Source organism: Aquarana catesbeiana, linkage group LG01, assembly GCF_042186555.1.
Source record: "Aquarana catesbeiana isolate 2022-GZ linkage group LG01, ASM4218655v1, whole genome shotgun sequence".
Taxonomy (NCBI): Eukaryota; Metazoa; Chordata; class Amphibia; order Anura; family Ranidae; genus Aquarana; species Aquarana catesbeiana.
Window position 1 is genome coordinate 205086125 of NC_133324.1, and position 144179 is coordinate 205230303.

Below are 144179 nucleotides of genomic sequence, written 5' to 3' on the forward strand. Positions count from 1 at the left end.
CATAGGTGTGAACCAAGCCTTAGTGGGGCTTCTCAAATTTGACTGCAAAAGTAGAAATAAACTCCAAAGTGTTTCACAGCAACCAATACTTTAGTCCAGCTAGATCAATGGGCTTAGCCCCATTTTAGGCAGTGGACTGCCTCGCACTGCACTGCATTCCAAACATTTTTTGCCATGTCCTACTTTTTTTCAGCGGTACTAAAAACACAAATACTTTCCTTTATTCTAATGATCTGATGCCTCTCTCTGTCCCTCACTGGCATCTTCCCCCTGGGTTCTTCTGGGCGTCAGTCTTCAAACAATTTCATTGGCTGGTGTGAGATGACATTACTCCTGTGCATGCGTGGAATGCAGTCATTCCAGCACATTGGAATTGTGTAGAAATTTAAATTGAGCTGCACATGCACAGCTCGGTGTACATTCTGCAGACGATTGTGAATAGGCAGGTAAGTGTGTTTTATTGCACGAGAGACATTGCATGTCTCTTCTGCAATAAAAAGCCTGCTTGTTTGCAATTATTTTATTTTTTTATATTTAATGAATCTAATGCAGTGCGGATCTGCACTGCATTAGATTCAGTGGAGAACAGGGGAGATATCCATGGTCTTTTGGACCCAGGATGTTTCATTAAAGAGAACCTGTCACTAAAACAAAACATCACATAAGGGGCTTTTTGTCCCCTATGTGATAAAAAAAAAAAAAAAAAAAGAAAATTGTAAGAAAAATTTGAGGACCACCCACCCACTCCCACATATACGCACATGAAAATGTAAACATATGCATCAGAAGTGCCTATGCATGAAAATGTACATTATGATACACATGCTTGCTACATATCATCATGCACGCCAGAGTAAGAGCAATGTTTCTAGCACCAGACCTCCTCCGTAATGCTAAACTGATGACCTATAGGGGGCTTTTAAAGGCCTATGAAAAATATAGGGTATTGAAGCTTATCGCCATTTCATGTTGGGTATCTCTTTACTCCTCATCATGTATATTTTTACCAAAAAATGGGTAATTTATTGCGGTTATGTGTCCTAAAATTAACTTTAGTGTATTTTTTACTGAAATGTTGAGTTTCCTGGACCTTTACACTAATATCCTGTGATATAAAAAATTGGAACTACCACTATTTTATTCTCCAGGGTGTCTGCTTTCAGAAAATATATAATGGTTTGCAATCTTGATTTTTTAAACATGTGTGCAAAAAAAAAAAAAAGCAATAAAACGCTCTGGCAGCAAAAGGGTTAAAGATGGATTTCTAATCGGACACTACATACTGTGAGAGCTGAATTGAGACCTCTAAGGCCAATTCTTTCCTCCAGCTATATCCATATGTGATGTTGTTAAACACTGTGATACTTATACTTTAATTTATATTTTTTTTAATAGTGTGTTGTAATATACAGTGTGTAAGTACATTGTTAGTGAATTGTATTACTGCTGTTTCTATTTTGCACAGGCTAAGTGTCATGATTTGTTTAGCAGCTTGCTGGCCTTTTCACAAGGGCATGGTATCATCAGGTTTGTTGACATGTTGCTTAGATACCCAGAGATAGCAGCTGCATTATAGTTACTATAACAACAAGGGGACGCCAACATTCCTCTGCAGCAAAGAAGGAGAGAACATCACGCTGTGTGAAAGAGTTCATGGGATGGCCAATATTATACACTGAACAGGTGAGGAAATGGAGAAACAAATTCTGGTAATAATCTGTTTATTAGGAAGACACAAAGCGACTCTCAGGATGACAATGACTAGTCCAGTCCCAGCTGTGCTCATACACTGACATGTCCTCAAACATCATGGACTGTCTCTCACTCCCCCTTTTAAAGGGAAAGCTAGAAACTGGCTTTGTGACCTGATTAAATGATTTTGTTTTTATACTTTTTTTAAAGAATTTTATATACTTCTTTTTGTTTGTAAATAGTGATTTGTAGTAAATAGGCTTGATGGGTTTGTATGTATATAATGGGATTGTGGGTTATTTACGAAAGGCAAATCCACTTTGCACTACGAGTGCAAAGTGCACTTGAAATTGGACTGAAAGTGCACTTGGAAGTGCAGTCGCTGTAAATCTGAGGGGTAGATCTGAAATGAGGGGAAGCTCTGCTAATTTTATTATCCAATCATGTGCAAGCTAAAATGCTGCTTTTTTTTTTTCTTTTGCGTGTCTCCCTCGGATCTACAGTGACTGCACTTCCAAGTGCACTTTCAGTGCAATTTCAAGTGTAGTGTAGTGGGTAAATAACCCCCATTGACTTACTAAAGAAGTAGATACTATTCACTTAGCAAAACGAAGGTTGGTAAATAAGGTGAAGCTTTGTTCACTTTAACACGAAACAATCGTGTACTAGCAAGAATCCTTTATATTTTAATTTCCCTCACTTAGATATTCAGCTTAGCTTTCAATAAGTTACTAACATTTACTTAGCAAATCAAAGATCCACTTTGTTTTAGAAGGGCTGTGTGTAGCAGAGGTATCTGGGGGTAGACTCATCTGAATAATGGTGGTGCTCAGGGTTGGGTGCCAACTGTGGTGAGCTGCCCAGTCTGGGGCTGTGTGACCAGGTCTTCAGGAGGGAGGAGGTGCATGAATCAGCACCACCTTGTGAACCTCTCCCTGTAGACTCATCTGAATAATGGTGGTGCTCAGGGTTGGGTGCCAACTGTGGTGAGCTGCCCAGTCTGGGGCTGTGTGACCAGGTCATCAGGAGGGAGGAGGTGCATGAATCAGCACCACCTCGTGATCCTCTTCCTGCTGTTCTATTAAATAAATATTATTGTAGTTATGATACTGATGATGATGATAAATATCATTATTATTACGTGATGATAACACGCTCAATTCACAATTGTTAAAGCGGTTAAAGTCTTACATGTAAGTAAAATGAATATCTCTTAAACCTGTACGCTTTAGAAGATATTCACTTTGCATGCAGCCGCTGACATCAGAGGCGCATGCTCTGTGAAGGTCCGGCGGAAGGTGTGGCAGATGCTGCCAGACCTTGCCGGAAAGAAGTCTCCCATGCGCATGCGCGGGAGTGACGTCAGAGCCACGAACCCGGAAGACACGCCGAGGGGAAATGTCAGCTCCCTCGGCATGGACCGGGATCAGCTGCCGCCACCTCGTTCTAAGGTAAGTATTTTATAATGAGCTAGTATGAGCTGCGTAAACTGTTGGCGCTATATAAATCGTGTATAATAATATTAGCTTATTATGCCTTTTGCCTTACAGGTTTTAAAATAAAAAAAAATAAAAAAAATTTCTGCGGTCATACAACCGCTTTAACACAAGGATTAGAATACTAATTTTCAGGCATTTGGCTATGATTTACAATCTATTTTAGACTTATCGTTGTGTTAGCTTTGTGAGCTGAGCATAGTAAATGTACCAACATTCCAATTTTGGTGTATTCTAGTGCAGTTACCTTTTTTATCCTTTATATTTATTTCAAAGATATACATTGCTTGAAATTAAGGCTTTTGAGAATATGAGCTATTTCACTCTAAAAACCAACATTATATGAACCAAAATAACCCATTCCGCATAATGCACAAATTGCTTCCATGATTTTCCACCATCTACATTTGGAGTTTGAAAGGGAAATACAAAAGACTAGCAATGCTTTCTGGCTGAACTCTGGGAATTAGCCCTCCCACACTGCAAGTGTTAACTGCTGGTTAAGCTTAGGGGTTAAATAAAGAAAAATACTTACCCAAGGGTCCTTATACATGGGCATTCCGTCTGTCTGTTTTTCATCCATCTGTTGACGGGTAAATAAATGTAAATGGATGATCATACGTTTACATCTTTGTCCATGCAGGAAATGGATAGATGTAAACAAACAGTCTTTTTTGCATCTGTTTTTGCATTGGTTAGGAGCTGGCACGCTGGCATCCTAACAACTAGTGACTCATCCCTGCTGTCCAGAGCAGGGATGAGTCATTGGTTGGAAAGGAGCCAGCACCTGCCAGTCATGGTCCCCACTCTTTCTCCATGTCCAGGATCACAGTGCCCTGGTGTCCCTATGGCAGGCTGTGCTGTAGATGTGGCCAAGCTGTCCCAGCTCTCTCTGCCTTCTGGCCGTCTCCTGGATGCTGACATCCCCCAGCAGCACCACTTTCAATGCAGTGCCTGGTGCACATGCCCCCCCCTCCCTAGTTTTGGCCCTGGAGGTTAGTACCAATTGCCTACTGTGTTCATTCAGGAAAGGAAGGGACTGGTAAATAATAGATATTTACTGAACCCCTCCCCACTCTCCATCCTGAAACATCCCCTTGTGTGCCCACAGCAGCTGCTGGTGGAAGAGGAGGGGAGGAAAGCTGGTATGGCTGTGGGGGAAAGGGGCACACAGGGGGGCCTGGACAGCAGGCGGATGGGGGAGCAGATGGTAGAACAGATCCCCCTGCAGAAGGAGAAAGAGGAGCACTGCAGGGGGAGGCAGAAGAGGATCAGTGCCTGCAATACGGCAGTACAGGCAGCCCTCCTGCTCGGCAGGTGCCTGGGCCCCCCTTTTAGACTGATGGGGCCCAGTATAGGGCTGCCTTAACAGCGGTCCTGGTGTTGTGTGCCCAGGGAGGTAAAGGAGACAATGGACTCAGTGGGGATTATTTACAAAAGACAAATCCACTTTGCACTACAAGTGCACTTGGAAGTGCAGTAGCTGTAAATCTGAGGGGTAGATCTGAAATGAGGGGAAGCTCTGCTGATTTTTTCATCCAATCATGTGCAAGTTAAAATGCTGTTTTTTATTTTCCTTGCATGTGCCCCTCGGATTTACAGCGACTGCACTTCCAAAGTGGATTTGCCTTTTGTAAATAACCCCCTATGTCTTTGGTTTCTTTCTCCAACACCAAGGGAGACATCAAGGGTCTGTTTGACACTCTTTTGGGTCACACATTAACCAGTTACCAACTGGCCCATAGCCAAATGACGGCTGCAGGGCGGTTGGATAACTCTGGGAGCACGTACTATGATGTGATCCCAGAAAACGGCTCCCACGCGCCCCCTGGGGCACACACACGGGAACATCCGTGACCGCCGGGTCCAGAGCGCAGCACGCATCACCCAGCGCATCATGGATCACAGTAAATGGGCGCTGATCGCGGCCATATACCATGTGATCGCTCCGTCAAATTACTCATTACTCATACTATACACTATGCCTCAATACTCTGCAATACCCCGCAATACTCTGCAATACCCTGCAATACCCCACAATACTCTGCAATGCCCTGCAATAAACTGCAATACCCCGCAATACCCTGCAATACCCCGCAATGCCCTGCAATACTCTGCAATGCCCCGCAATACTCTGCAATACCCCTCAATGCTCTGCACGTCCCCCCCCTCCCGCCGCCCTCAGGTGCTTCTACCGACTCACCGCTACGATCGAAGCCAGTATTGTTTTTTTGTTTTGTTTTTTTTATTTCAGGCTTCCCAGCCTAGAGGTGAGATGTGGGGTCTTATTGACCCCATATCTCACTGTAAAGAGGACATGCCATATTCCTATTACAAGGATGTTTACATTCCTTGTAACAGGAATAAAAGTGATCAAAAAATTTATTTTTTGAACAAAAGCATAAACTAAAATAAATAAAGTAAAATGAACAATAAAAAAAAAAAAAAAAAATTTCCCCGTGTGCTCGCATGCAGAAGCGAATGCATACGTAAGTACCGCCCACATATGAAAATTGTGTTCAAACCACACATGTGAGGTATCGCTGCGATCGGTTGAGCGAGAGCAATAATTTTGGCCCTAGACCTCCTCTGTAACTCAAAACAAGTAACCAGTAAAAAATTTTAAAGCGTCGCCTATGGGGATTTTTAAGTAGCGAAGTTTGGCGCCATTCCACGAGCGTGTGCAATGTTGAAGGGTGACATGTTAGGTATCTATTTACTCGGCATATCTTCATCTTTCACATTATGCAAAAATATTGGGCTAACTTTACTGTTTTGTTTTTTTTTTTAAAGCACAAAATTGTTTTTTCCAAAAAAAAACGTTAGAAAAATTGCTGCGCAAATACCGTGCGAGATAAAAAGTTGCAATGACCGCCATTGTATTCTCTAGGGTCTTTGATAAAAAAACATATATAATGTTTTGGGGTTTTATGTAATTTTCTAGCAAATAAATAATGATTTTTACATGTAGGAGAGAAATGTCAGAATTGGCCTGGGTGCTCCAGAACGCCTGAAGGTGCTCCCCTGCATGTTGGGCCTCTGTATGTGGCCACGCTGTGTAAAAGTCTCACACATGTGGTATAGCCGTACTCTGGAGTAATAGCAGAATGTGTTTTGGGGTGTAATGCGTGGTATGCATATGCTCTGTGTGAGAAATAACCTGCTAATATGACAATTTTGTGAAAAAAGAAAAAAAAAATCTTGATTTTGCAATGAATTGTGGGAAAAACTGACAACTTCAAAAAACTCATCATGCATCTTTCTAAATACCTTGAAATGTCTTCTTTCCAAAAAGGGGTCATTTGGGAGGTATTTGTACTTTTCTGGCATGTTAGGGTCTCAAGAAATTAGATAGGCCGTCAGTACTTCAGGTGTGATCGATTTTCAGTGATTGGCACCATAGCTTTTGGACTCTATAACTTTCACAAAGACCAAATAATATCCACCAATTTGGGTTATTTTTACCAACGATATGTAGCGGTATAAATTTTGGCCAAAATATATGAAGAAAAATTACTAATTTGCAAAATTTTATAACAGAAACGAAGAAAAATGCATTTTTTTACAGAATTTTCGGTCTTTTTTCTTTTATAGCGCAAAAAATAAAGAACCCAGCGGTGATTAAATACCACCAAAAGAAAGCTCTATTTGTGTGAAAAAAGGACAAAAATTTTATATAGGTACAGTGTTGCATGACTGAGTAATTGTCATTCAAAATGTGAGAGCACCGAAAGCTGAAAATTGGTCTGGTTATTAAGGGGGTTTAATGCCCAGTGGTTAATGTGATTTGCGTTAAGACAGTCCATTTAAAATGAATAGTCCGGCAACTCACCCTAGCTTGCCTAAAAACACGCATTACATTTTTTACACAACACAATACACTATTGTGCATAGCATCATAAAGCAGTCATGTACTGTATGTTACCACAATGCAGAAGTGTGTATGGGCCAAAATGATCATTTTTTTTAACAACACAACACCCTTCAACACATCGCATGTGTGTTGCGATGCACTGCAGTGTGGGTACATTGGCTTTAGGGTAAAGCTTTGGGGTGCCAGTGAAACTGAATTACGCCACAATGCACTGCTGTACATGTGTTGCTGTGCAATATGGTAATGTTCAGTTTTAAAAATGTAATTTACCACACATTAATGGAATGTACAGATCCCTGTTGCTCAAATCTCTGATTATATAACCCCCTCTCATGTGACAATGCTCTGGTCTAGGGGAAGATCATTAACCGCTTCAGCCTCTGAAGATTTGGCTGCTGAATGACCGGGCCATTTTTTTGCGATTCGGCACTGCGTCGCTTTAACTTACAATTGCGCGGTCGTGGGATGCTGCACCCAAACAAAATTGAGGTCCTTTTTCTTACCACAAATAGAGCTTTCTTTTGGTGGTATTTGATCATCTCTGCGGTTTTTATTTTCTGCGCTATAAACAAAAAAAGAACGCCAATTTTGAAAAAAACACAATATTTTGTAATTTTGCTATAATAAATATCAACATTTTTTTTTAAAAAAGCTAATTTTTTCTCAGTTTAGGCAGCTATGTATTCTTCTACATATTTTTGGAATAAAAAATCGCAATTAGCGTATATTGATGGGTTTGCGCAAAAGTTGTAGCGTCTACAAAATAGGGGATAGATTTATAGCATTTTTATTGCGATGGCGATCTGCAATTTTTATCAGGACTGTGACATTATGGCGGACACATCGGACACTTTTGACACATTTTTGGGACCACTGGGATTTATACAGCGATCAGTGCTATAAAAATGCACTGATTACTGTAAAAATTTCACTGGCAGGGAAGGATTTAAACACTAGAGGGCGATCAAGGTGTTAACTGTGTTCCCTCTCTGTGTTCTAACTGAAGGGGGGATAGGACTGTCTAGGGGAGATGACAGATCGCTGTTCATATCTTGTATTAACACACGATCAGTCTCTTCTCCCCTCAGAGAACCAGGATCTGTGCGTTTACACACACAGATCCCGGTTCTTGGTGTGTCACGAGCGATCGCAGGAGCCCGGCAATCATAGTGCCTGCGAGGCACTCGTATCGGCTTGGGGGGGGCGAGCAGCGGGTGTGCCCCTAGTGGCCACGGGGCGAAGCAACGTAACATAACGTCGTTTCGCCCAGCCGTGCCATTCTGCCGCAGTAAAACTGCAGCGGCTGGTCGGCAAGTGGTTAAGGAATGATGTCACTGCCATAGACTCCCATAGACTTGTGAAACGCAGACCTCGGATTGGTCCCGCTGATTAACCCAGGTTCTGCTCCCAAATTTGTGCAAAGCAGCCAGTCACACAGTATTTTCATCCAGATACACAGTGTTTTCCTCGAAGTCTTTCACACAGTGAGCAGGCCGATAGTGTCTTGTGGTTTTTATTGTTTGTAGAACTGGGATATGGATTAGGGTGGGCCTTGGGATACCCAAAACTAATACAAACTTGGTTAAGGACACTATCTTGCAAACAGTTAACTTCTGAAGAAAAGGCTTTCAGTGTAGAAAACTTGAACAATTCAGCACAGGGGGAGCCCACATTGGAAATAGGCCTGTCTACAGAATCTGGAACAGTATCTCCAACAAAAAGAGCGCAATAGCAACTGTCTCTTCCCAGGACTTCTCTCTGGCCTCTACTCACTGTGCCACTGCATACATAGATGCCTCCTTCTAGTATCAGCCAACACTATACCGTGAGCCTCCAAATCCTTCCTGGACTTTTCTCTAACTTTTCCTGCAGCTTGTAGATGATTCTTTTTTTTTTTTTTTTTTTAAGTAAAATATTTATATATTGATTTTATTGCGATAATATTTTTGGCTTTGTGCTCACATATCCCGTTTCATATTCATCATTTAGACAGGAAATTATGTCACTTCCTGTGCACCATACTATTCTATTTACAAATCTTAAGTGGTTCGGCCTCCTGCTCACCGTCTTCCTTTTCAGTCTTCTCTATGGTCTTTTTGATCCACTCCAGATAATTACTCACTCTGGTATACATTCCGAATTGGCCACATTCAAGGCCCCAGGAGACAATACCACCAAGATATAATCGATTGTCCTTCACTTCTTCGGACACATACCTGAACATGAGCGGACCGCCGCTGTCACCTTGACAACTATCTTTACCATCTCCACCTGCGCAGATCATGTTTTCGGTAAAGACATGGTTGGTGACTACTGACTTCTTGCAGTCTTCGGTTTTGCGGACAGAAACGGGAGCATACTGCAGCTTTGCGGTTTTCGCTTTCTTGTTGCTTGACCTTCCCCAGCCTGCCACATACCCGACTTCATCTATATCTGGGGAAGAAACCGCTATATTTTTCGGCAGACATACTGAACATATACATGGACCCATTTCAATCCTACGACTCAGCTGGACGAGGGCGATGTCATTGTCATAATTCTGTCTGTTCTCAATATCTCCTGTGATCCATTTGGGATGGATAATGACCTTCTTGGCCACCAGCTCCACTCCATTACGGTGAATGACATCACCGGCGCGTATCCTCGGCTGGTCCTGGTCTTGGACCACATGAGCAGCTGTGAGGACCCATTGATCGGATATGAGCGATCCTCCTCCTAGGTTTCCTGATGGAAAATGGATGACCCATGGGAAGTACCCATTCTCTGCTGGGGAGCCACCATATATTCTGGATTCAGGCTGCAAGGTGGTTTTGCCACAGACTGGTTTGCATATGGGGGTGTCATTTTGTCCTTTACTGTTTACCCAGATTCCATCCAAAGAGCAGTGATAGGTATCTTCACCGAGGAGGGAATAATAATCTGACTTGCAGTTGTATTTGGCTTCTGACTGATACGTTGACGATTGAAACGTCACCTCTCCAAAATCAGTTCCCTCAGGATCTCCACAGTCCACAGCTCAGTGTACACTTTAGGCATCAGCGCATGCACAGGCACAGGAGTTACATCATCCTAGCATGGCCAACCAATAAAACCGAAGATTGTAGATGATTCTTTAGCTCTTCCCTGAGCCAGAACCACTTTTCCTGCTGCTTGTCAAAGGCCTTGGAAGGTTTAACAGCACTTCCAGGCTGGGTCACTCTAGCAGGCAAAGGACCCTGCTGCCTGAGGATCCAGACCTTATCAGGGACATGCAGTCAGGGGAGGCAGGTGAGGCAGGGCTCCTAGCACCTATGGAGACACGGGGCTCCTTGCGCAGCCTGTCAGAAGCTTCATACAGAGCGGCCACTTTTGGCACACTCTGTTTGCAGCAGACTGAGAGGATGAGCTCACAGTTCCTCTCCTCACTTTTTCTCAGAGGCACTGAGCTCAATGGACAACTTGGAGCGTTGGACCAATGGTAAAGCATTATTGGCCCCAGCTGTCCAATAAAAATGCTGCAGTGGAGGTTCTCCACTGCAGCATGTAAACCCTTGTTTTTTGTTTTTAAATAACAAACATGTCATACTTACCTCCACTGTGCAGTTCATTTTGCACAGAGTAGCAAAATCCACCCGATCCACCTGTTCTGGAGTCCCCCAGCGGCGCTATCAGTTTCTCCTCGCATCGGTAAGCCCCTTAGGAGAAGCTCTCTCCCTGGGGGTTACCTTGCAGGCACGCTCCCATGTCCAGCATTTGCATCCATAGACACAGAATACCGGACTCGGCCCCGCCCCCCCTGACGCCCGCGTCATTGGATTTGATTGACAGCAGCGGGAGCCAATGGCTGCGCTGATATCAATCAGCTATCATCCTGTCCAGTGGGGTTTGGGTACAGCTGTCAAAACTATTGCTGAGGATACATTGATCTGGATAGGTGCAAAAAAAGACCAGCTCAAGCAGCATTTGAAGATTTCTTAATTTCGACATGCTGGGAGTGGGAGGGGGTTATACCAGGCTTTCCCTGTCCTAGTGTCCAAATCCTCCTGTAGATCGCAGTATGACCCAATTGTCACTGAACTCTGTGCCCTTCAATAATAGAGAAAGACAGGTAGTATTAAATCAGTTGGCTTGTTAGAAATTTGTGTATTCATCAGGCACCACATTGCACTGTACTGCTTTAAACAGTTGGGATGCAGCATGCATTTACAGCACTGTGCCTGTATTCATGGCACTGGAAGTTTTTTTGTTTTCGGTGCCTGAGTATACATTGCCTATAAGATATTTACAAATTAATTCATATTTAGAGGAGTTGACATGCATCTAATGCCCTGTAGACACGACCGGTTTTGCCATCGGAATAAACTCTGAAGGTTGTTACGACGGAGTTCCGACGGAATTGCGCTCAAGCTGTCTTGCATACACACGGTCACACCAAATTCCAACCATCCAGAACGCGGTGATGTACAACACGTAAGACGGGACTAGAAAATGGAAGTTCAATAGCCAGTAGCCAATAGCTTCCGTCTCGTACTTGCTTCAGAGCATGCGTCGTTTTTGGTGCGTTGGGACAGCATACAGACGATCGTTTTTTCCGATAGTAATTTGTTCCGGCAGAAAAATATAGAATATATACATATATAGAACATATCTAAGTCCGTCTGAATTTTCAGCCGAAAAGGTCTGATGGGGCATACACACGGTCGGAATATACGATGAAAAGCTCCCATCGGACTCTTTCTGTTGGAAATTTCGCTCGTGTGTATGCGGCATAAAACTAAAGAATACTATTATTATATTATCAGTGTTCATTTTTTTTGTATATTTCAGGCAGAAAAAGAAAAAACTGAGCGTTGAAGAAATTTGGTCATTGACAGAAAACACGTAAACTGAACAAAAGAAGTAAACACCATAAAGGAAAAATATTTTAATATATCAAATAAAATGCAAAAAATAAATTTGTTTTACAAAGAAGCTTTTCAAGACACATAAGCTCAAAACATCTTCCCTGATGACCAGTAGCAAAGACATATCTAAACCCATTCAAGGTATAGATTCAAAGTGTGCCAATTCAGTATCACCACTTAAAGCTATCAGGCCAGAAACTGCTATATTAGTCAAAAGATCATCTGCAGGAAGCATGTCACAAAGTCAGTCCAACCGACCAGTCATCCCTCCTCGAAGACAAGGTTTTAAAGTGTGTTACATCTGTGGAAGAGAATTTGGTTCAAAGTCTATTGCCATACATGAACCCAAATGCCTAGAAAAATGGCATGTGGAGAATCAAAATCTGCCCAAGCATCTCAGAAGACCAGCCCCAGTGAAACCTCAGGCGGCTGCACATAGCTCCTCTAATGATGAGAATGAAGCCGCTTGGCAAAGCTCTCAAGCACAACTTTTACCATGTGGAAATTGTGGCCGTACCTTTCTTCCTGACAGACTTCTTGTGCACCAGAAAGGCTGTAAACCAAAAGACAAGAATTTAGATTCTGCCCATTCCACAGTTAATAAGACTGTAATGCATACCAGTTCATTGACATCATCTAATACAGCCAGTGGCTTTTCTGATACTAAGATTCCTGACAATCCAACAAAACCCAAAACATTAATTTGTTACATCTGCGGAAGGGAGTTTGGCACCAAATCTCTCCCAATCCACGAACCAAAATGCCTTGAGAAATGGAAAATAGAAAATGATAGGTTACCTAAAGGACAAAAGAGACCCGTTCCTCAGAAACCTCAGATGGCTTTTTCTAAAGGGGTCAGCCAAAAAGAACAAAATGAAGCAGCTTGGCAGAGCTTTAAGGATCAGTTGCTGCCCTGTTCAAACTGTGGTAGAACTTTTGCAAGTGATCGACTTCAGGTCCACCAAAGAAGTTGCAAGGTTAAACCTTTAGATTCCAGTGTCAGGAGCCCAGACATGCTCAGTAACACAGCGAAGCTAAAACGTGAAGATGCAGAATTAAAAAACAATAAGGTAAAGGGTTCATTTAAATTCTCTATGCTGTGGGTAAAAAATATTAAATTGTAAAGTTAAAAAAATAGGTTCCATGTTTTGACAAGATGCATATTTGTTCTTAAAGATCTACAAGCTATAGAAAAATGATCTGTAACTTCTCCAGTAGTGCTTGTGGGATTACTACTAACGCAACTCAGCACACATTTAAAAACATGTTAAAATCGCATGAAAAGAGAAATGCAATGTTGTGAATCTAGTCTTTTTTGTCTCACTTTCATGTCAGATAATTATATAAGCATTATTTTTCTCTTTGTAGTCATACTGAAGAGCAGACACTGGCTCGAGACTATAATGTTAACTTTACATAGACTTAAAGAGCAGGCATTTATAGTGCACTTGTGAAGGCTCCCAAATACTGTCAGGAGTTATACTCTGTTTTTAAAATGGAAGTGATCAATACAGTACACCCCTGGTTTTGACTTTGCTTGAGTATCTTTTCGTTACCTCAGATCTCAAATCCCATGTAAAGTTTGATAGACAATGTTATTACTTTCCATATGATCTGTGCTAGAAATAAACTGCATAGGCCTCACCTTTCAGAGATAGCTTGATTATGTTTTTTGTCTGAGTTTCCGTCTTACATAGTTACATAGTTAGGTTGAAAAAAGACACAAGTCCATCTAGTTCAACCATAAAATAAATAAATAAATAAATAAAATAAAAAATATCATACAATCCCATGTACTCAATCCTATACCCACCCTTTTTGTCTATTTTCTCACATTGCTTCCCTTTATCTATCTAATATAGGTGCACATCTATAGGAAAGGTTAATTTCCTTGTGAAGAAATTATGTTTCTATGCAGTAGCAGCTACACTAGCTCTTCTGCATGTATCAAAAGATGTCCCCTAGGCAGACTAACTCAAGCACCGCATGGCATCTTTTATAAATTCTTTATTTTCAAAGAAACAGTGTTACAATTCCATAGGAAAACATCTCACAACCATGACATAACATTTATTATGAAACTTGCTAATCCCCTGGCTAACAAGATTTGCTATTAAAGATATTGCTATACTGTACTGTCATTAAATTGTGTAATAGTTTAACGAAATTACCTTGTAGGCAATAGGAGGCCACACCATGTCTCCTTTTATATTTTCTTTAACCAAGTAGCACCCTGGTTAAGACCAGAGGATAGAAAGACAGCAGAGGAGAGGCGCGTGTGCGGAAATGTCCAAGATGGCCGCATAGCCCTGGGGCTACACACCGCGATGGCTCTCTAAACCCAGCCACAGCTCACAGGAAGGTTGTCCCTGGCCCACACAGCTACTGGAAGAGAGGGGATTATCTCAGGAACCACCCGATGACCTCGGGATCAGCACGCAGGGACCTCTCAAGCCAGCTGAACTCGGCTCTCCCACAGCCTGGCAATCAAGATGATGGCTGCAACTACACGAGGCCTGGACTGGGAGGCAGAGGAATCCATCATTGATCAGGACGCAGCACAGGACTTGACAATCCTCTCACCGCCCCCACAGGAGCACAACGCAGTGAGTACCTGGCAGCTCCCCACTCACTCCCCAGCATCCATTGAATCCCTAATCTATCACCACTGAGCAATGTTTTATCTACCCCAGGCACTCTAGGCATGGGGGCACCCAGCTATTCCCTCACCACCTCTGACTTCCCCTCCATGATGGAGGCCTTTGTCAGCATGCTATCAAAGGGCCTGGCCCAAACAGCAGCACAGATTACTAACTCCATACATGCTGAACTCCAACAAATTGGAGCAAGGATGGACAAAATAGAAAAGAAAACAGACCAAACAGTTGCCAAGATTAATCAAAATTCATCCAGAATCCAGAATCTGCAGGATCACTTAGTGACTGCAATGTCCAAAATTGACGAACTGGAAAACAGGTCGAGACGCTATAATTTTAGAATCTGGGGCCTACCCGAGTCAGTCAAGGAGGTACATGCGGCAATCCATACGCTGATAAAAGATTAAATCCCCGCCATACCAAAACATTGCCTGGATCTTGACAGAGCCCACAGAGCCCTGCACAGGATGGCCTACCACAGGACATTATTGTCAAACCCCATTTTTATGTGCAAAAATAAGAAGTAATGAAAAGGTCCCGCAATGTTGACAAGCTCACTATCCAAGGTCATCAAATCCAGATTTCTGCAGATCTGTCTCCCCATACAGTCCAAAAAAGGCGCTCTTTGAAACCACTTCTTCAAGTGTTGACGCAAAAAGTAATCACTTACCGCTGGTTTTTCCCCTTCAGGCTGAATTTCTCTCATCGGAACAAGCCCTTTGGTTTCTCACCATTCACGGAGGGGGAAAGTTTACTTTTACACCTGGGGCTGATCACACAAGAAAACCCAATCCCGTCTACCTTCAGAGGTTCCTCTTCTGCGAAAAGGCCTTCTCCACCGAGTCCTTTTAGCGCGGTCTGGCATAGGCAGCAGTCAAAGAAGTTGAGGGAAGCACATCTTACCTGAGGAAGAGCACCAGGATGTGGACAAAGATGTCCAGCTTTACACCTTCAGGAACTGAACTTTAGAGAGTAACTTTTCCTTTACACTTTATTGATATGGCGCCCCATGGCTTAGGCACATACAGGGACCTAAGCTGTAAAAAACCGGAACTCTTGACCTTAGGACAGGAGGCCTAAGTTTAGCGAACACAGTTGATAACTCTAATTTAAGTTCACAGGGTGCTAAGTGTGGTTATCCCCTGTCTCTCCAGCCTATGAAAACCTATTCCTACCTTGGGGGGGGGCACAAGGTTTGCGGAGATTTGAGGATTTACCACGTGGATCACACCTTTAACTCACGGCTGGGGATAGGCTTCTGTTTTTTGTTGTTGAAAATGTTTTAGACTTGGAAGCCATTGCATGTGCAATGTGCCTCCACCTGACATTGAGGGATCCATGTTACTCCCTCCGGGTCAGACTGATACTCCCTATGTAAGGGGATATCACCCTTTTTCTGGTTTGGGCAAGGAAGTGGCTAGTTCCTTCCTGACCCGAGTGGTTGTGGGAATTTTGGGATATGTATATTTACTAATGACTTCTTTGTCTTCAACCCCCTACGCTTTCCTTTCTCTTTTGTCTTTCCCTTTCCCATTGTCCCAGTGCTCTTTTGTCCTCTAAGCTGCCAGGAACTTACCAATCTATGACACAAGGTTCTGAAGGAAGCAAACGTTTTTTACCCCCCCCCCCCCCCCCCCAAGGTTTCTGCATAAGGTGAGCTTTTTCTTTCTTCCGAGCTACCCCCCTCTTATCCTGGCTAATTCCATGAATGGCAAGGTGAAGCTGCAAGTAATTACCCACAATGTGCAGGGGATTAATTCCCCAGTGAAAATAAGGAAGTTATTCCAACTATATCACAACTTAAAAACGGATGTGATTCTATTACAAGAAACCCACTTCCCTACCTCTTACAGTCCTTCATTTATCCACCAAAGCTACCCTCAATTCTTTTTAGCTAATTCTGAAAACAAAACAAGAGGGGCAGCAATCTGCTTTTCCAAACATTTACACTTTTCCCCCTCTAATGTTATCAAAGACCCAGATGGATGGTTTCTCCTAGTGGAGGGCTCTATAGATGGTGGGATCTATACTTTCATCTCATACTACCCCCCTAACAAGGGTCAAGGGAATTTTTTTGAAATTCTGATGAAAACCCTACAGCCACACTGCAGAGGCACGGTGGTGATGGGAGGAGACTCGAACATACCATTCGACCCCTCTCTGGATAAATCACCTAGAGGAATCCTGAAAATGAAGCAACCTCCCAAACAGAGCTTAAAAATAGCACAGCTTCTTAACTCATATGTCTTAATAGATATCTGGAGGGAACTTAACCCGCATGTCAGGGATTACACACACTATTCAGCCCCACATCGTAAATACTCCAGGATAGATCAGATCTTCCTACAATCTGCAATCTCCCCTCTAGCTCTCTCTTCTTCAAATCATGACAAAACCCTGTCTGACCATCCCATGGTATCCATACTAATACAGCGACCACTAGGGGTCAGGGGAATGTCCAAATGGTGCCTAAATGAAGCAATTCTCAGCAACCCTATACACTGTACACTATTAGAAAAAGTCCTGAAAGAGTATTTCACAGATAATGATAACAATTTCACCAGCCACATTATGGGTGGCGCACAAAACAGTAATCAGAGGAAAACTAATACAGCTATCTTCGCAATTAAAACGCGAACGCGAAACTGAAATTAGGAAACTGACGGGGGAGTTTCTCACCATAAGCAAACGACACAAACAAAGCCCCAATGCTAGAAATCTAGCTCAGCTGAAAATGGCCCAAACGCACCTTAACTTAGCCTTGACCACAGCAGCGGAAAAACACCTTTGATGGTCTGGAGCAAAGTTCTATTCACAGAAGGACAGAATTGGCTCCAAACTAGTGACAAAGCTTAGCCCAAAGCCACGTACTATAGCATTCCCCAAGATACGCTCTGAATCAGGTGACCCAACCCAAAATACCATCGGGATCATGGAAACATTCAAAAAGTTCTACGATAAGCTCTATAGGGAACATTCCCACCCCTCTCCCTCTAAATTATATGACTTTCTTCAAAACGTACCCCTTCCTAAAATATCCCGTAACCACATGGAACTCCTTGAATAACCCTTCTCGTCGGAGGAAGCCCTGGAGGTCATAAAATCACAATAATGGGTCTTCCCCAAGCCCAGATGGTCTATCAATATGCTATTACAAGAAATTTGGACATGCCCTTGCCTCCTTCATGACTCGGTTCTTTAATTCTCTCCTAGATGGAGCCCACATAAATAAAGATCTAAATTCTGCATTCATCTCGGTCATCCCGAAACCAGGGAAAGAGGTGAGTGACGTTAACAACTATCGCCCAATATCGCTCATTAATAATGACCTAAAAATTATGACCTAAATATATTCATAAGGACCAGGTGGACTTCATCCCGGGGAGACAGGGACCGGACCAGATTAGGAGGGCTAGAGATGTAATACCCATCCTCCACTCCAGGTGGGAAGGGGGGGAGGGCAGCAAGAAGGTTTTCTGTTATCAATTGACCTCCAGAAGGCCTTTGACTTTAAGGTGGGGCTTTGGTCCTAAATTCCTGGGTACAGTCCATTCACTTTATTCCAACCCTACTGCTTAAATCCTCCTGATGGGTCACTATTCAGATAGTCAATATACAAAAAGGAACCAGACAGGGATGCCCTCTTTCCCCGATAATATTTGCGACAGCGATCGAGACATTAGCTATCAGGTCCAATCCTGACATTAAGGGGGTTTCCCGCGGTACGCAAGAGCACAAATGTGCGCTGTTCGCAGATGATTTATTGCTTTTTCTCCCCTCCCCACTGATCTCCACACCCAATCTGCTTCAACTGCTGAAATACTTTGGCAAGTTATCAGGCCTTGAAGTAAACGTCGCTAAATCAGTGGCATTGAATATATCAGTCCCTACTGCATTAATAGATCAGCTAAAGGGTCACTTTCCATTTACCTGGGCTCCAAACGCTATGCCATATTTGGGAATCAAACTGCCGGCTAAAATGGAACACGTGTTCTCAGCTAACTACCCCCAATGTTCCGAAAAGTAGAAGGAGAATTAAAAGCATGATCAAAGTGTGGTCTAGCCTGGCTGGGGAGGATTAACGCGGTCAAGATGATGCTACTACCACGCTTGTTATACATTTTCGCGCCCTCCCCATTCCACTGCAGAAAAAGGCACTCTGGAAAGTTGAACCCAAAATAATTACATTTATTTAGGGGAAAAAAGTGCATTGATGTAATAAAGAAACCCTTTTTTGTCTTAAAACACGGGGGAATGGGACTACCAAACTTGTGGTGGTACTACAAGGCTGCACAATTGACCCAAATCTCCATAGCATATTCTAAAGGTTCAAAGCCGGATTGGGTCACTATGGAACGACAGGCAATACCTTCCCTCACGATAGATTATCTCCTCTGGTGTCCTCCCAAATTAAGACCCACAGTGTTAGCCCCCACACTATCTCATTCACTAGCCCTTTGTGACTCCCTCCATAAACAGAAGATGCTAATGTCTGACATGAAACCTCTTGTACATCTATTCCATAATCCAGCATTTCCTCCAGGCATGAATATCCTAGCCTTCAAATGGTGGCTAAATAAAGGACTCTTTAGAATTGGTCATTTCCTCACCTCACTAGGCCCCTTAACATTGGGGTATTGTACAAGCAAACTCGAAATGCCGAACTTGGAGAGGTTCAGACTCTCTCAGATCAATCATCTCCTGCACTCCATCTGGTCAAACAAGCCTTAACCCCCCGAACCTACTGACTATGAATTATTGTGTACCAACATGATGGATCAGAGGGGAGGTAGCTCCATCATTTACGCCTCCTTGGCAGACAATACCCCCAAGCCCTCCTATGCTCAATCCTGGGAATCAGACCTGGAAATCCACATAGGTCCCAAAAAATGGTTCCATGCATTCCAAAGGTCCTACAAGGGCATTATGAATATCTCCTTAATCAAAGCTAGTATCAAAATCCTCACAAGGTGGTACTATGTCCCAGCTAGATTGGCTAGATTTTACCCTGGTGCTTCTCTCCTGTGCTTCAGAGGGTGCAACCATATCGGCTCCATGTATCATACCTGGTGGACATGTCCACGTATCAGGTCCTACTGGAACAGGGTGTTCCATTTAATTCTCAAAGTTACAGGGTTGGAAGTCCGTCAGGTCCCGACAATCGCCCTTCTGAACTACAGGGTAGACAAAGCCCCTAAAAGTGCTCAGCTTTAATCTTCTTCATGCTCTTGGGTGCTAAAATTACCATTGCAGGTGCCTGGAAGAAATCTGCAGTGTCACTTCTGGCAGCAAAAATAAAATTTTCTGGATTATGTCCCAGGAACAAAAAGTGGCCAGACTTCAAGATAAAGTCAAACTCTTTGAATCAACCTGGGAACCCTGGGCAAAATACATCAAAGTACTGCTTTATCCTGGACACAATCCCCTCTAAAGGAAACTCCCTAATACTCCTACTCTCTTCTACTTTCTCTTCTCCAGGAATCCTTCCCGACTATCCTTGACTCTAACTCCCCCTTTCACCTGTCTTCTATAATCGCCAATAAAACGAAGGAAAAGAGTCAAACTTCAAAGTCTTCCATTCGGTAACTCTTTCCTGGCAAGATGACTGACGGGTAGCAATTCAATTCCGATTTTAAGCTCTTTGGATTACCTAATTGAAAAATGAGATTTAACCAGATTGCGGAGTTGTGACTTGCACGATCCTCCTAAGACTCAGTCTGAACCAACGTCCAGCATTTGGATAACGAGGTTGTTGTCTGATTGGCCTGGCCAGACTCCCCCAGTCCACAGCGTGAACTCAATGGGGGTGGCCGGGGAACTCGATCGGGGCAGAATGGGCACCAACCTCCAGCATGCTGGAATACTATTTATATGTAACGGAGATAGTATATAATTCTCAAGGAGATTCTAAGTATTTACTTGCCTCCACTCCTCTTACATATATTTCTGATTGTTATTGTTAGGTATTCAAAATGTTTGACAATGGTAAGCTAAAACGAATCTACCATATCACACCCATGTTACCCGATAGGTATTGTCATTGTTCTATGTGAGGCCTTGCAGGCCATTAACATACATTCTAATGTTACTTTGTTTTTCGCTGATGGAAATTAATAAAAATATTGTAACAGAAAGACGGCAAAGATAGTAGAAGAGATAGAGTGAGAAAGACGGTAGGAAGAAGATAGGCGAGAAAAAAAAAAAAAGCCCCAGACACAATCACCTATTCGCCCCTCTATTCCCTATTAACTAAACTCCTATGAGATACATTAGTGGTCATATTGCTGCTGGGAGGCTAGAGAGCTCTGTTCCTTATAAATTAAATAAAGGAGTCCAGACTTTCCAATGTCTCTCATCTTGCTCTTTCAACGTCATAGTGAGGTTTTCTATTTTTTGGATTCCTGTTATCCTGGTAAGCCAGTGTGATCTAGTTGGGTTGTGGTACTTTTCCATAACGCCGGTGTGCACGCCCTCGCTGCTGTAAGGAGATGTTTTAGAAGTGAGCTTTTGTATCTTTTAATAGATAGTGGAGTATCGTGCAATAACAAAACTGCCGGGTTTTTCCCCAAGAGACACATCTGTAATTTTTTTACAGATTCGACAACCATTGTCCAAAACTCTTTCAGCCTTGGACATTCCCCAAATATGTGCAACAAGGGGCCCTCAGACTCCTCAGACATTGCCAACAAACATTTGAAACATGCGAGAACATCCGATGCAGTACTGCCAGTGTTCTATACCATCTAGTAAGGATTTTATACCCTCCTTCTTGATACCTACTTGCCAATGATGCCCTGTGAGCAAACAGTAAGACCCTGTCCTTCTGAGCCTGAGAAAGAAGTTCTTGTGGTGCTTCCAGCCTAATCAACGAAGCATATAAATGTGACAGCGAGTGTCTCAACGGTTCCCCCTTTAAGCATAGTTGTTCAAACATGGAAGGTGCCCGGACTACAGTAAGTGTCATTGGCAACGACTGGAGGAACGCACTAAGCTGTGCCTGTCGAAGAAAGTCCAGGTCTAATGAGAAGCTGCGCTCTACCTTTCTGCTAAAAATGTGAGAGCCTACTAGAGCCTACTAGAGCCTTGCTATAGCAAGGCATCAAAGTAAGGATCTGTTGGATTTAGAGGGCTTGGATATGTCGATATAGTGGTAGTTTTAAAGATCTTTTTTTGTAATCCGTACCGTGGCACCCACAGTTGGGTGCACCTTCACTGTTCGTGGAATATCCGTGTCTGTTATGCCGTGTACACACGACCGGACTTTTTGACCGGACTGGTCCGACGAAACAAATCTGTCGGACAATCCGACCGTGTGTGGGCTTCATCAGACCTTCAGCGGACTTTTTCTGTCTAAAATCAGACAGACTTTAGATTTGGAACATGTTTCAAATCTTTCCGACGGACTCGAGTCCGGTCGAAAAATAAGTTTGTCTGTATGCTAGTCCGATGGACAAAAAAGGACGCAAGGGCAGCTATTGGCTACTGGTTATAAACTTCCTTATTCTAGTCCCTTCATACATTTCAAAGCAACGGACTTTCGAACGGACTTTAGTCCGTTCATGTGGGGGCAAGTCCGGTAGTCCGAAAGTCCATCGTAACTCCGTTGAAAGTCCGTCGGAAAGACTGTCGGACCTTTGATGCTGAAAAGTCCACTCGTCTGTACGCGGAATAGGCCATGAAAGACCATCCAAGGCCAAAGCAATTGTCACCTGCTCCATGTGGACCCATGGCTTCTTATTTTGATGCACACACCAGTTAACAACCCTTGCCAGATGTGAAGCTTCTTGATATTTAACTGGGTCGGGAAACCCAACCCCTCCACTTTCCTTAGGGAGCGACAAGATACAGTACAGTCACGTACAGTCACTGTACAATCACGATAGCTTTCTGGCCCAGATAAATCTCAAGAATCTTGAACAAAGGTCTCTCAAGAAACCTGGAGGAATTTTAATAGGCAAGGTCTGTAGTAAATATAAAGTCTTGGCATCACATTCATCTTTATGATATTGGTCCTACCAAACCATGTAAAAACCTCTCCATCCCAGCGTTGAAAGTCATGTTTAAACTGTCATGGCATGGCATCTTTTAGCCTACTTGCGTAGCCCCTTAAGCACTTAGGGAGCACTGCTGGTTCAGAGATCAATTCTGCAGAAGAGGCCATAGAGGAAGAAGAAGAGGAGGGAGGAGAGCATACAGATGTTGTGGTAGATTTACCACCAGCTTTTTGGAGGCGTGGTGGCGGAACAAGCTCCAACACTGAACCCTGTCCTGCATCCTTTTCAGCTGCCAGAGTTACCCAGTGCGCCGTGAAGGAAAGGTAACATCCCTGCCCATGCCTGCTGGACCACGAGTCATCGGTAATAAGAACCTTACTGCTGATCGCTCTGTCCATCAAGGCCAAAACATTGCCTTCCACATGCTTGTAAAGAGCCAGAATGGCCTTACGTGAAAAGAAATGGCGTTTTGGAACCTGCCACTGTGATACAGCGCATTCCACAAATTCACAAAAGGGGACAGAGTCTACCAGCTGAAAAGGCAGCAGTTGCAGTGCTAGCAATTTGGCCAAGCTAGCATTTAGACGCTGAGCATGTGGATGGCTAGGACCGAATTTCTTTTTACGGTTCAGCAACTGGGGTAGGGAAATTTGCCTGCTGAAATCAATTGGTGGTGTACTGCTTGCAGATAGACACCTATTGCTATACCTTCATTCCTCTCAGTGCAGGTTTTTGAGAGGACTGGAGGTATAGTAGGGTTGGCGATCCCAGATGAGGAGCAAGGAGAAGTCTGCCTTTTTCTATGATGTGGGTCTTTCAAGTGCTTTTGCCAATGGACTGCATGGCAGGTCGTATATGTCTGGTCAACCATGTGGTGCCCAAGCGGTTGCTGTTCTGGCCACGCTTGATCCGCTTCAGACAAAGGTTGCAAACAACAGCGGTGTGATCTACTGCACATGTGATGAAAAAAGCCCACCCGAAGGAACTTTTAAAAGTCAGTGGGGAGTCAGCAGTGCCGTGCACCTGCGGAGTTCTGCGGTGTGATGCAATAGGGTGGCTGCCCTTAAGCTGCCCCCTGGAGGACATCCTGCCTCATTGGAGTTGTGCCTCCTCCTCCTCCTCACTTTCCTCCTCTCTTCTCTCAGGCACCCAAGTACAGTCAGTGACCTCATCATCCCCTCCCTCCTTGTCACTGGAGCAAACTTGGCAGTATGCAGCAGCTGGAGGAACATGACTGCCAGTTTCTTGTCCTTCTGTGGCAACCCTTCTCTCTAGGCTAACCAACATTGGAGCCTTCAAATCACTACGCATCCTCCAGCAGCATGTAACTGACACTGTGATCGAATAATTCTGGGGACTCCTCCGTACATGATAGCAGGGTTATGGAAGGAGTGACTGTGGACAAGGAGCTGGTGGAATAGGCTGCTTTGGCAGCTGCGTTGGAAGGCAAACTACTCTGAGCCTGGGTGACAGAGGATGAGGAGGATTAGGACGACTTCGTTATCCACTCCACCAACTCTTCTGCATGTTGTGGCTCAATAACATGGCTAGCAGCAGAAAAAAAGGACAAGCGTGCCCCACGGCCACCTGCAGAGGATGCACCATGTCCACGACCACCACTGTTGACTGTAGACACAGAAGCTGCTTGCCCTCTTTTAGTGGCCTGTGAGCATCTGCCTCTCTTTGGTGGCCTTCCGGACATGATGTATTTTTTTTTGTAACACCGCACTACACTGTATTATATACTGTGTACACCACCTGAAGTGTATTAGAAACTGTACACACTGTATTAGATACTGTGTACACCACCTGAAGTGTATTAGATACTGTACACCTGGTATTATATACTGTGTACACCACCTGAAGTTTGACTCGAACGTCGAGCTCATCCCTATGGTCTAGCAGTTTTCTGGGCTCCATGTACTCAGTGGGGTTGATTTACTAATACTGGAGAGTGCAAAATCTGGTGCAGCTGTGTACAGTAGCCAATCAGTTTCTTATTTCAGCTTGTTCATTTAACCACTTCAGCCCCAGAAGGATTTGCCCCCTTAATGACCAGGCCATTTTTTGCAATACGGCACTGCGTCAATTTAACCGACAATTGCACGGTCATGCGTCATTGTACCCAAACAAAATTGATGTCCTTTTTTACCCACAATTAGAGCTTTGTTTTGGTGGTATTTGATTACCTCTGTGTTTTTTATTTTTTGCACTATAAACCAAAAAAGACTGACAATTTAAAAAAAAAAACAATATTTTATTCATTTCTGCTATAATACATATCCAAAATGAATATATAAAAAAACTAATTTATTCATCAGTTTAGGCCGATATATATTCTTCTACATATTATTGGTAAAAAAAAATCGCAATAGGCGTATATTGATTGATTTGCGCAAAAATTATCACATCTACAAACTACGGGATAGATTTAGGGACTTTTATATCTTTTTTATTGTTCTTTTTGGTAATGGCGGCGATCTGCGATTTTTAACGACATTGCCGGGAATAAATCTGACCCCAGATTACACTTTTTGGGGACCAGTGACATTATTACATTGATCAGTGCTATAAAAATGCACTGATCAATGTAAAAATGACACTGGCAGGGAAGGAGTTAACACTAGGGGACAATCAAGGGGTTAAGTGTGTTCCCTAGGTGTGTTCTAACTGTAGAGGGGGTGGGCTTACTGGAACATGACAATGATCACTTTTTCCAATCACTGGGAACAGTAGATCTCTGTCATGTCATCTGGCAGAATGGGGAATTGCCTTGTTTAATAGGCAGTTCCCTGTTCCGCCTCACCTCACTGCAATTGCTGGTGGACTTTGAGTCCACGGGACCCACGAGCTGGCTCCTGGGGCATGCGCCCGCTATCCTCCCTGCATGTACCAATGTACAGGTACATCGGTATATCTGAGCTAGTTGGCTAGTGGTTAAGCTTTGATAAAAAACCTGGAAGCTGATGCGCCAGATTTTGCACTCTTCAGTTTTAGTAATTCAACCCCAGTGTGTACAGATATGTGGTGCAGGAGCAAGTATGAGACGGAAGCTATTGGCTACTGGCTATTCAACTTCCGTTTCCTAGTTCCGTCATATGCGTTGTACGTCACCGCGTTCTGGACGGTCAGAATTTGGTGTGACCATGTGTATGCATGACAGCTTGAGCGGAATTCTGTCGGAACTCCATCATAAAAACCTTCAGAGTTTATTCCGACGGCAAAACCGGTCGTGTGTACAGGGCATAACAGATGGTATGTATATAATTGGCCAACTTGTATAAGTATATATGAGAGAGATAACTTAGATTATTGTAGTAGTAGATTATTGTAGTCAAAAAAGTAAATAAGGGACCAAGGTCCACAGCGCAGCCAGACATGCAGGGATATCTCATCAGATGACTTCCCAATTAGTCTGTGTATGTAAAGAAGTTTTTGCAGTTTATGCAACATTAACTATTTGCCGACCAGCCGCCGCAGTTGTATTGCGGCAGAATGGCATGGCTGGGTGAAATGACGTTATGTTACGTCGCTTCGCCCTATGGCCACTAGGGGCACACGCGCACCCGCTGCTCGCCCCCAGAGCCGATGCGAGTGCCCGGTGAACTGGGATCTGTCTCTGAGGGGATAAGAGACAGATCGTCTTCATACAGAGTATGAACAGCGATCTATCATCTCCCCTACACAGTCCCCTCCCCCCTCCAGTTAGAACACACACCAGGGAACACAATTAACCCCTTGATCGCCCCTAGTGTTAACCCCTTCCCTGCCAGTGACATTTTTACAGTAATCAATGCATTTTTATAGCACTGATCGCTGTATAAATGCCAATGGTTCTAAAAATGTGTCAAAATTGTCCAATGTGTCCGCCATAATGTCGCAGTCCCGATAAAAATCGCAGATTGCCGCCATTACTAGTAAAAAGAAAATTAATAATAAAAATGCCATAAACTATCCCCTATTTTGTAGACGCTATAACTTTTGCACAAACCAATCAATATACGCTTATTGTGTTTTTTTTTTTACCAAAAATATGTAGAAGAATACATATCAGCCTAAACTGAGGAAAAAAAATAGTTTTTTTTATATATTTTTGGGGGGTATTTGTTATAGCAATAAGTTAAAAATATTGTGTTTTTTTTCAAAATTGTCGCTCTTTTTTTGTTTATATAAAAAATATATATATAAAATAAATATAAAAATAAAAACCACAGAGGTGATCAAATACCACCAAAAGAAAGCTCTATTTGTGGGAAAAAAAGGACGTCAATTTTGTTTGGATGCAACGTCGCACGACCGCGCAATTGTCAGTTAAGGCGACACAGTGCCGAATCGCAAAAAGTCCTCTTTTCAGGAAGGAGGTAAAATCTTCCGGGGCTGAAGCGGTCAATCCTATCACTTATAATGTCTCTAAAGTCTCTAAAAAGGAGGGGGGGAGGGATAGAAACATAAGTGCTAGCTTACCTGTGAAATAACGATCACACAGGAAACTTATGGTGATTGAGGGTTAATTGCATAGTCAGCAGGGAAAATAAACCGTTCACGATATTTTAGAAAGCTTTTACGATGATTTTGGAAATGTAAGGGATCACCTACGATTCACACATCTCCATTATTCATCTGTTTTTGTTTCCATATAAAATCTATTGGGAGAGGAATAGGAACAAACATTGATGCACCTGGTCAGAAATATGTTTCTGGTCAGCAAAACACACCATCCCCCTACATAGTCCCTTTTCAAGCTAACACATACCATTAGCGATGAACATCTCCTGCAGGGCTCCGCTGTGGTGAAAATTGGCTGTATGAGATGCCGGCAAAAAGCGCCCCTTTGTACACCTGTCCCGGTTGTGACGTCAGAGTGGCGCAGCCGGAAGTGACGTACAGCGACCCAGCCTTAAGCCACTGCGCATGCGCTTGCCACCAGAGCTGCCGTGCCAGATGGCATCAGGGCAGCCTGGCATCGACTACATGACGCAGAGCACATAGCAACAAGAGGGGACGGTGATATGCTCTCCTCCAGATGCTAAAAGCACCGAAGACTGGCACTCAAAGGGAGGCTTGGTCAAACGGCGTTTTGCGGCCGCATAGTCACAATAATTGGTGAGTCACAAGAGGTGAGTACTAACCTTTGTTGCTGTAGGAAGGGGCATGAGTTTGTAGAATAGGTAAATGTTAGTTTTATAAACCATAAGTCTGTTTTTAGAGGAAGGAGACTAAAACAAACTGAAAAACAACACACCAACAGCTGAACCTGGTATAGCTGAATTTACCCCCTAACATTTGATTGTCTGATCTTGACCCCTAACACATGAATGTATGTGAAAAAATGTGTATTTTATATTCTCACTTAAAGTGGTGTTCCGGCCCAAATTATACTTTTTAAATAAAAATACCCCTAGAATACACAAGTTCAATGTATTCTAGTAAAGTTAGTCTGTAAACTAAGGTCTGTTTTGTTAGTTTATAGCAGTAGTTGTTATTTTAGAAACTTACAGCAGGCCGTGGCCATCTTAAGTGTGGGCATCTGAAGCCAGACTGTATTTCTTCCTGGATCTCATCCTTGCAGATCTCACACATGCTCAGTGCAGCACAAGCAGTGTAATAGGTTTCAGGTCAGGTTTCCATAGCAACGGCAGTTTCAGAGGAAGTTGCCGCCCCTTCCCAGAAGGCATTGCAAACAGGAAATGATGCGATGGGCCGCGGCCAGGGAGGAGGAAGTGAAAAATGAATACAGCAGATATACAGTAGGTGCTGAGAAACAAAATAAAAAAATATCCAATTTGTTTACAGTGCGCAGTTTAGTGAGGGATGCTGAAGAGTTGTAAAAGTGGGTGGAACTCCACTTTAATTTAAATAGAAGAATGATTTAATAAAATTAAGTAAGTTTTTAGCTATTTCAATCTGTCTATGTTCTGGTGTAACTAAAATTTACTGTAAAAAAAATACTAAACTGTGAAGGCTTATTGAGAATACAAACTTGTGTGGTCATTAAAGGAAAATCAAACATCCTTTATTGGTTAATTATTTGTGTGATTTTAATTGGAATAAAGCTGCTTTTTTATTTTTTTTAAATGTTGCCAACAGACAAGTGTACACATTTTCTTTGAACTTGTCCCTATCTTGATGAGAAAAAAAAAAAAAAACATCTGCTAAATATCATCTGAGCACTTGCTGTGTTTTATTTCTCAGTATCTCTTTTTTAGTTAATACGCTTTATCTGAGGAAGCCTTTCTATTTTGTTTGAAGTAAATATCTAGCAGAATGACAGCTATATATCAGAACATCCCACAAGCATCTCTTTTTTCCATGTTTAAACACTCTCTTTTTTATCTACAAGTAGAGGAGCTATCTAGTTAAAACAATGTTGGTTAGCCAGTTAATAGCCCCACTGTCAAAAGAAGCTGTGGATTTGTGAAATAATTTTTTAGATAGTTTTACATTGTGCAAGTAGATACTCTGTATAAAAAACTAGGGGCTTTGGGATGCTTGCCCTTCAACTTAGTACTTAGTAACACTTGGGCTTATTTATAATGAATGTTAAACTGAAAAATGTAGATCAGCTTTTGTGTTCTGATTTTAATTTTAATTTCAAAATTTGCACACCATTTTATTTTTAAAAGTACAGACAAAAAGGAAATGTTTTTAAAAAATGTACTCTACCTAATGATTTTCAAAGTTTTTATTATTCCTATTATTAGTGATATCAGACAAAATGCTCACAAAAAGACTATAACATAAGAAATCATCAAATGTTCTAACATTTCACATTCAATAACAAAAACTCTTTTAATTGGACTAATATATTACAGATCCAGTATCATCAATAAAAAACACAGGAAAAGGGAAAAAAAAAGAAATATACAGGAACGAAAACTGTAGTAATGCTTTGCCACTACTTCCTTCAAAATGGACATTGAGGCTGCTTTAACAAACCCAGCTTGTATGTTACATTACATATTTTTTCTGCTCACTTTTGAAAGTCAGCTCACCATAAAATCGAAGCACATTAACCACTTCAGCCCCGGAAGGATTTACCCCCTTAATGACCAGAGCACTTTTTACAATTTGGCACTGCGTCGCTTTAACTGCTGATTGCGCGGTCATGCAATGCTGTACCCAAACGAAATTTGCGTCCTTTTCTTCCCACAAATAGAGCTTTCTTTTGATGGTATTTGATCACCTCTGCCATTTTTATTTTTTGCGCTATAAATGGAAAAAGACAGAAAATTTTGAAAAAAAATTATATTTTCTACTTTTTGTTATAAAAAAAATCCAATAAACTCAATTTTAGTCATACACTTATGCCAAAATATATTCGGCCACATGTCTTTGGTAAAAAAATGTCAATCAGTGTATATTTATTGGTTTGCGCAAAAGTTATAGCGCCTACAAACTAGGGTACATTTTCTGGAATTTACACAGCCTTTAATTTATGACTGCCTATGTCATTTCTTGAGGTGCTAAAATGGCAGAGCAGTACAAAACCCCCACAAATGACCCCATTTTGGAAAGTAGACACCCCAAGGAAATTGCTGAGAGGCATGTTGAGCCCATTGAATATTATTTTTTTTTGTCCCAAGTGATTGAATAATGACAAAAAAAAAAAAATTACAAAAAGTTGTCACTAAATTACATATTGCTCACAAAGGCCATGGGCATATGTGGAATTGCACTCCAAAATATATTCAGCTGCTTCTCCTGAGTACGGAGATACCACATGTGTGGGACTTTTTGGGAGCCTAGCCACGTACGGGGCCCCGAAAACCAATCACTGCCTTCAGGATTTCTAAGGGCGTAAATTTTTTATTTTACTCCTAACTACCTATCACAGTTTTGAAGGCCATAAAATGCCCAGATGGCATAACCCCCCCCCAAATGACCCCATTTTGGAAAGTAGACACCCCAAGCTATTTGCTTTGAGGCATGTTGGGTCCATGGAATATTTTATATTTTGACACAAAATGCGGGAAAGTGACAAACTTTTTTCTTTTTTTTGCACAAAGTTGTCACTAAATGATATATTGCTCACACAGGCCATGGGCATATTTGGAATTGCACCCCAAAATACATTTAGCTGCTTCTCCTGAGTATGGGGATACCACATGTGTGAGACTTTTTAGGAGCCTAGCCGCGTACGGGGCCCCGAAAACCAATCACTGCCTTCAGGATTTCTAAGGGTGTAAATTTTTGATTTCCCTCTTCACTGCCTATCACAGTTTCGGAGGCCATAAAATGCCCAGGTGGCACAAACACCCCCCCCCCCCATGACCCCATTTTGGAAAGTAGACACCCCAAGCTATTTGCTGAGAGGCATGGTGAGTATTCTGCATTTTGTTGTTGAAAATGAAGAAAGACAAGAAAAAAAAAATTTTTTTTTCTTTTTTCAATTTTCAAAACTTTGTGACAAAAAGTGAGGTCTGCAAAATACTCACTATACCTCTTAGAAAATATCCTGGAGTGTCTACTTTCCAAAATGGGGTAATTTGGGGGGGGGGGGGGGGTTTGTGCCACCTGGGCATTCCGTGGCCTCCGAAACTGTGATAGGCAGTGAAGAGTGAAACCAAAAATTTATGCCCTTAGAAAGCCTGAAGGTGGTGCTTGGTTTTCGGGGTCCCGTACGAGGCTAGGCTCCAAAAAAGTCTCACATATGTGGTATCCCCATACTCAGGAGAAGCAACAGAATGTATTTTGGGGTGTAATTTCACATATTCCCATGGCATGTTTGAGCAATATATCATTTAGTGACAACTTTGTGCAAAAAAAAAAAAAAATTTGTCTCTTTCCCGCAACTTGTGTCACAATATAAAATATTCCATGGACTCGACATGCCTCTCAGCAAATAGCTTGGGGTGTCTACTTTCCAAAATGGGGTAATTTGGGGGGGTTTGAACTGTCCTGGCATTTTATGCACAACATTTAGAAGCTTATATCACACATCACCCACTCTTCTAACCACTTGAAGACAAAGCCCTTTCTGACACTTTTTGTTTACATGAAAAAATTTTTTTTTTTTGCAAGAAAATTACTTTGAACCCCCAAACATTATATATTTTTTTAAAGCAAATGCCCTACAGATTAAAATGGTGGGTGTTTCATTTTTTTTTTTTACACAGTATTTGCGCAGCGATTTTTCAAACGCATTTTTGGGGGAAAAAACACACTTTTTTAAATTTTAATGCACTAAAACACACTATATTGTCCAAATATTTGATGAAATAAAAAAGATGATCTTAGGCTGAGTACATGGATACCAAACATGACAAGCTTTAAAATTGTGCACAAACGTGCAGTGGCAACAAAATGAATACATTTTTAAAAGCCTTTAAAAGCCTTTACAGGTTACCACTTTAGATTTACAGAGGAGGTCTACTGCTAAAATTACTGCCCTCGATCTGACCTTCACGGTGATACCTCACATGCATGGTGCAATTGCTGTCTACATTTGACGCCAGACTGACGCTTGCGTTCGCCTTAGCGCGAGACCAGGGGGGGACAGGGGTGCTTTTTTTTTTTTCTTTATTATTTTTTTGCTTTTTTATCTTATTTTTAAACTGTTTCTTTCATTTTTTTTTTTAAATCATTTTTATTATCTCAGGAAATGTAAATATCCCCTATGATAGCAATAGGTAGTGACAGGTACTCTTTTTTGAAAAAATTGGGGTCTATTAGACCCTAGATTTCTCCTCGGCCCTCAAAGCATCTGACCACACCAAGATCGGTGTGATAAAATGCTTTCCCAATTTCCCAATGGTGCTGTTTACATCCGGCGAAATCTAAGTCATAAAATGCTCGTAGCTTCCGGTTTCTTAGGCCATAGAGATGTTTGGAGCCACTCTGGTCTCTGATCAGCTCTATGGTCAGCTGGCTGAATCACTGGCTGCATTCTCAGGTTCCCTGTTGAGACAGGAGAGCCAGAGAAAAACACGGAAGACGGTGGGGGAGGGGGGGCATTCCCTCCCACTGCTTGTAAAAGCAGTCTAGAGGCTAATTAGCCGCTAGGATTGCTTTTACATGAAAGCCGACCGCTGGCTGAAAAGAATGATACCAAGATGATACCTAAACCTGCAGGCATCATTCTGGTATAACCACTCAAAGTCGTGAATGGCGTACCTGAAGACAAAAAAATGGTTAACAATAAAGCACAGTAAACGGTAAAGTATAAAAAATTGCATGCTTGAAAAGCAAACATGATAAAACATAATAACAATAAAACATTGCAGAATAGAATACAGTAAAAAAAGAGCAGAACAATAGAGAGAATAGAGAGAGAGAGAACAATAAAACGACAATTATTTTTTTTTATTTTATATTTTTGTTTGTGTTTTTTTTTTTTTACACTTTTTTTGTAACTAACTTTTATAACTGTAACCGGTTCCAGGTTCGGGTCTCTCAAAATGCGATGGCATCTTGGGAGACCCTGTGAAAGTGTGCCTAGTCTGTGCAATGCTGTACCCTACGCTAATACTCAACTAGTGAATGGTAGCGTTCAAAACATTCACCAATGCAAAGACCAGGATTGTCAGGACAGGAGGGACAATAATAGCGGGTGTCACGCCTATATCCGCACTTGCTGCAGACACGACATCTTTTTGGGGGGGTTCGTTGGGTAGGGGTACTCGGGAGGACATAAAAATGCCTCTCATGCAGCCAACTGCATTTGGTTGGGGATGTGAATGGGGGAAGTACGGGCGCTGCAGAAGTGGTGGGTTCCAAATTAGGATTGGCGAATACAGCAGGAAGGGCATTATGGGCATGATGGGCCTGTTTGTCTTCTTCTTGGTGGCAGCGGGACACTACTTGTGCTTGCCACCTCACCAGCTTGAACTGCACTTATGGGACTCGCCACGTCACCAAGTGTTACTGCAGTGCTGGTTTGACTACGACCGGGGTGTACTAGGCTGCTGGTGCTTGCCAGTTCACCAAAACGCTACCAAAAAAACTGTTAGCGATCGCAGGGATGAGGCCTGACTCTGCGAACGCTGCTGTTATGTGTTTAGTGTTTTGTAAGTGACAGTGATCAATCGATACTGCACTTGGGTGGGCTGGGCTGGGCCGGGCGGAGGGGCAAAACGCAGGTGCTAGCAGGTATCTGGGCTGATCCCGCTAACGCTGCATTTTTGGGAACCCTAAACTGCTGGGGATGCTAGTATAGATCTGATCAGATCAGATATCGATCCGTTCAGATACTATACCACTAAGGGAGGTGTACGGTGCATGCGTGGGTGTTAGCGGTACTGGCGCTAACCTGACGCTGCTTGGGGCTAGTGTTTGCCAGTTCACCAAAACGCTACCAAAAAAACTGTTAGCGATCGCAGGGATCAGGCCTGACTCTGCGAACGCTGCAGTTATGCGTTTAGTGTTTTGTAAGTGACAGTGATCGATCGATACTGCACTTGGCTGGGCTGGGCCGGGCGGAGGGGCAAAACGCAGGTGCTAGCAGGTATCTGGGCTGATCCCGCTAACACTGCGTTTTTGGGAACCCTAAACTGCTGGGGACGCTAGTATAAATCTGATTGGATCAGATATTGATCCGTTCAGATACTATACCACTAAGGGAGGTGTACGGTGCGTGCGTGGGTGTTAGCGGTACTGGCGCTAACCTGACGCTGCATGGGGCTGGTGCTTGCCAGTTCACCAAAATGCTACCAAAAAAACTGTTAGCGATCGCAGGGATCAAGCCTGACTCTGCGAACGCTGCAGTTATGCGTTTAGTGTTTTGTAAGTGACAGTGATCGATCGATACTGCACTTGGGTGGGCTGGGCTGGGCCGGGCGGAGGGGCAAAACGCAGGTGCTAGCAGGTTTCTGAGCTGATCCCGCTAACACTGCGTTTTTGGGAACTCTAAACTGCTGGGGACGCTAGTATAGATCTGATCGGATCAGATATCGATCCATTCAGATACTATACCACTAAGGGAGGCGTATGCTGCGGCATGGGTGTTAGCAGTACTGGCGCTAATCTGACGCTGCCTGGGGCGACACATATCACCGCCAGGTGATCAGGGGGCTAAACCTTTATTCGGTAATAAACGACGGGTGCCCTGACACTATAAAAAATAGCCCGTAACAGTTATACGGTGATCAGTGGTGAAAGGGTTAACTAGGGGGCAATCAAGGGGTTAAAACATTTATTAGATAGTATATGGGGGTCCCTGACACTATAAAACGATGACGGCGAACCTAAATATTTACCTCACTAACTAGCGTCACCAGCGACACTAATACAGCGATCAGAAAAATGAGGGTTAAGGGGTTAAAACTTTATTAGGGGGGGTTAGGGGGGTATCCTAGACCTAAAGGGGGCTAACCCTAACTGCCCTACCACACTAACTATCACAAACTGACACCATGCAGTAATATAAAAAAAAAACTGCTTAGTGCCAGTGTGACGGGGGGGAGGGGTGATTGGGGGTTGATCGGGGGGCGATCAGGGGTGATCGGGGGTGTAATGTGTGCCTGGCATGTTCTACTGAGTGTGTGTGTGTTTTTTACACTCACAGTGATGTCTTCTCTCCTTGGCGCCGGAACGGAAAATACCGAGCCGAGGAGAGATGACATCATTTCCTTTGCTGCTGTTTAGCATACAGCAGCAAAGGAAGATTCTCATTGGCTGGGAGCGATCGCGAGGGGGGGCCACGAACGGATGGTCTCCCCCTCACCTCTCATCGCTCCCAGTTACAAGCCGACCGCCTCGGGCACCAGTGGGGGGGTTCGATTAGACCCCCCGCCCGCGGGAGGCAGATCACGTATATATACGTGATTCTGCCTGCCCGTGCCATTCTGCCGACGTATATCATCGTTAGGCGGTCGGCAAGTGGTTAAGCAACACCTGAAAATATTTTTAGAGTATCTGGGGCTCTTAATTAAAAACTCTGTGACTGATTTAATAGGTCTTAATGTCTCATGTTTGCTTGTTATTCTATGTAAGAAATTCCACACCTGGAAAAACCTTCCCTTGTCCCTCATTGGGAAGATAAACCTGATTAAGATGAAAATCCTGCCAGTACTATTATATGTCCTCAGAAATTCTCCATTCTCCCAAAGTAAATTTTTAAATCAATAGACGGTATGCTCTCTTCTTTTTCGTGGCATGGGGGAATTCCCCGACTTAAACTGGCCATACTTCAGCAGCCATGGGGGGAAGGGGGCCTAGCGATACCTAATTTCTATAAATATTTCTTTGCTGGCCAATTGACAGTAGCACACCGCTGGTTGACTTCTCTTCCAGATGATGCCTCTATGCCCCTGAAGGCTGCATGTGTAGGCTCATACGAGGTGCTCTCTGACTTGGTCTACAGGGTTTTGAGGTCTCCTTATTCCCTGACTTCTTCTATGCGCTCAGTGATTAGGGCATGGTCTGTGGCTCAGGGGTTGAGGCCGTCTAGTTTGAACAGGTTTTCCCCCAATCTACCACTGGGGAGAAATCCTAATTTGATGCACTTTTATGAATACCCAGACCCTGTAGTTTGGACTAGATATGGTGTTAAAATTTTACATCATATTGTACTAAATGGCATCTTAATGTCATTCAACGAACTAAAAGAACGTTATGACCTACCCAACTCACACTTCTTTAGATAAATCCAACTGAGACATGCTTTTTATTCTCAATTTGGCAGGGAACCTCTGGACCTTGAACCCAGTGACCTAGAACTACTAACATGCAGTGACTCATTAGCTAAACCAGTCTCTAGTTTATACAAGGACCTCTTCCAAGAAACGGTTCTATTGATGGAAACCTGCAGAGGGGCTTGGGAGGCTGTGGGCCCAGCGTTGGACAGAGACGACTGGGACGACATGCATGTGGGGGACTGAATTTTAGTACCTAGTCCCTACTAGAGATCGTCTGATTCATTATAAATTCTTGCATAGAATACACCTTACCCCAGTTAGATTAGCTAGTATGTTTGGGAACCAACAGTCTTTATGCTGGAGATGCTCAGCACCGCTGGCAAACTTCATGCACATATTTGGGGAGTGTCCCCATATTAAACCATACTGGCAAGCTATAGCACACTATATTAGGTCAGTCACTTCTATTTCGATCCCACTGTTCATTGAAGTATGCTTGTTGAATCTAATTGAACCTTTAGCCACTACCAGGGCTATAAGGACTCTTCTCACCTAATTGTTGTTTTATGCTAAAAAGCGATTATCCTATCAGTCTACCCCAACTTTGGAGGCCTGGAAGTCACTGGTCAACAAAGCAGTACCATTTTGCAAAGCTACCTATCTAAACAGAGGGGCTTTGGCCAAGTTTGACAAGGTTTGGGAGGGGGGTGGATGGCATCTGTGGACACAGTATCAGATTAACCTCATAAAAAAGGTACAGTCACTGACCCTAGTATGTACTACAGAGCTGGGAAGAAAATGTTTCTGGAGTGCTGGATGATTACTGGCTGAATCAAGGTTAATGTAATCCTCTTGGTTGGGTTTTTTTCATAAGACTTTAGTTTCTCCTGGTGAAGGGGGGTGGGGGGACCGTATTGCAGGCATTATCCTGTAGGATTGGGCAAGGTGTCATTGAGTTAAATCACTATGAACATACCTCTGGTAGGAGGGCAATATAATGTACATGTCTGTCTAGGCAAATGTTATACTTGTGTTTTATTTTCTCTCCCTTTTTCTGTGCCTTTTGTTGTTTCACGCTAGTATATTTTTTACTGTAACCAGTGGCTGATTCCGCTATATGTGGGTTATTGTTGTATATATTTCATGAAACGTAATAAAAATTAATTTACAAAAAAATATATATATATTTTTAGAAATAAGTAAGCGCTTTCCCATGGAGGGGACACTGAGAATATGCTCAGGTCTCCCCTGCTAGTACAGAGGCTGCCAGCCACAGACACAATTCCATGCACACCAACAATACAGGCTCGTTCTAGAGGATGACTTTTTAAAATTTATTGTTAAAGAACTTGAACAGGAGAAGGGTTAAGGGATTGGGGTACTCCAAACAATAGTAAAAATACCCAGAAGGACAGCTTCTCACTGATCTTCTCTAAGCAGCCTTTCCTAGAAGTAACAGGAGATGGCTAGTATATCTAGGACTCTATAATAGCAGTCCCAGTCCATATAGAAACCTCTGGCAGTGCTGTGTCTTGGCCTAGGCCAACAAGGCCTAGGCCTAGGGTGGCACTTTGCAGGGGACGGCAAAAAAGACCCTCCCCACAAAAAAAGCCCACCCCCCCCCGAGTCGCGGCTTCTGCGGCCACCTTCTGTACACATACAGACCCCGGCAGCTTGCTAACATTATGGGCAGGGATCGGATAGGTGTCCGCGAGTGGTGCTTGCAGTGTTCATGGCCACCGCAGACTTTTTTTTTTTCTATTTGATGATGATGACTGTTCTGCACTCAGTCTCTCCTCCTAGGCTGTACAGGTCTCTGTAAATCCGTCTGGCCGGGGAGTGGCGCCCCCCCTCCTGACTCCTGCTGTGGAGTGATCTCTGAGGGAGGGGCTGGGATTCTGTGCAGAGCCAGCAGCGTGGGTCGCGGGCCTCGCGGTGAGGGAGGAACTGGAAGGCAGCTAAAGTTGCCCAAGGAGCCGACTGACTGAATCTGAGTGGAGTCGAGCAGCCAGAGAGTAAGTCATGGCAGTGTGGACTCTTGCCTTGTTGTTCTTCTGACTGAGGGGGCACTGGAGCAGGGACAGTCACACGACTCTGGGAGGAACTGGTCTGGGACTGGGGGTCAGTGCAGTGGCCATCGCAGCGCAGGAGAAAAAGCATAGAGCCGAGGAGGAGGAAACAGATTTGCAGAAGCTGCAGGTCTGTTTGATGTAGTGCCAAGCAAAGCAAATGCTTCCCTGAAAACTTCCCTGCAAACTTTGCTGGGAAGCATTTACTTTGCTTGGCACTGCATCAAACAGACCAGCAGCTTCTGCAAATCTGCACTAGTGATGTAGCAGCTAGACGGACTCTGACCTGTACTGATGATTGCAGAATGCAGATATGATTGCAGATGGAATCATCATTATCATTGCACTAAAACACCTAGGTAGGTACCCAGACCAGCAGCACCTTCTTTCCTTGTTTTCTCCTCCTTTTTCTCCTGCGCTGCAACGACCACTGCACTGACCCCCAGTCCCAGACCAGTTCCTCCCTGAGTTCTTCACTAATTTTTGAAAATGTCTGCCACAGCTTTGGTCCCTGCCTATACCCGAGTATGTGCCCAGGGGTTGGGAGCGACTGACGCCCCCATAAAACGGCAGGTGACTGGCCAGACTGGGTGCACGTAATTGAACTGGTGGAGGCAGAGCCTAATGCTCCACCTACCCGCCTCCACGCGGCATCCTTACATTACATCTTCTGCCCGGTGCTGGTCTCTCTGTGATGATAGGAGAGAGAGAGAGGAGGACGACGGGAACCCCCAGGTGGAGGCCAGGACAGCAGGTACTACAATTACTATTACTTTTGTGCGTGTGCCAAGCAGAATACAAAGTGCTCAACATGAATAATATATAAAAATGAAGTGCTCCATGCGTGCTACAAACTCATTAAATAGTCCACATTCAGTGAAAGTTCATGTACTGCAAAGTGCTCCATGCATGCTGAAATCAATGCAAACTTTGCAGTACATAAACTTTCACTTAATGTGGACTGTTTAATGAGTTTGCATTGATTTCAGCATGTGCAAAGTGCTTCATGCTATAATAAAAACATAACTCATATACACTAATAAGCATAATATTTTAATATTATGAAACTGATGAGTCTGCACTGATTGCCACTGATGAGGCGGCACTCTTAAGCTGCACTGATGAAGCTGCACTGGTGGCCCCTGGTGAGGCTGCACTGGTGGCCATTGATGATGCTGCACTGTTGGGCACAGATGAGACAGCACTCGTAAGCTGCACTGATAGGGCGGGTCTTAATCGGAAAGGGGTGTGTCCTTGACAGGAAGGGGTGGGTCATATTTAAATTAGGGGGTGCATGAGTTTAGTCAGGCCTAGGGCAGCACAAAACCTAAATACACCACTGACCTCTGGCACTTAGTTCCCTTCCAGCACTTGCACACCCAAGAGTCCATAGCAAGGTCTTTACAATGTCCCAGGAGCTGTCTGCCACCCAGCATCCACATGTAGTTCTTCAGTGAGGAAGACAAAAGATCCCCAGACCAGCTAATAATACTTTACCAATCTTCTCCAGGCCCTCAGCACAGGACTTGCTGAGGTCCTGACTGCAATTTCTTTTCTCAGTAGCTATATCCCAGGGGCAGCAACCCCAGGAGAACTGAAACCCTCCCTGGAGAGAAAAGAACACTCTTGAAAGGCCTCTCAAACATCAACCTCACCAGCCACCTTCTAGACACCCCCTTGCAGGAATTGGCTGAGGCATAATAAATATGTAAAACTGGGTATCCTATGTTCTGAAAACTTCTCCCAGAAGAAGGTAGGAGAAATCAAATAACCAGCTTAGGAAACCCTGACCAGACCGAAACAATAGATCACTTCCCCAATGATTACAGTGATGACAAATCTACATTAAAGCGGTTGTATACCCTTTTTTTTAATTTTTACCTAAAAGTAATATCTCCTAAACCTGTATGGTTTAGGAGATATTCACTTTGCATGCAGCGGCACATGCACTGTGAAGACCTGGCTGAAGGTCCGGCAGGTGCTGGCGGTCCTTGCTGGAAAGAATACTACCCCGCGCATGTGCGGGAGTGATATCATCGCAGCTCCGGGCACTCACAGTGCCGGAGCGGCGAACCTGGAAGAAACGCAGAGGGCAAAATGTCAGCTCCCTTGGCGTGGACCGGGATGCGATATGGGGACCTCGTTCTAAGGTGAGTATTTCATAATAGGCTAGTAGGTAGCGATGCATACTAGCTCATTATGCCTTTGCCTTACAGGTTTTTTTTTCTTTTTGTGTGTTTTTTTCCCCCATGCGCAGGTATACAACCGCTTTAAGTCTACCAACCTAACTAAATGAGGGGGCTACATAGATCCTAATGTTCCAGGCACGAATCATGCAGGTCTGTCCCTGAACATTATAGCAAACCCTAATAGATTATATGGCACATTTTCTTATTAGTCACTGTTTTAATAAAATACTTACAATGTCCTTTGCACTAAAGGTCATTTATCCCACTATCATTCTTGGTGACTTCAACATTCCTGTCAATGTTAACAGTCCAACTACAGCTAAACTTCTCGACCTAACCTCATCTTTTGACCTAACCCAATGGACACATACTTCCACTCACTCCAATGGTAATAACCTTGACCTTGTATTCTCCCATCTCTGCAACCCTGGCAACCTCACCAACACCCCCTTTCCTCTCTCTGATCACAACCTCATTACTTTCACTGTATCCTTGCCTCCAACCACCCATCCCTCCAAGCAGCAAACAATTACTTGTAGAAACCTTCGCCACTTTAACCCTTCTCTTCTCTATTCTGCTTCTCACCACCTATATGACATAATCTCTCCCCTGTTCTGTCCTGACCTGGCCATCTCTATCTACAACAGTTCACTCTCATCATCACTAGATGCACTTGCTCCTCTAACCACACGCAGAATCAGGCCCCGACCGTTACAACCCTGGAAAACTGACAACACTAGAAATCTCAAGAGACATTGCCGTGATCTTGAACGACTGTGGCCTAAAACCAAATGCCTGCAAGACTTCACCCTATATAAATCTGCCCTTCTAAAATACAATTCATGCCTCTATGCTGCCAAACAAGCCTACTTTGTTTCTCTTTTTAATTCCTTGTCATCCAGTCCCCGTCGGCTCTTCTCAACCTTTAACTCTCTGCTTCGTCCCCCACCCCTCTACCCACTAACTCACTGACTGCCCAAGAGATTGCCAATCACTTCAAAGACAAGATTTTGTAAAATCTTTATTTAGTAACATTTGTAGTAAAAGGCTACACACAATGAAGATTTGTAGTACAAAACATGTAAGAATTCTACATTGATACAGGTTATCGTAGATGACCAGTCCATGTACAAAACAATAGCACAATTAGTAGGCCTTGCCCTCGTGATAAGTCTGGAATGGCCATGGGGGGGGGGGTTCAGCCATGTGACTGCCCCAGCCCCCTTTAGGTGCTAATTGTTCAAGAGGGCAGGGAGACGTCAACCCCCACCGGCAATCCGGGTAGAGGGGGGCAATATCACCCAGAACACCATATCGGCAGGGAGCGTCTTCCTTCAGTCCTCTAGCCCAGAAGGAAAAACACGTAGACCCTCTCCCCAAAAAGAAAAAGGGAGAGGGATCTCCGTCCTCCAAGTTAATTGTTGCAATCTTAAGTCTGTACATTGTAACAAGTAAATGTTATATTTTAACCTGAGATCTAGGAATCTTGTGGTAGTAAAAAAAAACAAAAACAAAAAACCAGTAAAGAGAGAGAAGAGGAGAAAAGAGAGAAGAGAAAAAAGACAAAAACAATAAGAGAGGGAATAAGGGAGGAGGGGGGGGAAGGCAGGGAATAGGTAAGGGTAACAGAGGAGCATACCTTATGGTCTGGAGAAGTCATGTAGATCCGCGCCGGGCGAGTTCCGATCAGAACAATCCTCCCTCCAAGCAAGTAGGGGTGGGGGACGTCTTTCATTGAGCGCCATTACTCTTGTCTAAACGGGATCTTAGATATGGCTCTGCCAGTTCTAGTAGAGCCAAGTCTAGGCTGGTGGATTCCTGGTCAGGGTCGGATCTATAGTCTTTCCATGGGCCCCATATGTATTCAAAACGTTCAAGTTTTCCCTTACAGGTCGCTATCCAGTGTTCGGCCTCTCTAATATCATTCACCTTTTGGATCCAATCAGCCCTGGACGGGATCTTGGGTTGTTTCCAGTAAATTGGGAGGAGGCGCCTAGCCGCATTTAGGAGATGCGGCAGGACACTTTTTTTGTATTTGCTTATCGGCATCCGTGGGACATGTAGGAGGAAGTGGGTTGGAGACAGGGGTATATCAAGATCTAGGATTTCCCTTATTAGAGCTTTAATGTCAGCCCAATATGGCTGTATCAGAGGGCACTCCCACCAGATATGAAGGAATGTTCCCCTGAGACCACACTTCCTCCAACATTGGTCCGACACCAAGGGATAGATGCGAGCTAGGTCAGCCGGGACACGGTACCAGCGAGACAAAATTTGTAATTTGTTTCTTGGGTTTTAGATTCTGTAGAGCTCGAGTGGGTAAGTTGATAAAGATGAGTCAATTGGGTTGTAGAAAAATCTAGCTTTAAGTCCCTTTCCCATGCCCTTATATAAGTTGGCCTGAGGTTGTCAGTACTGGAACTTATTAATCGGTACATCTCCGAGATCATGTGGGGAATCGGGTCCTCTTCTACAAATAACTGTTCAAAGGGTGTAAGAGAGGAGGAGTCTCTGATAGCCTTCCCGTTTATTTCAAAAAAGTGATGGAGCTGTCTATACCTCCAAAAATTCATTTTGGAGCCCCCGTGTCTAGTCTGTAGGGATTCATAATCCATTAGTTTACCATCGTGCATTAGTTTTCCACAACTGGCGTTGCCATCACCCAACCAGGGTCCAAAAAAGGCCATTTGTTCACCTGGAGGGAACCAAAGGAACCCTCCTAACGGAGCCAGTGGGGACACGGGGGGAGACAACCCGAAAATCGAGTTTATCCTGTCCCATGTGGTGAGTGTGTGTGTCGTCAGAGGGGAAGTAGTATCCGATAACCCTCTATATTCACGGGGTAACCATGGTGCATAAGCTAAGTTCCTGCCCGCTAGCCATTTTTCTAATGAGACCCACAGCTTGGAATGGGTATGGAAACGCCAGTTGAGGATCCTCTGGAGCACAATGGCTCTATAGTATTTCAGGACATCAGGGATCCCTAGGCCTCCTGTGAGTTTTGAACGCTTCAGTACTTTTAGAGCTATTCTGGATTTCTGTGCATTCCACACAAACCCAGATATGATGCTATTAATCTGAGAAAAGAAGGTGCGCGGTAAGGGTATGGGGATCATTTGTAAGAAAAAAAGTATTCGGGGTAGAATGTTCATTTTTATTATGTTAACGCGACCTGTCCATGTAAATGCAATCTTGGTCCATTGGGAAAGATCTTTCTTAATTGCGTGAAGTAAGGGGGGGAAGTTAGTGGTATATAGGGTATCGAAACAGTCTGTTAATTGTATACCTAAGTATCTAATGGACGACTTGGCCCAGGTGAAGGGGAACGCAGCCTGTAAATTACTCATCAGGGAGGGAGGCAGATGGACAGGTAAAATTTCGGATTTTGAGAAATTTATCTTAAAATTTGAGAGCAACCCGAATGTCCTCAGCTCTTTCATCAGGACTGGCAGTGAGATCAGGGGTTCTGCTAGATGAAGTAGAACGTCGTCTGCATATGCTGACAGTTTGTGTTCAGTGTTTCCCACCGTTAAACCCTTTATATCCGTATTTGCTCTGACCGTACTTAATAACGGTTCAAGAACAAGAGCAAAGAGGAGGGGGGAAAGGGGATACCCCTGTCTCGTGCCATTCCGGATCGGGAACTGGGAGGAGAGCACTCCATTCACCTTAACCTGTGCACAGGGAGTGGAGTATAGTGCTAAAATAGAGGTCAACATGCGCTGTTTAAGTCCTAGAACCTCTAATACCATTTTTAAGTATAACCAGTTGACCCGGTCGAAGGCCTTTTCGGTGTCGGTGGAGAAAATTATGTAAGGTTTAGGGTTGGGACCTGTACGGGCCCAGTGGATTAATTGAATAGCTCTAATTGAATTGTCTCTCGCCTCCCTCCCCGTAAAAAACCCAGTTTGGTCCGGGTGGATAATATGGGGCATAAGGCTTCCAAGCCTGTTTGCCAACACCTTTGCCAAAATCTTAACGTCAACGTTATGAAGGGAGATGGGCCGGTAGCTTTGAGGAGTCATCGGATCTTTGCCTTCTTTAGGCAACACTGTGATATGTGCCAGAAGTGCTCCGGGAGGGATAGGGGTTCCTTCAGCAATGGAATTGAAATAGCTGCACATGTGGGTGACTAGAAGGGGTAGGAAAATTTTGTAGTATGTCCCGGTATAGCCATCTGGTCCCGGGCTCTTTCCCTTAGGTAAGGACTTCACCACCCTCTCAATCTCCGTGGGGGAGATCGGCAATTCAAGGTCCGTACACTGGTCGGCGTTCAAAGGAGGGACACCGGCCGAAGTTAAGTAGTCCTTAATGGCAGCGGACCTGGATACCTGCGTGTCTAGGGGATGGTCAGTAGTCAAGTTATAGAGTCGTGTGTAATAGTCTTGAAACCCTGAGGCAATTTCAGAGGACCGGACCGAGACATCGCCGGATGGGGAGCGAAGCTTTTGTACACAAGTCTGTGCACATTTTTTACGGAGGGCTCTTGCAAGCATACGACCACATTTGTTACCATGTTCGTAGTATTTGTGTGACAGATGTCTGGCCTGCTTGCGTGATTGCCGATCCAATAAGCGTAATAGTAGGTTTCTCAAATCAGTTAACCTTTGCAACGCCCCAGGGTCTCCGTTTTGTTTGTGTTTCAGTTCCGCTTCCTGAAGCTCAGACAATACTCTGGTAAAATCTGCCTGATGCATCTTTTTAAGTTTTGCCCCCAAAGATATGAGCTCACCTCTGACTACAGCCTTATGGCCCTCCCACACCATGCCCATACTAAGGTCATCCGTGATATTTTCTCTGAAATAATTTGTAATGACCTCCGATACCGTGGCAGCTGCTGCCACGTCGTCCAACAGATTTTCATTCAACCTCCACGTCCAGGCCCTACGAGAGCCCGATGGGAGTGTTAAGGTCACTTCCACTGGGGCGTGGTCAGATATTGTGATATTTCCAATGAACGCGGACTGCAGGAGCTCCAGTGTGGGACGGTCAACATATATATGGTCTATGCGGGTATAAACATCATGGACCCTTGAGTAGTAGCTAAAGTCCTTCTCCAGAGGATGGAGAGTTCTCCAGCTATCAAGAAGTAAATGAGAGTGGAGGGACTTACGAAAGTGTTTGAGGAAGGCGTAGGAGTGTGAGTGACTGGTGTTGGAGGTGTCCAATGAAGGGTCAGGGCTAACATTAAAATTTCCTCCAAGGACAACAAATCCCTCCTTAAACTCTGTCAATAGCTCAAGAGTGTTATCCAAAAAAGAGATTTGGTCGGAGTTAGGCGCATAGATTGAGGCGAGTGTGTAGCTGCGTCCCACTATGGTACCTTTCAGAAAAATGTATCTGCCTTGTGGATCTATTTTACTGTCTATAAGCTGAAAAGAGCAAGTCTTATGGATCGCAATCGTGGTGCCCTTAGATTTAGAGGTAGGGGAAGTACTGTGGAACCATTGATTAAATAAATGGGTAGGAAGTCTAGGCAAGGAATTATGAGTAAAATGGGTCTCCTGTAAGAAAACTATTTGGGCCTTTAATTTCTTGAGTTCCCACCATAATTTATTTCTTTTCCCAGGGGAGCAAAGGCCTCTTATATTATAAGATAGTACCTTAAGAGTAGACATGAGGGGTCAGATGTCCACAGAGATATCGAATGTTCCAACTCGCCCGGTGCAGGACCTCCAGCGATCAAATGCTCCTAGGAATGGAGGGGTGGGAAAGGAGGAAGAGGAGGGAAAGAGGAAAACAAATAGGGAAAAAACACAGAGAAATCACTGTTAAAGTGAACCAAAAACAACAACAACATAAAAATAACAGCATTGATAATTAGAACAACTGTATATGGGATGTGAGGTTCCCCCTAATAAAGGGGGGAACCCCAGACCCCAAACTAGTGTCCCAATAAGGGACTGTACCCAATAAAGGGTGGCCTACGTGGGGGAACGTGAGCCTACTCATGGGGGGGAGACAAGGAGTACCCTCTCCGTCCACCGCATCTTATGTGGTGTAAAATTTTGGTTAGGGGGAGGTAAGCTGGGGAATATAAAAAAAAAAAAAAAAGGTGGAGGGAGGAAAAAGAACACAACACAAAGCCAGCTCTTAATCGGGGCCATGGTGGAGCTAGTATGGAAGTATATCCATATCTCATGTTGGATCTGCTAAGTGTCATAACAGGGGGGGTTGTGGATTATCTGAGATTAAAACAAAGGCACCGGGATTCCAATTAGTGTGGTCTCAAAAGTTCAGACTGAAATGTCTTATCTCTTAAGGCATAGTTGGAAAGATGGGAGAGTGACACAGCGTGGTGATATGAGCTCTTTGTGGCAAGTAAGGATCATGGTGTTCTGGCCACATCCCTGGCAAAGTCTGTGAAGTTCCTGTGATTGAGAACTGGAAGTGACGGGTGAGCCATCCAAGAGGAATCCGGTCTCCACTTAGGGCAATTCTAAAGATCAGGCTCATGAGACACATCTCCATTATCAGGTTTAAAAAAAAAAAAATAAAGAAGAAAAAAAGGGGGGGGGAGAATGAAAGAAAATGTAAGTGCAGGATCCTTTCAGCTTAAGTAAGGGGGGAGGCAAAGCAGATCGAGTCCTGGAATGACACATGCTCAATCCCGTGTGGTGGACGGGCCCACCATGGGGTCTCGACTCGGGTGTTCTCTGTCCCTCTTGCGGTTCTTACGTGTTACCGTTGTCCACTGGGATGAGGGTTTAAGCCCAGGAGCGTTGGTTAAGCTCCTCCAATCCGGAAAGTCCACTGGGTCAAGATCCAGGGTGGAAAGAAAGTGTGGGAGGTCATCCTTGTTACGTAATGTGACCTGCTTTCCATCTTTGGTCGCTTGTAGAAAAAAGGGAAAGCCCCAGCGGTACGGTAAACCAGCGTCTTGAATAGCCGTCAGCAGGGGGCGGAGAGCTCTGCGCTGCATGAGCGTGCGCCTGGATATGTCCTGATAAAAAAATAAATGTGCACCATCAAAATCGTAAAAGGGCTTGCCGCGCATTTTTTGCATAATGCGATCCTTAATGGTGTATTTGTGGAGTTTACAAATTATGTCTCTGGGGTTATCCACATCTTGAGACGGAGGTCTTAGAGCTCTGTGCGCCCGGTCAATTTCTATGGGAGCAGAGTTTGGTAGGCCCAATATGTCTCTAAAGATGTCTGTCAGTGTAGGAATAATGTCCCTTGAGGCTGTGGCTTCAGGCAAACCTCGGATCCTCGGATGTTAGCTCTCCTGCTGCGATTTTCAGCATCATCAAGTTGACATAGTAAAGCTTCAATCTGCTGATCTTGCATTTGACATTTAGATTGCAGCAGAGCAATAGTGGGGAGAACCTCCTCCAGCCTATCCTCTAGGGATTCTACCCTGTTACCCAAATGTGAAGTATCAGCTTTTAGTTGAGCTATATCTTCAGTGAAAGCCTTTTCCACCCTGCATGTAAAGCGTTCTAAGTCCTCTTTAGTGGGCAGGGACATAATATGGCGCCTGATATCTTCATCACTGAGGTAGTCTGAGACTTCAGAATGGCCATCCAATGAAGCAGGGGAGGCACAGGGAGCTGAATCACTCACCGACCCTGGGGATGGAACCGGAGATGTTGGGGATGCAGTCCCTTTTGGTGGCCGAGTCGTGGCTGCTGCTGGTTGGGAGGATTTGACTGACTTCTGGGCCTTCCCGGTCGGCGCCATCTTGGAGGCTTCGCGGCCTTGTCCCCGGGTCCTGGGGAAGTAAGAATCCAGCTGTCCCTGCCGCGATCTGTCGGTCTTTGCGGGGTGGGATGATTGTCTCGATCGCTGTGACATGTGGGGAGTCTGTAGGAGCAAGTATCCCCCTTGTTTGTGCCAATTTGTGCGGCGGTGGAGCGGAGCTGAGGCAATGCACGTCCTCACTCCTCCATAGCCAGGACATGCCCCCTTCAAAGACAAGATTGATGCAATTCGTGAGGATACCTCCAGTGTGCTTACATCTTGCCCACCCAACATACCTTGCCTAACAGCACATTCAACACTCTCCTCTTTTGAATTGGCTACAACTGAAGGGGTTACAAAACTTTTCCCAGATGCCCACTTAACCAATTGTCCCCTGGATCCTGTTCCCTCACAACTACGGTCACCCTCTTCTTCTATCCTATGCTCCCTCACTCACATCTTCAATCTCTCCCTCTCTAGTGGCACCTACCCCTCCCCTCTAAAACATGCGCAGATCACTCCCATACTTAAAAAGCCCTCACTGGACCCTACCAACCTGAACAACTTAAGACCCATTTAATTGCTCCCATTCACCTCTAAACTTCTAGAACGCTTAGCCTACAACTGTCTTAGCTCCTACCTCAGTGAAAATAACCTTCTTGACCCTTTACAGTCTGGCTTTCGCTCACAGCATTCCACAGAAACTGCCTTACTAAAACTCTCTAACGATTTACTAACTGCTAAAACCTACAACCAGTACTCCATACTCCTACTACTTGACCTCTCTGCGGTCTTTGATACTGTTGACCACCCGCTCCTTCTCAATAAACTACATTCCCTTGGCCTCCAATTCTGCTCTATCCTGGTTCTCTGCCTATTTATCACAGCGCTCCTTCAGTGTCACCTAGAACTCTGCCTCTTCCTCTCCATTGCCCCTCTCTGTGGGGGTCCCCCAAGGCTCTGTTCTTGGACCCCTTCTCTTCTCTATCTACACCTCCTCCCTTGGTCACTTGATAACCGCCCACAGCTTCCAATACCACTTATATGCTGATGACACCCAAATCTATCTGTCTACTCCTCACCTCACTCCTTCAGTCTCCTCTCGCATTACTAACTTATAACTGACATATCAGCATGGATGTCACACCACTTCCTTAAACTATATCTCTCTAAAACTGAGCTATTAATATTCCCCCACGCCGGTGCCCCCCTCCATGACTTTTCCATCAAAATCAACAATGCAACCATCAGTCCCTCCCCTCAGGCCAGGGTACTAGGTGTAATCCTAGACTCTGACTTGTCATTTCCGCCTCAAATCCAATCGTTGTCAAAGTTTGTAGAATTCACCTCCGTAGCATCTCTAAAATTCGCCCCTTTTTAACAAATGAAACCACCAAGCTCCTCATTCACTCCCTTGTTATCTCTCGCCTTGACTATTGCAACTCCCTTCTCATTGGCCTGCCTCTCCATAGGCTATCCCCTCTTCAGTCTATCATGAATGCTGCTGCCAGACTTATCCACCTTACCAACCGCTCAGTGTCTGCCAACCCTCTCCTCCAATCCCTACACTGGCTCTCAATCACCCAGCAAATTAAATTTAAAATACTAACCACAACATACAAAGTTTCACAACTCTGCCCCGAGCTACATCACCAATCTTGTCTCCATCTATCACCCAAATCGTCCTCTCCGCTCTTCTCAAGACCTCCTACTCTCAAGTTCTCTTGTCTCCTCCTCTCATGCTAGTCTCCAGGATTTCTCCAGAGCCTCCCCCATCCTCTGGAACTCGCTACCTCCACCTGTCCGGCTATCCCCTACTCTTGCTACCTTCAGGCGATCCCTGAAAACTCATCTCTTCAGGAAAGCCTATAACATCTCTAACTAATCTTTTACCACTTCCATCAGCTCATTCCCTACAGTTACAACCTTTTGTACCACCTGCCCCACCCTATTAGATTGTAAGCTCTTCTGAGCAGGGTCCTCTTAATCCTCCTGTATCTTATTGTATTATAACTGTATTGTCTCCTTTTTATATTGTAAAGCGCTGCGTAAACTGTTGGCGCTATATAAATCCTGTATAATAATAATAATAATTGATCAGATCTCAAGGTTTCTTTGGTAGAGGTGTCTTAATTAATAGAACAAGAGTGGTGATTTCTGAAAGCTTTACTAACTCAACTTTGCTGACAATATGCAGTACCTTGAAAAAGTATTCATACCCCTTGAAATTTTCCACATTTTTTTCATGTTACAACCAAAATGCAAATGTATTTTATTGTGATTTTATGGGATAGGCCAACACAAAGTGGCACATAAGTGGAAGTACAGTTTTACATTTGTTTACAAATAAATATCCGAAAAGTGTGGCGTGCATTTGTATTCAGACCCCTTTACTCTGATACCCCTAACTATAATCTAAAGCAGGGGTCTCAAACTGATGGACCTCCAGCTGTTGCAGAACTACAAGTCCCACCATGCCTCTGTCTGAGCAAGTCATGCTTGTAACTGTCAGCCTTGCAATGCCTCATGGGACTTGTAGTTTCGCAACAGCTGGAGGGCCACCAGTTTGAGACCCCTGATCTAAAAGAACCAATTGCCTTTAGAAGTCACCTAATTAGTAAATATAGTTCACCTGTGTGTAATTGCTGTTCTGTGAAGCCCTGAGAGGTTAGAGAACTTTAATGAAAAAAAAGCATCATGAAGGCCAAGAAACACACCAGACAGTTCAGGGATAAAGTTGTGGAGAAGTTTAAAGCATGGTTAGGCTCTAAAACAATATCCCAAGCCTGTATCCTTTGAACATCTCATGGAGCACTGTTCAATCCATCATCCGAAAATGGAATTAGTATGTCACAACTGAAAGCTTACCAAGACATGGCTGTCCACCTAAACTGCTAGGCCGGGCAAGGAGAGCATTAATCAGAGAAGCAGCCAATAGGCCCATGTTAACTCTGGAGGAGCTGCAGCTCAGGTGGTAGAATTTGTCCACAGGACAACTATTAGTTGTGCACTCCACAAATCTGGCCTTTATGGAAGAGTGACAAGAAGAAAGCCATTGTTTAAAGAAAGCCATAAGAACTCCCGTTTGCAGTTTGCAAACAGCCATGAGGGGGACACAGCAAACAGGTCAAAAAAGGTGCTCTGGTCAGATAAGACCAAAATTTTACTTTTTGGCCTAAAAGCAAAGTGCTATGCGTGGCGGAAAACACACTGCACATCACCCTGAACACACCATCCCCACTGTGAAACATGGTGGTGGCAGCATCATGTTGTGGGGATGATTTTCTTCAGCAGGAACAGGGAAGCTGGTCAAAATTGATGGGAAGATGGATGGAGCTAAATACAGGGCAATCTTAGAAGAAAACCTGTTAGAGTCTGCAAAAGACTTGAGACTGGGGCACAGGTTCACCTTCCAGCAGGACAATGGCCCTAAACATACAGCCAGAGCTGCAATGGAATGGTTTAGATCAAAGCATATCATGTGTTAGAATGGCCCAGTCAAAGTCCAGACCTAAATACACATGAGAATTTGTGGCAAGACTTGAAAATTGACAAGGAAACAGTAGAGAATGTAAGGAAGTGGTAATTCCCAGTTAGCAAACATGCCTGTTTTGAGCTTGGGGCTCTAACTATATATTCCTACAGCACTTTACACTAATGCCCCGTACACACAGTCGGACATTGATCGGATAATTCCGACAACAAAATCCTAGGATTTTTTCCGACGGATGTTGGCTCAAACTTGTCTTGCATACACACGGTCACACAAAGTTGTCGGAAAATCCGATCATTCTGAACGCGGTGACGTAAAACACGTACATCGGGACTATAAACGGGGCAGTAGCCAATAGCTTTCATCTCTTTATTTATTCTGAGCATGCGTGGCACTTTGTGCGTCGGATTTGCGTACACACGATCGGATATTCCGACAATGGATTTTGTTGTCGGAAAATTTTATAGCCTGCTCTCAAACTTTGTGTGTCGGAAAATCCGATGGAAAAAGTCCGATGGAGCCCACACACGGTCGGAATTTCCGACAACACGCTCTGATCGCACATTTTCCATCGGAAAATCCGACCGTGTGTACGGGGCATTAGACTTGAAAATTGCTGTTCACGGAAGTTCTCCATCCAATCTGTCAGAGCTTGAGCTATTTTGCAAAGAAGAATGGGCAAAAATGTCACTCTCTAGATGTGCAAAGCTGGTAGAGACATACCCAAAAAGATTTGCAGCTGTATTTGCAGCAAAAAGTGGTTCTACAAAGTATTGACTCGGGGGGGCTGAATAGGAATGCACGCCATACTTTTCTGATTTTTATTTGTAAAAAAAATTGAAAACCATTTATCAATTTCCTTCCACTTCACAATTATGTGCCACATTGTGTTGGTCGATCACATAAAATCCCAATAAAATACATTTACGTTTTTGGTTGTAACATGACAAAATGTGAAAAATTCCAAGGGGTATGAATGCTTTTTCAAGGCACTGTAGCTCCAATATGGTGCTATTACCCATATCGCCTGTCAATTCTTCTTTACATTATCAAGATTTTACATAAAACTGAACCAGTGCTACACTAATCTTAACATGGTACCTTGCCATTGCACCTTGACTATGTTCCTCATGTCTCTATGTGCTCATGTCTTGCACCAAGAGCTCCTTCTGAAAGAATGGGCAACCATGGTTGTAGTCAGGTGAAAAACTGGATTGCAACTTATGGGTCACTTGGTCAGTGCTGATCCACTATGACAGATATGGGTGCTCTTCTGTCCCGGAGATAACTTGGTGGAGGTGGTCCTCCGAGTTGCATTCTGGGAGAGGGTATTTATGGGACGCCATGTTTTAGGGTATGTTTCGTTCCACCTGCTGGCCCTCCTGGCCGACAGGTATGTGTTAGGAGTACTACCGCGTGGTCCTCTGACTGGGAGGACCACGCTGCTGCAGCATGTGGGTGGGCCCAGAAGCCTGTCTGGGGCCTACCACAGCGGCGAGGGAATGGTCCTGAGCTGTCTGTCCTACGGGAAGAAGCTGGACAACTGAGAAGATCCCAGGGGAGGACCCGTCATGGAAGGATCATGCAGAGTGCTGGTCTGGAGAGGGGCCTGGTGACTCAGTTGGAGGATTCATCCTAAAGTTAACCTACCGTATAGTACTGCCGGGTCGGCTTAAAGGTTCTAGTGCTGTGTTTGCTGCCCATCGTAAACCATTACATCCTGTGGCAGAGGATCGTACGGGTTTCTATTCCATTCAAGTCTGTGGCAGAGACTTTTGTTCGTGCTGCGTGCCGGTTGCTAGGTTAGTGAGAGAAGAAACCTATCCGGGCAGGCAAAGATTCAACTCTAAAAGGAGAGTACATTCATCTACGAGATTCCAATTCATAATACTACATCAAGAAAAGGTATTTGAACTTCCCTGCAACTCTTCTTCTACCTCTTTCCAGCTACTTCCTTCAGTTACTCTTTATTAAAGCATTGGAAAAGATACTCAAGTGTCTGGTGTCTACACTGTCTGGGATTAAACTCAACGGGACCCTAGACCCGGTTCTGGTGAAATTGCAGTAACAAAGGTGACGGCAACAGCCTGCTTTAAACCAGCAGCTCCACTGTGAGTTAGTGCTACAGATTTATAACAAAGAATATAACTTTGCATCATATTCTGTCCTCTTTTGTAATTGTTTTTAGATAATTCATCAGTACCTAAAATTAAAAGTGTGGTATGGATTAGTTTATTTTCATAATTATAATTTTTAAAAATTGTAGAAGTATTACTAAGAACAGATTAAATTAATAAGTTACATAAGTCATTGACAAGTTCAGTATTAAAGCCAACTTCGGCCCAGACACTGTGTCATGAGAATACGAATAATTTTCATGAAAAAAGTCTTGGCAGGTCTTTTAAGTTGGAGAGGCCTGCTCTTCTTGAATTACATGAGAAATGTCAACACTTTGCTTGCTAGCACTTTTACATTGGTCATTGGACATGAGAGATCTCTTGGAATTTACAAATGATCTGACTTGTGAATAGCTGGAATGGCGAAGGTTTGTTTCTTTGATCTTAAGCATGAAAACCACAAATTGCTATTGTTGATTAATCAAGGTATGTACTAAAGTTCACTTGTCTGAATACCAAATCTTAATGTCATTTTTTTGGTCTCTGTAGCATTAGTAGGTGTTGCACATTTTTTCAGAAAGGATTTGTTGGATTTGTGTTACTCTATAGAACATAATCTGTCTGGTTCTTCATGAACTACCGTTAACACTTCATAAATTCCAAAATGTATTATGCTGTCAAGTTGGCATGTTGTTCTGTTAAAGTGTCATACTAGAAACCTTTATGACTTTTTAAGAATGGTGTTCTATTACATTTCAGTGTCCTCCATAATAGAAGAATTGTTTGATATTATATTAGAAGGTTGTTTTGTTGTCATTTTTCTTTCTTTACTAATTTACAGATGAAATGAAATTAAAACCAATACATTTTTGAAACCATATTTTTAGTTTAACAGTAACCCTCAAACATTTGAAATGATGTGTTTGTGTAGCTTATTGCCAAAGCTATTGAGACTAATCCTCAACGCAAACTCCCTACTATTATGAGAGGATTAAAAAAATGCTACACAGAAATTACAAAAACAATACTTTTCCCATAAAACCCAAATATATCACAAAACAACCATATATCTGATTTTTCTCTACTTTTTCTGAATCTGTACTTTCCTGAATATAGTATATTTTAAGCAGCCATGTTGGTTTAGAACTTCATATTTCTATTATAACCGTTTAGAAGATAAAATTTGCCTTTTTGATTGGTGCTGCAGATAATAAGCATATCAGCAGTGGAGGGCTCTATAGTTTTAGTGTGTTAGGTACAACACTGCATACATTTTTTTTTTGCCAGTAATCTGGTGTTTGGTAAAGCCTTAATGCTGAGACACATGAAATAGCAGGTTAAATGTTTGAACTGAATGGATGTCTTTTTTTTCAACCAGACTAAGTTACCATGGCTTCTTTGGCTGTAGATTACTTTATTTTTATTTTTATTTCATCAGATTTTTACCGTTACGCAAAGGGTATCTTTCATTCACTGTGCTTGAATTTAATTTATTTTCCTTTTCTTTGTTTCCTTCTTAGCAGTAAGCTAATCCAACTTTAGTATAACCTGAGATCACTCCAATTTTTACAACACAGTTACTTATTAAGAGTCATATTTATAAAGGCTACTTTCACACCGAGGCGCTAAAAATAGCACCTGCATAGCGCCTGTAAAGAGCCTCTCCTCTCACTCCAGTGTGAAAGCCTGAGAGCTTTCACACTGGAGCGGTGCGCTTGCAGGACGGTAAAAAAAGTCCTGCAAGCAGCATCTTTGCAGCGCTGTAGGAGCAGTTTATACACCTCTCCTAAAGTGCCCCTGCCCATTGAAATCAATGGGGCAGCGCTGCCAAACCGTCTGCAAAGCGCCACTATACAGCGGCGCTTTGCGGGAGGTTTTAACCTTTTTTTGGCCGCTAGCGGCTGCTAGCTTTACCGCCGATGCCTGCCCCAGTGTGAAAGCAGCCTATGAGGGCATATTTATAAAACAGTGAATGTGACACTCTCCAAACATTTACAGGTGGTTAATCATTCCCTGTGTTTTAAAATACATGCACCAGGAAGAAAAACCTTCAGTAAATATTTGGTGACTGTCACATTTACAGCTTTATACATATTCTCCTTTGTGTTTTTAATATATAATGTAACTACTGTCAAAGATCCATCACGATGCAATAATATTATATTGCTGCTCTGCAAATTGTGGTTGAACTTGATGAACCTATTTATACTGTACAACTATGGCTGTTAAGTGCCTGTGACACGTCTAAGGTTCTTAGCTCAATAGTAGTGCCAAAACCATGAGTTTACTCCACACCAGATATAGTTTTCAGGGCTTTCCTGCCCACTTTTATTTAAACAAACATCAAAACTTCACACAGGTATGTCTTCCCACGCAGGGGTCTCTCACCATCACTTCACAAACATGCATTTAGCCTTGTGGCTCTCTTGTGGCAGCCTTTCTGCTCCAAGTACCCTTTTGGGGTGCCTCCTAAACTTTAGTACCTTTGTTTGGTCTACTTGAGCATGAAACACTTCCCAGTGTTTATGCGCAGACACTGCACGTCAGCTCTGCATCTTCCTTACAGCTTCCTAGCTGTTTCTCTGTCCCACATGGACGCTCTCTTGTCCCTCATGGACTTTCTCTCAGGCTCGGGCCTTCCACTGTCCTGACCTGGACACCTTGATACATGACAGCATCTCACACAGCTCCCTTCACACACTCTGTCCTCCCTCCGGAGGTTGGGGCTTTGAGCTCTAGCTCTGGCTCTAATATAAATGCAGCATACACCTGCATCATTAGGTGATTGCTTCCTTCAAAATCTGGTTTAACCACCATTTTAGCCAGTGGCACAGGGTCACCCCGCTACCCTGCTACAGTGCCATATTGTTATTTATTGAAAATCTTGTGGGCTGTCAAGGCATCTGCTGTAGATACCACTCTGCTTAGGCGTAGTATCTATGACATATATTAACTAGTTGCTGCTTTGTCCTCAAGTTTTAAGTTTCTTTTTTTCTTGTAAAACATTTATGTAAAGAAAATAACTTTGTATACTTTTCAAAACATCTGTTTTCCAGCCACCTGCTACAAAAGCCCCTCCAACAGTTGTATGCTACATCTGTGGCCGTGAGTTTGGCACAAAGTCTATCGGTATCCATGAACCTCAATGTCTGAAGAAGTGGCATCTTGAAAATGACAGATTACCTAAGAATCTGCAAAGACCCGAGCCCAAGAAGCCAGAGGTCAGAACAATAGGAGGTAAGAGTTAAAAAAAAAAAAAACGTTTCTCCAATTCATGCATTCACACCAGCCCTATTGTGAACTGACAGCATCCTGGCTATTTAAGTTCTGTCATTGTAGAAGGGTGTGTGCTCCCTTGGAAACTGCAGCTAGCATCATCGGAACCTACAGACTGGATTGTGAGCCAATCTGAGTTTTGATCATATGATCTGGTCCACACTTCCAAAATGTTTTACTGGTGTATCTGGCCATTGGCCAGAAAAAGGCTGTATAAAAATTAACCAGGGTATGCAATATTCTAATATACAGTTTTGTGTATCAACGAAAAGACTGCCAGCTAAATTCACCAATTTACCTATTTGGGAACCATTGGCAAATATTAGAAGGGGTGCATATCCTGTTTGCATTAATTACTACAGAAGGCATATGGGGGGGAGTTATCCCTTTTAACCAACTTCTACAATCATACCAGGCCAGGGGAAAATTACAGCTGGTCCAAAAAACTGATGGAAACATACAACTCCTATATTCTCTTTAAAAAAGCTGGTGACACATACTTATTTCTTTTGTACCAAAAAAGGTAAAAAGAAGAAGCATGATTTATTTTAAAGACTGTATATATAATCTTAAAACAACTATATGATAAAAATGTATTCTGGTTCCTGATCATTCTCATTTAAAGCTGCACTTCACCAATTTCTATTACATTTGTTTATAAATAAATTACCTTTTGTCAATTTTTTTATTTATAGAACAAATAGATAAATATCATGTATATCACAAATACAAATGTTGTATAGTGGGATTTACAAAATAACAATCAACCATCTATATGACTGTGTAAACCAAAAAGAATTACCGCGCTACCTAAACAAACAAACAATGTAAAAAAGAAGAAGCTGCAGCTCAAAAATTGTGAGACATGCACAAATACAGTAAATAGTAAAAAACGTGAACTGCGCTAAAAATTATAAATATAAATTATGAAATAATGTATAAAAAGATCCCTGATGGACCCATAAGTGTGTCAAAGACAAGCACTATAAAAAATCAAAGTGATTGTGTGATGAAAAGACATACACCGATATATAGTCCCAACAGTGAAATAAAGTCCAAACAAAACATTCCAGTGTCAGCGCGTCAACCATCCGACGTACATTTTGTCTTAGAAAGACATCGTGTAGGGAATGATTGTTCCCTAGATGATGTCTTCCTAAGATGTCTTTCTAAGACGAAACCCAGACTCTGCCAACATAGCATTACCAATCTGCTGCCTTTTAAAAGCAGCACATTGGCAGTATGACTGGCAGGTCCCGCAAACAAAGCCGCTCCCCCACACCCTCCCATGCTGCCATGCTGTGCTGAGAATTGGCTGCTGGGACTGCCAATGTCCTAGCATCCAATGACGTCATCAGCGCGGCACCCTCGGGCATCCTGCCCGATGTTTGTATTAGAGATCCTTCCGCGTGTTTAGCGGCAGGTGGGAGTTGGGAGGTGCAGGAGAGCTGCTTGAGGCAAGAGGCAAATGTACAGGAGACTCTGCTAAGGACACCGATGATGGGGAGACTGCTAGGGACACTGATCCTGGGGACACTGATGGTGGGGAGACTGCTGGGGACACTGTTCCTGAGGCCACTGATGATGGGGAGACTGCTGGGGACACTGATGAGGGAGAAACTGATCCTGGGGACACTGATGTTGGGGACACTGCTGATGGGGACACTGATGATTTGGACACTCTGCTGGGGACACTGATCTTGGGGACACTGATGCTAGTTACATTGCTGATGGGGACACTGATGATGGGGACACTGATGATGGGGACACCGATGATGGGTACACTGATGATTTGGACACTGATGCTGGGGAGACTGATGATGGGGACACTGATGATAGGGACACTGATGATGGGGAGAATCTGATTTGTAAAACCTACAATGTGGCCCTCGGGCTAACAAGCTTGGAGACCCCTGATTTAGACCAACCCAAGATAGGGTTAGACATCTAGGCATAGAAATTGTCCTATAATACAACTGTATATAGTAGGAAAACTGGTACATAGCCAAGGCAGTAATAGAAAGAAAGAAAGAAAGAAAGAAAGAAAGAAAGAAAGAAAGAAAGAAAGAAAGAAAGAAAGAAAGAAAGAAAGAAAGAAAGAAAGAAAGAAAGAAAGAAAGAAAGAAAGAAAGAAAGAAAGGGTTCCTCCCTCTAATACACTTGTTCTAAGGTTCTAAATTAAAACTAAACCTAAAAAGGATTTTTACCTTAACCACTTAATCCCCAGAAGGTTTACCCCTTCATGACCAGGCCATTTTGTGCAATACGGCACTGGGCTAACTTAACTGACAATTGCGCTGACGTGCGACGCTGTACCCAATACAGTGTATGTCCTTTGTTTCCCCACAAATAGAGCTTTTTTTGGTGGTATTTGATCACCTCTGCAGTTTACATTTTTTGTAATATAAACAAAAAAAGACCAACAATTTTGGAAAAAAAACAATATTTTGTATTTTCTGCTATAAAACATACCCAATAAAAAATGTAAAAAATCTAATTTATTCATCAATTTAGGCCAATATGTATTCTGCTACTAGTAATGGCGGGGATCAGCGATTCTTAGCAGGACTGCAACATTGCGGCAAACAAATCGGACATGAAGTGACACTTTTTGGGGACCAGTGACACTAATACAGTGATCAGTGCTAAAAAAATGCACTCTCACTGTACTAATGACACTGACAGGGAAGGGGTTAACATCATGGGCGATCAAAGGGTTAAGTGTGCTCCTAGGGATTGCTTTCTAACTGTGTAAAGGATGGCTTAACTGGAGGAAGACAGAGATCTGTGTTTCTGCATAGCAGAAACACAAGTTCTCCATCTCCCTCTCTGACAGAATGGCGGCATGCCTTGTTTACATAGGCAGACCGCTGTTCTGCCTCTCCTGTCAATGATCAATGGGGCCCGCTGATTGGCTGTGATGATGAAGGTGAGAAGTAACATTAGGCTTCTTATAGCAACAAAGACAGCAAAGTGTAACGCTAAAGGATGATGTGCCCAGTGAAATATATGAATAGCACTAGGATTGAAACATAAATACACTAAGTGAAAATAATATACAAAATTAAGTGCTCTCTAAGATGAAAAAAAGTCCATAAATGATAATAAAAGTGAATATATTCCCAGTCTGAGTACGAGGAAATCTTGCAAACAGTAGATGTATATAGTTGTGAAGAAAACCACCACTGAGAATAGGGGAGGTTTACCAGATCGTTTGAACACGCTAGAGCGTACGCTCTGCGTGTCAAACAAGCTTGAGTAAAGATGGGTGGACTCTGGCTCAGTGTCGTCAAACAGGTATGCACAGATGGCAGCCAAATGGAGTCACGGGAGATGTAGTGCCACAGGCAGACTGGAACTCAGAAATCCACAGGCATGTAGAAAATGTCAAATAGGAAAGCAAAAGGGGACCATAGCGTAATTCCGTAAAACGTACGCGTACGCTCTAGCGTGTTCAAATGATCTGGTAAGCCTCCCCTATTCTCAGTGGTGGTTTTCTTCACTGTTTTTATCTACAGACGTCCCTTGTCTGCATAAGCAGTTTTTTTTTGATAAAGGTAAACAATACCTTTAAATTTAATGTTACTGTAACTGCAACAGAGAAAGGTCAGGTTATTAGGCTGGCCTGTGCTCATGTTCCCTTGTTAATCTCAGAACTGGATGGAAAAATTACAAACCCTTTAAACAAGCATATATTTATTTCACTTCTGAATGTAGATGTTTGAATGAAATACAGCTTTAAATAATGTATTGCATACAGTAATATCTATAATCAGGTGAGATACAAACAAAAATGGGCATAGATGGAAATAAACATAAATAAAAAAATATGGTAATAAAGAAAATAGGTTTGAGATTGACAAACAAATTACACCGTCATTATTATTTGGTTGCACAATGTTGTCTGTCTCCAAACTCACAACACAATATGAAAAACACATGAAATAGTTGGTGCCCAAAGTATAAAGTATGTTCCTAACAGATCCAATGCTACACTGTTTGTTCTAACAACATATGCTGTAGGATATGAATCACATTAAAACTGGGCAGATGAGACACCCTATTCTGCCAACAACAGAGACAGTGTAATATGTAAAAAATGCACCGATCTTAGCTGAAATCAGCAATGTCTGTTGTTCTGACTTTGAAATTGTAAAATCATTTAAATTGATATAACATTTCATTGTATGCAATGCCAGGAAAAGATTAACAAAACAGAAAACACTTCACCTTGGAAATTTATTAAAAACGGCCATTCTATTCTGTATAAAAAAGAAACCATGTTAAATTAGGTATGCAAACAAAATATGCAGCAATTATTTTTCATAAATGAATAAATATGGACTTGTATGAGAATCCCCCCCCCAAGCATAATATTGTGCTCAGCCTGTAGGAAAATGAGATAACCAGAACCTTTGCTATTTGGAAGAGTGGGTTTCCTAATAAAGTTGGCAGTGCCTTCACCTGAATGTTGCAACAAAGTCCTGTTGTAGGGATCCCTGAGGATGATCATGATGCAACATCTGTCTTGGTGTAGAAGACCTGAAGGCAGAATCAGTGATGATGGAGAGATCCTCTAAATGATGATCAACTGGCCTGGAAAATAGGTTTTCACCAGCAGAAACTGGGGTGTGATACTGGAATACAGGGTAACCCTATCTTCTCTGCATCTTAGTTCCTAGCAGCTTCTAATATGCCACGCAAACAGATTTCTAACTACCTATGGCCATCAGATGCCTAACCTGGCTTTAGTCTATGATGGTTATTAAAGTGGTTGTAAAGATATCATTTGCAGTATCAGTGTTTTTTAAAAATGATTCCACAAAATACCTTATTTTACAGCGCCATTGGGCGCTCATGTAACCTGCGCTTTCCTTCCCCGATCCGAGCACTACAGCAGGAGAGGCTGAGATTCCTCACTGACGTCAGCCGAGAGGAGGAGAGCGGTGGAAGGTCACATGAGCGTCCAGCAGCGCTGTAAATAAGGTATTTTGTGGAATGATTTTTTAAAAAACACAGATACTGCACATTATATCTTCCTGTAAGAGAGGGGATTACAGGATTTACAGGATGCTTTTATAAACACTTGCTGCTACAAAGACTTTTGGAAACATATAGTATATGTACAGTTACGTAGTTCCCAGATGTGTATAGGTTTTTTCTATTGGTGTTTTTATTGTTTGTATATTTGTTTATAATTATGTTTAATTTGTATGTAGCACCGTGGCCCTGTGAGATACGACATTTCATTCTACTGTATGTTCTTACGTGTAGTAGAATGACAATAAGGCTTGACTTGACTTGACTTGACTTGGATTTCTCAGTAGTAATTTTACAGCTATAGTGGCGAGGGGGGGGGGGGGGGGGCGTGGAGGAGACGAATCACACACACACACTCCCGAGCTGACAAGCAGGAAGGGGGAGAAGAGGGGAGAGGTGAGACTGCAGGATGATGGAGGCACGTAACCTGACCAAAGTAATCAGGGATCAACAGCCATGATTACCATGGTCAGCACACTAAGGGGACACAGAAACAGGCAGTATCAACTATGTTTTGTAGAACATAGCAAGGGACAAATGACACTGCTCAAGCACTATGCTGTGTATCCTGCTTTAAAGGATCAGGATCATTTTTATTTAGGGTTACAACCACTTTAAGCCCTGAGACACAACTAACTATAAAAGGCAAAAGCAGAAGGGACTGGGTTAAATAAAGTAACAGTAGATGCATATAAAATCTATTGCAATAAACAGGTTCACCTATTATGATACAACAAGATAACAACAAGGGAACAGAAATACTTCTGTCAGCAGTATTTACTGTAAATATATACACCCAGAAGCTATGGGCAACAATAGCAAACTATTAAACATAGGAACACTTGCCTAATAATCCCTGATTTTGGCCTGTGTTAGTACCAGCCCATCCATTGCAGGATATGTGGTATTAGAGTCTCTCAATTTACTTCCTCCTTCTGAGATTTCTAACCCAGCTCTCCAGAGATAGCAAGTGATCTACAACTCTGAGACATTAAAGCAGAGCTCCACGCAAAAGGGGAAGCTCCACTTACCTGGTTCCTCCCACCCCCTCTGGTGCCACATTTGACACCTTTCGGGTGGGTTGGGCGGTAGACCTGGCTGCAGCGAGATTCGGCGAGGTCCCCCAGAAGTTCAGCCCTCCTCCTCCTTACCCCACCGCCGGGCCATTCAAAAAGCACAGCACGCTTTGCGCATGTACAGTAGGCTTCACTGCCAGTTTCCCTTACCACGAATGGTGGTGGCAGTACCCGATAGCCATGGGAATAATCAGCTGGAGTGCCAAAATCGCTGGATTCCAGGACAGGTAAGTGCCCTAATATTAAAAGTCAGCAGCTACAGTGTTTGTAGCTGCTGACTTTTAATTTTTTGGTGGGTGGGCAAAACTCCACTTTAAACAGCACAGCCACTTACAAAATACAGACAGTAGAGGGCAGCAGATCCCTATAGACTTATATCTATGACCATTCAGCTTCCAGGACTGAAGAAAAAAACACTGGGAAATTCTGGATATGAAGATGCATGTGACCATTTCACATGACATTACTGGAGCTGAGTATCTGGGCTTACGTTGTCATATTGGGTTAGTTCTCAGCCCAGTGTAAACTCGAATTTGAGTGACTCTGAGCTTACATAGGGCATGGGGAAGTAAATGAATAGTAACTATGTGCTACTGGGGAAGGTGGGGCAGTAATGTGAATCTGCTGCTGTTCCCCGCATTGTCAAAGCACAGGTTCACTTCAGGTTTGAATGTAAAAAGAAGGGTCCGTTGGTTTGTCAGGATTAAAGGGCTGCTTTAGGAAAACAGGTTTAAAACTGGAGCTCCTATTGTTTATACGTGTGTACATTCTCTGTTATTTGGGATGAATACATACTGTATACACAGTTGCCACTTGTACCTCGTGAAAATTGTTTAATAAAGCTTTAGTCTTTTAAAAAATGGTTGGTTCATACCCAGAAGCCAGGTGGTGGTCCAGGCTTCTGGATAAATTCCGACCAAATGGTCGCGATCTTTCCCCAGCCTGGTCTGGCTCTGTGATGTCAGCCGAAAACGGGTCACAGGAGTGCAGTATGAATTGCACTCCTGTGATCCACAGAAGTACAGCCAAACAAGCTTTGGCTGTACTTCTCTTTTAACAGTGGCAATAATGATAACTACACCCCTTGCCACATCTTCTCATCTCCGCACAGGGGGGAACAGCTGACATTAGTGATAAGGCTGCTTTGAATGTCCTTACATTTAAATGCTGCAGTAATTGTGTTACTGGGAAGCCATAGTTCTACTTTAAGTGCCTTTATTTGGAGAAAAAACATCCTGTGGACCTGCTTATTTAATACCCTTTTTTGGAGTTGTGTGACCAGGCAAGGTCCAGAGATAGGGATTGCCTCTAGTACAGTAGATGGGAACGCCAGTCTCCTGGCTACAGCAGAAACCAGAAAGCAGAAAGCAGAGTTCATCTAAAATGGGGGCCTTAACAATAGGATTCCTTGTTTCATCCAAAGATGAAATGGTTTTACATCTGCTCCAATTTTCATAAAGCAACCTATTGATTTGCACTGACAGCTTAAGGCTGATTTCTAAACATTGGAAGCCAATCAGATTCCCAGTTTACCGGTACTTCTTGGATAAAGGAAGCTAAAAGGTGAAGAGCTGTTGTGAGAATGTTCTCTTTCCTCTTCGTTGCATGAATTGGCAACACAACAAATATTTCTCAAACTTCAAAACACAGTTGTTATGATTTTACCAAAAAAAAGTCCTTTAAAACCCTTGTGTCCAATTTAAAGTTGTGTATTGCTGACAGGCTGGATTATGTTCTTCAGGTGCCAAGATCGTATGAGAAACATAGTGAGATAAAGTCACCATTAGTTTCCTGTTATAAAACTTTTGAAAGGGAGCGTCATCTTGGCATGACTATTGTTGACTGGTAGCTATACAAGGTGGAACATGTGCAAAAGCTGATGCATACAGCATAATGGCAAAAAATGATTAGTTAAACAACCTAAGAAATATATTAAGTATAGCTAAACTAGGCCTGGATTGTTTGCTTTAGTGTTTTCTAAATAGCCTAAGCCACCTAAGCCATGGCCTAGGGTGTCAAAAGCAAAGTTCTGGTGAGAAGGCAGGTTACTCCCTCTTACAATGACTTTAGTAGCATAGGGAGTAATTCAATAAATTACTGTTCTGATGATATGGCTATAAAAAGCCCCACCACCAGTTCTGGTAACTTTGGAATGTGCAAAAGATTCTGGGAGTACTTAATAGTGTCACTTTTCCTAAGTGGCACTATGGCTGCACTAAATTCAAAATGAACTACCTCCCTTTCATAGGTAATAAAACTGGAGGTAATTAAGAACGCTAATGCCGCGTACACACGAGCGGACTTTTTGACCGGACTGGTCCAACGGACTTCCAACGGACTTTCCCAACGAACGGACTTGGTACACACAATCACACCAAAGTCCGACGGATTCGTAAGTGATGACATACGACCGGACTAAAATAAGGAAGTTGATAGCCAATAGCTGCCCTAGCATGGGTTTTCAGTAGGAACTGGGTCCGGCGGAGTTCCGACGTAAAGATTTAAAACATGTTCCAAATCTAAAGTCCGGCAGATTTTCGACCGAAAAAGTCTGCTGCAGGTCCGATGAAGCCCACACACGGTCGAATTGTCCGCCGGACTCGGTCCGTCGGACCAGTCCAGTCGAAAAGTCCGCTCATGTGTACGCGGCATAAGTTTGTGTACAGAGACAGACAGCGAGCTTGTATTTGTACACTGTTTATCAGGACAGCATATTTGGCAACATTAGCCCTAGATTGTAAGCTCTAATGAGCAGGGCCCTCTGATTTCTCCTGTATTGTATTGTACATTTGTACTTGTACTGTCTGCCCTAATGTTGTAAAGCGCTGCGTAAACTGTCAGCGCTATATAAATCCTGTATAATAATAATAATAATTAGCCCTGCCTTGCCTGTAACTGGTTGTCAAGGACGCTATTGGCTTTACAGCTGACATGCTTCTAGCAATCAGTGATGCTGACAGTGGGTGGGGCCTGATGGGGAAGCTGAAAGACAAGCTCCCCATTAGGTTCACTTTCTCCTTGTGTTTGATACCAGGCAATGGACAAATTCCATAGACAATAGCAGGCTGTCTGTTGGCTATGGAATCCATGCACTGCCTAATCTTAATCACAAGGGGATTGTACCAGATGGAGAACATACCTGTACAGTACAGGTCATGCTTATTTTGACATTGTGATCAATTTTAAAAGAAAACATCTTACTTTGTATCTACGTTTTGAGAATGTATTTGTAACATTGAGGATTATTGCAATGTGCAAATAGTTGTGCCTGTTCAGCTTTAATTATACTTGGGGACCTAAGGAATATAAACATCACACCATTTTAATGATGCTTTGAACAGTTCGGAGTCAGTACAAAATGACATACAGTATATCACTTATACACAGACCATTTTGTAATGTAATTGAAATAATTTTCCTGTCACAACCAGGCACAATTTTCTGTATCTGACAGAAAATTGACATTTCTTATAATTACAGCCATGCAAATATATTTAGTTTTAGGCTGGGTGCACACTTATGAGAATTGGATGCAGGTTTCATTCAATTCGCAAGACAGGAGATTGTGACTGTCTCTCAATGGAGCCGGGTCACACATCTTCGGGGGGGGGGGGGGGGGGGGGCGGCTGCAGAGTGAAAAGTCCTGTGCGTTTTTGGCTCCGTTTCAGGTCTCTATTCAGGCAAAAATTTGGGCCAGATTCATCCCTGAAACGGAGAACAGGGACACACCGGACCCCTGCTGTCAGCATTCGTTTTAGGTGTGAACGCAACTTAAAGACAGGTTTTCTAAGGCTTCATGTACACGGGACGTTTTTACAACCTCTCCTGAATGATTTAACTTGACAGATAGTAACCCATGTTTAAAACATCCGTTTTGCCGCGTTTACATGCCGCGTTTAGCAGCGTTTTGCCGCGTTTTGCATTTAGAAACGTTTCTAAAATAAAAATAAAAATAATTTTTTTTTTGTTTTTTTTTAAATGGGCAAAAACAAAAAACACCTATAAACGAGATGCGGCTAAACGCGGGTTACCGCGTTTAGACGCGTTTGGCGTCTGAAACGACAGAAACTTCGGCGTCTGAACTCATTTTTTTGCCTTCAAAAAAAGGCCTATAAACGCAACTGCCTAAAATCGACAGTAAACTAACCTGTGTACATGTACACATAAGATAACATTGAATCAGTTCAGGGGCAGCTGAAAAAAGTGTCCAACTGCCTCTGAACGTCCGTTTAGCAGCAGCAGTGTACATGAGGCCTTAGCATTCCTGACCACTGCCCCCACCCCAGAAAATTGTACAGGGCTTGAGGACAAAGTACGGACAACTTGTAATGGCATCTCTAGTGAAGATCTTAGATTTACTGCACAGGAAGTTTCCTGTTCAGTAAATCAATGGCTACTCAACTCTACATATAGTGATAATAATTTAAAACCAACAAAGATAAAACCACATCCAGAGCTGCTAACACTGCTAAATAAATGTGTAACCCCACAAGCAGTAAGTAAATGGCGGATTGTGATATCTGAAACACTAACTCACTACAAAAAGAGCAACACAATTGGAAAACCAGGTGCTAACTTCACTCAATAAAATATATCAAACGTGGTTGCCAAAAAATGAAAAGAATCACATTGTATAAAGACACATAGAAAATAATAATACAGGTGAAATTATAATCAATAAAAATACAAAAAGATATAAACACCCGCCAGGGGTAAAGTGGTATGAATGAAAAAAAAAGTATACATGAATATGAATAATACATAGCAAAAAATACAAATGCAAAATAAATCTGCTGAAATAAACATACTTCAAATAGTGTAACATAGAAAGCCTGAAAATGACAAAAAATTAAAATGTGAAAATAACAATTAATCAATGAATAAATAAACATATCCATAAAACGCTACAGTGCTAACACTGTTCCAAGCCTGTAATTGTAAACTGTTATATAACAAGTGATAGCTAAAAAAGAAAAATTATAAGAAGATACTAATTCCCAGAGGTATAGGAATAAATATCAAAGTGGTGAATGGCTGATGAGGGAGGCGTGGCTAGCTTCCTAAAACCCGTTCCTATTGGCCCTCACAGTGGACGGACTGACAGCTCCTCCCACTACTCCAGCTGGATACATCATCTCTGGGCGGACATCCTATTATCGGTCACACCACCATGGCTATACAGGGCAACCCGATGCTGGTTCCTCTGCATGGATTCCAGGCTCATCTCGCTCCCTGCAATGGCCTGCTTTTCTTCTGACCACGGACAATCACACAGCTCCCGGCTTTCTCTTGGATCACATGTCCATTGCATGGGCGTCTCCAGCTTCCCACATTGCCAGTTTTTTATCTGTCTGTGATCACTTTTAACATGTTTGGATTTTATCCAATAAAACCCCATTTTTGACCTACACCATGTGGAGTGCCTTTTTGTTCTTCCTCCATGGCTCCACTCTGAATCGTTTCCTTCTGATCATCCTGTTCCGAAACGGAAGGGTGTGCGCGATAGCGGTCCAGCTCCTGTTTATGAAGGCTAATCTTCAAGGGTGATCGGGATTCACAGGATACCATCTGTTGGGACACCACGGGAGACCATCCCTCATGCTTTATTGACGTACTGCTATACGGCATGTGCGTCAATCGGATCCGGTAAGGATACCCAACTTTTTTTCCATTTTGAAGATTTATGTGCCTTGTCATCTGTGGTCACCTTCCCATTTGAGGGTCTACTCACCTCTCAGGGTTTATGGTATTCCACTCTGGGAGAAGACTTCTACTCACCTTATACATCATTGACTTTGGTCCCTTGTTGTTTCATATTCCACTATAGAACTATTTCCAATTATATGTAGCAAGTTATACTGATTATATTTGGTGTGTCATTACAATTCCACTTTTTCACAGGTGTATTCTCATTTTATTCACTTATGTTTATGCCTCAGCGCTGCACTTAATTATGCTTACACATGTCCATTGCAATCTGTCATCCTCTCTCCCCCTCACCTGCTTGTGAGTGCCATCTGTTTTAATATTGATTTTTATCTTAATAAATTGTGCTACACTATGCCGGTTTGGCTCTTTCTTCCCCTCCCCTAATGAATAAATAAACTCCTGCCCCACTACATGGATGACAGAAGAATGACAGTCCACAGTCTCAAGTAAATAAGCAAGTGAGTCTTCACATTCAAACACCTGTGGTCTTCAGAATAGTGAAAATTTGACTGTGATCTACCACCAGCCAGCAAGCATGCTCACCTCATATACAGACCCATAGAAGGTCTAATGGCGCTTTATAAAATAGTATCCATGGTGGTCAATCCAATTACTTCTGGGGTAGATGGATGCAATATATGACACAACTCCAGCAAGTATATATGCTCAAAAAAACAAAACAAGGGATTCCATAGTGCAGTATTTATTTAAATAATCATAAAAAAAACATTAAAAAGCCACTCATAATTCGTAATTAAGTCATAAACTACAGGCATCAAAGGTGTATCAAAATGGACGACTTCCAGTTTCCGACGCATTGCGTCACATGTCCCGGATGAAATTATGTGATTTTTTGTTTTTGGGAACCACCATTGATATATTCTAGTGAATGGGGTTAGTACCCCTGTGTGGCTTTCCACTTGTGTTTTTGTTTTGCTCTTTTTGAAGTGAGTTCACACGGGCTTTCTGCTTCGATCCGCTGATCCCTGCTGAGCAGGCGGATTACAGGTCCGTCTCCACTCACTGTGCTGAGATGGATCTGTCAGAGCCCTGCTCTCCTCTATGGAGAGATCAGATGAAAATGGACTGCCTGTGATCCGATTCCATCCGTTCTGATTCGCCAAATGGATGGAAAATAGGGTCACCATCCATCTGGATTTCACGAACTGGATTGGATCGGATAGCAGCGGGAGTCAGCGGACATGTCACCACTGACATCCGCTGCTCCATAGAGGTACATGGAGTGTCCAATCAGGTCTGCCTGAAAAACTGACAGGCGGACCTGATCGGATACCCATGTGAAAGGAGCCTTAAGCCTCGTACACATGATCAAACTTTCCGACTGGAATTGTGTGATGACAGGCTGTTGGCGGAAAATCTGACCGTTTGTACGCTCCATCAGAATTGTTGGCCAACTTTCCATGGACAAATGTTGGATGGCAGGTTTATAGATTTTCCGGGGACAAATGTCTGTTGTCGGATTTTCCGAGCGTGTGTACATAAGTCCATCGGACAAAAGTCCAAAGTACAAACACGCATGCTCGGAAGCAAGGACGAGCCAGAAGCGGTCGGTCTTGTAAACTAACGTTCATAGTGGAGAATTAACATTCGTGATGTGGCAAATTATGAAATCTCGATATGCAGTGCACAATTCTCTTCTTTTTTAATGGGATAATAATGAAGCTGCTTTGCTGGTGATACCGATGGAGTTCTGCCAAACGTATTTTAAAAGGCTTTTTTTTTCTAGTGATATCAAGAATAATATTATTTTGCTTGATTTTTTTTGGGGGGTGGGTCAAGTTACCACAACACCATTATCCTGTAATTTTTAAGATCAAAGATACAACTATGTTGGTGTCCCTTGTCAATTTTACGTTGTATTTTTTTTTAAATGTAACTGCCTACTCCCAAACTGTCATTTGAAGTAAAACACATAGCCAAGTATTATTCTACACAATTTTTTTATTGTGCATTAGAAAAAGGAAACATATGAAATTAAACATTCTATCTGCCAATAGAACTTAACCAAAAAGTGCATTCTATACATCCAAAAATATAGAAAATATAACAAATCAAATCATTATTCAACCAAAAAATAAAATAAAAGCCTCATGCATGTGTCCTGCTTCTTAATATAGGAGGTCAACAATGCCAAGAGTTGGTGAAAGCAGGGGTCCGTCATCCGGAGATAATTCCGAAAATCATCCAGATTATTCTCCTGGAGCTCCTGCAGCATATGACATAATTGGTCACGAATAATAAAGCAACCAATTTTTGGTCCAAGAAATCCTCCTCCTCCTGTTCCTGGACTGGACTTGGGTCAAAGCAATAACTCCAATAATAAATAACACGTTATCTCTCAGAAACGAACTGAAAAGCACAAAATGAAAAGCGCAAAATGAAAAGTGCGAATCAACACTCACTAAACTTCTACCAACACAAAATTAGCAGAAGGAGCCCAAAGGATGGCGCCTGACAACTGAACTTCCTCTTTATCGGCTCGTAGTGCGTCTAGTACGTCACTACTGTGTTTGTTGGCAGACAATTGTGTGCCGTTTGTATGCAAGACAAGTTTTTGGCCAACGCCCTTTGGACAAAAGTCAGAGGCTTTGTCTGCGGAATATACAATCATGTGTACGAGGCTTTAGTGTTTCAGATATCACAATTCACCATTTTCCTATTGATAGTGGAGTTACACATTTATTTAGTAGTGTTAGCACCTCTGGATGAGTTTTTTCTTTGTTGGTTTTGATTTATCCTCACTATATGTAGAGTTGAGTAGCGCAACACCATTGATTTACTCATTTTCCATTTTTGGTGTGGGAACACATTAAGGTGGTTGCAGCAGCTCCTGGTTAGCATTTTATATATTGGGTAGCGCAGGCAAATCTTTTTTGTTTTGACTGTTACAGGTATGTAGGAATTACACAAATGTCCTGTAGGTGTATGTTACATTTTTGTTACTCAATCTCTTTAAGCAAATGCACTTTAATGGCCTATACATTTTATATATGATACAGAGACAGGCAAATAGCATTAAAATGTGTTGAAATTCTTGTACTGCATATAGCAGAATTTGGAAAGATATTTTTTTTAGAACCAGATTCTAATATTTTTACATAATATATTAATGTGTGCATTTTGTTTGTAAAGCATGCAGTGTGGTTATAACAGTTGTGTTTGTAATATTTTGTGTTTTAATGCTCTTCCTGAATGGGAAGGAGGGGAGCGTATGATGTGCAATTATTCTAACCAATTGGACCGGATAGAGGAACAATTGGAATTGTGATTTAGTGATACTGTGTTTTCCCTAGAGGACTGTGGGCATACCACATACATAAAATTATCACGTAAAATCACTGTCATTTTTCAACCACCACATAGCACTAGGGATTTTGTAAGGAAAAGTTTGTTTAACATTTTAAATCCGGCATAATCTCTACATAATTTATCTCATAATTTCAAATCTATTTATTTTCATTTAATCATGATACTTGCGCAGTGCCCCAAAATGAAATGGAAAATATTCATCGAATCATGTAAACAGTGTAAAGTTTATTTGCATGCTATGTTATGTCAGGACAAGGCATTACGAACGGAGTGTAACTTGTTTTCCTTGTCCATTCCGTAGACAATAACCAGAACATCTTGTACAAGCAATATGACTGGGTCTTAGCTAATGCTAAGTCTACAGGTATTTCCTGAAAATGTTTTCCTACTTTGTTTGACCAAAATGAAAACTGATATTCTGTCTCCTTTTTTTCCCCAGCGAAAGGTTCCTACGATCTTGTGGCTTTAAACGAAGCTGCCTGGCATAGTGCCCAGAGCCAACTGGTTGCTTGTGATATTTGTGAACGCACCTTCCTGCCAGACAGACTCCTTGTCCACCAAAGGTCCTGTAAACCAAAAAAAACAAAGTAGTGCGAGTCACAATCCCGTCTAATAATATAATATGGGACTTGTGGGAGTTGTAAAATCTCTGCACAGTAAGTGTGCCTTCAGGATAACACATTATATTATTATATTAGCAGTGACGTGATTTCCATTGGATACCCTTTATATAGTGAGATTCTATGAGTTTGTGTATAGCAAGAACATGTTTGTGTGTGTTAAACTCATTATAATTTTAATAAAGATATTATTTTCATGTCTGGAGTGTGTCTTTGTGAGCATATGTAGTGTTCCAGACTTCCATCACAAGCTGAGGAACAGGTGAAGAAACAGTGCCAGGAATTCCGTCATTTCCAGGTAACAGGTGTTTTGTCAGAAGTAGGATAAACGCTTATTGATTTACTCTTTGAGCTAGTAACACCAATGGGGAGAACACATAGGTTTTGGAATTAAAGTAAATGATACTATAATGCCACATATACACTATATTGTCAAAAGTATTGAGACACCTGCCTTTACATGCACATGAACTTTAATGGCATCCCAGTCTTAGTCTGTAGGGTTCAAGATTGAGTTGGCCCACCTTTTGCAGCTATAACAGCTTCACCTGTTCTAAGAAAGTTGTCCACTAGGTTTAGGAGTATGTCTATGGGAATGTTTGACCATTCTTCCAGAAGAGAATTTGTGAGGTCAGACACTGATGTTGGACGAGAAGGCCTGGCTCACAGTCTCTGCTCTAATTCATCCCAAAGATGTTCTGTCGGGTTGAGGTCAGGACTCTGTGCAGGCCAGTCAAGTTCCTCCACCCCAAACTCACTCATTCGTGTCTTTATGGACCTTGCTTTGTGCACTGGTTCAAATAATTTGGTGGAGGGGGTATTATGGTGTTGAGTTCTTTTTCAGGGGTTGGGCTTGGCGAGTTTGGAGTGGAGTAACTTGGCCGGCCTGCACAGAGTTCTGACCTCAACCCGATAGAACACCTTTGGGATGAATTAGAGCGGAGACTGTGAGCCAGGCTTTCTCATCCAACATCAGTGCCTGACCTCACAAATGCACTTCTGGAAGAATGGTCAAACATTTCCATAGACCCACTCCTAAACCTTGTGGACAGCCAAGCATGTCTCCAGACCGAAACCCTCTTGAGCCTCTGTGGGGCATCCTCAAATGCAAGGTGGAGGTGGAGGAGAGTAAGGTCTCTAACTTTCACCAGCTCCATGATGTCATCATGGAGGAATGGAAGAGGACTCCAGTGGCAGCCTGTGAAGCTCTGGTGAACGCCATGCCCAAAAGGGTTAAGGCAGTGCTGGAAAATAATGGTGGCCACACAAAATATTGACACTTTGGGCCCAATTTGGACATTTTCACTTAGGGGTGTACTCAATTTGGTTGCCAGCGGTTTAGACATTAATGGCTGTGTGTTGAGTTATTTTGAGGGGACAGCAAATTTACACTGTTATACAAGCTGTACACTCACTACTTTACATTTTAGCAAAGTGTCATTTCTTCAGTGTTGTCACATGAAAAGATATAATGAAATATTTACAAAAATGGGAGGGGTGTACTCACTTTTGTAAGATACTGTATATAGTAGTAAAAATAATTGATTTTGTGGTACTGCCAATAATGTGCAGTTTATGACAAACTAATAACAGTATACAGGCAGTCTAACATAAATAGTCATAAAGCTGTAGCAGTTACAATTGAGAGAGAGAATGGGGGGAATTAACATAGAGTGGGGCAAACACAATGCTTGTACCGCTCTTCTATCTTGAAAATGGAGCAGATGCTACGTCTAACTAACAAAAGGGGCACACGCCCCATTGTTCATTAGGACCGAAGTGCCCTGTGTGAATACACTCATCCCAACCCCCCACTCATCTAAATTTTTGTCCTGAAAAATTGTATGTTAGTGAAAATTAAAAAAAGTATCTCGGACGTGCTCAATTGTTTCTGTCCCAAGTGCACTAATATGGCTACAATCACCTCAAGCAAGAAAAAAAATTAAAACTTGTATTTGGATCCACTTTAAATCCCCAGAATGAATCTACCTAGCAGGACTGCAGACAGCAATAAAAGCTTGATAGGGATTTTAATCTTTTCTCATTCATCGGAAACTAAAAAAATGGCTATCCATATACTTTAAAGCGCATGTCTGGGTAGAAATTAAATAGAAATAAACAAAAATGCAGTGCTCAATGGGACCAGTAGTAAAGAACTATGGCTGATGATATAATCAATAAAGTTCATTTATTGGATGCATGCTGAGATTTGAAATTGAAAACAACTGTCAATTAAAAAATGAAGTGCACCTTAGAGAGCGGTGTCTCTCCACCTCTATTTTTCTCCCTGCACATTGAGCCATTGGGTCTGACAATTAGGATCTGAGCTTGGAGCACACTTGCTGACATTAACCCTTTGTCATCTGGAAGTCATGGTGGTATCGTATATACTAATTTTCGGATTACTTCAACCATGATAATGAGTTGTGCTTATGAAGTCTAATCATTTTATCATCTCATTTTTTCATTGACAGTTGTTTTTAATTTCAAATCTCAGCATGCATCCAATAAATGAACTGTATTGATTATACCATCAGCAATAGTTTTTTACTACTGGTCCCATTGAGCGCTGCATTTTTGTTTATTTTTGTTGTCTACTTTTCTTCCAGAAGTTGGTGTCCAGCTATTCCTTGCATAATTGTTATGACATGACAAAAGTTTCTAATGACTTCAGTTTTAGCGCTTTAGAACTCTTTTTGTTTTCTGTGAGAAATAAAATAGATATTCAGTATATCCCTGCAATAAATGCACGTTTTGTTCTTCTAAAAACTGCAAGTACACAAAAATACCAGTATGTTATTGCTAGAAACCCAGTGTGCTCCTAACTTCCTTAGTGATTTGACGACACTGCCTTTGTGGCACTGGAATTCCTGCCTTGTGCAGTTCTCCTCTGCTAGACTACAGAATGCCTTCCCTTGTTCTTATAACATAAGGGAGGTACGTCACTCTATTTAAGATATAGAGATAAAACAAAGTTCTAAAGGACTTTAAAAAAGACAGTGGTATCCGATAAGCAAATAAGTTAGTGTGGTTGATTTGCTAAAGGCAAATAGACTGTGCACTTGGCAAAGTGCAATTGCTCTAGAGCTTATTAAATGAGCAGAAACTCTGCTGACTTCCATCATCCAATGCAGGTTTTTTATTTTCCTTGCATGTGATTGGGTATTCTTTGCAAAGTGAATCTTTACCTCATTTACTAAGCTTTGGAGCAATTGCACTTGCAGGGTGCACAATCTATTTGCCTTTAGTAAATCAACCCCAGTGTGTCCCTTTCTCACAAAGTGAAGCTTCTTTTTGATATACTTCATAAGCATATCAGAGTGACTCCTTATGAACTCAACATTTCTTCAGTTTCAGGTGATAAAAAGTAGACAAAAATAAACTTTGTTGAATAATAATTACATGAACATTCTTTGGCAGGATTTTGGAACACACCTCTAAATACCAGACTTTTGGTCTTCCCTAGTTTGATGGACTGCATGTAAACTATTTTTGATCTGTTCACCGGTTTAAATCAGATGGTTTATTCAAGAGCAAATATCAGACTTGTGGTGTTTCTCTTACTTGCTACAATCCCTCTTTTGATACAAATAATGATGCAAATAATTGTTTTTCTTTTAATATGTAAGGTTTAAGTTTAGGTAAATTTAAAAAAATAGCACAAGGGACAGTACTTACACTGAGAAGTGTCCCCTTTGCTGGTGCTGACAGTCCAAGTTGAAATCTGAAGTACCCTTTCATAAAAGGTAACAGGTTTACTTTATAGCCCACCTCTGCTGCTAATAATATCTACCCTTCTCATGTTCCCAAGTTCACCTACCACAGCCCAATAAAAAAAAGTCTTGTCTGATATTCATGTTAGACTGTGTTAGAGTTTACACCTGTGTAAGATGGGTTAATCGTTCAGTTGTTGTTTTATCGTTCTGTTTTCTTATTCTCCCCTTCTGTTTGGTATAGTCCTCTCTGCCACTTACTGTGGGGATATTTTAATGGTGGCTTGAGCTAGGAAGGTTGGTTGCAAGCATGGATAAGAGATAGTCTCGTGGAAAGAACATGTAACACTGGAATGCAAATCAAATAATGTAAGAATGTCTCACCTCTTGTTTACTATGGGAAGTAGCAGCCTGGGAATAGTATATAATCTGTTGGACTGTTGTAATTGCCATGAAGCCAAATAAAGATGTTTCTTGCACCCTACTGTCTTCTTTCTGTGTCACACAGAGTAATAGAAGTGGACCTCATTAGGCCGTAGCATGGTCTATAATATAAACTGTGGGTTAAAAATGTAGCACGCAGCCAGCTTAAAACAGGAGTGGTGGTGGCATGATAACGGTTGGTTCTAGTGATGGGGTGGTCTAAACGGCCTATGATGCACCCCGCCTGGGTGGCTGGACTACTGTAACCAGGCCTGTAACCATGCTGGACTGCAGTCAGGCCTGTACCTACAACACTAGCAAGACCTTGCAGAGTGACTTGTGAATTATATAGCTCTTGTCCATGCCTCAGGGCAAGTGTATGATGGACCTAAAGAATTGCCACATCTACCTCGGATTGCTAAGGGTTGCTTACATATGGCTAAGGACCGCCACACATACCATATATCAGTGCTTGGGTTTGGCAATTAGCAACAAGTAATTCCAAGGACTAAGGCTGGCAAATGGGGCAGTGGGGTAGTGTAGGGAAGGTAAGTGTTAGAACTGAGGAGGTGTGTTTGATTGCTCTGAATAAAAAACATGACAAGTTTACTTTAAGATCCCTTGCAATTTTAGAGGCATATGTGCAGATAGTAACACATAATTCAAATGCTTTTTTACAGTAATGGGACCCTCTGGTCTGTACAACCACACTAAAAATTTGGTAAATATTTTTCTCCAAGTCAATCTTTATATCCAGACAAGTAAAATAAAAGCAGAAGTCAAAGATTTGAAATAATTCCCTACACAAGCCACCACAAGACTGGGTCAAGAGTACAAGTTTGGATGTGAAAAGTTGAAAGTAAGAGTGTGTATGTCCACAGTGTATACCAGCGGCCAATTTCAACAAGAGCAGTTGCTCGATCAGCTTCTATTGACAACTTCACACAGCACTGCTTACACTGAATCTTTTCCAGGCTTCATACGCCAGGGGAATAATGAACAAGGTTCATTCCAATAGTTCTACTGATTTGTGAATTGAACTTGGAACTACGGAAAAAAAACCCTTCTGTCTAAGTCTTAACAATAAAAACTGATACTAGTACGATATTCCTCTTTTTATTTAACAACATATTGTAATGCTTAAAGTCAAAGTTTATCTCAAAAATGTCTAAGTCATTATGAAAATAATGTAAAAATCACATGACTAAAAAATAAAAAAAATAATAAAAAGAAACAGAAAAAATATCCATGTATCTATCTACCAAAGAACTAGAGTAGTATCTGAAATGGCAAAAGAGAGCTGCATTTTATGAGGAAGGTTCAAGATTTTTACAGTGCTAACTGTAAAGAAAATAATAAATACCTGTCCTCCATTGACCATTCTTTGCTTTCTTGAAGAGCTATGCCACCTGAAGAATCTTCATCATCTGACATGACATGCTTGGTCCCTCTGTGTTCACTTCTTCCATCCACAGGTCCCTAGACCACCATGCTGGTGTAGACTTCCCTAACTTTGAATATTGTTATCTAGCTTCTCACTTGATAGCAATCCATGTACCAATCCTTGTACTGAAGTAGCTGCTATAAGCTCCTTCAAAGATTTTGGCAATTTGATTTACAGAAACCAGGTCAAGCCTGCTCCGGGCATGGTGATCATTAAAGCAATGCTTAAAATATTAAAATATTTAAAATATTTAAATATGTTTCCAAACCCAGATAACTGGACTGTGTCCCTGAATAACCCTATGTTGTTTTCTGTTCAGTCTTTTTTATTGATTTTGTTTTCATGAATTATAAACATATTACAAGTTCTAGAGAAAACATGGAAAAATGGAACTGAGATACAGAACATATCATAATTTAAAGAATAAGTTCACCTTTAATAACATGTTTAGGGATGAGCTTTATGTTCTGGTCGAACATGCGTTCGACTCGAACATTGGCTGTTCGCCGAATAGCGAACAATTTGGGGTGTTCGCGGCAAAGTCGAAAGCCATGGAACACATCTATGGGAGAAATCAAAAGTGCTAATTTTAAAGGCTTATATGCAAGTTATTGTCATAAAAAGTGTTTGGGGACCCAGGTCCTGCCCCAGGGGGCATGTATCAATGCAAAAAAAAGTTTTAAAAACAGCTGTTTTTTCGGGGGCAGGACCCGGGTCCCCAAACACTTTTTATGACAATAACTTGCATATAAGCCTTTAAAATTAGCACTTTTGATTATTCATGTTCATGTCCCATAGACTTTAACAGTGTTCGCATGTTCGAAGAAATTTTTTGCCAGTTCGCATGTTTTGCTGCGAACCGAACAGGGGGGGTTTGGCTCATCCCTAAACATGTTACATGATACACTCGTATTCAGGGTGTAACATGTAACATGCTACTAAAGCCAAATCCCCTGAATCCTCCTGATCCCTCATTGTGACAGCAATTTGAAAACAGCGCGACTGCTTCATTCATTCATAGAGTTCTGCACAGGAGACGGCTTGTAGTTCTTAATGAAATTCGAGGGTGCTGGTGAGCGTCCCCATAGTTTATTGATTCTTCCTGCAATTCAGTAACTGTCTGCCTGTATGAGAGGTACAGGCAGACAACTATACTAAGAGTTTGTAGTAGCCTGCAGTAGCATGCTGATTGAGGGTGCAATGCTTTACAGGCTGCAGTGTAAACAAATAATAAATGCACATTTTTTATCTGCAAAGTGATATACATTTATTATTTTTTTACAAAAGGTGAACTTATCCTTTAACATTACAGGCCTTTCAGATACTTTACAATTGTCTTGGTATGCAAAATATAAAACAGCAGGAAGTTAAAAGCAATAATCATTAAAAAAATCATCAAAGAGAAACCCAAGAAGAGGTCTTACAGTGTTCTTTGGGTAAATTATTGCAGAATCAGAGGGTACGTGGGTAGGAAAGGTTGGGAGTTAAGTAGGTAAGGATCTGGTGGGGGCAGGGATAGGAGTTGGAAAAGGTTTTGCCAGCAAGTGATTATACCCCTAAAGAGTCAGGAGGTCTTTGTCAAATCCTGCAGGGAGAAAATGAGAGGTCCAGGGATGTCAGATGAACAGGTATGTATCTATTTTGTCAGTGAGTTGAGCTTTCTTTTTCTCGCTGAGTGTATTTTAGATTTGGTTTCAGCCAGTGAAAGGTTAGATGTTTTCTAGGCTTTTGCAATCATCTGTTTGGCTGCTGTTAAAAAATGTAATAGCAATTTGAAGATTTTGTTTGATAGGCCTGGGGATCTAAGGTTTAAGAGAGCACATTGGGCTAGGAAGGGATAAGCAAACCCCTTTAGTTCAGAGATCATCTGGAATACCACTTCTCAAAACTGATATGCCATAGGACAGGTCCATCATATGTGAAAAAAGGTTCCCACCTGACGGCATCCTAGGAAGCCTAGGGCAGAGTTATTAGGTACATAGTGATCCTAGTGGGTAGTAAGTCCCATCACGTCATGACCTTGTAATTGGTTTCAATCACAAACACATTAGGCTAGCAGGACTTGGTTGTCTCTTAGATTTGAGATGAGGCTTGTGCATCCAACTCTAGACCTAGATCAGCTGACAATGTTTAAGAGCATAAAATATAGTAAGAAAATCATCCCTGCACCATGGGGAATTTTCTTTCATTTAGAGTCAATGGAAGAACCAGGACACCCTCGGGTTTGTTTAAAGGAAATGTTTGATCTGTAGGTAACAGAAAAATTTATGGTTTGAGAGTTATTTTTCCTGTTGTAGGATTGAAAAAGGTTTGACCCCCCGTCTTTGGTGATCAGGTGTTGTACTTGGATAAGGTCTCTAGAGATCCAATCCCATATTGTTTAACAATTTCTCCAACATTACCTAATGTGTCAGGCTGGAGCAAACTGGTATTAAATACTTACATCAATTCTTACAAGATGGTAGCTAGATGCATAATCCATTTTCCCTAATGTATTTTCTATATATACAATCCCTGTATGCAACTAAGACACAGGTAGGACTTACCAATGTCAGTCTTGGTTGTACCTTCCTGAACAAAATCCTGTTTGAGCCAGATCCTTCAAAGCTTGTATCTAGAGATTATTCCATGCTCAGGCATGTAAATCCATGCTTGCCGTGAATTTGATGAGACATACATGTCTTCCGTGATCTGAATGACACAGCTTAAGCTCTTTATTACATCCCTACTACACTTGGCCTGAAATCTGAATCTGTTTCATTTAAGGGTTGCCCAGAAACTGCAGATTGTAATCGCATGCTAGGACAATGCAGACACTTGGCTGACTTTTTGAACAAAATCATTCATTTTATAGCTATCTTCTTCATGCTGCCTGTATGCTTGCTCGGAAAACTGGAAGATTTTTATTCTATTCAAAAAGAGTATCCTTAAATGGAAACACTCTTATCCCCTTACTTTTTCGTTAGCAATACAAACTAAATTGGCACAGCTTTTGTATTAATTTAATGTAGGAGCACAGAGGCCACCGGTATCTATTTTAGCACATTTGGTATGCATGGATTTTACAGTGTTCCTAACCCTTCTTAGCATCATATATCATAGGAACAAACGTCTGCAGTAATTGCATAGCTTGGTGATGTAATTGATATTACATTTACTGTATATTTTTTGATAACTGCATGGCTTAGACTTAATATTACTATTTTCTGTGTTCTAGCAGATGAACACACAACTGCCCAATAAATTCACCTTACAACACCTAATTTATAATATAAAAAATACATTTTAAAGACTTTAAAATATTTTAAAGACTCATCTGAATTTATAAATATTTACAACTTTCAGTCTGTGATCTGGGGATCTAAAGGTAGGCAATTATGAACTAAAACTAGGCAATAGTGAATCAGCTAGTAACAGTGTAATTAAAGTAAATACAGTTCTGCTCATTAGGGAAATAGTGACAACAGATATAGCACTGTTCAAAGATTTTGTCCCATGGCACACAGATAAATGTGATGTGAGCATTCCAACATGCACTGAGAAATCTGGATTAGAGAATAAATATTTTGTCTGAAGGTAAAAGCTGATTAAAATATTTTTGTGAAATCAGTGGTGGGCTAGGACTCTGGGGCCCACAGGGAGAAGTTATATCTGGGGCCCACCTCATCAAATTGCAAAATGTTTCAACATGACACAACTTCAGTCTTCATCCAACAAAATTGTGTTTATTTCTGGAGCTACACATTTAGTAATTTGCATTGTATGTATAACACAATTTTGCATATGTCATCAGACAAATATATCAGTTAACATATGTTATCAGTAGAGCACCCTCCTAGTATATATGCTAGGTAAATTTAATTTATGGCTTGCTCTGTAATCAGAGGAGCAGTGATTATTTGCCTTGGTCTGCTCATGGTTTCACAGGCTAGGAGTTTAATTGTTTTCCCCTGCCTCTGGGAAAAGCTTCCAGAGCATAGTGATTCAAATGATTGGTCAGAAAATTTACTATGTCCTGGCTGATCCCTGGGCAAGTGTACCCAGACGGTGGTCTGAGAGGTGGTGATGGATAGCTTGAAGCCTGGAGAAGGTTGTCTTTCCCCCATGAGTGATGGATCAGTAAGGGTGCTTGCCCCTGAGGCATTTCAGGACTGGCTGCTGAGCTTCACTATCAATGGACCAAGCCTGAGGAAATGTCTGTTTATGGGACTTGTGAGTAGAGACTTCAACTGTTCTGCAAGGTATCTCACTGTCCCCAGCTGTGAGAACTATACTGTGCTATCTTTACTGAGAGAAGAGAGTCCTCTACCACTGTTCTTAAGCGTTTTGGAGTATCCCATGCCTCTACCCCTCTCCTCAAAGTTTGTAAGCAATAAATTACAAAAAACATTCACCTAGACTGTTTATTGGATCCAGGGTAAATGGACTGTTGCCTGTGTGTTTGGCAGCCTCTGCAGTGTGTGTGGGGAAGTACTAGCTAAAAGCAGCCATTCCTGCAGGGGTGGTTCTACACATTTTTGTGCTCAGTGAACACAAAGATTTATACATTCTTGATCCCCCTCAGTCTGGATTTCATCCACAGCACAGAAACTACTCTCCTAAAAATCACAAAAGACTTACTAACAACTAAAACCAGCTAATTCCATACTCTTACTCTTGGACCTCTCTGCTGTCTTTGATACAGTTGATCACCCCCTCCTCCTCAAAAAACTAAATTTTCTTGGAATCCATGGCTGTGCTCTCTGTTGGTTCGAACCTTACCTTACCTCGTACCTTATCTCTAATCTCACTGTACCTTCAGTGTCACTTACAATTCCACTTCCTCCTCTGCAACACCTCTTACCGTTGGGGTCCCCCCAAGCTTCTGTCCTTGGACCTCTACTATTCTCGATCTACACGTCCTCCCTGGGTCAGCTGATAGCCTCCATGACTTCCGCTACCATTTATATGCCAATGACACCCAAATCTATTTCTCTACCCTAAGCTCACCCCATCAGTCTCCTCGCACATCACTGATTTACTAACAGACATATCAGCCTGGATGTCACACCACTTCCTCAAACTGAATCTAACACCGCGCTCATAATATTTCCTCCCCCACGTGCCCCTTCCCCTGACTTCTCTGTCAAGATCAACGGCACAACTATCAGTCCATCCCCACATGCCAGGGTGCTAGGGGTAACCCTAGACTCTGAAGTGTCCTTTCAGGTCCACATCCAATCCCTGTCTAAATCATCCCACAACATTTCTAGAATACGCCCCTTTTTAACCAATGACACCACCAAGCTTCTATTTCACTCCCTGGTTATCTCTCGCTTTGACTACTGCAACTCACTCCTCATTGGATTACCTTTACATACACTATCCCCCCTTCAGTCCATAATGAATGCTGCTGTAAGCTCAAACGAGCAGGGCCCTCTGATTCCTCTTGCACCAAATTGTAACATAACTGTAATGTTTGCCTTCATTTTGTTAAGCGCTGCGCAAACTGTTGGCGCTATATAAATCCTGTATAATAATGATAATAATAATAAAGTATGAAGGGGATGATGAACAATGGTACAGAGCTAAGACTATTGTGTTTGTCAGTCCTCAAATTGCTGACAGCAGTTAAACTTTAGCCATGTCTCTCTAATGATAGTAAAAAAGAATAAGCAAAATGTAACAAGGTTGTCAGCAAAAATTAATATTTATCTGATCACCCTCTGCATTTTTAAAATTTTCTATAAAAAAAAACTTTCACAAGACGCTTTAGTGTATACAGGTGTAAGCAATACTTTATATACTGCCAAAAGGTTTTTATATGCAGAACACTGAATGTCACAATCGTACAGAATCCAATAGCAACAAGTAATGCCGCGTACACATGATCGGATTTCTCATCAGAAAAAGATATGACGGCTTTTCCGACGGGATTCAGCTCAAGTTTGCCTTGCATACACACAGTCACGCAAAAGTTCGCTGAACTTACGACCGTTAAGAACACGGTGACGTACAACACTACCAGGATCCAAGAAAATGAAGTTCAATGCTTCTGAGCATGCGTCGAATTGTTTCCGAGCACGCGTAGGAATTTTGCTCTTCAGAATTGCCACAGATGATCGCATTTTCGGATAGGAATTTTTCCCGGCCGAAAAATTGAGAGCATGCGCTCAATCTTTTGCTGGCTGGAATTCGGTCAGCAAAAGTCCGATGGAGCATACACACTGTCGCATTTTCTGACGAAAAACTCTCATCGGTCTTTAGCAGGCCGAAATTCTGATCGTGTGTACGCGGCATTAGACAGTTCTCACATACTATTCATGTCTCACCAATAAGTACTTCATTCTCAATTAAATTATCATTTATATATTTTGAGTTGAACATATTCTTTGGTTCATTTACTAAAGAAGATGGCCACCCAAACCCCAGCATTAGCAATCTAGAAAAGAGTGATTGACCCCCACCCACTCCAAAAGAAAAAAATTATAGCATTCTTTCCATGCCACCTGATATATTTTTTCAATTTCGATTAAGTCAAATTTTGCGATTAGTTTTGGCTTTTCGGGTGCACTTTCCAAAGAAGATGTCCCCTAAATCCCACAAATCCCAGCATTAGCAGTGTATAAGTAAGTGTGACTGGCCCAAAAATAAACTATAGCATTTTTCCTTTGCCACAGTATAAAGTTTTTTTGTAATTTTTAGTAAATTAATTTTAATTTTTGAGTGTTTTAGTTCCAGGCTGGTTGTTACCTAATTAATAACAATATAGAAGACGTGATATTAAAGCCTTTCAAAGGGGTTAGAAATGGGTTCATCCTCTTACAATTTTCATGATATTTTTTTTCTTGTGAACCTTTTCCAAGGTAATTGGCTTATCAATTGCAGAATTAACAAAATGTTTATCAAGGGTACTGCTTGCATTTTTGACAAATGATTTTACCAGTGTTGTTAGATTTGAGGGCAAGTTCACACTGGCCCAACATGTGCTCTGACTTCCAGAGAAAAAGTCACATGACCCCCCCCCAGATCCATACCAGGCCCTTTGGGAACCCCACGCTAAAATAAAAAATAAACTGAGTGGGGGTACCCTCAAAAATCCATAACAGACCCTTATCCGAGCATGCAGCCCAGCAGGTCAGGAAAGGAGGGGGACAAGCGAGCGCCCCCCCTCCTGGACCATACCAGGCTACATGCCCTCAACATTGGGGTGGGTGCTTTGGGTCAGGAGAGGCTCTGCACCCCCACCCCAAAGCACCTTGTCCCCATGTTGATGGGGACAGGGGCCTCTTCACAAAAACCCTGGCCGGTGGTTTTGGGGGTCTGCAGGCAGGGGGCTTATCGGAATCTGGATGCCCCCTTTAACAAGAGGGCCCCCAGATCCCAGCCCCCCCATGTGAATAAGTATGGGGTACATTGTAACCCTACCCATTCACACAAAAAAAGTGTCACAAGGGGGTGGGGTCTCCATGTGACATCCCCCGGATGGCCATGCCCCATGGCTATATAAGAAATGGCAGACACTGGACCTGACATAACAGCGGGAGGCAACCTGACATAACAGTGGGAGGAAGACCGGGTCAGCAGAGGAAGAAGTCATCAGCAGAGGGAGAAGAACCGGGAGAAGAAGCTGAGGGAGAAGAACAGTGAGAAGAAGCTGAGGGAGAAGAACAGTGAGAAGAAGCTGAGGGAGAAGAACTGGGAGAAGAAGCGGAGGGAAAAGAACTGGGAGAAGAAGTGGAGGGAGAAGACACAGAGCTATGACGGGGGACATTCTTCATTATTAATAATGGACTTTTCCAAAACTGTCTTTTTTGTAACATTCCACTTTTTTGGGTGAATGGGTAGGAGTACAATGTACCCCATACTTATTCACATGGGAGGGTGGGATCTGGAGGCCCACCACAACCACCGGCCAGGGTTGTCGGGAAGAGGCCCTTGTCCCCATCAACATGTTGAGGGCATGTGGCCTGGTATGGTTCAGGATGGGAGGGGCGCATAAGGGTCTGGTATGGATTTTTGGGGGAGGGGCACACTGTTTTTTAAATTTTATTTTGCCGTTTGGTTCCCCCTCAAGATTCATATCAGACTTAAAGTCGGATCCCGTTGAAAGTCGGACATGAAGTCGCAGGGCAAAGTCAGATCAGAAGACGTACTACTTTTGTGTCAGATCAGTCTGAACATAGCCTGAAACTGAATCATTGAGTTCCAGTATCAAACCTGTTTTCTACAGATAGATATGCATTTGTTAATGCCTGATATTTTGCAGATACCTTATGTTCCCTGAGATATACAGTCTTGGACTGGCCTACCATAGCGCTGGAGGTTCCTATGTTGGGCCATGACTAGGGGTCTGTCATTTCAATGTTATGCCTTCCTCTCTGCGCCTACTGCTTTATTCTCAGTAGCCCCTTGTCATGTAATTCCCATAAATTTTCACTATTCACTGAAACTTCAGCAAGTCACTAAGCTGCCTTGTGGTTGTGAAGCACCAATTTTCCCTCTTCGACTGTGCTTGTGTTCTGCACATGTATAAATGTACTTTTTCAGCATTACCACCACAAAGGAAAGGACTATGTCTAATAATAGTGAAAAAACAAATAATTGTAGCAAAGCAATTCTCAGGTTCCTACATAAAATGAAAGGTACTTTCTTAGAATTAGGCATTTTGCTCCACCCCCCCAAAGCTTAGTCATGATCGTTAAACCAGCTTCTGTTGAACAGACAGCTGTACATAAGGACCGAATGTCGTCCAGTTCCTGCTGAACCAACCGATTTAGGGCCTGTGTGTACCAGGCTTTAGACTTGGAAGTAGAAGACAAATCAGACCACATGGAAAAAGATTCAATAGGTGTAAAAAGCGTATATGGAAAACACATCTTGGCATTAAATTAAAGACTCTGTAGTTGTAGAAGTCGGGCACCTGGGCATTCATATTTTATACTACTTTATGTATAACACTTTTATGACATTCCATGTAATTGATGTTGTGCATATTTGTTATTTGTGGATTTTTTATATTTTTTCAATATTAAAGTTTTCATTTTTATGGATCTTCTGAGTGGGTGGTCTATTCAAAGTCCCAATTAAGGAAGTTACCACTTCTTTGTTCCTGTAGTTGTAGAAGGGATAACAGAACAGGACATTTAGTAGATGTAGTACTTGAACAAGGCTTGTCTGCACATAACATAACAGTTTCTTCAGTTGTTAGAGGCACATAGGCACATCTTAGCATGAAGTAGTTTATTTACATTCACAATGGGTCACACTTGTTTCCCTGTGTAATCACCTATATTTACACTAAACATCTGGTCTCTGTTTCATGAGGCTCAGACCAGTTAAATAATCTTATCTTAATCATAATTGTTGTATAATCTTTATTGTTACAAACAAATATAGTTAGCCTGACTGACTGAAGTGCTTGTAAATTACTGCAAGTAGCAAGTAAGTGATAAATGCTTGGCTGCCGCACCTAAAAATAAAAGATATTAAATGACAAAGTCTTTATAGCTTACAGGTGTCCTGATAACTCAGGTTCTAATGCCGTACCATCTTCCATAGTTTCCAGTTCTGATTCATTTGGTAATGTGTTGTCTGATATGTTAATAGCTAGACTGGAATTTGGTGGGTTTGCTTAGTGGTGTCTGTACCACTTGTCTCCTCTGTTGTTTCAAGAAATATCCTGGTTCTTCTGTACAAATGTCCACCTGCCTCCACTATGTATGAGCATGGAGCAGCTCTCTCCACACATGTACCTTTTCACCACAGTCCATCTACTGATGAAGCAAGGGTTGTTTGTGCACTTTTCAATCTATATTTACTTTGGGGAGCACCTTGGCATTTCATTTAGAGATGGTCTATTACCCCTTTCAGTCCTTTCTGCTCTCTTTACCTCTTAGATATGTGATTTTATCGTGGATATACAATAAAGTGCTTTAGCCGGGCCGGTACAAGGGTGGCGGGAGGGGCGGCTGCCCTGGACATCTGTAGCGTAGGAGGTGGAAGGGGTGCTGCAAGGAGAGTTTCTGCGACCATTAGCTGACAGAAGTAGTGACAGTGGCATCACTACTTCTGTCAGCTTAGTGTTGTATAATATATGCCAAATACGGAAAGGAGGAGAGAGCGGGCTGTGCTCTCTCTCTCCTCTCCAGCTTCACACTCCTCTCACTGTAGCGCTCTTCCATCCGGACTGTAAAATCAGGACTTTACAGTTTGCTTATCCGCCCCCCATCTCCTCCCAGCAAACAATGTGTGTAGGGGCGGGTAAACAAACTCTGTATAGTCCCGATCTGACATCCAGTGACATCCCTGAGCCACGATCCCAGTGCCCTTCAGCAGCAGCATATCTCCCACCAGGTCTCTGTGCAAAGGCTTAGAAATCAGCTCTGACAGGACAACATGAGGAGGAGCATCAGAAGAAGGGATCACAGAGCGATGTGCTGCACTTTATCTGAGGTCTGTGTGCTTACTTGAAACAAAAATGCAGCCAAATCGAGTTAAGGGAGGACTGCTCTGGGGACACAAGGGGGTGAATGAGAGTATTTGTAGGGAGAAGATGATTACTTCTAGATGGGATCGATATGGAGGGGTGGTGTATTTGTGCTATTGTGCTAGGAAGGGAAATATGGGGGGGGAATTTTAGGGGTGACAGGATATTTTTTCTAATAGGGGTATTTTGGGAAGAGGGGTGCTAGAAGGGATGATTTGTGCTGGGGGGGTGGAAGGAAGATTATTTGGGCTAGGAGGAGGGATTTGTGCTGGGAGAATGAGGATTTGTGCCAGGAGGGGGGATTTTGTGCCATTCGTGAGAAGCCATGTGGGGGACACAGCAAACATGTGGAAGACGGTGCGCTGGTCAGATGAGACAAAAATTTTACTTTTTGGCCTAAAAGCAAAACGCTATGTGTCCCAGAAAACTAACACTGCACATCATCTTGAACACACCACCGTGAAACATGGTGGTGGCAGCATCAAGTTGTGGGGATGCTTTTCTTCAGCAGGGACAGGGAAACTGGTCAGAGTTGATGGGAAGAAGGATGGAGCCAAATACAGGGCAATCTTAGAAGAAAACCTGTTATGCCGCGTACACACGGGCAGACTTTTCGACGGACTTTTCGACGGACTTTCCAATGGACTTTCGAATGAACGGACTTGCCTACACATGATCAACCAAAGTGCGACGGATTCGTACGTGATGACATACGACCGGACTAAAATAAGGAAGTTCATAGCCAGTAGCCAATAGCTGCCCTAGCGTCGGTTTTTGTCCGCATACAGACAAGCAGACTTTTCGACCGGGCTCAAGTCCGTCGGAAAGATTTAAAACATGTTTTATTTCTAGGACCGTCGGACTTTTGGGAAAAAAAAGCCAGCTGGAGCCCAATCACGGTCAAATTGTCCGACGGAGTCCGGTCCGCCGGACCTAGTCCATCGAAAAGTCTGCTCGTGTGTACGCGGCATTAGAGTCTGCAAAAGACTAGAGACTGGGGCGGAGGTTCACCTTCCAGCAGGACAACGACCCTAAACATACAGCCAGAGCTACAATGGAATGGTTTAGATCAAAGCATATTCATGTGTTAGAATGGCCCAGTCAAAGTCCAGACCTAAATCCAATTGAGAATCTGTGGCAAGACTTGAAAATTGCTGTTCACAGACGTTCTCCAGCTCTCCTTCCAATCTGACAGAGCTTGAGTTATTTTGCAAAGAAGAATGGGCAAAAATGTCACTCTCTAGATGTGCAAAGCTGGTAGAGACATCCCAAAAAGATTTGAAGCTGTAATTGCAGTGAATGGTGGTTATACAAAGTATTGACTCAGGGGGGCTGAATACAAATCCACGCCACACTTTTCACATATCTATTTGTCAAAAAATGTTGAAAACCATTTATCATTTTCCTTCCACCTTACAATTATGTGCCACTTTGTGTTGGTCTATCACATAAAATCCCAATAAAATACATTTACGTTTTTGATTGTAACATGACAAAATGTGGAAAATTTCAATGGGGTGTGAATACTTTTTCAAGGCACGGTACATTCAGCCTATTGCACGCTCTGACTTGTACTTTAATTTAAAAAAAAGGATAGTCAGAGATGTTTGGAACAAAATTCTCAAAATGTTTAAAGCCAGGAAGAGAGAAAACTAAGGAGTTATGGGGAATAACTTAGGACCTAAATAGTATACGATTATAAAAGAAGAAAAAGAAGGGGGTACTACTTTAGCTCGAAGGGAAGGTGGGGTATGGAGAAAGAAATAAAGGAGAGGAGATAAGGAAAGGAAAGAAAATATTGGTTGGGAAGAGAAAAAAAGAAAACAAAGTATATTAGTGAGGGGAAGTAGAAAAAAGTATTGAAAAAGAAGTGTAATTGCCGGCAGCATCTTAGACATGCAGTTAAATTATATGTTTTGTTAATCTGTGAATTGCTCTAATTATTTCCAAGTTATGTCAATATACTGTATATTCCTCTATCTTGTATTTCAAGGGATGAAGTAAGGTTCTTTTGGACAAAGGTGTTAGGTTCAGGTGGATAGCTGCAGGGTTGTCAGATAGAGAGATGCCAGTATTATTATTATACAGGATTTATATAGTGCCAACAGTTTGCGCAGCGCTTCACAACATGAGGGTAGACAGTACACTTACAATACAATTCAATACAGGAGGGATCAGAGGACCCTGCTAGTTAGAGCTTACAATCTAGGAGGTATACTGTGTTATATATATATATTTTTTTTACTTAACACAGTGAATGATAACCTAAAAAGACCTTGCACTCACGCGTTCTCTCCTGAATTTAATTTTGCCTGCTACCTCTAAGTTAACAAACTTACTTTTATAGATAGCTTGCCCTGTAATGGTGTGTTTATCCTGTGTGAAAAAAACATGCGCCATTTGTCACTGAGCGCCACCATCCTGGCTCTCACATCAGTGGTCCAGCAGCCACAATACTGTTACATTTTTCCGCATTTTAAACATATATTTTTCATTTTAAAATAATGAAAAATATCAAATCTATCATCATCTACAGTAAAAGCTGCATGTGTCCCAAAAAAACCTGTATTTTATATGTTATTAGACTAAACCAATAAATCACAAATTATTTTGGGAGAAAATTCAGATTTTTAAAAAAATGATTTTGTATAGGAAATGGTTATTAAAGGGCCAGTCTGCTTAAAAGTGTTATTTTATTTAAAGGTGGGGCTGCACAGTCTGAGTCAGCCTCTGACTTCTAATATGTCTTTGACATGCCAAGATCAAGATCTTATCCTAATTTCCAGCTTTATGTCTTCCTGCCCAACTTAATGTGTTCCAGTGCCTCCTGCTGTAATTGTATTAAAATCAATTCCACATACAGTATACAGTATATTATAAATATTTTTTCCTTCATAAAATAATTTAATAATTTGATATAGGTTCATTTAAAAAAGTATGTTAATTCAATGAGTAATAGTACCAAATGATTAGCTACGCTAATAGGGTGCCTATGCAATTTGAATGCTAGCAGGGCACCTTAATGCACATGGTATTAACATAAGGCACCACAACACACAGTGGGGTTGATTTACTAAAATTGGAGAGTGCAAAATCTGGTGCAGCTGTGCATGGTAGCCAATCAGCTTCTAACTTCAGCTTATTCAAGCTTTGACAATAAAACCTGGAAGCTGATTGGTTTCTATGCAGAGCTGCACCACATTTGCACTCTCCAGTTTTAGTAAATCAACCTCAGTCTCATGTATATGCTTTGTAGTGCACTGCAGTACCAATGATTTATTTATTACAGTAATAGTATATTGAGCTGCCATTCAAAATGAACACAATGGGGGTTATTTACTAAAGGGAAAATCACTTCGCATTACAAGTGCACTGCAAGTGCACTTGGAAGTGCAGTTGCTGTAGATCCAAGGGGGACATGCAAGGACAATAAAAAAACAGCGTTTTAGCTTGTACATGATTGGATGATAAAATCAGCAGAGCTTCCCCTCATTTCAGATCTTCCCCTCAGATTTACAGCGACTGCACTTTCAAGTGCACTTGCAATGCACTTGTAAGTGCAAAGTAGATTTGCCTTTCGTAAATAACCCCCAATGTGTTTCTTGTATTACCGCAACATATACGTGTGAATTGGTCCTAAACACCTGTAGCCTCATACACAGCTAAACCAATGTTTAGGAAACATCAGATATCTTAGACAACCTGCCTGTTTAATAAGGCAGGAATTCACACCATCCAATCAGATTGTGATTTAAGGAAGGCAATCAGAGAAAGGTGAATTCCAATCAGTTGTTAAGGCTTACAGAACCTAGCTATGACTATTACACTTTAAGTACATAAAAGTGCATTACTGATATTTGTCCAGTAGAGGGCAGTAGAAACACATTGTTCTACATTCTAACCAGACTGCCAGTCTTTAGAAGTAATTGAGAAATTTCTACACATGGCTCTCAAACCAACAGCATGATGGGATGAATAGTTAGGAATGTTATAAAAATATACAATGTGATAAAAAACAATTCACTTTTTTGTAGTAAACAAATATTCTATTCATGATTCTGACATTATTCTCAAACTCAGTATTCAGTGATGACTTGCTAATCATTAAGGAATCCAATGTTAATTAAGTTATTATGTCTACTGTGAGTAGGCAATTTTAAAAGGTCTCAGAAACTTTTTGTTAGTCATGATATTTATTTTATAGATCCAAAAATAGCATAGTAAAATGTGCTAACTTTATTATAGTAGCACCCAATTTCTGTCAAAATTTAGAAAAATTGTGTTGTCACTGTATAAATGAGTAAATAAATAAGAAATAAAAAGTGTTACCTCCTTTTTTTAAGTTCTAAATGAGAACATAAAAAGATCCCGTTAAACTGGTGAGTTATAATCCCATTTAAGTTCATACTTTTTCACCCACTTTAGGAATATGGATGCAGAGGCATTTTACCATGATTTGTTTTTTTTTTTTGCAGGTAAGTACAGTCACCTAGAAGTGGACATTTCTGCAGCAGTCTCCTAAATCCTCCTATTATGACTAAATTCAAGCTGTTCTGACAACAAGAAATCCAGAAGCATCAAAGCTTGCACTCCCTTCTTTATCCCTGCACAATTTTCTTGGCCAGGGAGGCTGCAGCTATATCATTTCAGATATTGGATTAATACCAAATAAACTGTAAGCGAATACACATGAAACTACAGTGGAACACACAAAGCACACACACAGTATGCACAATACAAAACATACACAACACAGAACATGCACAACACATACAGCACAGAACATACACTAAAGCACATACAGAAAACACAAGGTTCACTGCAAATTCTGGCTGTTCGGTGTTCCCCAAGCAAGCAAACTAAATGACTTGTTCAATTCTTCAGCTGTTCAGGAAGTCATTCATTTAGTGGTGGTATTGTTCTAAATGGCAGCTGAATGTAAACAAAGGACCAAGGAATGCTGGCTAACATCACTGATCAAATATGGCCAATTGATTTTCAAACAACACAAAGCATAAGAACGCATAAGAAGCCTCCTGCATGCTTGCAATCCAATTACAAGTGGACACTGGTGCTCACTTTGACTCCTGCAGGCAATTCCACAGCTTAGACAATGGAAAACATGTCAGCACTTGGTAACTGATCTTTCATCAATATTTTATTATAACATGGCTAAAATCTGGGCAGGACCTCTAATGAATTTTCAGCCAATTACTTCAATGGGGTTTGCAGTTCCCAATTTAAGGATTGTTGGACAGGTTCATTGAATCCAATGAAATTCACCCATCACTACACACAACATATAAAGCATACATAAAATCCAAATCTTTTTGGGCAGGTAAGCATATGAAGTACGCTGTTTAGAGTACTTACTTTTAATGTGTATTTAAAAATATACTGTATGAAGAGCCTCCTTTGTTCTTTTTCCTGATTGGTGATTTCCTTCACTGCCATGAATACAACTTGCTGATTTATCGGGGGGGGGGGGGGGGGATTGTTGTGAAGATGACAGATGTGCCATACTTTTCAGATGATGGACAACTCCACATGGTCATACTAACTGGCATCTTCTCAGTGAGAATACCCCTGCGGGGAAGCAGGGTTATTGCATTGCTGAGATGTTTTTTTGTATCTACACTCATAGCTGTTTGAAAAAGAGCTGCTTGTGGTACTGCTGTCTCTCTCCACTCGCTCTCCCTCCCCTGTTCTTTTTCCTCTCTCTCTGATCCCCCTTGCTCTTTTCCCCCAGTTCTTTATCCTCCTCTGTTTTTCCTACCTCCTCTGCTGTTTCCCACTTTGCTCTCTGCCTCCCCTGCTCTCTCTTCTCCTCTGCTCTCACTCCCCCCTGCTATTTCTCTCTCTCTCTCTCCCACTCTCCCTTCTCCTCTGCTTCCTTTCCCTCCTCTGCTCCCTCTCCTCACTCTACTCCCTCTCCTCTCTCTCCCACTCTCCCTTCTCCTCTGCTTCCTCTCCCCCCGCTCCCTCTCTTCACTCTGCTCTTTCTCCTCTCTCTCCCCCACTCTCCCTTCTCCTCTGCTTCCTCTCCTTCCTCTATTCCCCTCCTCACTCTGCTCTCTGTCCTCTCTCTCCCACACTTCCTTCTCCTCTGCTCTCTCCCTCATCTGCTCCCTCTCCTCACTCTGCTCTCTCTCCTATCTCTCCCACTCTCCCTTCTACTCTGCTTCCTCACCCTCTTCTGCTCCCTCTCCTCACTCTGCTCTCTCTCCTATCTCTCCCACTCTCCCCTCTACTCTGCTTCCTCACCCTCTTCTGCTCCCTCTCCTTACTCTGCTCTCTCCTCCTCTTCCTTTGTGCTCTCCCTCTCTGCTCCCTCACTCTGCTCTCTCTCCTCGCTCTCTCTCCTCTCTCTCTCTCCTACTCTCACTTCTCCTCTGCTCCCTCTCTCCCCTTTACTTCCTCTTCTCACTCTACTCTCTCTATTCTCTCTCTCTCCCACTCTCCCTTCTCCTCTGCTCCCTCTCTCCCCTTTACTTCCTCTTCTCACTCTACTCTCTCTATTCTCTCTCTCTCCCACTCTCCCCTGCTTCCTTTCCTTCCTCTGCTCCCTCCCATCACTCTGCTCTCTCTCCACTCTCTCCCTTCTCCCCCCACCCCTCTGTTCCCTCTCCTCACTCTGCTCTCTCTCCCACTCTCCCTTCTCCTCTGCTTCCTCTCCCCCCTCTGCTCCCTCTGCTCTCTCCCCCCTCTGCTCCCTCTCCTCATCTGCTCTCTCTTCTCTCTCTCCCACTCTCCCTTCTCCTCTGCTTCCTCTCCCCTGTTTGCTCCCTCTCCTCATTCTGCTCTCTCCCCTCTCTTCCCCACTCTCCCTTCCCCTCTGCTTCCTCTCCCCCCTCTGCTCCCTCTCCTCACTTTGCTTTCTCTCCTCTCTTCCTCACTCTCCCATTTCCTCTGCTCCCCCCCCTGCTCCCTCCCCTCACTTTGCTCAATCTCCTCTCTCTCTCCCACTCTCCCATCTCCTCTGCTTTCTCTCCTCCCTCTGCTGCCTCTCTCCTCTCTCTCCTACTCTCCATTCTCCCCTGCTCCCTCTCCTCACTTTGCTATCTCTCCCACTCTCCCCTCTCCCCCACCCTCCTTTCTCCTCTGTTCTCTCTCTGTCCCCTCTGCTATCCACCCCTTCCTGTTCTCTCCCCCCCCCACTCTTCTCTTTGCTCTCTCTTCATCCTCTCTCTCTCTCTCTCTCTCTCTTCATTTGCTCTCTATTACCTTTCTCTTTCCCACTCCTATTGTCTCCCTAATCTCTCTCCTTTCTGTGCTCTGTCAGTGATATATTTAATAATTAATAATAGAGCAAATACAAGAAATTCATTGTTTGGGTTTACATACACTTTAAAGGCTGAGGATTAGACAGCAATTTGTGTTTTATGTTATACCTAAAAAACATGATACACGCCCAACTCTTTTCACATCTTTCATTTTCCTTGCAACAAACAAATTGTAGAACAATATGGTTCTCATAACCACTAACATTAATGTTTACATATTCCTGTATTCTCCGTGTTTATATTTCAGCAACATGAAGAAAGGCGTTTGTTCTTCTCTCACATTGGATACAAGACATTTTGAGGATAAATTGATTAACTTTGATTGAGATACAGATGACTTTGTGAGTCACACAATAAATGCTTTTAATCTCCAAGACCTTAAAGTGGTTGTAAAAGCAAAGAAGAATTACTGCAAGCCCCTCGGCTCTACCTAGCTATATTACACTGTGTAAATGTTTGTATAAAATTATGCCGCTAAATACCTTATTTCAGATTGTTTCTGTGTGGTCACATGACCTCCGGCAGCTCTCCTCCCCTGATCTAATGGCTACAGCCTGAGTGGACATCACAGTGGTCACGTGACCTCCCGGCTGACGTCAGAAGGGGGTTTCAGCCCCTCCAGCTGTAGCCCTTAGATCAGGGGAGGAGAGCGGCCGTAGGTTACAAACTTTCTAAAATATAAACTGATATGAAAAATAAATTAGAACGGCAAATTGTAGAACTGTGTGTAATACTGAGGTATGATCATTCAAATGATAACCTGTCAGGGCTGGGCTTAGCCCTTCCTTCTCTGAGCTGGCTGCTCAGCTGTCGGCTAATTGCCATCTCCTATCTCTCCACAGTGACTCGCCTATTGCTGATATCCTGCTCGTCAATGCTGCTTACTTAAGCCATCCAGCACAGATGAGCTCTGCCTTCACCTTGGTCAACATCGCAGAGACTTTCTCCTGCGCTCCTGTTAAAAAGTTGCTTGGCTGACATTCCTTCTGGCTCCAGATCCTGCTTGCTGTTCCACTGCGCTGATTCCTGGCTTCCTGACTTTCTGGCTTGTCTGACTATCTGTTCCTGTCACCGAACTGTGGCTATGTTTTGACTACGTTTGTTCTATTTACTTTTATTATTAAACAAGTGTGATTTAACTGTACTTCTGTCTCGGTCTGATTCATGGTTTCTGACATAACTATACTTTTTGTTCAGATGCTTTAGCTGTCATTGTCTCTCTAGGCTGCATTAAAATTGAAATGGGACACAAGATTATCGGGTTCCCCCCATCACGGCCTTCAACCTCCTGTGTACACTCTTTCTATCCTGCTTAAAGTGGAACATAACCTAAAAATTTAATAAAAATTAATTTCGCGCTATAAAAATCTATCACCTCAGAATAAAGTGCATACAATAATACAAAATCACTAACCGTGCAGTGTCTAAAAGTGCTCCATAGTGCAACAATATATCAAAGTGCTATGTGCATCAAGGTGAAAAATCAATGACAATGCAAATGAAAAACATTAAAAATAATCAAAAGTTGATAATGTGCATCAAAGTCTATATTGTGCTGTTCCACTAGGATCATTCAGTGAAGGTAAAAAGTGATATTAATCTTGGGTTTTCTAATCCGGTGGCACCGGGCTCTCTAGACTCTCACCTTAAGTAAAAATATTGGGGGCATTGAAACCAATTCTTTGTTCTTTGTGATGTGGTGATGTGGAAGTAAAGCTTCTCTGATGTTGCAGCGATCTCTCTGCTTAACAGTACCTGCGATTTGTAGGAACAAAGAGGGTTGCCCACCTGGGCTCCACCGGTCCGGTGGTATGAATGGGAAAGGGAGAGAGAAAAGATGCCTCCGATGGTGTAGTAAGTTTAAAACAACTGGCTATTTATTAAAAATTCAAGTGGTCTCTTACATGTAAACAAGTTAAAAACAGCATTAAAGGTAAAAAAGTTGAGGAGCGGCGTTGGAGACGCCTCCTTACTAGTTTCCGGTTTCGTCTATGCTCGACCACGCCCTACGCGTTACGTCACCGCCCGTGACTTCAACTGGGGACTCTCTCTCCCTTTCCCATTCATACCACCGGACCGGTGGAGCCCAGGTGGGCAACCCTCTTTGTTCCTACAAATCGCAGGTACTGTTAAGCAGAGAGATCGCTGCAACATCAGAGAAGCTTTACTTCCACATCACCACATCACAAAGAACAAAGAATTGGTTTCAATGCCCCCAATATTTTTACTTAAGGTGAGAGTCTAGAGAGCCCGGTGCCACCGGATTAGAAAACCCAAGATTAATATCACTTTTTACCTTCACTGAATGATCCTAGTGGAACAGCACAATATAGACTTTGATGCACATTATCAACTTTTGATTATTTTTAATGTTTTTCATTTGCATTGTCATTGATTTTTCACCTTGATGCACATAGCACTTTGATATATTGTTGCACTATGGAGCACTTTTAGACACTGCACGGTTAGTGATTTTGTATTATTGTATGCACTTTATTCTGAGGTGATAGATTTTTATAGCGCGAAATTAATTTTTATTATATTTATGCTGAGTGAAAGTGAACACTGTAAATTTTGCTGCTAGCCATAGAGACATCATCACCGTTTATTGGCATGATTTTACACACATATAGGCTAAGCTCTGTATAGAAACATTCACATAACCTATACACTCAATTGAGCGCGAGGGATCACATCACACCATAACCTAAAAATTAACCTTTCCTCCCCTCCAATCCTGTCCCCTCCACTACACAAAAACACCCTATTTTTCTGCCTAGGCCAGAATGATGTGCTGCAATCCTGAAGCATTGTGGGATATGTATGCCAGATATCCCGAGATCCATCAGCTCCCAATAATGAAATAAGCATGGGAAGGGGGGCTGTGCCTGGCAGCACATCATTGGGAGGCTACCTAAACCCAGAAGAGACAGCCTCCTCCTGATGATGTCATGGAGAAAGATGGCAGAGCAGGACCTGAATGGTGGCAGTGGATCATAACAGGAAAATCTTGGATCCACTGGGTGGATAAGTATCTGAATTAAGGACAACCCAGCATCAGGTAAGTGAGGGTTAAAAGGAGGGTGGTCTACAGTCAAGTTCCTCTTCTCTTTAACCCCCTTCATGACCAGAGCATTATTTGCTATTCAGCACTGCACTATATTAACTGGCAGTTGTGCGGTCATGCGACTGTATGTAAATGAAATTTAGATAATTACTTTCACACAAACAAAGCTTTCTTTTAATGGTATTTAATCATCACTGTTTTTTTTTTACAATATAAATGAAAAACGACCAACCAGCCTGTAATGGAGCTTCTCACTGGCAGGAACTATGTTGTGGACTGGGACTGTTGAACTGGAACTCAGAGTCAGTCTACCTGCTCTGCACCTTAGTCCCTCCCTAATAGAGTCTAATCTGACATACATGGACATCATGATGTGGCCACTAGAAGCCTAAATTGGCTCTAGCCTGTGCTGGTTATCAAGCCCTAAGCTAAAATTTCATGTAGCTATAGTATCCTAGCCTAGAAGGGACTGGGTTACCTAAGAACAAGAGCTGTATATGAACTCTATTGTAATAAACGGCTTCACCTACTAATATACTGCAATGTGGCCACTACATATGCAGTGGCACAGACCTAGCTACCTGGCACTGTGCTTGTAAAATAATAACAAGGACAGGGCAGAGAGATTCTGCCACAAGGATTTAGATATACTGTACACTCAGAAGCTGCAATTAAACTATTAGATCATAGGAATACGTGCATAATAGTCACTTCTGGCTTGGGGTTTAGCAGCATGAGCATGGCTGGGACTTTCTTTTTCTCTCCATTTCCTTTTTGTGGTGTTTCAAAGCCAACAACCCATGGACAGGATGTGCATACCCAAAATATTTACAGGAATTTAAAAATTCAGACAGTAGAGGGCAGCAGATCTCTTCAATAGTGACTCAGAAGACAATGGGGGTTATTTATGAAAGGCAAATCCACTTTGCACTACAAGTGCACTTGGAAGTGCAGTCACTGTAGATCTGGGTGGAAGATCTGAAATGAGGGGAAGCTCTGCTGATTTTATCATCCAATCATGTGCAAGCTAAAATGCTGTTTTTTATTTTCCTTGCATGTCCCCCTTTCAAAGCACTTTCAGTGCAAAGTGGATTTGCCTTTCATAAATGACCCCCAATAGGTCAGCAGCAGCAGAAGTATTCAGTCCAGGCCACTACTTTACTGCTAAGCAGTAGTATTTCCTAAAGACTTGAGTCCCAAGTGGCTTTTCAAAACAGCACCACCTTAGAACTTATTTATCCCAAGGCTATTGCATAAGAAACATGGTTTTACACCCTGCTGCACCTGATGATCTGTTTGCAGGTCTGTGAGTAAAACAAAAATGGCAACCACTTATAATTCATTACTAACTTTTAAACGTAAGGTGCACATAGACAGGCTATGAATGGACAGAATTATACAGTCAGCAAAAAAATAAATAAATCTACATTGGTTTGGGGGAAGACAACTGGGGGAATCAATGGTAGAGAAGAATCTGGGGGTTTTGGTAGGTCATAAGCTTAATAATAGCATGCAACGCCAAGCCCTTTCTTGTATTAAGAGAGGTATGGAATCCAGAGAGAGAGATATAATTTTGCCTCCGTACAAATCATTAGTAAGACCTCATCTGGAATTTGCAGTTCAGTTTTGGGCACCAGTTCTCAAAAAGGATATTAGGGAACTGGAGAAAGTGCAGAGAAGGGCAACCAAACTGATAAGAGGCATGGGGGAGCTCAGCTATGAGGAAAGATTAGAGGAACTGAATTTATTCTCTCTTGAGAAGAGGAGATTAAGGGGGGATGTGATCAACATGTACAAATACATACTGTAAGTGGTCCATATAGTGAACTTGGTCACTTTAAGGTCATCACAGTGGACAAGGGGGCACTCTTTAGGTCTGGAGAAAAAGAGATTTAATCTCCAAATACAGAAAGGTTTCTTCACAGTAATGGCCCGTACACACGGTCGGATTTTCCGATGGAAAATGTCCGATCGGAGCGTGTTGTCGGAAATTCCGACCGTGTGTGGGCTCCATCGGACATTTTCCATCAGATTTTCTGACACACAAAGTTGGAGAGCAGGAGATAAAATTTTCCGACAACAAAATCCGTTGTCGGAAATTCCGATTGTGTGTACACAAATCCGACTGACAAAGTGCCACGCATGCTCAGAATAAATAAAGAGATGAAAGCTATTGGCTACTTCCCCGTTTATAGTCCCGACGTACGTGTTTTACGTCACCGCGTTCAGAACGATCGGATTTTCCGACAACTTTGTGTGACCGTGTGTATGCAAGACAAGTTTGAGCCAACATCCGTCGGAAAAAATCCATGGATTTTGTTGTCGGAATGTCCGAACAAAGTCCGACCGTGTGTACGCCCTATAAGAGCTGTGAAAATGTGGAATAGACTCCCTCAAGAGCTGGTTCTGGCCAGTTCAGTAGATTGCTTTAAAAAAGGCCTGGAATGAAAACCAGACCCTGTCTTAGCCATACTCAACATTGGAATAGACCTATACCCAGCAGAGTTCCAATCTGTGGTCACCCATATTTGCTCGCAGCCCGTCTCTTAGTGGTACATCATTGGAAATCGAATCTAACCCCCAACCTTTCTCACGTGGTGAAGATGGTGGACCAAAACTATACCTTTGAATGCCTCCTGGCAATCAATGCCTTGCAATACCCCACCTTCGCCAAGTGATGGAGTATATGGAAAAGGAATAATGTGAAGTTTTTACCACTCGGTTACATAATGTAGTTGTTTAACTTTGAACATGATGATTTTGTATTTCGTATCTTGCATCAAATGTTTGTTCTTTCATGCAACTTTTGATAAACCAATAAAAATTACTGAAAAAAAACAAAAAGGCCTGGAATCTTTCCTAAATGTACATAATATAACTGGATACTAAAGTCAAATTGATCCAGAGAATATCTGATTGCCTCTCAAGGATCAGGAAGGAATGTTTTCCCCTGCTGGATCAAATTGGATCGTGCTTTGCTGGGGTTTTTTTCGCCTTCCTCTGGATCAACTGTGGGTATAGGATTGTGTATCTGGAATTGTATGATTTTTTTTTCTCTTATTGGTTGAACTAGATGGAAAATTTATGATAAAAAAGTGGTATTAAACCCAAAACCAAAAATGTTATATATTTCAGCTTACTAATCATTAGATCTGGTGGCTGCATCAGTTTTTTTTTTTCTTTAGGCCTTTTTTCCTTTATTTGACCTGGTGAGCCTGTAAGCAGCATGCTTCCTGTCTTAGAATGTCTGCATTCTGGATGAAGTAGTAAAGCAGACACTTTTGGACAGCAGCACTATCAACCTGGAGGTTTGTAGGGTTTAGGCTTTTTTATCTCTGTTTCCACCTAGTGATCTGGCCAGTAACATACCCCCTGTATTAGACTGCCTACACAGGTAATGGATAATGGAGCACAAGGGGCACGTTTGGACAGCAGCATTGTCAGTCTGGGGGAGGGGAGTGTTAGATGGACTAACAAATTGAAGTCAAATTCCAGCTTATACTTTATAATAAGTATCAGCATTTTTTTGTGATAAAGGTTTTAGATAAATTAAAAAAAACTGATCATTGTAAGCACCCCTGTCAGTGGGAAATAGTTTGTTTCATCTCTGTTTCAACAGATACAGTACATTCTGCTGGAGAGTTTGTTCTGTTGAAAAACAACAGGCTTACTGACTAGATCACTAGATGAAAATAGAAGAAAGGAAGCCCCAAAAAATAAATCTAATGCAGCCATCACATCTAAGAACTGGTAAGCTGCAATATATTAAATGTTTGCTTTTGGGTTTAATACTGCTTGAATTGCATACATTTGCAAATACAAGTGGAAACCACTCTGTGAAGCGTGGTACCTAATGCTAGCCATATATGCATAGATTTGTCTCATTCAACTGAGGGCTGAACAAGAGAAACCTTTTAGATTTCTATATGCATGCTAAACAAGAATAAATGTATTAAAGCATTTGTTAACCCAAAAAAATAAAAATGGATCCTGCTCCTTTAAAGCATGTTATATGACACAGTGCTTGTCCTGTGTCATTTAGCCCCCTGTAACACCTGAAATACCTGGCTGATCCTGCCAGTTTCCCCCCACCGCTCTGTTAACTGACCACGGTGTATCGTGGCTGCTGAGCCCTGACACCGTGGTCAGTTTACATGCCTCTGTCATCAGCAGCCTGTATCTGCTCTCCTCTCTGCTCCTGTGTCCAACTCCCCCTCCCCTCTCTGTCTGCTCTGTCTGTGTGTGAGCTGCCCCTCCCCCCTCCTGCTGCTCTCATAACACTAACCTGTATAGAGGGCCGGCCAAGACATTGTGCTGCCTGGGCCCAAGAATGAAATGCTGCCCCCTCCCCCAAAAAAAAATCACACCCACCAAAAGGCCCCATCATCCATTATTTTATAATGGACATGACAATTAAAGCTAAAATTGCTAAACATGTATCAGGAAGTCAAATTTACATGCAACAGTGGTGGGGGGATCCGTCCAATGCAGCTGTGGTGGTAAGGGGGGTTCAGTCAAAGACAGATGTGGTGGTGGGGAGGGGGGGTTCAGTCAGAGGCAGTGGTGATGGGGAGGGGGGTTCAGTCAGAGGCAGATGTGGTGGTGGGGGTGGTTTAGTCAGAGGCAGTGGTGATGGGGGGGAGGGGTTCAGTCAGAGGCAGATGTGGTGGTGGGGGGGTTTAGTCAGAGGCAGTGGTGATGGGGAGGAGGGGTTTAGTCAGAGGCAGATGTGGTGGTGGGGGGGGTTTAGTCAGAGGCAGTGGTGATGGGGAGGGGGGTTCAGTCAGAGGCAGATGTGGTGGTGGGGGGGTTTAGTCAGAGGCAGTGGTGATGGGGAGGGGGGGTTCAGTCAGAGGCAGATATGGGGGTGGGGGGTTTAGTCAGAGGCAGTGGTGGTAGGGATGGGATCAATAGTGCTGGCTCTTGCTTGCTTACAGTGTCAGTCGTGCCTCCAGCGATGCCTTTTCCAACATGGGGTCTCTGCTCACAGCAGAAACCTCCTCCCCTTTATGCAGTTGGCCATCAGCTGACTTTCTCCTGCAGTTTCTGCCTCTTGTCCCGACATGGCATTTGTCTGCAGCAATGAGGGGAGCCGTGGAGAGGATGGGCGGGCAGTCTGCTGTGTGGTTATGGCAGCGTTTGCTCTGCCCAGGGCTGGACTGGGACAAAAATTTGTCCCTGGACTTCATCCAGACCGGCCCACTTTACTCCAAACATCTGGGGTTGGCGCTGCAATCATGCCGGAACCATGGTTGTTATGGTGTCAGGATTATTGAAGCACATTATTTCTATTATTACATTGTAATATAATAATGAAATAGTTCAACTCACCATAATGTGGAATCAGTGGGAGCTTGAGCGTGTCACTTGCCACGTCACTTGTCAGCAGATGCAGCATGTCATTTTCCAGGTCACTTGTTAGTGAATGCATGTCACTTGCCACGTCACTTGTCAGCGGATGTGTGTCACTTGCCACGTCACTTGTCAGGGGATGCGTGTCACTTGCCAGCAGATGCGTGTTGCTTGCCATGTCACTTGTCAGCAGATGCAGCTTGTCACTTGCCACGTCACTTGTCAGTAGATGCAGCTTGTCACTTGCCACATCACTTGCCACTAGATGCAGCTTGTCACTTGCCACGTCACTTGCCACCAGATGCAGCTCATCAATTGCCATGTCACTTGTCAGCGGATGCGTGTCACTTGGCACGTCACTTGTCAGCTGATGCAACTTGTCACTTGCCACATAAGTTGTCAGCAGATGCGAGTCACTTGCTACGTCACTTGTCAGCGCATGCGTGTCACTTGCCACGTCACTTGTCAGCTGATGCAACTTGTCACTTGCCAAATAAGTTGTCAGCAGATGCGAGTCACTTGCTACGTCACTTGCCAGCAGATGCGTCTTGCTTGCCACGTCACTTGTCAGCAGATGCAGCTTGTCACTTGCCACGTCACTTGTCAGCAGATGCAGCTTATAAATATAAAATGGAAAGTGCAGCGCTGGACATATGACATAAATTTATGTGAACAGTGATAAGTTAATAAATCAAATTACAAACAAAAGTGAATAGCATCCAATCATTAATAACAGATCAACAAATATATTTCAATTAAGTGCTCAAAATATTTGCAAGGAAATAAATAATTATTAAAAAATTAATGAATTAATTTGATCAAAGTGAAAGTGAAATAAAGTCCAAAAATTATGATATGTTTGGTATTCAATGCGAGGCCCAGGGTCAATATTCCACTGCTAGTGCTGCCCACCACCTGGTGAAGAAGTAATGGAGGCTTACCGGAAAGCCTGCGGCCGCCCTTATTCAGGGGGGTCAAAACAGGCTTAGTAGAAAGATGTAGATCACAGAGGATGTGCTCCGGGAGACACTGCTGAGAAAAACACCAACCTCCTTCATGGACAACTGGTTAGCAACAACTTGAAGCACTTCACAAGGTGTAGTCCCAGGATCGCTTCACATAGAGCAGTTAATAATTGCTTCCACAAATCCAGCAAAGGTGAGCCATGAGTGCCAAAAGAGAAAAAGAGACTCCACTAGTGTAGAAAATCTTTGGCTGGTTTATTCAAAGTTAAAAACATAAACATGTGGTTCTTAGCAAAGATAATGCAAGAAAAAGATTTCACCGCCGTTTAAAATGAAATCACCCATGCGCGATGCGTGTTTGCGTTGTGATTCTACAGCTGTTTCGTCACAACTGACGTCATCAGTGGTACGCATTGGCGCACGCGCATGCGCCTTATAGGCCTAAGCTGCGCATTGAGAAGCGCCACAATTGGCTTACTAAAAACAGAACTAAAAACTGATTGGTCACAGTGATCATGACTACAATCTAGTAGAACAGTCAATCAAAGGGAAAAATAAGGAACCTATCTAATTAACATGGAGATAGCATTCCTGTTAGTTAAAAATAGAGAAGTATACATATAAAAGACTAAGGAGATGTTAACTGTGACCAGTGCCATCTAGTGGATTTTTTGAGGTAATACCCAAAAAAAATAAAATCAATCCATTCAAAGGAAATATAAACATAAATAAATATAACATAGCAATGAATACAAATAAGAAAACTGATAATTAAAAATCACACTACCAAAAACATTTCCTTGATAGTGATAAAGATAAAAAACAAAAACAAAAGGGAGGGTATTCTGTATAGCTTCCAAAATTTAAAAAAATATAATTGCTTTAGGGCATGAAAATGCCTGATGTGAACCCAAAAGTTTAATGAAAAATTGGGACTAGGAAATTCCCAATAGCAATAAGTGCAAGAAAGATGTGGGTATAAGGTGTGAAATTACCATAACAAATATGGCAAAAACACCAACCAAGACCATATACATTAACATTATAAGGATTTGTTGTAGAGAACAAAATTTTACCAAAAAAAATAAAAGACAAGAAATTTGGGATTAGGAAATCCCTAATAAAGTGCAAGAGAGGTGTGAATATAAAATGATGAATTACCATAACAAGCATAGCCGGGCCACCAACCAGAGCAATATACATTGAAATTACGAAGATTTGTCAATTGATTAAACAGCTGATGTCCCACTCTATGTTCAAGCCATTGGGGGCATGAGAGCCAAGCTTATAGATCCAGTTCATTTCTGATCTGGAAATGGCTCTCCTGCCATTACTGCCACGCCAATGGGTAACATACTTTTCTATGCCAATAAAGATGGTGCCCTTGGGGTCCCTGTTGTGCACAAGGTCATAGTGTCTAGAGACACTATGCTTATCAAAGCCTTGCCTTATGTTGGTGATATGTTCACCCAACCTGATGTGCAACATCTTAATAGTTCGTCCCTCATATTCCAAACCACATGGACACCTAAGGAGGTATACAACACATTTAGTGGTGCATGTTATAAGTGACTCAATAGGGTAAGTAACTACTGTACCCTCCGATGTGAATTCGGTCAATCACCTTTCACGTAGCGCATTCACCGTGCAGACTTTGCACCTCCTGCAAGGAGAAAAACCTTTTAAGTCCCCAAAAAAAGTTAAACGCAGGGGAGGGTCTGGAACATTGGGTGCCAGTATGTGTCTAAAACTGGTGGCTCCCCTGAATAGAACACGGGGTTTATCAGATAACAGGGGGCCAAGGATACGGTCATTTTTAATGACCTGCCAGTGTTTTTTAATGATTCTTTTAATGGCCCAATGCTGACTGAAATAAGATGTGAGGAAGGCCAGTCCAAAGTCCTCTCTGTTTTCGACCTGAGGGGGTTTCTCCCCCAATAGGTCCTTCCAGTCCCTGTTCCCTACCTCGATAATCAGAGAATCCAGGGCTGCCTTATCATAGCCTTTTCTTTGAAATCTAGATTCAGAGTTGAGACCTCCTTAAAAAACTCGTCCAATTTGGAAAAATTCCACCTTAGGTGCAAAAATTGGAGGGGGACCGTTCGGGTCAGTAGATGCAGAGCACCATTGTGTGAACTTCTACTTCCTGGTAGCGGTGGAATGCATGATGGGGCGGACGTGATATCACCAGCCGGAAATGAAGCAAAACGTAGGAGGCAACGCGGCCATTATTTCCGGCTGACGACATCACGTCCACCCCATTGTGTGTTCCACTGTCACCAGGAAGTAGAAGTACACACCGGTGCTCTACTGGCCTGATCGCTTCCCGTAAAATAAGCAGTGGAGCAGGCGGGATGGGCTGGCTGGCGGGCGGGAGTTTGCCATCCCCTGAAATCTACGCCCAGGCCCCATGGTTGGGCTGGCCCTGCCTGTATACACCATCAGCACTGCCTTCTATTGCAGTGTCCCCCTCTGTGAATGATTTATAAATGCTCTCTCCTCCTCCTCTCCAGACTGACATCAGCAGAGGAATCTCAGCCCCGCCCGCTGCATCTCTCAGAGGAGGAAGGGAGAAAGCTGGCTGGTCATGTGATCGCAATCTCGGCAGTGAAATTAGGTATTTGCAGCATTTATTTTTATAAATCACACACAGAGGTAATAGGTAATAGGAGGCAGTCCTGATTGTGCATACAGGTTAGAGTGGCGTAAAAACCACTTTAAGGTTTGCAAGCCAAATGTATTCAGATAGCTATAGCACTCTTGACTGTCTGATCAGATGCAGTCATTGTTCGGTTAACAATTTTCCACCCGGCTCCTATGATCTTTCAAAGTTTGTCAAGTTGGGTGGTGCCAAAAAGGCAAACTACAGCACAGCTCACATATGAGCTGTGAATTGCCAGCTTAATTCTAGTCTAACAAAGCTCCCGTCTTGGGAAATTAAGTGCCGGTTCACACTATGCTGTGCGGGAACCACATGTGATTTTGAACAGAAATCGCACCGCAAATTCAGATTCTTTGAGCCATTATTCTGTATGGCTCAAATTGCAAGTGACCATGTGACCTGATTCTGCAAATTGCACTGTCATTAACTTTTTTAGCACACACACCCGCAGCGGTTCGTATAAATGCGGTGCGATTTGGGTACAGTGCCGAATCCACACAGAATTTGCAGAGCATAATTGTGAATATATTAAAGGCAGCTGCGCCTGCTGGCACCAGAGGTTAATCATCCAATCAGCTTGCTTCTGGTTGCTGAAATATCCAGTGACAGGGGGTCATGTTTTACATTGTATCACAAATTGTAATACTATTGCTTGCACATGAACTTTAATGGCATCCCAGTCTTATGCCGCGTACACACGACCGAACTTTTCGACCGGACTGGTCCGACGTACTATCTGACGGACTTTCGGTGGACTTCCAACGGACTTTCCCAACGAACGGACTTGCCTACACACGAGCACACCAAAGTCCGAGGGATTCGTACGTGATGACGTACGACCGGACTAAAATAAGGAAGTTGATAGCCAGTAGCCAATAGCTGCCCTAGCATTGGTTTTTGTCCATCAGACTAGCATACAGACGAGCGGACTTTTCGATAGGAACTGGGTCCGGCAGAGTTCCGACGTATAGATTTGATACATGTTCCAAATTTAAAGTCCGTCAGATTTTCGACCGAAAAAGTCAGCTGCAGGTCCGATGAAGCCCACACATGGTCGAATTGTCCGCCGGACTCGGTCCATCGGACCAGTCCGGTCGAAAAGTCTGCTCGTGTGTACGTGGCATTAGTCCATAGGGTTCAATATTGAGTTGGCCCATCCTTTGCAGCTATAACAGCTTCAAATCTTCTGGGAAGGCTGTCCACAAGGTTTAGGAGTGTGTCTATGGGAATGTTCGACCATTCTTCCAGAAGCATGTGAGGTCAGACACTGATGTTAGATGAGAAGGCTTGGCTCGCTGTCTCCGGTCTAATTCATCCCAATGGTGTTCTATCGGGTTGAGATCAGTATTCTGTGCAGGCCAGTCAAGTTCCTCCACCCCAAACTCACTTATACATTTCTTTATGGAGCTTGCTTTGTTCACTATCCCATAATATGAATACAGAGGCTGAGCAAGAAAAACTGCATGGATGGCCAGTGAAAGAGGTCCAAAAAAGATCCCTTCTGATTGGGGGCCAGGAATATGGAATGACAGTGTCAGCGCCAATGGATCACTTTGAGTTATGCTTACGAGGATCATCAGTAGACAGAAAAATTTACATACCAGTATAAATGATAGTCAGATAGAAAGCTGCTGGATCTGGCTAGCCTCCATGAATCGCAGGCTGATACAGGCTGTTCAAAAAGAGTTTCCCCAGAAAGGGAATATAGAGAGCAGACAGTGAGTCTTTTGTAGAAAAAGTCTGGCCAAAGCACCGGTCCTGCTCTGTGTCACGGGTTCCACAACATGCAAGACAGAAGGTATTGCTCATTCATAAAATTATTTTTTTTGTTTAGCTAGCCACAATTTTTAGGACAGCCTAGTTATAGTGTGGCAAGCTAACAGCATTTGCAGAGAATACAGTGATAAACATCAATTACACTTCAAACACATTTGGCATAAAATATTTAGAAAACATCATTTGACACTGACCTTTCTGCTGAGTACTCGACACCTGTTGAGCATTCCAACTGTATACACAACACACATATACTTTGGTCCTTTTACCCACAAAATACTGTAAGCTTAATGTCTGTGCCAAAAACAAGAGTCTAATACAACCCAAAAACCTCAGCACACTAGTTTTCAAAAAAATTAAACTGTTCAGTTTCATATGCTTTTCTACACATGGCCTACCTTAACCACTTCAGCTCCGGAAGATTTGGCTGCCCAATGACCAGAGCACTTTTTACAATTTGGCACTGCGCTGCTTTAACTGGTAATTGCGCGGTCATGTAATGCTGTACCCCAAAAAAAGTGTGTCTTTTTTTCCCCACAAATAGAGCTTTCTTTTAATGGTATTTGATTGCCTCTGCGATTTTTATTTTTTGCGATATAAATGGAAAAAAACTGAAAATTAAAAAAAAAAGATATTTTTTACTTTTTGTTATAAAAAAAATCCAATAAACTCAATTTCAGTCATACTTTTAGGCCAAAATGTATTCAGCCACATGTCTTTGGTAAAAAAAAAGTCACTAAGCGTATATTTATTGGTTTGCGCAAAAGTTATAGCGTCTACAAACTAGGGTACATTTTCTGGAATTTACGCAGCTTTTAGTTTATGACTGCCTATCTCATTTCTTGAGGTGCTAAAATGGCAGGGCAGTACAAACCCCCCCCCCCAAATGACCCCATTTTGGAAAGTAGACATCCCAAGGAAATTGCTGAGAGGCATGTTGAGCCCATTGAATATTTTATTTTTTTGTCACAAGTGATTGAAAAATGACAAAAAAATACACAAAGTTGTCACTAAATGATATATTGCTCACACATGCCATGGTTATACTGTATGTGGAATTACATCCCAAAAAACATTCTTCTGCTTCTCTTGAGTATGGGGATACCACATGTGTAAGACTTTTTGGGAGCGTAGCCGCATACGGGACCCCAAAACCAATCACCGCCTTCAGGATTTCTAAGAGCGGAAATTTTTTATTTCACTCCTCACTACCTGTCACAGTTTCAAAGGCCATAAAATGCCAGGATAGCACAACACCCCCCCCCCCCCCCCCCCCAAATGACCCAATTTTGGAAAGTAGACACCCCAAGCTATTTGCTGATAGGCATGTTGAGTCCATGGAATATTTTATATTTTGCCACAAGCTGCGGGAAAATGGCAAACTTTTTTTTTGTTTTGTTTTTTTGCACATATTGTGTGTGGTTCATGGTTAGACTGCCAAACAGTCCCACACATGTGGTGTCCCCATACTCAGGAGAAGCAGCAGAATTTATTTTGGGGTGTAAACATATAACCATGCCATGTTTGAACAATATATCATTATGTGACAACTTTGTGTAAAAAAAAAAAAAAAAAAAATTTCCCTTCACTATATAAATATATAAAATATATATAAAATATATAAAATATTCAATGGACACAGCATGCCTCTCAGCAAATAGCTTGAAGTGTCTACTTTGCAAAATGGGGTGGGGGTTTTGTGCTATCTTGACATTTCATGGCCTCCAAAACTTTGATAGGTAGTGAGGAAGTGAAATCACCATTTTATACCCTTAGAAAGCCTGAAGGCGGTGATTGGATTTCAGGGTCCTGTACACGGCTAGGCTCCCAAAAAGTCTCACACTTGTGGTATCCCCGTACTCAGGAGAAGCAGCAGGATGTATTTTGGGGTGAAATTCCACATATGCCCATGGCATGTTTGAGCAATATATCATTAAGTGACAACTTTGTGCAAAAAAACAAAGTTTATCATTTTCCCGCAACTTGTGGCAAAATATAAAATATTCCATGGATTCAATATGCCTATCAGCAAATAGCTTGGGGAGTCTACTTTCCAAAAATGGGTCATTTTGGGGGGTTTTGACCTGCCCTGGCATTTTATGCACAATATTAGAAGCTTATGTCACACATCACTCACTCTTTTAACCACTTGAAGACAAAGCCCTTTCTGACACTTTGTTTACATGAAAAAATATTTTCCTATTGCTACAAAATGACTTTGAACCCCCAAACATTATATATTTTTTTAAAGCAAAGGCCCTACAGATTAAAATGGTGGGTGTTGCAATTTTTTTTTCACACAGTATTTGCGCAGCGATTTTTCAAACGCAATTTTTTGGGAAAAAAAAAACACTTTTTAGAATTTTAATGCACTAAAACACACTATATTGCCCAAATGTTTGATGAAATAAAAAAGATGATCTTATGCCGAGTACATGGATACCAAACACAACATGCTTTAAAATTGCGCACAAATATGCAGCGGCGACAAACTTCATACATTTTTAAAAACTTTTAAAAGCCTTTACAGGTTACCACTTTAGATTTACAGAGGAAGTCTACTGCTAAAATTACTGCACTCGATCTGACCTTTTGCGGTGATACCTTACATGCATGGTGAAATTGCTGTTTACGACACGAGACCAACGCTTGTGTTCACCTTTGCGCGTGAGCACAGGGGGACAGGCGTGCTTTTTTTCATTATTATTTATTTTGCTTTTCTATTTTATTTTTAAACTGTTTCTTTCATTTTTTTTAATCATTTTTATTATTATCTCAGGGAATGTAATTTTCCCCTATGATAGCAATAGGTAGTGACCGGTACTCTTTTTTTTAAAGAATTGGGGTCTATTAGACCCTAGATATCTCCTCTGCCCTCAAAGCATCTGACCACACCAAGATTGGTGTGATAAAATGCTTTCCCAATTTCACAATGGCGCTGTTTATATCCGGCGAAACCTAAGTCATGAAATGCTCGTAGCTTCCGGTTTCTTAGGCCATAGAGATGATTGGAGCCATTATGCTCTCCGATCATCTCTATGGTCAGCTGGCGGAACCACCGGCTGCATTCTCGGGTTCCCTGGTGGGACAGGAGAGCCAGAGAAAACCATGGAAGATGGTGGGGAGGGTCTTTCCTCCCACTGCTTGTAAAAGCAGTCTAGAGCCCAATTATCTGCTAGGATTGCTTTTACATGAAATCTGACCGCTGGCTGAAAAGAATGATACCAAGATGATACCTAAACCTGCAGGCATCATTCTGGTATAACCATGTAATGTCCAGCAACATACTTTTTCATGCAGCCTGTGGGAGATTGATCGGTGGGTATGCCCGCCATTAGAATACCGCCCTTCATCCACCCACTTCTAATGATGGGCATACATGCACCATTTTTTTTTAACTGTGGTGGTGAAATCACCTCCTACAGCGATGGAGTCGCTGATTTATGTATCGTGAGAGCAAACGCTGTTGCTGTCAAGATGAATAAATCAGTGCTGCAGCTGAATGGCGTAACTGAAAAGCAAACAATGGTAACAATAAAACATTAACTCAATAAAACAACTTTTTTTTAATTGCAATAAAAATTGCCTAAAATTGCCTAAAAAATATATGCCAAAGCATGGGTGCAATACGCCCCTAATGTTAGGAGAAAATCGCCCCTCCACCCCTGCCCCCGTGTTTTGGCATATATGCTCTTTTTTTTTTAACTGTGGTGGTGAAATCACCTCCTAACAGCGCTCAGCGCTGGAGTCGCGGCTTTAAGTATCGTGGGAGCAAATGCTGTTGCTCTCAGAATAAACCCGTGCTGTAGCTGAATGGTGTACCTGCTAAGCAAATGATGGTTAACAATAAACAAAGTAACATTACAGTACAACAGTAGTACATACCATGCCTGCAAAGCAAATACAATAAAACACAGTAAAAATAAAACATTACAGTTCTAAAATACAATAACAATAGAGAGAGAACAATAGATATAGAACAATACAGCGGACGATAGAGAGCGAATGTAAGAGAGGGAATACTAGAGAGAGAAGAAAAATAAAACAACAACTCTTTTTGGCTTTTTTATTTTTTTGTGTTTTTTTTATGTGTTACTGTAAACTGTAACTGTAATTGTTCCAGATTAGGGTCCCTCAAAATATGATGGCCAGCTCATCTTTCGAGACCCTGTGTAAGTGTGCCCTAGGACTGTGCAATACTGTACCCTACGCTAATACTCCACTAGTGTGTGGTAGCGTTTGAAACAGTCACCAATGCAGAGACCAGGTTGATCAGGACAGGAGTGACAATAAAAGAGGGTGTCATGCCTATATCCGTGTTTTCTGCAGACAGGACATCTTTTTTGGGACTTTCTTTGGGTGTGGGGAACCAGGGAGGACATACGGAAAATGCTTCTCATGCAGTCGGCTCACTGCATTTGCATGGGGAAGGTGGGCCACAGCATCATCTGGAAACAGAAGGGCTGAGATGATCACTTCCTGAAATTTTAGGAAGGATCCAGTTAGTCCTGAAGATTTTGTATAGCACAAAAGCATTCAGCAGAGCCAATATTCAGCAGAGCCAAAAATATACAGACACTTTTTTATACCAGCGTCTGGCCTTATGGGCAGTTAGGTATGGCACCAACAACTGGTCGTTGAGGTCCACCCCTCCCATGTTAAGGTTGTATTCGTGGACAGAGAGGGGTTTCTCCACAACACCAGCTGCCGTAGGAATTTGGACTGTCGTATCTGCGTGAAGGGAGGACAGAACGAAAACATTCCGTGTATGCCTCTGTAAAGAACATAGCACATATCATGAGGGACTCCATTTTAGTTCTAGGAAACCATTTTATGTTTTACAGGAAAATTGAGAAAACTCAAATGTGAGTTTTAACTGAAACCAATATTATCTTTAAGCTGTTATCTATAGAAAACCTTCTCAAGGTTGCCTATACATTTTAGCTAGAATATGGAGTTTGGCCTAGCTCATGTTTGTTCTTGATAAGATTAGTGTGTCCTTCACTTGTTAAGAAATACATATATAGTAGAAATGATGCAAGATTTTGTCTTATAACACCAGCTAATAGTTAAATATTAACTGAACCTATTTTCATTTCAATGACATGTATAAGGTTAGTAAAACTCCTCCCATCCCTCAAACTGCATAAATACTGTCCCTTTTGACCAATACAAATTAGATGTCATTAAGTGGCTAAGCAAACCTGTCTCCTGTGTCACTTTATTGATATCTCCAGGCCTGGGGGTCAACGGAGGTCTTCCTGCATTACCTGAACCTATCTGGGTGGTCTTAGAAGCCGTAATCTCCTAACAGAACTGGGGGCTCGTCCTTTGGGAAAAAAAGCCAAAAATCATCTGAAGGTAAGTCTCTATTTTGTCTTTATTGACGAAATATTTCTTGCCTCAGCTCTGATTAAAGCTTTTTAGACCCGTAAATTAGTAGGGGATAAGAACCACGCCAGAGGTTAATATTAGAGGGTTTTTGGGAAACCCACAAAGATAAGCAGTACTGCATACACATATATAGAGACATTCCTTTTGGGAAGGGATATGAAGTGGTTAATGAGGAAATAGACTCCGGTGACCCCAAAATCCTTTGCTTTTTCTTATCTATCGCATTAGAAGTTATAAGATAATCTGTTGTGTGTGTGTGGGTCAGAAGACTGGGTGGTAAGAACAGTCGACTCCCACTGTCAATATGGGTCAGAAACAAGGTAAAGAAGATCCTCCCCCTCTTCCCAATCCAGGAGAAACGTGTAAGGATTTTGTAGCCAGAATTTGTGGTACTGATTATGAATTCATAGTCCCATGGGTTTCAAATTTAGCGGGATGGACCGAAGCCATACACAGTGTAGACCCCTTTCCCCGGGATGGCGCTAATGATGAATTTCACATAGATATGATAAAAGGATTGTGTTTAGGAGATAAGAGAGCTTTCCCTTGGTACCCCGGGGATCCTCAATGGGATATGGATTATATGGAAAAGGGAGGAGAGAACTGGTTAAAATACGCCCCATATTGGTTTCAGAGGGATAATAGGAAACAGAAAAAGCCCACCAAATGTTTAAGTAAGGAAGATTATGCCCAGAAACATAGAGAAGAAGCCGATAAAAAGAGATTTGTCCCTGACCCAATAGCCTCACCCCTGCCAATAGTCAGTCATCCTCCACCTGCATATGTACATGTCTATCCGAGTTTAAGAAAAGAAGATATTGATCTTCTGGCTGGACATTATGCAACCAGACAACGGCAGGTCCCCCCCGCTCCACAACCACAACAGCAGATGCCTCCCGCTCCACAACAAGATAGACAGCACCCACAGAGGGCCCGAGTCGAGGTAGGGGAACCAGAAGATGATCAGGGGGCTATAGGAGGGGTAGTTTCACCACCTGGCCAAGAGCAGGAGGAAGAAGACGTTAAAGGGGATAGAATACTTAGTCCCCCTAAAACAAAGAGTGGAACTGTATATAGTAACACTAACCTTCAAACACCTTTCATGACCATTGGAAATGAATTATTAAAAAAGGTAATAGACATTGAGGACATTGATAGGATAGTAAAACATTGCCCCAAACCCACCGCCTCTGCAGGTGGCACTTTAATTTACTTAAAAAAGGCCTGTAAGGGTAGAAATTACACACAGGAAGACATGCGTCTTATCATTGATGGTATCATAGGACACACCAGTTCCTGGAACTGGACAAATGTTCCAAGTATAAACACTATTGACACTGGAAACGCGGGAGCATATGGGTTAAACACAGTACCAGGTAGGAACACCATGTGGACAGAATTAGAGACTGAAATGATGAGAGTATTTAAAAATAAAAGTTCCCTCCCTACTGCCATAGCATGCAAACAAAAGTCAGGAGAAACTGTGGTTGAATTCTGGAAAAGGTTTCATGAAAATTGGACAACAGAAGCTGGATTAGCTACAACTACTGATGTGGGAGCTTTGTTTATTCAAACTTTTATGAATAATCTAAAACCCCAGTTCGCCTTGGTGGTGAAACAGATGATATCTGAATGGACCACACAGACGATTGACCAATTTCAGGAAACCTTAATACAGAAAGAAGCAGCAGGGTGTTTTGATGTAATAAAAGAGAAAGCAGTGAGTAGCCTTTATCAGGGTGGAGTGCGAACTCAGCCTCCCCAAGATAATGGTGGACAATGGGGCAGTGGAAACAGAGGCAGAGGAAGAGGAAGAACAAGAGGGAGAGGGCATGGTTTTTCCAGACCACCCCAGCAGTCCCGCACATGTTGTTTTAACTGTGGACAACAGGGTCACTGGAGAAATCAATGTCCTTATGAATGGAATAACCCAAATACTCAAGATCAAGATCAAATGCGTACACAGGGACCCCAATCTAGCCAACCGAATCAAGTTGCCCCAAAGCAACAGGGTCCCCGATTCCCTATACAGTGGAATCAACAGCAACTAAAATGAAGCTGCCCGGAAGGTAGTATCCCAGCATTTCCTTTGATCTCACACTCTTACAATGAACAACCAATTGTGACCCTATATGTCAAACATAGGCCTGTTCCGTTTTTAACCGATTCAGGGGCAACTCGGAGCACCCTCAGTGAGGACTACTACAGAGGTGAGACTAAAATTGCTGAACCTTCTATGGGAATTAATGGGATACTTACCAAAACATACAAAACACCACCTTTACCAGTAAGTGATGTTGAAAGGGGAGGTGCAACAGTCTTGCATCATTGTTTCAGGATTATACCAAATTGTCCTGTGAATCTCTTGGGTAGAGATTTGATGGGAAGATTGGGTATAACACTGAAAATGACTACTGAAGGAGGGGTCTTCGTACACTCCAAGGTAATACCAATATATTACACTGAGGATAGTGATCTCCCTCCACCAGATGATCCGGTATGGTCAAAAAGCTCCTTGGATGTAGGTCTTATTTCTTGTACCCCATACAAGGCAGCTTTAAAATCATGGGCACAGCCGGTTTATCACAAACAATACCCCATTTCAAAAGAAAAAGAGGAAGGAGTGGCCCCAATGGTGGAAAGGTTCCTGCAGCTAGGAATTCTTAAAGAGACACTGTCACCCTACAACACCCCCATTAACCCAGTAATGAAGCCAGACGGCTCTTACAGGTTTGTACAAGACCTCAGAGCTATAAACAACCTAGTGATACCCATCGCTCCCATAGTGCCTGACGTGCCATCACTCTTAACCTCCATACCATGCGATGCAGAGTATTTTTCGGTCATTGACCTTTGTAATGCATTTTTTTCAGTTCCTGTTGACGAAGAGACACAGCCTATCTTTGCATTCAATTTCAGAAACCGCCAGATGACGTGGTGTAGATTACCCCAGGGCTATGTAGACTCCCCTGTAGTGTACACAGTGGCCCTCCAGGCAACCCTGCGGTCTTGGACACCCCGCCATGGTTCCGTCCTACTTCAATATGTTGATGATTTGTTGTTGTGTAGTCCAAGCCAGAAAGCATGTAAAAATGATGGTTTAGATCTGTTACATTGGTTAGCAGACAATGGTCACAAGGTTTCTAAGAAAAAGCTACAATGGTGTCAGGAAACTGTTGAATACCTTGGTTTTGTACTCTCCAAAGGAGAAAGGAAAATCAGTCACAAGAGAGCTGCGGCTCTCATGGGTCTGCCCCGCCCACTTACTAAGAAGGACATGCTATCCTTTCTTGGAATGATTGGTTACTGCCGCCAATGGATACCTGATTGTTCCTACTATGATAATCTCCTGAGGCAAGCCACAGGTACTGACATGCCAGATTGTGTGAAATGGAATGATGAAATGTACAATGCTTTTGTGTATCTTAAAACTGCAATGGTCACATCTCCTGGACTTGGACTACCTGAATATGGTAAAATGTTTCACTTGTTTGCAAGGGACAACTGTAAAACAATGGCGGGGGTCCTGGCTCAGGAGCATGGGGGGAAACTCCGCCCAATTGCGTTTTTTTCAAAAGTTGTGCCGATGCCAGTACAGGGCATGCCGGCGTGTCTCAGAGCTCTGGCATCCTGTGCGATGGTGGTGGAAATGGCTACATCATTCACTCTAGGGCATGCCACCACACTACACACCACTCACAATGTATCCATTCTACTAAAGAACATCCATACCCAGCACATGTCAGCCCAGAGGCTGAGCGGTTATGAAGTAATTTTACTTTCTAACCCAAAACTTGAGATCAAATATGCCTCTCCCACTTCTGGCCCAGCTCCAATCCTGAATGCCTTGCTAGGCTTGAAAGGTGAAGAAGATGAGGTAGTGCCTCAACATGAATGCATGGACCTCATCCACCAAGACACATCCCCGAGACCAGACATGTCTTCAACTGCTCTCCCTGGAGCACAGAATGTCTTTGTGGATGGGTCTTGTTCAAGACCAAATGATAACACATACCATGCAGGGTATGCTGTTGTTCAGCTGCCTGATAAAATACTGGAAGCAAACCCTGTCCCATTCCAATCAGCACAAGCTGCAGAACTTATAGCCCTTACTCGAGCTTGTCAGCTTTTTGAAGGGCAGGATGTAAACATTTACACAGACTCCAAGTACGCGTACGGTGTCGCGCATGATTTTGGAGTCATATGGAAAAGGCGGGGCTATATAGCAGCAGACGGTAAATCCATCTCTCATTCCACGCTTGTCACAAGTCTGTTAGAAGCTATACAATTACCAAGGTCCATAGCTATACTACACTGTAGGGCACATACAGGGCAACAGGATGACATAGCCAAAGGCAACGCCTTAGCTGACAAAGCAGCAAAAGAAGCAGCATCCACACAGCCTGCAAACATACAAATGCCATTACTCTCACCAGAAATTCCTCTTTTGGATCAAACATTGCGTGATCTCCAAGCATATGCCACAGACCAAGACATCCAGCAATGGAACTCAATAGGTGTGCAGACAAACCCAGAAACTGACCTTGTCTGCCAAGAGGGGAGACCATGTATCCCTGTAGCCAGTGCACCCATTTTTATTTCACAATACCATGGGATAGGTCACAGAGGGTGGAAAGTCACATGTGAACTTTTGGATAAGGATTTTTACATTCCAGGTCTTCCCTCTCTCGTTAAGGCATATGTTTCCAGATGCATCACATGCATTCGGAATAACCCTAGCAACCCTCACAAAGCAAAACACGAACATCTGATATATCCATCTACACCATTCACTCATCTGCAGATAGATTTTACACACATGCCCAAACTAGGTAAAAGACAGGAATATTTGCTAATAATAGTGGACATGTTCTCAAGATGGATAGAATTGTTTGTAACTACAAAGGAAGATGCACAAACAGTAGTGAGGATTCTGATACAAGAAATTATCCCAAGGTGGGGTTGCCCACTGCAGATCAACTCTGACAATGGTCCTGCATTTGTGGCCAAAGTTTGTCAAGACCTGGTAAAAACACTGAAAATAGAATGGAACTTTCATATTCCTTACCACCCCCAGAGTTCAGGTATAGTGGAAAGGATGAACAGAACCATTAAAGATAAGATCAGGAAGGCCACTGGAGGTACATATGCAAATTGGAAGAAGGTCCTACCAGCTGTACTAGCCGAGGTAAGAATGACACCCTCTAAAAAGACAGGATACTCTCCTTTTGAAGTCTTAATGGGTAGGCCATTCCCCACCCCATGGGCCAGACAGCCACTTATGTTAGAAAGAGGGGACCTAGATCTTATTCAGGAAGAATATGTAAAAAAACTTATTGAAACTTTGGATAAAGTTGAAAGGAATGTTGCTCGCACCTCTCCTTCTTCTTCACAGGAACCTACACACCCTTTCCAGGTGGGTGACACCGTGGTGGTCCAGAGATTGAACCGCACCAAGAAACAAGAGTTTCCCTTCGGACCCCCAACCACAGTGATCGCAGTCACCCGCACAGCTATTTTGGTAGAAGGACAACAGGCCTGGATTCATGCAAGTCGCGTAAAGAAGGTCAACCAGGACCCTAAGAAGCAAGGCAAAGATAAAGCACAGAGAGGTGAAGCAGGTGATATAAATCCTCGAACACTGAGTGAAGCAGGTGGTCAAGACTCTGAACAAGATGACGTCGCTTATTTCACCACGGACTTCTGGGAAGGCCTTGTGCCTCCTATGCTGGGCTGCCCTGATTGTGTTCCTGCCAACTTGGCTGATAACTAACTGTATTTATTATTCTGAAGATTTGGGACTCATAAAGGGTATTTGTGGGGCCTCTAACACTCTACAACAGAATAATACACATGACAGACACAAGAGAAATGAAAACTCAGAAAGTTTTACAGATAAAATGTTATTGTTGAAGTTTAAATATAGCTACGCCCAGAAATCTGGATTTGAAAAATGTTGGATATGTAGTAAACTCCATCCTAGCACTGCTAGAATCCCCTTAATGGCAGTACCTCTAAACTTCACCCCACTCCTTAATGGCACACCTCCTGTCGTCCTTACAGAAGTCATAAGAACACTTTCAAATAATACCCTTACTTTCCAAATCACTGGTAGAAGTCATTCCCCAGACTGGTGTTTTAGGCTGGGAAACTCCACAAATGGAGCTGAAGTTTGCCAACAAGCTAATATTAACTTTTCAATGACTTCAATTGAAAGCCCTTTCTTTCATACTTCAGAACCTGCCCTAAACACCACTCTAATAAACTTTCTTAACTCCAGTTCCACTTCCACAGTAGGACAATTATTGTCGAGTTTAACTTTTTCCAGTTTTTCTGATGAAATGATGACAATATTCAACAAACGATCCTTAGCTCTAGGAAACAGTATTTATATCTGTTGTGGAAAAATCTGTCACCCTTGGATCCCCACCAAACCCCAAGGATGGTGTTATCTTGCATCCCTAGTCCCCATCATGGGCGTAGTAGGAGATAGCAAGGGAGGACACCTCCTTGAAGCTAGCATGCATCCTAGGTACCCCCTCAAACACCGCAATAAAAGGGAGTTATTTCTTACAAAGGATAAGGCATGGGCTTGGTTTCCCTCATGGACTGGGTGGGGAATAGACTTAATGAAAAGGTTGAATAATTACACTGGAATCATTGATGAAATAATGGAAAAGAATTCTGATGATATTACTAAATTAAATATAGAAACTAGGGCAATTAGAAAACAATTAGAACTACACGAGTTAGCCATAGAAAGCATGAGTGCTGCCTTAACTGGGTTATGTGAAAACACAGAAGATTATGAGTGTTGTACCTGGTTTCATAACACAAGTATGGAGGTACCAGATTATTATGATATAATTGCACAACACCGGAAAGAAGTAAGCAAATTACAAGATGAAGCTAGAAACATTGCTAAGACATGGGATCCTTTTGCAAACCTAAGTTCTGGGATAGGAATTTTGGCATGGATAAAGAGTGCTGCCATAACTATAATTATGATTGCTCTTTTTGTTTTGTTCCTATATGCCTGTTATAAGCTTATAATGTGCATAATTGTTAAGGCATCCCGAACCCCTGATCCTGCTGCTGCAAATAGAATTTATCTGAGTATGTATTATGATAGAAGAAAATTTACATAATTGTGAAAGATAGTGAGCCATATAAATAATGTCTCAAAGAGGGGATTGTAAAGAACATAGCACATATCATGAGGGACTCCATTTTAGTTCTAGGAAACCATTTTATGTTTTACAGGAAAATTGAGAAAACTCAAATGTGAGTTTTAACTGAAACCAATATTATCTTTAAGCTGTTATCTATAGAAAACCTTCTCAAGGTTGCCTATACATTTTAGCTAGAATATGGAGTTTGGCCTAGCTCATGTTTGTTCTTGATAAGATTAGTGTGTCCTTCACTTGTTAAGAAATACATATATAGTAGAAATGATGCAAGATTTTGTCTTATAACACCAGCTAATAGTTAAATATTAACTGAACCTATTTTCATTTCAATGACATGTATAAGGTTAGTAAAACTCCTCCCATCCCTCAAACTGCATAAATACTGTCCCTTTTGACCAATACAAATTAGATGTCATTAAGTGGCTAAGCAAACCTGTCTCCTGTGTCACTTTATTGATATCTCCAGGCCTGGGGGTCAACGGAGGTCTTCCTGCATTACCTGAACCTATCTGGGTGGTCTTAGAAGCCGTAATCTCCTAACAGCCTCCACTTCACTGCTAACAAATTATTACTGCTCGTATCGTGTCCTGGTCACGGAGGCAGAGAACACGGGCATATGGTGAATTGGGTCAGTAGACCAACATGACCGCAACTCACTTTTATTTAACTACGTCCATGATAAGGGATAGGCCCAGGAAGGTCTTAAATTCGAAGACCGTAATAGGTCTCCAATTTCTGGCAAGGGGCAACTGGGGATCAGCGGCGATGAATTGATCAGCATACAAATTGCTTTGGTCCACAACAGATCTATAAAGATCTTCAGTGAAAAACAGTGAATAAAAAACAAGTGACGTAAATTTAACGTTTCCATCTGAATTCCGGGTTGGCCAGTGAATGGGGGAAGTACGGGTGCTGCAGAAGTGGCGGACTCCCAATTCGGATTGGCAAATGCACCAGGAAGGGCACTATGGGCTCGACGGGCCTGTCTTTGTCTTCTTGGTGGCTGTGGGACACTAGTTGTGCTAGCCACCTCACCAGCTTGAACTGCACTTATGGGACTCGCCACATCACCAGGTGTTACTGCAGTGGTGGATGTACGACCAGGATGTACTAGGCCGCTGGTGCTTGCCAGTTCACCAAAAAGATGAGCGGCACTAGTACTAGCTCTCTGCTCCATATAAAAGCCCTGCGGTTCTTGCACCGCAACAACAGCAGAAGAACGGGGTTGTGTAAGCCTGACCTTGGCAGGGACCACTACTCCGTTGTCAGAGCTATCTGTCAGTGTCAGTGCCGCTGCTGTATACTGGTTTGTATTCTGAGCCAGAATCGGACAGATGGGTGACTTCTTCTTCACTCTCATATGTCAGGCTCAAAAACGTGTAGGCTTCTTCAGTAGTGTACCTTCGATTGGACATTTTGGCCTCTAAATTTACTGGTACACTAGTATTGAGACTCACAGGCAAAAAGAGCACCTGACTGTCACGCCACCAAAAAACTGCAGTTATGTGTTTAATGTTTTCTAAATGACAGTGATCGATTGATACTGCACTTGGGTGGGCTGAGCTGGGTGGAGGGGCTAAACGCAGGTGCTAGCAGGTATCTGGGCTGATCCCGCTAACACTACATTTTTGGAACCCTAAACTACTGGGGACGCTAGTATAGATCTGCTCAGATCAGATATTGCTCCGTTCAGACACTATGTCAGCCTTGCAATACCTCATCGGACTTGTAGCTTCACAACAGCTGGAGTGCCACCAGTTTGAGACCCCTTCTCTAATAAGTTTTCTTCTAAGATTGCCCTGTATTTGGCTCCATCCATCTGCCCATCAACTCTCACCAGTTTCCCTGTCCCTGCAGAAGAAAAGCATCCCCACAACATGATGCTAACACCACCATGTTTCACTGTGGGGATGGTGTGTTCAGGGTAATGTACAGTGTTAGTTTTCCGCTACATGTAGCATTTTGTTTTTAGGCCAAAAAGGTAAATTTTGGTCTCATCTGACCAGAGCACCTTCTTCCACATGTTTGCTGTGTCCCTCACATGGCTTCTTGCAAACTGCAAACGGGACTTCTTATGGCTTTCTTTCCACAATGGCTTTCTTCTTGCCACTCTTCCATAAAGGACAAATTTGTGGAGTGCACGACTAACAGTTGTCCTGTGGACAGATTCTCCCACCTGAGCTGTGGATCTCTGCAGCTCCTCCAGAGTTACCATTGGCCTCTTAGCTGATTTTCTGATTAATGCTCTCCTTGCCTGGCCTGTCAGTTTAGGTGGACGGTCTTGTCTTGGTAGGTTTGCAGTTGTGCCATACTCTTTCCATTTTGGGATGATGGTTTGAACAGTGCTCCATGAGATGTTCAAAGCTTGGGACCTTTTTAATAGCGTAACCCTGCTTTAAACTTGTCCACAACTTTATCCCTGACCTGTCTGGTGTGTTCCTTGGCCTTCATGATTCTGCTTGTTCACTAAAGTTCTTTAACACACCCCTAAGGGCTTCACAGAATAGCTGTATTTTTACTGAGATTAAATTACACACAGGCGGACTCTATTTACTAATTAGGTGACTTCTGAAGGCAATTGATTTGACTAGATTTTAGTTAGGGGTATCAGAGTAAAGGGGCTGAATACAAATGCACGCTACATTTTTCAGATATTTATTTGTAAAATTTGAAGACCATTTATCATTTTCCTTCCACTTCACAATTATGTGCCACAATATAATACATTTACGTTTCTGGTTGTAACATGACAAAATGTGGACAATTTCAAGGGGCATGAATACTTTTTTAAGGCACTGTATCTTTTGAGCAGAGATAGATGGCTAAGCTTCTGGTCCATGGGCCCTATCTCTTTCAGGAGGTATGCATCATCTGGACAGTGAGGGCACTGTGGGGCCAGACATGACAGCCTCGGATGAGGTGGGGCACTCCTCCTCACTGCCGATGAATGACAGGGTACACCAAGAGATTTTGACCAATTCCCCTGGACAGTTAGGAGAGGGCTGGGCAGACCTGGATTCCCAGATGAGGTGGTGGCTTAAACTTCTACAAGTAACAGTAATGGCACCTGCTGGTCAGTGTCTGGCACAGACAAATAACTTGTAACATCTGGAAGAGATCTGGAGGGCATTGCTGCTACTGTCAGGGCCAACTGTGCAGCAGCAGAGATAGCTGGAAGGTCCAGTAGACAGGAGGTGAGTTGTGTTAGGTCCCCCAGCGGGGGAATCTCCTGTCCAAGGTGTGATGGTGTCAGGGCTGGGCTCAGCCCTTCCTTCTCTGAGCTGGCCACTCAGCTGTCAGATAATTGCCAGCTCCTATCTCTCCACAGGTAGCCAGCTGTTGATGATATCCTGCTCATCAGTCCTGCCTACTTAAGCTGTCCAGCCCAGAGGCTCTCTACCTTCGCCTCGGTCACATCACAGAAACTATCTCCTGCGATCCTGTTCAGGACTTGCTTTGCTGACATCACTTCTGGCTCCAGATCCTGCTTGCTGTTCCACTACATTGATCCCTGACATCTGGCTTGGCTGACTATCCATTCCATTTACTGAACTTTGGCTATTTTTTGACTAGGTTTGTTCTTTTTACTTCTATTATTAAACAAGTGTGATTTAACTATACTTCTGTCTCGGTCTGATTTCATGGTTTCTGACAGATGGTCAGCTACCTGACCCCAGGTGCTGCAGGGGAGTTCGACCTAGTTGCTTCCTCCTGGACTTTGGTGGCGAGCAGGGCAGGTGGGCTTGCACTCTTTGCAACAGTGGCAGGGCATCTAGAGGTTGGAAGTCAGTCAGGGTCAAGGTGAGAATTCCTCCATCCCCTCCATGCGATGGAATAGCAGCTGCAACAGGTTCAGGTAGCCTGTGGGAAGTATTCCATGCAGTGACGGCAGCATGATGGGCAGATAACTCATAGCTCGTCTCTGCCTTCCCCAGCCTGGGCCGGCTGCTGGACTAACTAATACACATTTCAACCTGCCTCCACACTGATCAAGTAAAAGTGTATTTTTTTTTTGACAGGGGAGACTTACAGGGGGATTTAAAAAAAATGGAAATATATTCATCCAGCTGTTCATTTAAAACTGCATGTAAATTGGTTTTGTATAGTCAGGTCAAAATCAATTGTTCTTTGGCTATATTCTTTTCGGTTTGAATGTATGAAAGCAGGAAATGCTGCATCATGGTCACTAGATGGTGCTGAGGAACATACTTATTTTCTATGATAGTCATCAGCATCTAGTGGCCATAATGTGGTATTTTCATCATTCACACATTCGAATTAGAGAGAATATAGCCCAGAGAACCTTTGCTTTCGCCCCTTTCACAAAGAACGGATTTACTTGCAGTTTTAATGGATGAACAACTATTTATTTATTTCAGGTACTTATATAGCGCCGTCAATTTACGCAGCGCTTTACATATGCACTTTACAAATTTTTAACAAATACATCCCATAAAGTCTCTTACCAAAAAACTTCTAGCCATTTTTATGTGGCAATTTAGTTTAGCATTAAGAACGGATAATTGAAAGAGATTTTCAATTAGAGCTGCTTCCTGTTAGTTAAATTTTGTGTATGGAATGTAGCTTTCAGGTCCATTGATTTTCTGTGCCATATGGTTGTCCCTATTCGAAATTACATGTGCCTAAATAGAAGCACACAGACTGACCAGAGACACCATTAAGTTTGTCTGCCTGTGCCTGCACCACAACAAAATGAAATTATTCTGAGCACATTGTGGCGTCAAAATGTAGAGCAGCAATTTTGAACACAGACATAACACCTCCACACAATATTTCCAAATTAAAACTATTTTGGGTAATTTTTGTCATATTTTTCTTACTTTCCACTGTCAAATATCCAGGCAGAAGCAAGTGGGAAAAATCTAATTAGAAACCTAATATTCCACATCTGTGCACAATATGAATTTAATGAATGTATTTTACCACTACAGGGCTTTATGAGTCATTTTCACTCTGTGTATACTGAGAGTAATGAAAGCATAAACACTGCACAAACTTTCAGAATCCACATGTTAATGCAATGTCATACTTAACAGGTATGGGCAAACCGACAAGCCAGATGTTCTGGATTCATATGGAAAACTGACACAACATGCTTCAGCCTACTCTCTATAAAATTAACACCTGATCACCACCTTCCTCTTGGTGACTGCATGTGTTAGTTTTTTTTTTTTAAGCATATGTTGTCACCCAAGAGAGACATTTGGTATGCTGCCTATTGTATACATGTACTGCAAAATTGTTTAAATATACAAAGAGAAAGCATCACCTGTAATATGTGATATTGTTTATCTTTTCATACAGACTGTTTTCTGCCTGTAGAGGCCAGCTGTATTTATCAGCTTGCTAGCACTGAATTTTAGACTATCCCAAAATGGCCGCCACAATCTACCTCTATGGAATAGCTACAGGATACAGAGACACCTACCAGTCTGGAGCGGGGTTGTGACATCAGAGGGAAGAATGTTCTGCTAAGTCTGAAAAGAAGGAGATCAGTGGGAGAACTGATCAGTGAAAGAACTCAGATTTTTAGCATTGCATTAAAGTATAACTTAGGCTCAGTTCATATATGTGCAAATTAGATGCATTTTGAACGGCATTCGATTCACATGACATGTGAAACAAACCTGCTTTCTGTAGAGCTGGTTCACATATATGCAGTGCAGCAGCAGTGCAAATTTGCTGCAAATTTAAAAAGAGCCCTGTGTGTTTTCTGAGCACTGTGGTGATGTCCCCTTGTGACATCACTGACCCACATTTGTCACAGGACAAGCGCACAGAATTTTAAATATTACATATAATTGGCCATTATAGTTACTCCAGACATATATTGCCATATTCCAAATAAGGCAGCCCCACATTTGTTACATTAGGCCGAATTCCGTGGAAATTTATCTGAGCGTAATATAGCCTAAATTTTAAATGTTGTCAATACTGACTGTCTACTGCATTTAGTCTAGACAATGAAAAACAGATTTTTGTATCCATTCCAGTGTTCTTTGTATATCTGACAGGCTGGGATATATAGAAATTTAAGTGTAAAGCCTCGTACACACGATCTGATTTTGCACTGGAAATTGTATGATGACAGACTGTTGGCTGAAAATCCGACCGCTTGTACGCTCCATCAGACAACTGTTGTCAGACTTTCCGCCAACAAATGTTGGATGGCAGGATTATAAATTTTCCGCGGACAACGGTCTGTTGTCAGATTTTCCTATCGTGTGTACACAAGTCCGTCATACAAAAGTCCAAAGTACAAACACGCATGCTCAGAATCAATGCTCACCAAAGACGACATTAGCAGAAGGTGCTCAAAGGGTGGCACTCAAGAGCTGAAACTCCTCGTAGTACGTCACTAAGTTCATGTTTGTTGGTCGACAATTCCTTGCTGTTTGTATGCAAGACAAGTTCCTGGCCTAAGCCTTTCGGACAAAAGTCTGACGTTTTGTCTGCGGAAAATCCAATCGTGTGTACGAGGCATTAGGCTAGCGATAAATGTTTAGATTTCTCTCGCTCAGCCCTGTGGATGAGTAGGAGAAATCAGTTGATTCCTCCATTCACACTAAACAGTGTGGATGGAAGAATCTCCACTGCTGGCAATGTATTCAGACAGCTGTCTGAACACCTGAACAGTGACCACATCTGATAGAATGCAATGCCCGTTCGTGCAAAAATTTGCTGCCTGGCTCCATTGTTTAGTCAGTCAATTTTTGTGAAGTACCAACAGTGGTTTGAATTTTGGCTGATTCAGCAGGAATTAAAGTAAACTAAAATACACTTTAATATAAAGTGTGAAACAATAGCGAAAGCCAGCTAGCAATGTCTTTGCTGGCTTTCCATCTGCAGTATAGTCTACAGGCAGCAATGAATGGAAGTGCAACTATAAATTTAGTACTGTACCAGACAGACTAATACCACAATTATAGATTTTGTAACAAGTCGCAGAAGCGCAGTGTGGAAAAACTTAATCATAGACAGACAATTACACATTTCCTAAGGCAAGTTTCCCAACTGGAGACTTCTGCAGCCCCAGGGCTTTACATCCGTTGGTTACTGTTATATATTTTACAGACTGCTGTGTGAGCTATGGTGTTGTCTCATATGAAGAATCACCATAGTCTACATACAACAGAATTCCTTCCACTGTGCTCAACCATCAAGACTGTAACTAGTTTTCTAGTGATTTTATGAAGGTTTTAATTGCTGTCTGTGTCCCTGTTAGGGATATTGACTGCCACTAATTGTCCTGACTACTAGTGTCAATGGGAATGAAAACGAGTGTAAATCCAAAAATTTTTGTTGCCACCAAAACAAGAATAGAGGGGAAATCTTCCAATGAAAACACTTATTCCTGTGACAACTGTGTAGGAGGGGACTTCTAACCCAAGTGTTCCCTGTATGTCTGACAGGCCAGGATATCTACAAATCTAATGCCCTGTACACATGATCGGAATTTCCAACAACAAATGTTCGATGGGAGCTTGTTGTCGGAAATTCTGACCGTGTGACATCTGACAATTTTTGTTGGAATTTCCGACAACAAAGTTTGAGAGCTGGTTCTCAAATTTTCCGACAACAAAATCCGTTGTTGGAAATTCCGATCGTGTGTACACAATTCCGACGCACAAAATTCCACGCATGCTCGGAATCAAGCAGAAGAGTCGCACTGGCTATTGAACTTAATTTTTCTCGGCACGTCGTACGTGTTGTACGTCACCGCGTTCTTGACGTTCGGAAATTCTGACATTTGTGTGACTGCGTGTATGCAAGACAAGTTTGAGCCAACATCCGTCGGAAATAAATCCAGGATCGTGTGTACATACCAGAAGATCAGCTGCAAGAACCCCAGCAGGGGGGGGGGGATGGGGTTACCCGCGATTGGCTGCAAGTAGGCAACCACATTGAAAGCAATGGGAGGATGCCAGCTCTCACAGTTAATCGTGCCCACTCGCATGTAATCTCTCAAACAGCGATTACATGTGAGTGATTGGCTCTAGATGCAGACTGTTTGCATCCAAGGTGGATCAATCGTATGCAAACGCTGCTTAAGAGATTACTTGCAAATGGGGGAGATTAGTTGCAAGAGTAGCCTCCCGTTGATTTCCCGTTGATGTCTGTGCAATGCGATTTCAGCCATACAGATAGTATGGCTGAATTTGTATCGCATTCGGACCAAACTCGCCAGGACCCTTTTTTTTGGTCAGCACCAGAATCGGATCGCATGGGTGTTCACACCCATGCAAACCGATTCCTGTCTGAACTGTCAGTTCACACTGCAATATGCAAACTGAAATGGGGCTGTCATTAACTTTGCATTGACACTCCCAGCAGCTCGCATATTGCCGTGTGAACTGCCTTGCGAGTCAGGTGCGATGCAAGAACCCACAGTGGATTCACAGTGTTCCCGCATCGCACCTGTTTGAACCGGGATTAAGTGCTATGTGCCTGTGGGCTGTTTAGAGCAGTGTCCTCAACATGACGGAGTTTGATGAGTTAGTTAACCATTTACGGACCGCCTGCCGCAGTTTTACGTCAGCCGTTTGAAGGAGGTTATCGTTGATATGGCAGCAGCTAGCTGCCATAACCCCGGTATCCCCTTCTTCAGCGGGAGGTCCACTACAAGATAAAAGTGGTCTCTGTGGTGGATTCGCCACAAGATCACTTTTATCAATGGCAGGAGAGGGCCCCCCTCCCGCCACGATCTGGTGCCCTCCGCCGCTTACCAGAGCCATCGGCAGCGGCGGAGGCTATCGCGTCCTGTCACTTGCTGGGTATGGAGACTAGTGAGCGGAAGATTGCCCCCACCCGTCTCCATACAATTGCTGGGCGGAAGCGACGTCAAAAAGTCACTTCTGCCCACAGCTCTTAAAGGGCCATTTTTTTTAATAACTTTTTGAAAATGACAATTTTATAATTTTTTTTTACTGCATTTTAGTCTAAATATGAGATCTGAGTTATTTTTGACCCCAGATCTCATATTTAAGAGGTCCTGTCATGCTTTTTTCTATTACAAGGGATGTTTACATTCCTTATAATAGGAATAAAAGTGACATTTTTTTTTCTTAAACAGTGTAAAAATAAAAAATAAAAGGTAAAATAAATAAGAAAAATTTTTTTTTAAACGCGCCCCGTCCCGATGAGCTCGCGCGCAAAAGCGAACACATACGTGAGTAACGCCCGCATATGAAAACGGTGTTCAAACCACACATGTGAGAGATCGCCACGATTGGTAGAGCAAGAGCAATAATTCTATCCCTAGACCTCCTCTGTAACTTACAACTTGCAACCTGTAGAATTTTTTAAACGTTGCCTATGGAGATTTTTAAGGGTAAAAGTTTGTCACCATTCCACGAGAGGGCGCAATATTGAAGCGTGACATGTTGGGTATCAATTTACTCGGCGTAACATCATCTTTCATAATATAAAAAAAATTGGGCTAATTTTACTGTTGTCTTATTTTTTAATTCAAAAAAGTGTATTTTTTCCAAAAAAGTGCGCTTGTAAGACCGATGCGCAAATGCGGTGTGACAAAAAGTATTGCAATGACCGCCATTTTATTCTCTAGGGTGTTAGAAAAAAAAATGTATAATGTTTGGGGGTTCTAAGTAATTTTCTAGCAAAAAAAAAAAATGTTTTTAACTTGTAAACAACAAATCTCAGAAAGATGCTCGGTCCTTAAGTGGTTAAAAGAGAAGTATGGGATTCTTTTTTTTTAAGAATTATACTCAGGGCCACTGTGAGAAATCAGGAGGCCCCATACAGCCTACCCAACAGGGCCCCCCTCAATCCTGCCCTCAACCCCACCCCTGGCTCCGCCCTGACCCCACGCTGTCACAGAGATGGGGGATCTTGGGCACTGGTTGGGGGTGTTAAAAAAACAGCTTGGCCGTGTGTTTTTACTGTCCCCCAACACACATGTAAAGTAGCATCTCATTGTGTTGTCATCATCATCATTATAATGATCACAGCACAGCAGGTGCTCTATGGTTTTGCCAGTGTCACATGGCTGTTCGGTGCTGACTTATGGCTATACTGTATTACAATCGATAACACACAGTAGACCCATAAATTAACAAAGTCAGTACCCAACAGCCATATGACAGTGACAAAGCCAAAGAGCACTTTCTGTGCTGTGATCATCATATGATGACTATGAGCATACAATGGGAAGTCTGTGGATTGCACATTCTAGAATAGTCTGTGTGACATGTCAGTGTGTCACAATGTGTGCAGGGGGACTGCTTGCCTGTGCACCGACCACCGCCAGGATTACTTCTGCTGCGCTGTCTCAGCCGTCTCAGAGATCAGTCTCCCTCAGGCTGCCTGCGGCGGCACTTACTGAGAGAGGGGAACCACATTACTATAGAATCCATCCGCCAGGCAAGGCATACAGTGAGTGGCCAGAACTTTCGTTTGTGCAGGTACACTGGTGCAGAGCAGCATGCGGCACGGGATTGTTTGCCTGCGCCCAAAAATGGAGAAAAAGTCCCTCTCCTGCTCTCACCTCCTGGGTCCCTCTGTTAAGCTGATGGGGCCGAGGAGATTACTATATACCTTGGTAATCAAGTGGGTGCGGGTTGATAAAGTTATATCTTTTTTTTTATCTAGAAATTAACTACAAAGCTTCTCGTCCCCCCCCCCCCCACCTCTGAGCTGATGGGGACCAGGCCTGGTACTACAGGGCTGGTTGTACTGCCCTATCAGCGGCCCTGTTTAAACTTTTTTTTTTTACAGAAAAGTTTCTTTTATTGACAAATCAGCATTACAGTAAGTTCAATATTCGACATTCAAGTGATTCTCAGTACATGTGCAGTCTAGAATTACACTTCAGGTATAACATTTTGCAAGTCCAGTATAGCTTCTTCCTACCACATCTCAGTCGGTGTAGTCTAAGTACGTTCTCCTCCCATATCCACCCTCAAAAAATATAAAAGGGGTGATCCACCTCATCAACTCACTCTACCTTCTGTGTGGTCAGGCGGGATCCGGTGCAGAGGGAAAGGGTGGGTAACCCCCAGGCCGAGGTCCCCCTCCTCCCCGGCACCTCACCCGTACGCGCCCACCCAAGCCAACCACACCTTATCATATTTAGCAGGGTGTTGTCTACTCTCATAAGTGAGTTTATATAAGGGTAGCACTGAGTTCACCGCCTTTTTCCAGGTTGCAAGGGTGGGGGGTTCAGCCGACTTCCAGTGCATCATTATTTCCCTCCTGGCATAGAACAACGATGAAAAATTACATGAAAAATGTAATGCAAAGCTTGACATATCTATCTCCCTCTACCTCCCCTAAGTAACTGAGTAGGAGCACCATTGGGTCCACTGGGACCCTGGTTCCCCCCATGTCACCAAGCACCTCCGCCACCCCCTCCCAGTATGCTCTGAGTCTGGGGCAGGCCCAGACCATATGCCAGAATGTCCCCCCCCCCAGTCCCACACCTGGGACAGTTTGGATCTAAGTGTGAATACATTCTGGCCAGTCTGTGCGGGGTAAAATAGGCTCTATGTAGAAATTTATGTTGGCTGAACCTGTCCTTGGCTGCTATCATTGTTGGGATGTAGATGGAGATGCACTCCTCCCATTCATCCTCCCCCAGAGCTGGGATGTCCTAACTCCATTTTTCCATTGAGCGGGTGGGCTTGACGTCATGGGCTACCGTCAGGTATAGGTATAGAGTGGAGAAGGGTTTCCCCATTATGCTCGAGGTCAGTAGACGTTCAATTGCGTCCGGTTCTAAAGGTCAAGTTGTCCGGGAATTGAGCCCTCATTGCATGCCTCAACTACCAATAGTGAAATTCAAAGGACCTGGGCAAAGAATACAGTCTTTTCATGTCGCAGAAAGGCATAATCGTGCCATTTGCAACTACATGTTTAAGGGTGGTAATCCCCCGTTTGGTCCATTGTGAGGGGTCCGGTATACTCCAGAGGTGAGGCAGGGTGGGATTACCCCACAGCGGGGTATGTGGAGATGCATGATTCGATGTAGCATAAATGGCCCTAGCTTCCCTCCATACTGTAATGGCTGTCTTCATAGGGGCTGTCATGGGGTGGGAGGCTTTGAGTCCTCTATACACCAGGTTGGTCAGGGCTGCATATGACCCCAGGATGGCCGCCTGAAGTCTAACTGCTGGGTTCTGTCTGGGCTGTGAGAACCACCAGCGTACCGTAACCAGGACTGCTTCCCAGTAGTACAGTAAAAAGTTTGGGAGAGCTAGGCCTCCTCCCGAAAGGGGAAGATATAGTATTTTTTTGCCACCCTAGGTGGCTTCCCAGCCCAGATAAATGTGGTCAGCACTCCCTCCAAGGGCCTAAAGAAGTATCTGGGTATGTGTGAGGGGGTGTTGCCAAAAAAGTAGAGAAATTTAGGTAGGAATACCATTTTTAGAAGATTGACTCTGCCCACTGGTGTGAGCGGGAGGGAGCGCCAGGCTGTACACTTAACTACGAGGTGGGAGAGAAGGGGTTGCATGTCCTTTTCTATTTATTCATGTGTGGTGTTGCTGATTTTAATGCCCAGATAGGTGAATTCCCCCACCCACTGGAGCGGGGTTCCAGTGTCTGTTCTGGGTACTGACTTGCTCCAGTTTATGATTCCAGAGAATCTGCCGAAGTCTTCAAACAATTCTAATGCCTTTTGAAGGGATTGTGAGGCATCCGCAAGGTAAAGTAGAGTATCGTCGGCATATAGGGATACTTTATCCTCTATTTCCCCAACCACTATGCCCCTCACCCCTGTCTCAGCCCTCAGCAAGGGGCTCCACCACCAGGCGATAGAGGGCAGCCCTGGCGAGTACCCCTACCCAAAGGAAAGGCGCTGGAGAGAGCGCCGTTTGTGCGGACCCTCGCTGTCGGGCTGGCATAGAGCATCCTCAGCCATGACATAAATTTTGGTCCAAATCTGAACTTCAAAAGTACACCCCACAGGAAATCCCACTCCACTGAGTTGAAGGCTTTTTCTACGACAAGTAACTCACCACCCCAGCTTTGCCCTGTCCATGTGTGTGAAAAGCCTTCTTATGTTGATGTCTGTTCCCCTCCCCGGCATAAATCCCATTTGGTCTGGATGCACCAGAGCAATTATAACCGCGTTAAGTCGCATGGCTAACACTTTGGCTAGGAGTTTTGCATCAACATTAATCAATAAAATAGGAAGGTATGAGGAACACAGGGACAAATCCTTGCCGGGCTTGGGGATAACCACCACTACCGCCTCACTCAGGGAGTTTGGGAGCTCCTCCCGCTTCTGTGCTTCAGATAACATGGCATGCAATTTGCCCGTCAATTCTTCAGCATATTGTTTCTAAAATTCCACTGGTATGCTGTCGGGGCCCGGGACTTACCCGATTGGAGAGTTTTAAGGGCTTTTAATATTTCATCTATGGTTATAGGGAGTTCCCTGCCTCTCACAGTATTTTTCTGTCATGTCCGGGATGTCGATTGGGTCTAGATAGGAGTTTAATTCATCAGGGGTGAATACAGCCCTGGAGCTGTATAGGTTACTGTAGAAGGAGGCAAAGCAGTTGTTTATTTCGTCTGGGGCGCACAGTAAATCTTTGGTCGGGCCCTGTATACAGGGCACACACATCCCTCCTGCTTGTTCCCATGCCAGCCAAGCCAGCAGCTTCCCAGACCTCTCCCCTTGTTCAAATATACGTTGCATTTGTGCTAATAGTTGCTTCTGAGTAAGAGAGGTGCAAATTTGCAAAACCTCTCCAGTCAGAGACTGAAGTGTGTTATAATCTCTGGGGTCCCTGGACCTGACAAATTGTGCTTCCTGCAGGTCAGCCTCCCTCTCCGCTTTAACCAAGTCAGCTCTTCTCTCCCTATGGACCCTTGCTATGATAGATTGGTATCTTCCACTAGTAAAGGCTTTAAAGGCATCCCATACTGTCATAGCGTTAGTCGATCCAGGGTTGACCCCCAGTACTCTTGCAGTGCCCCTTGGAAATGTCCATCCACTGCCTCATCAGACACCCAGAATCTAGACAATCTCCACAGGAAACTTTCTGGAGCTGAGGAGAGTTCCAGTGTCAGGAGAAGCAGCGCATGATCTGACACACCCCTGGGGAGGATCTTGATGTCCGCCACCCTAGACAGAGCTGGGCTACTTAAATATGTTAGATCTATCCTCGAGAAGGATCTATGAGATGCGGAGTGACAGGTGTCTGTCCTGGAGTGAGGATTTCTCCAGCGCCATACATCCACCAGGCCATACAACTCAGCCCAATCCACAAGACCCGAGTGGGAATGGTAGTGGAGTGGTAGTGATATCCGATCCATGGTTTTTTAAGGGCCAGTATTTTTATACCCACTAGATGGGTCTCCTGGATAATGCAGATGTGTGGATTGTGTGCTTTGATAAATTGGAACACCAATGACCTCTTAACCGGGGAGTTCAGGCCCCTGGTGTTCCATGACAGTATGTTAAGGGATGCCATATATAGAAGAATTGGATTGGAGGGAAGTCCTCCCCCTAAGACCACCAGACTGACTCGTACAGGGCTATAAGAACAGATGCATAGTACTGACATTTGTAATGCTATTTCAGAACATGTTAACATCTTCATTTCCTTAATCCTAAAAATAACCAGAAACCAAAAACCAGCCCGTATAGGGCAACCCTTCCCCCCTCCCCCCACCCCACCCAACTCCTTAGAACTGAGGCAGGTTTCCATCCCAAAATGAAAAATCAGCTCGCCGGCTGCAAAGGGGGGTCATGTGCAAGAGGCGCTCCCAACCCCCCGGAAGTTCTGCGGGGTCAAGGAGTGAGCCGAGCTGCCTCCTCGTGGCTGAGACATCCGCCGGGACATAACTTGAACTGATGGGGACAAGAATCAGGGGGGAGAAGTAGGACGTTTAGCTGAATCTGTCCCTTCAGTGGAAGGCAAGGAGAATTGATCAACCATCGATAGGAGTATGTAGTCATTAGGTTCCCTTGAGATTCCCAGGAGAAAGAATATACGGCTATTTTGGCCTTGAGGGTCTCCTGGATCTCCTGTCCAGGGGCACTATCTTATCAGTCCTTCATGGGGTGTTCCTGGGTGCCCTGTGTTGGCAGTCTTAGCGTGAACAGGCACAACGGGTGCAACATACGCTATCAGACATTAAGGGATAAATCAGTCAGTGTACGGTTCACCGAAACAGGTGTCTTCCCAGGGACCCATGTGTTGCAGTCATGAATAAAGGGTACTCACTTATCAGTCTCTTGGTTGTCACTCACGGGGCAGCGGCTCCAGCCATGCAGATGCCTCTCTGGGGGAGGTGAAGAAGCGAACCATCTCTCCATCCTGAACCCTCAGGCGAGCCAGAAATAGGACACTATATCGAATGTTGCGTGCCCTCATTGCAGCCTTCACGTGATCAAACGATTTTCTCAGGTTTTGCATTTCTACCGAGTAATCGGGAAATATCATTAGTTTATTGTTTTGGTGTCTCAATTCTCCCACAGATCTGGATGCACGAAGGATCTCATCCCTGTCCAGAAAATTAAGGAGCCTTAGCATGAATGTTCGGGGGGGGGCCACGGGGGCCAAGGCTTAGGCGGGATTCTGTGTGTCTGTTCCACCACATAGTGAGGAGACAGCCGGACATCAGGTAGAAGGTTGCGTAGCATGTCCTCCACATAGCCCATGGGATTGTTGCCCTCTATGCCCTCCGCCATGCCAACTATGCGCAGGTTGTTACGCCTGTTTCTATTCTCAGCGTCTTCAGCTCTGTACTCCAGGACTTTAACCTTAGTCTGAAGTGTGTGGAGAGCTGCACTGTGTTCAGCAACCGTGTCCTCTGTGTTACTGACCTTCTGCTCTGTTTCTGCTACCCTGGATCTGAGCTTATCCATATACTGTCTCAGGAGGCCCACGTCCATTTTCACCGCCTCAATCTTAGCTGTAAGTGTGGATTGACATGTGGCTATGGCTGACATGACCTCTGCTAGTCAGGCGGGCCTTGCTTCCTCTACTGCCATTGGGGCTGTCTGTGATGCCCTGTCCGTGCTGTGGGTGACCCGGGTGTCTGTTGGGGGGGTCTGGTAGTGGAAGGGGGATCTCTGAGGGGGAAGGAAATTTGTATTTTTTTCCTTTACCGGCCATTGTACCTAACTGGCAGCGCCTCATCCAGGTAGTTCTGTAGCCACTCTGAGGGCTTGTTGCTGACCAGGGTCCGTGAGCTGTGCCTAGTGGGGGGGAGACAGGAGGAACTGCGGTGACCGTAGTTATGGGGGGGACCTGAACAGAATCTGCTGTGCGGTGCCCGGGGTCTGCTGGTTCCTCTCACTCTGGTGTGCAGGCAGGGGACACAGTGCCGCCAAGTGCTCCGTGTCTGTCAGCCTCTCAGGATCTATGAGGAGGAGGTCCGGTCGGAAGGGGCAGAGGTGTCCGGCCGCTGCTCGGATCCTGGACGGTGTCCTCTGGGTTTCTGCCCAGGCTAACAGTTCCCTGTAAGCCCCGGTCTACAGGCTGGGCCCGAGTCTCCGGATGCCTCGTGTGCGCCGACTCCGGCACCTCGTGGAGCGGGCCGAGCGGGAGGAGAAGGGGCCTGATGTATGACTTGCCAGTTCCAATTACCTGTGTAATGTGTGTTCTTACAATCAATAAAATTAAGAAAGAAAGCCAGACAAGTGTCTTCTTCGGAACCTAACATATTTTTTTAGAACAAATGCAGTTAACCATTCATTTCAATTCACTTTTTTTTGTCATATAATTTAATTTCTATGTTAAAGGACCCCCCGAACTAGAAGGGACCCAGGCCCCCCGAGGTCTAAATCTGGCACTGCCTGCTAGGGTTCTTTCAGATAATCGCGGCCCATGTGTATTCACAAGTATGAATGCACCATAAGGCTAGTGATATGCTTTGAGTTATTATTGCAGCGATTAACTTAAAGGGTACGTATATTCCTTTTTTGTACATAATTTCTTTGTCTGAAGAAAAAAAATGTTTTAGATTTTTGTCAGAAAAATATTAAATATAATAATATTTTTCCATCCTTATTCTAGCCAGCATGTAGAGCTTTAGGCTATATTTTACATTTTCAACTCTTAGCTTGCTTCATTGATATAAACCTGTTATTTACAGTTCTGCAAACATGTGAATGTAAAAACATGTGAACTAGAGCAGTGACTCATTCCAGCATCCATCTCCTATGAGATGGCTCAGTCCAAAGATTCAATCAGACAGAACATAGCTTCAAAGCCTCTGCTATATTGTCTGTTTTTTTTAACCCATTGAGCTCTGAGAATCCTCTGTCTTTCTTGTATTACATGTTTAATTGCAAAACAAATAGTGTATGTGCCTGTGTATGTACAGTATATATATATATATATATATATATATATATATATATATATACATATAAGCAAAAATGTATACATTTTTTAAATAAAATAGACCCAACACTCCTATAAGCTTTCAATTAATTTCTCATGTGATTTTTACTTGCTTACCATTCTATAGTTGTTTGTACTAAATAGTTAGAATTGTCAATTAGTCACTAAAGGGAGCTCTGTATTTCACTGTAACTACTCAATCTCTCAGGGTAAAGTAAAATGGTCAATTAACTCCCCATCCCCAACAGCATGTACTCACCTTTCCTTGTGAGGTCATCACTCTGGCCCATGTACACAGGATCCACATCACCCTGGCAAAGAAGGGGTACCGTAAATGTACGCTAACCTGTACACCTGGGCACCTTAAACGCTGACAGGCAGGGAGAATAGTTTATGACAGAACAGTCCAATAGGGTCTTTTCTGTCTTAAAATTCCTACCTGCCTTTGTTTTTTTTTAATAGTTCAATTCTACCATTAAAAATTGTAATAATGCCGCGTAGACACGAGCGGACTTTTCGACGGACTAGGTCTGACAGTCTTTCCGACGGACTTTGCAGCGTAGGTACGCCGAACTTTCAAATGAACGGACTTGGGCACACACCATCACACCAAAGTCCGACGGGTTCATACGTGATGACTAAGATAAGGAAGTTGATAGCCAGTAGCCAATAGCTGCCCTAGCGTTCGTTTTAGTCCGTCGGACTAGCATACAGACGAGCTGATTTTTCGACCGGACTTGAGTCCGTCGGAAAGATTTGAAACATGTTTTATTTCTAGGTCCATCGTGTGAGTTAGTTAGTGTAGTGTAGTGTGATGATGATGATGATGATACTGAGCTAGATGAAGCTAGATGAAGCCAGTAACGTGAGCACAGACAGAGGGGGTGCCCAAGAAGGACAGCAATCTGGCAGTCATGCTCCCCCTGCTGCAGCATACTGCCAGGTTTGCTCCAGTGATGAGGAGGGAGGGGATGATGAGGTCACTGACTCAACGTGGGTGCCTGATAGGAGAGAGGAGGAGGAGAAGGAGGCACATCACCAATGAGGCAGGATGCCCTCCAGGGGAAAGCCTAAGGGCAGCACACTGACTGCATCACACCGCAAAGCTCCGCATATGCAGGGCGCTGCTGACTCGCGTTATTCCAAAAGTTCTTTGGTGTGGGCCTTTTTTGAGACGAGTGCATCAGATCGCACCGTTGCTATTTGCAACATATTTCTCAAGCGTATCTCGCATGGCCAAAACATCTCCCGCTTGGGAACCACATGCTTGATCAGACATATATTGACCTGCCATGCAGTTCGTTGGCAAGCGTATCTAAAAGACCCACACCAAAGAACAAAGAGGACCTCCTTGCTCCTCACCAGCTGAGATCTCCAACCCCACTATACATTCAGTCCTCTCTGAGACCTGCACCGAGAGGAATGAAGATGTAGAATTAGGTGTGTCACAGCCAAGTACTTGTGAGCAATCTTCTTTCGGTACACTGACGTCAGATTGTACCAGGCAAATTTCCCTGCCCCAGCTGCTGCACTGCCGAAAGAAGTTCGCTCTCAGCCATGCCCAGCGGTTGAATGCTAGCTTGGCAAAATTGCTAGCACTTCAACTGCTACCTTTTCAATTTGTAGACTCTGCCCCCTTCCGTGAGTTTGTGGAATGTGCGGTTCCTCAGTGGCATGTACCCAAACGCCACTTTTTCTCACGGAAGGCGATTCCAGTTCTCTACCGGCATGTGGAAGGCAATGTCCTAAGTTTCACCGCGCATTGGGTGACTCTGCTGGCAGCTGGGAAGGATGCAGGACAAGGTGCAGTAGAGTTGGAGGTTGTTCCGCCACCACGCCTCCAAAATGCCACTACTAATGATTCTGACACACCTCTCTCCCCCACCCCCTCCTCTTCTTCTTCCTCCATGGCCTCTTCCTGTGCTTTGTCTTCAGAACCAGCGGTGCTCCGTAGGCGTTCAAGGGGCTATGCAAGTATGCAGGCCAAAATATGCCATGCGGTGCTTGAGCTGGTGTGCTTGGGGGACAGGAGCCAAACTGGGGCAGAGGTTCTGTCAGTTCTGCAGGGGCAGGTTCAGAGGTGGTTGACGCCATGCCAACTTAAGGCAGGAATGGTGGTTTGCGACAATGGCACCAACCTCCTCTCTGCCCTCCGACAGGGACAACTGACCCATGTGCCCTGTTTGTCTCACGTCCTTAACTTGGTGGTGCAGCGGTTCTTGGGCAGGTACCCAGGCTTACAGGATGTCCTGAGGCAGGCCAGGAAAGTCTGTGTGCATTTCCGCCGGTCATATAATGCCAGTGCTCGGCTGGCAGAACTCCAAAAGGAATTTAACCTGCCCAAGAACCGCCTAATCTGTGACATGCCCACCAGGTGGAACTCAACATTGGCCATGCTGCAGTGGGCCATCAATGAGTACCTGTGCGACTATGGCACCAGGACAGGGTCAGGGGAGCTTGTTTTTTTTTCCCCACGCCAGTGGGCCATGATCAGGGATGCATGCACTGTCCTGTCACCATTTGAGGAGGCCACGAGGATGGTGAGCAGTGACAGTGCATGCATCAGTTACACTGTCCCCCTTGTCCATCTGTTGGAGCACACGCTGCGTGGAATAATGGACAGGGCACTTGAGGCAGAACAGAGGCAGGAAGAGGAGGACTTCCTTAGCTCTCAAGGCCCCCTTTATCCAGACAGTGTTCCTGCATGCCCGCCGATCACACAGGAAGAGGACGAGGAGGAGGATTGTGTCAGTATGGAGGTGGAGCCTGGCACTCAGCATCAGCAGCAGTCTTTAAGGGATCATTTACAGTCCCAAGAAACACATGGACTTGTACGTGGCTGGGAGGAGGTGGCTGCGGATCATGTCGTCCTTAGTGACCCAGAGGACTCCGGACCGAATGCCTCAGCAAACCTATGCTGCATGGCCTCCCTGATCCTGCAAAGCCTGCGGGGAAGGATCCTCGTATTCGTGGTATCAAGGAGAAGGAACAATACTGGCTGGCAACCCTCCTTGATCCACATTACAAGGGTAAGGTTGCGGACCTTATCTTGCCGTCGCAGAGGGAGCAGAAGATGAAACATCTTCGGGAGGCCTTGCAGAAAGGTCTATGCAACGCGTTCCCAGAGACTGGGAGGTTACAAACTCCTGTTTCTGGACAACGTGTTGCTGAGGCTTTGGTCAGTCAAAGAAGGAGCGGTGGAGAAGGTGGCCGTCTGACCGATGCATTCAGACAATTTTTTAGTCCGCAGCCCCAAGGTATGATCGGTTCCAGCAACCATCGCCAGCGTCTATTTTACATGGTGCAGGAATACCTAGGGGCAAGATCTGACTTGGATACCATTCCCACCAAAAATCCTCTGGGTTACTGAGACTTGAGGATGGATCACTAGCCAGAGCTTACACAGTATGCAATTGAGCTACTGGCTGTCCTGCATCCAGCGTTCTTTCGGAACGCACATTCAGTGCTGCTGGAGGCTTTGTAACCGATCACAGGGTGCGTCTGTCCACCGACTCGATCGACTGATCTTCATAAAAATGAATCAGTCTTGGATCACCACCAGCTACCAAGCACCTGATGCTGATGTAACCAAATACATTTTTTTGAAATGTCAGATCCCTTTAAAGACTGCCTATGCTGATGCTGAGTGACTATCCTGTTATACTGAGTAATTATCCTCTTCCTCCTCAATGATCATGATAGCTTGTAAGAACATTTTTGGTTCTGGGCACCACCAGTCCCGCCACCAGTGCCTAAGGCCCAATTTTTCAGCCCCTGTTTAACAGGGGCATGTAATTACAATTTTTCATGCAATTCTTTGCAGCAGGGCTAGTTCCTGCGCTCCAGCTAGAGTATCTGTGAGGGGTTGCAGTGTTGTGGCACCAGCACCAGTGCCTAAGGCCCAATTTTTCAGCCCCTGTTTAACAGGGGCGTGTAATTACAATTTTTGATGCAATTCTTTGCAGCAGGGCTAGTTCCTGCACTCCAGCTAGAGCATCTGTGAGGGGTTCCAGTGTTGTGGCACCCATGTTCAACAGGGGCATGTAATTACAATTCTTGATCTAATATTTCACAGCAGGGCCTGTTTCTGCACCCACCAAGAGTATCTGTGAGGACTTACAGTGTTGTGGCGCAAGCACCACCACCACCACCAAAGGCCCAAATTTTCTGCCCCTGTTCAACAGGGGCATGTAATTACAATTCTTGATCTAATATTTCACAGCAGGGCCCGTTTCTGTGCCCACCAAGAGTATCTGTGAGGACTTACAGTGTTGTGGCACGACCACCACCACCACCAAAGGCCCAATTTTTCTGCCCCTGTTCAA

At 43.0% G+C, this 144179-nt stretch overlaps 2 protein-coding genes across 4 annotated transcripts; one reads left to right on the plus strand and one right to left on the minus strand.

Moving 5' to 3' along the window:
* The first annotated feature begins 1554 nt into the window (after positions 1 to 1554).
* On the plus strand, positions 1555 to 72969 carry ZNF475 (zinc finger protein 475). 3 transcript variants are annotated; one of them, XM_073624682.1, is made up of 4 exons: positions 1555 to 1683; positions 11869 to 13015; positions 56778 to 56958; positions 72592 to 72969. In XM_073624682.1, exons 2-4 carry the CDS (start codon positions 12050 to 12052, stop codon positions 72741 to 72743), a joined length of 1299 nt encoding a protein of 432 aa, XP_073480783.1. In that variant the 5' UTR covers positions 1555 to 1683; positions 11869 to 12049; the 3' UTR covers positions 72744 to 72969. The 3 variants fall into 3 exon arrangements, with proteins under 3 accessions (XP_073480783.1, XP_073480784.1, XP_073480785.1); XM_073624683.1 differs by lacking the exon at positions 11869 to 13015 and having other exon boundaries at positions 1582 to 1683; XM_073624684.1 differs by lacking the exons at positions 1555 to 1683; positions 11869 to 13015 and adding an exon at positions 54040 to 54149.
* LOC141124081 (complement C1s subcomponent-like) lies at positions 8946 to 11028 on the minus strand. Its single transcript, XM_073612178.1, has 2 exons — positions 10962 to 11028; positions 8946 to 10077 (listed from the first exon to the last, which is right to left on the minus strand). The coding sequence occupies exons 1-2, from the start codon at positions 11026 to 11028 to the stop codon at positions 9089 to 9091; spliced, it is 1056 nt and encodes a 351-aa protein (XP_073468279.1). The 3' UTR covers positions 8946 to 9088.
* Positions 72970 to 144179: the final 71210 nt, after the last annotated feature.

Excerpts from the sequence above, each read along its gene's own strand:
- LOC141124081 (XM_073612178.1), bottom strand. The coding sequence starts at position 11,028 with ATGTCGAAATTAAGAAATCTTCAAATGCTGCTTGAGCTGGTCTTTTTT. Across the intron at positions 10,078-10,961 it reads TTGCACCTATCCAGATCAAT|CTGTGGACTGTGGAGATCCT; the intron begins GTATCCTCAGCA and ends GTGTACACTGAG.
- ZNF475 (XM_073624682.1), top strand. The coding sequence starts at position 12,050 with ATGACCAGTAGCAAAGACATATCTAAACCCATTCAAGGTATAGATTCA. Across the intron at positions 13,016-56,777 it reads CAGAATTAAAAAACAATAAG|CCACCTGCTACAAAAGCCCC; the intron begins GTAAAGGGTTCA and ends TCTGTTTTCCAG. Across the intron at positions 56,959-72,591 it reads AGAGGTCAGAACAATAGGAG|CGAAAGGTTCCTACGATCTT; the intron begins GTAAGAGTTAAA and ends TTTTTTCCCCAG.